This window comes from Chrysemys picta, chromosome 16 (genome assembly GCF_011386835.1).
Source record: "Chrysemys picta bellii isolate R12L10 chromosome 16, ASM1138683v2, whole genome shotgun sequence".
NCBI classification, from domain to species: domain Eukaryota; kingdom Metazoa; phylum Chordata; order Testudines; family Emydidae; genus Chrysemys; species Chrysemys picta.
This window is the reverse complement of record NC_088806.1, coordinates 10,216,896-10,354,196: the sequence shown is the minus strand read 5'-3', so window position 1 is coordinate 10,354,196 and position 137,301 is coordinate 10,216,896. Positions and strand designations below refer to the sequence as shown.

Here is a 137,301-nt window from a genome sequence, read left to right as displayed (position 1 = left end):
TCCCACACTGTGAACTGGGTTACCCCCTCCCCCCGGGGGTGTCTATCCGGGCTCGCTCCTCCATCCCCCCAGTTCTGATCCCGGCTCCCCCATGGGCCCCAATACGACCCGTCCCTCCCCCTGCTGGTCTCAATCCAGCTTCCCCCCCACCAGTTCTGATCCAATCCACCCCCCCCCCACATGTTCCCATCAGGGCGCCCCTCCCCCAACAGTCCATCTCCCCGGTACCGGGCGTGCAGGATGCTGGGGTTCATGGTGACGACGCTCGATTTGGTGCCCACGTCGTCAGCATTGTCCATGGGGGGCAGGTTGAACCTGGAGGGGGAGGTGGTGTGAGCTGGGGGCAGCCGGGGGAGCCCAGTGCCCCCCACCCCATGGGGGTCCCAGGTCTTTACCGCCCTCCATGGGCGTCGGGTATCATAGGCAGGGGTAGGCGGTGCCTCCGAAACAGCCTCGCCTGGCCCCGCCCACATTCTGCCCCAGGCCACGCCCCCTTCCTGCGTTCCCAGAGCTCTGCCTTAGCCAGGGGCCAGGGTGGGGGTGCTCTGGGCTCCTGCGGGGGAGGGGAGCAGAAGGGGAGGGCAGATGGGGGGCGGGGGCTTGGGCACAAGGGGAGGGGCCAGTGGCTACCTTCCCCCAACGGCCGGGTCACCGTCCGCCCACGCCGCCCTCCCCTGATACTGCTCCCCCCACCCTGGCCTTTTAAATGGGTCACGGCCCCCTCGCCTCAACCGGTGACCCCCTGCCCTGCACCGCTACCCCCCCACTTGGCACCCCAATCTCCCTGAACCCCCACTGCACTCCACTCACCCTGAACCCTCCTGCACCCCACTCCTCCTAAGCCCCCCCTGCACCCCACTCACCCTGAACTCCCCCTGCACCCCACTCTCCCTGAGCCCCACACTGCACCTCACTCTCTCTGCCCCCATGCCCTCATTCCCCCACCCTACACCCGCACTGCCCCCGCTTCTCTACCCATTTCCCCCTGCTCCCATCCCCCCCTCCCCAGCCGGCATTACCTGATGACGAACTGGGCGCGGTCGATCTCGGGGCCACAGCCACTGTTATGAAGGATCCCCCCATTCCCCACCACGGCACAGCACTCGTAGGGGGCACCCTGAAATGGGGAGACCTGCGGGGGAGGGGACCTGGGTCAGCACCCACCGACCATGCTGAGATGCAGCCAACTCTGGGGTGGGGCGTGGGGGGCTGTTTATAAAGTACCCCTCACCCGGTGCTGAGATGCAGCTAGCTCTGGGGTGGAGCGCCCGGAGCTAGGGTGACCAGATGTCCCGATTTTATAGGGACAGTCCTGATTTTTGGGTCTTTTTCTTATATAGGCTCCTATTACCCCCCACCCCCGTCCCGATTTTTCACGTTTGCTGTCTGGCCACCCTACCCGGAGCTGAGCCCCCGTCGCCCCCACAGCCCAGCGCCCCCTACCTGCGGCAGCATCTCCAGCAGCTCCTCCTTCACTGGATGCTTCTTGTCCCGCTGTGCGTCATAGACGATCTGGGAGCCCAGCTGGGTGTTGTTCTGGGTCAGCACCAGGTCGGCTGAAGCGTTACAGCAGCCTCCCAGCTGTTCCCTGTGTGGGGGAGAGGGGTGAGGGGCAGCTGGGGGGGTACTTGGAGGCAGCAGGGGGCAGAAGGCAAGGGGGGATGGGGGGAGGGCATGGAGGGGTAGAGAAGGAGGTATTTGGGGCAGCATCGGGGGAGGGAGGGGGCAGAGGGGTAGGGGGGAGAGGAAGCAGGGGGGCAGGGCATTGGGGGTGGAGGGTACCTGTACTGGCCCAGGGCGCTGGCATTATGCGCCCAGGGGCAGCTCTGCACCAGCTTCAGCTGCCTCAAGATCCAGCCCTGGTCCAGCCTGGGACGGAGACACAGAGAGTCACTGATCTGCCCCCCTTCCTCCTTCACTGCGCCCCCCAAGGGGCCCTCTGGCCCCCCACTACCGACCACCCCCCGCTGCCGGCTCCGGCCCACGCTGACAATTAATGAAATCAGCTGGGCTGTGCGGGATCATCGCAACACACAGGACTGGTCAATGGCCGGTCACACCTGGGAAACGCTACGTGGCAGGAGGCTCGTCCTGTGGGCTTGGAAGCTGACCAAAACCACTGGAAATTTCCCATCTTCTCGACTCTTTGAACTCAGAGGGGGCAGAGACTCTGAATGGCAGCCAGAGATCCCCAGGAGCTGCCTCCCAGGCCCACCCTGAAAGACACTTTGAACCGACAGATCACTGCAACTCGGTCACTCTTCGGATTTAGCTGGCGTGTAGATGTTTGCTGGCTTTCACCTGCAACTAACTCTCTGAGTCCTTTGTCCTTATGCCAGTCTTGTACCCCTTATATTCACCCCCTTTCTCAGGACTATGATAAGTTTTGTTCAATGAATGCCTTGTGAGGTATCCTTTGAAAACTCATAATTTGCTGATCATTATTGTCCTGGTAAAATATAGGTGGCGACATTGCATGTAAAGTTACAGGATTCCTCTATATGGCATTACTAAGACATACTCCAGCCACCAACCAGTTCCCTAGAGATGAAAGTCTAGCCAACGCTTCAGCCAGGTGTCAAATGGACCATCCCCGTTGAAAGAGGGTCTGCATGAAAAATCAACATCTTGACTAAGGAACAGCTGGGAATTCCCGTCCACACAGACTTGATGTCTCCTGAACATGAGTGCCAAAGAAAAGCAGGGACTGTGAGATGTCCCCGTTTCTTTCTCCTTTCCGGCATCCACAACACCTGAAGAACCGAGGAAGCAGCGTTGGGACTGCGGGAGACGTCCCGACGGAAAGAGATTCAGAGAGACCTTGGCTTCGAATTCACTCCGCTTGTTACGTTAGTTGTGGGTGACTTTCATTTTCTTGAAACCGATTCTGACTTTTATGGCTCAATATTTATAGTCACTTAAAATCAGTCTGCTGCAGTTAATAAATGTATTTGATCAAAGCCGGTGTGTTTGGATTGAGCTGTGTGGGGAGCTCTGTTTGAGATAAGCAGATCGGCGCACCTCGTTTTCTGTTAATAAACAGGCCGCGTATGAGCTCGTGTTCCCCAGGAGAGGGCCGGGCAGGACAAGGCACGTTTCCGGGGCACATCTGGGACGGGGAGTTTGCTGGTTACTCTGCAGGGCGATTCAGGAGCGGCTGGTCTCCCAGCAAAGCAGTGTGAACAGCACCCCGCATCGGAGACCTGAGGGGACACGGCTGGTCAGCGCTCCAGATCGTCCCCTGGCTAGTGAACGAAGCTTTACACCGTTTACTCCGGGATCGGCTACGGGGTTGTGTTCGGTGTCGGCTCTGGGGGTCCAGCCGCTCTGGGGGCCGTGCCCGGGCTCTGGGGGCTGGACGCGGGGTGATTTTTGGTGTAAGGGCCCAGTGATCACTAGGTCCGGTGTGTCCGGCTGGGGATGGTCTCGGGGGGCTCCGTGGTGAGACCGGGACAGGGACCGGCTGGGTGAAATCTACCCACAGGCCCCAGTGCCGGTGTGGGGGGGTTGGAGGGGCTGCCCTGAGGCTGCGAGACGTGCCTGGCCTAGGGTGACCAGACGTCCTGGTATTATCGGGACAGTCCTGATTTTAGGGGACTTGTCCCGCGTCCTGACCCTACATTGGTTGGGACGTCTGGTCACCCTATATGAGGGGGACCGCGGCAAGCCGGCACCGCCGGCGCCACTCACCTTTCCTCCCTGGGGCAGTGCGCAGCTGAGCTCCCGGCGCGATGGCGCCAGCCCACGGGGCCCCCCGCCTGGCCGGCAGGAGCCCACAGAGCGCAGCCCTGCCCCGGGCACGCAGAGAGACAGCGAGGAGGTCTCGCTCCCCTGCGTGCTGCAGTGGGGCGGGGCTTGTAGACTCCGGCAGCGGGTGCCGGGCAGAGAGCCCCCCCGCCCCCCTCCCCTCGACCTGACCCTAGGAAGGGGCCAGAGGGACTGGGAGGGACCTGCCTGCTGGATGCTTCCTGGGAGCCGCTCCAGGTAAGCACTGCTGGGCTCACCTGGCCCCCTGGCAGGTCCCTCTGGGGGGGGGGAGGGCTCTCCTCAGACCCACTGCCCTCAGCCCCCACCCTGATCCTGTTCCCTCAGCCTCCCCTGCAGTGTCTCCCCCGTGACCCCACCCTCAATCCACTGCCCTCAGTCCCTACCCCTGTTCCCTCAGCCTCCCCCGCAGTCTCCCCTGTGCCCCCCACCCTCAATCCACTGCCCTCAGCCCCCCAACCCTGTTCCCTCAGCCTCCCCCACAGTCCCTCCCCTTCCCCGATCATCTCACCCTGCATGGATGTGGAAATCTGTCCCAGATTCCAGGCTGTCATTAGCCCCTTTCCAAAGGGAAGTTTGCAGCCTTTGCTCAGACCCAAACATTTTCACTTAAAAAAATAAATAAATAAATACCCAAACCCATCCTGACACCCATCTGCTCTGTCCAGATTTGCTGTTATCCCTGTTGAGGCCAAAGTGATTTGAAAAATTAAAAATCCTTGACACCATTGTGTTGCTTCCCCCTGTGTTGCTCGTTAATCTGATGGACCTGCCGACAATGAATAAAGATGAATACCCTGGGAGCGATGTGTCAGGCAGACAGTTTGTAAAGTAGGAATGTGAATGCTGAAGCCCTCACAAAATGCAGAGGCTTTTCTTAACCTGAGAACTGAAAAAGAGCCAGATCCCCTGCATGGGTTTGAAAGTGACAAGCGCCTAGCGACTGCCCAGAGCAGCACCAGGTTTGAAGTGATGAGGAGGGTCTGTGTCATGAAGTCTGCATTTCCACTGAGGACTCTTCCATCGCCAGTGTAGCGCTGGCACAGGTCTGCCACCCGGCACAGCAATGCTGAGAGGGGCCAGTGTAGACCCAACCCACTGCCCTCAGCCCCCACCCTGACCCTGTTCCCTCAGCCTCCCTCTCAGTCCCCCCTGGACCTCCCACCCCGAACCCACTGCCCTCAGTCCCTGCCCCCGTTCCAACAGCCTCCCCCAGACCCCCTGCTCCCCCCAACCCACTGCCCTCAGCCTTGCCTTACCCCAAATCTCTTCTTCAGCCTCCCCCGTCATCCCACCCCCATCGCTCCCTCTGCTGTCCCACCCCCTCAACTTCCCCCCATTCCAGTCCTGCTCCCCTCTGTCTCATCCCCTCCAGACCCTGTCCCTTTCCCCAACCCCCCAACCCTCCACAGCCCAGTCCCATTGTCTCCCCCACCCCACTCTACACAGCTCTCTCTACCCTGTCCCATTCATGCTCCCCTCAGCCCCACCCTACACCCCCCATCCCAGTCCTGTCCCTCTCAGTACCTCCACCCTGCTTCCCCTGATCCATCCCCACACACCTACAGACTCCCTCGACCTCCCTCCCCCCAATCCCACTGCCTGGACCCACCCTCGTCCAACTCAGGACATGCAGGAAAAAGAAACAATGGGCTTAAATTGTATCAAGGGAGATTTAGTTTAGACATTAGGAAAAACTTCCTAACTGTAAAGGTAGTTAAGCACTGGACAAATTACCTAGAGAGGTTATGGAATAGCAGTCATTGGAGTTTTTTAAGAGGTTAGACAAACACCTGTCAAGGATGGTCTAGTGTTGTTATTACTCAGTCCTGCCTCAGTGCAGGGGTTTGATTAGATGACCTGTTGATGTCCCTTCCAGTCCTACATTTCTGTGATTCACACTGAATTGCCTTGTGCCACTGTCTAGTAGTAGTGGCACACAGTTCTCTGACATGCAGGTTTATAAAATTGTAGTTAATATACAGTTTGGAGCATAGCAGTTTTAAAGCTCTGCATGTTCAGACCAACTGAGCTGAAAATTGTGATCTATAATATTCAAAACTATTAAGATGGGGGCTGAAATAAAATCAGCATGAATTGCTCAACAATATCAATGGAATCAGCATTGCGCTGCTATATATTGTAAAACATTACAGTGAAATCTTGCAAGTATTACATAGCACGCCGCCTTGCCCCAGTGGTAACTAAGCATAACATCTTCCTGTTCCAACATTCTTAACTTGTATCCCATAGCTCCTAGAAGTTGGTTTTTTTCAAACACTGAATACTGCTAAGTTATGAGTTTAACAGGGTTTTTTTCTTTTAAACCACAGCACTGAATGTTATTCTAAAATTGTTTTCCAAATATTCTTAAACTCCCAGTTTATCCCCTGCTGATGTTCATTGTGAAAAGTATTGCAGGTCTAATAATAATATTTGGCACTTTTGTAATTCACTGTCCAACATGTGTTTTGTGCCCTCCTCTGGTGGATTTTTAGAGGATAACTGTATAGCTACCAGCTAAGGGAGTTATATCTTGAACTCAAGTAGTAGAAGCTCATGCTTTTAAGTCTGGATGGCTCGGGTTCAATCTTTGGTGACTAGCTATGATGGAGGTTGCTACACTTATAATCCCTTTAATCAGAGGTTCTGAATATGCTTTGTTGTAAGCAGAGCTAGCCTATAGTTAAGCAACCAAAAATTTAGAATGGGAAGTGTTGAAAGGTTGGGAAGCCTTATAATTTTGCCAGTCTGGAACGAACATCCCATCTGAGGGATGGGGGCGGAGAGAGAGGAGAGTGAGACAGGACCAGGAAACTGGGACAAGGAATCCAGACCGGTAGTGGGGGGCAGCTGAAATCAAATGAGGAGCTGGGGCGGGTTAGACAGCAATAGTATAGACATAGACTGGAGGGGACGGGGAAGAAGGGTCTTTGACTACTAGAGACCACTCCATTCGGGAGCCTGGAATAGACCCAGGATTCCTGAGTTTCACAGTTCCTCTTCTGTCAGCAGATATCTGTGAAACCCAGTGGCAAAAAAAATGTCTCACCCCCCTATAGAGCTGATCTATCACATATAGGATGACAACCTACTGCCTCTGCCATCACTTACTCCAGTAACTCAAGTGGCAGAAGTCTGTGCAGTGGATCTAAAGGTTCATCGGCAGGGTTGGAGCCATGCGAGTTTCACGATGATTCCACATGCCAGAATTTCTGGGGCAGTTCAGTTTTGATTTTTACAAAAAAACCTGGGGAAATGTCTACAGAAATCGGGTGACCAGATGCCTAAATAGGGGAATCTCAACAGGAGTAGAGAGGTTATTTTATCTCTGTATTTGGCACTGGGGCAACCACTGATGGAATACTGGGTCCAGTTCTGGTGTGCACAATTTAAGAAGGATATTGATAAATTGGAGAGTGTTCAGAGAAGAGTCACAAGACTGATTTAAAGGATTATAAAACATGCCTTATAGTGATCGACTCAAGGACCTCAATCTATTTAGTTTAACAAAAAGAAGGTTAAGAAGTGACTTGGTTATAGACTGTAAGTATCTACATGGGGAACAAATAGTTATAATAATGGGCACTTCAGTCTAGCAGAGAAAGGTAGAGCATGAGCCAACGGTTGGAAGTTGCAGCTAGACAAATTCAGACTGGATAGAAGGCATACCTTTTCAATGGTGAGAGTAATTAACGATTAACAATATACTAAGGGTCGTGGTGTTTTTCTAAAAGCTTTTTCTAAAAGCTATCCTCTAGGAATTATTTTGGAAAGTTCTATGTCTGTGCTATACAGGCGGTGAGACCAGGTGATCACCGGATCCCTTCTGGCTTTATAATCTCAGAACTAGGCAGGCACAACAATTCACATGCAAAATTCTCATTGAATTCAATAGGTGTCCTTGCCCTGTGGCTTGTGGTGCGGGCTGCAGCAGGGGCCATACAACCCCTCTCGCAGCTTCCTAGGGCCCCCTCTCATGGCTCTGTGCACCTGTGTCTGTCATTGTCGTCCTCTCCCCTCCCCGCTCGCCCAATGTGTCCTGATATTTCACTCTTGCGATCTGGTCACCCTAGCCCGGCCCCACTCACCTGGCGGGGAGGGTCCCTGCGCTCCAGTTCTGCAGCAGCCCCTGACACTGCTCCGCCCCCATCACTGGGTCCTCGGGGCTGGAAAGGCGAAGGAGGGTTACACACGGCCAGGAGAGCTGGCCTCCGCAGCCCAGTCCCATTGTCTCCCCCGCCCCACTCTACACAGCTCTCTCTACCTTGTCCCATTCATGCTCCCCTCAGCCCCACCCTACACCCCCATCTCAGTCCTGTCCCTCTCAGTACCTCCACCCTGCTTCCCCCAGTCCATCCCCACACACCCACCGATTCCCTCGACCTCCCTCCCCCCAATCCCACTGCCTGGACCCACCCCCGTCCCACTCAGGACATGCAGGAAAAAGAAGCAATGGGCTTAAATTGTAGCAAGGGAGATTTAGTTTAGACATCAGGAAAAACTTCCTAACTGTAAAGGTAGTTAAGCACTGGACAAATTACCTAGAGAGGTTATGGAATAGCAGTCATTGGAGTTTTTTAAGAGGTTAGACAAACACCTGTCAAGGATGGTCTAGTGTTGTTATTACTCAGTCCTGCCTCAGTGCAGGGGTTTGACTAGATGACCTGTTGATGTCCCTTCCAGTCCTACATTTCTGTGATTCACACTGAATTCCCTTGTGCCACTGTCTAGTAGTAGTGGCACACAGTTCTCTGACATGCAGGTTTATAAAATTGTAGTTAATATACAGTTTAAAGCATAGCAGTTTTAAAGCTCTGCATGTTCAGACCAACTGAGCTGAAAATTGTGATCTACAGTATTCAAAACTATTAAGATGTGGCTGAAATAAAATCAGCATGAATTGCTCAACAATATCAATGGAAGCAGCATTGCACTGCTATATATTGTAAAACATTACAGTGAAATCTTGCAAGTATTACATAGCACGCCGCCTTGCCCCAGTGGTAACTAAGCATAACATCTTCCTGTTCCAACATTCTTAACTTGTATCCCATAGCTCCTAGAAGTTGGTTTTTTTTCAAACACTGAATACTGCTAAGTTATGAGTTTAACAGGGTTTTTTTCTTTTAAACCACAGCACTGAATGTTATTCTAAAATTGTTTTCCAAATATTCTTAAACTCCCAGTTTATCCCCTGCTGATGTTCATTGTGAAAAGTATTGCAGGTCTAATAATAATATTTGGCACTTTTGTAATTCACTGTCCAACATGTGTTTTGTGCCCTCCTCTGGTGGATTTTTAGAGGATAACTGTATAGCTACCAGCTAAGGGAGTTATATCTTGAACTCAAGTAGTAGAAGCTCATGCTTTTAAGTCTGGATGGCTCGGGTTCAATCTTTGGTGACTAGCTATGATGGAGGTTGCTACACTTATAATCCCTTTAATCAGAGGTTCTGAATATGCTTTGTTGGAGGCAGAGCTAGCCTATAGTTAAGCAACCAAAAATTTAGAATGGGAAGTGTTGAAAGGTTGGGAAGCCTTATAATTTTGCCAGTCTGGAACGAACATCCCATCTGAGGGATGGGGGCGGAGAGAGAGGAGAGTGAGACAGGACCAGGAAACTGGGACAAGGAATCCAGACCGGTAGTGGGGGGCAGCTGAAATCAAATGAGGAGCTGGGGCGGGTTAGACAGCAATAGTATAGACATAGACTGGAGGGGACGGGGAAGAAGGGTCTTTGACTACTAGAGACCACTCCATTCGGGAGCCTGGAATAGACCCAGGATTCCTGAGTTTCACAGTTCCTCTTCTGTCAGCAGATATCTGTGAAACCCAGTGGCAAAAAAAGTGTCTCACCCCCCTATAGAGCTGATCTATCACATATAGGATGACAACCTACTGCCTCTGCCATCACTTACTCCAGTAACTCAAGTGGCAGAAGTCTGCAGTGGATCTAAAGGTTCATCAGCAGGGTTGGAGCCATGCGAGTTTCACGATGATTCCACATGCCAGAATTTCTGGGGCAGTTCAGTTTTGATTTTTACAAAAAAACCTGGGGAAATGTCTACAGAAATCGGGTGACCAGATGCCTAAATAGGGGAATCTCAACAGGAGTAGAGAGGTTATTTTATCTCTGTATTTGGCACTGGGGCAACCACTGATGGAATACTGGGTCCAGTTCTGGTGTGCACAATTTAAGAAGGATATTGATAAATTGGAGAGTGTTCAGAGAAGAGTCACAAGACTGATTTAAAGGATTATAAAACATGCCTTATAGTGATCGACTCAAGGACCTCAATCTATTTAGTTTAACAAAAAGAAGGTTAAGAAGTGACTTGGTTATAGACTGTAAGTATCTACATGGGGAACAAATAGTTATAATAATGGGCACTTCAGTCTAGCAGAGAAAGGTAGAGCATGAGCCAACGGTTGGAAGTTGCAGCTAGACAAATTCAGACTGGATAGAAGGCATACCTTTTCAATGGTGAGAGTAATTAACGATTAACAATATACTAAGGGTCGTGGTGTTTTTCTAAAAGCTTTTTCTAAAAGCTATCCTCTAGGAATTATTTTGGAAAGTTCTATGTCTGTGCTATACAGGCGGTGAGACCAGGTGATCACCGGATCCCTTCTGGCTTTATAATCTCAGAACTAGGCAGGCACAACAATTCACATGCAAAATTCTCATTGAATTCAATAGGTGTCCTTGCCCTGTGGCTTGTGGTGCGGGCTGCAGCAGGGGCCATACAACCCCTCTCGCAGCTTCCTAGGGTCCCCTCTCATGGCTCTGTGCACCTGTGTCTGTCATTGTCGTCCTCTCCCCTCCCCGCTCGCCCAATGTGTCCTGATATTTCACTCTTGCGATCTGGTCACCCTAGCCCGGCCCCACTCACCTGGCGGGGAGGGTCCCTGCGCTCCAGTTCTGCAGCAGCCCCTGACACTGCTCCGCCCCCATCACTGGGTCCTCGGGGCTGGAAAGGCGAAGGAGGGTTACACACGGCCAGGAGAGCCGCCCCCCATGGGGCCCCCCAGCACACCCCACCCCCATCACCTCCCCCCACAGGGCCCCCCCCAGCACCCTCTGCCCCCACCGCCTGCTCCCCATCTCACAGAGCCCCCGCTCCTCCCCTCCCCCTCCTCTCCCTGCACCTCCTTCCCTGACCCCTCACTGCTTCACTGACCCCTTTCTCTTCCCCTCCCCACACCCCACCAAGCCCCCATACCCTTCTCTCCCTCACATCCCTCCTCCCACCCCTCACATCCCTCCTCCCACTGCCTCCTTCCCCTCCCCCACATCTCTTCCCCTCCCCCCACATCCCTCCCATTGCCTCCTTCCTCTCCCCCCTCCCCACACCACCCCTTCCCCTCCCCCATGTCCCTCCCCTGCCTCCTTCCCCTCCCCCCACATCCCCCCTGCCCCTCAACAGCCCATCACCTGCCCACCTTCTGCGCCACTGAATCCCACTCCCTGCCATGCGCCCATAACTCAGTGGCTCCCTCAGAGGCCAGTGCCCTCAAAGCCCCTCCCCACTGCCCACCCCACGCACATGGGGCTCCTGTTTTGGTCCATGGTCCGGCAGGGATGTTTGGGGTCCTGCCTCGCTCCTTTGCTGGCTGCCAACACTATCTTGAGCTGGGACACCCGGCTAGGGGGCAGAGAGAGGGGGGTTAATGCCGCTGGTCCCGCTTCCCCGGGACTCGGGTGCCTCACTGCCCCCTGCCCCACAGAGCCCGTGCCCCCCGCACAGGTTAGCTCCGGCATGACCCCCCCCAGCAGCCCCCTGGGGCGCCCAGCCCTGGCACTGGATTCGCGGCAATGTGACGAACCCCCACGGTCAAGGTTGGGTCTAATCAAGAAACCCTGCGTCGGGCCAGGCAGCAGGATCCCCGCGAAACACCCGAGCGAGGAGTGAGAAGTTTCTGTCATGGGTCCATGCCTCAGTTTCCCCTGTCTTTCGATGGGCTGCCTGGGGGGGGCTAGGGGGAAGGTTTACGTTTCCCACTGTGAGCTGGTGGGTCTGTGGGGAGCTGCAGGGTGGTCTGAAGGCCTGAAGAGGGGTTTTGGGCTGGGATTGTTTGATGATCCCCCAGGTGGGTTTCGGGGGGTGGCAGGTGGCAGCGAGGGGTGTGGGGTTGGCGGGGGGTTATTTCCATACTGAAGCAGGTTATCTCGGGCGGTTGGGGGGGGCCCGTTCCAGGATGGGATCGATTTCTCCGGGGCAGTGTCTTCAAGTGGCGAAGGCGGCGTTAAGGGGTACGTCCCGCAGAGCCTGTTCTGGGGGCTCGGAGCGCCTGGCTGTCGAGCACAGATTTCCTAGGGATGGGGTGCCAGGGACCCCCGGTGACCAGCACCCCACACAGACTAGCTCACAGCTCTGACTTTCACGGGGTCTCCCCCGGCCTGTCTGGAGAAGCCTGGATCGGGGCTCGCCACTTCGGGGTGGCCTTTGCTGACAGGGCTTGTGAGCGTAACTCACCAGACGCCCCCCCCACACACACAGGCGAGTCCTGGCTCCCAGCCCCCCGCTGTAACCACCAGCCCCCACTCCCCTCCCAGAGCTGGGGAGAGAACCCAGGAGTCCTGGCTCCCAGCCCCCCACTCACTCACCTCTGAAGCCTCCACAGCACAGAGATGCTGAAGCTGATGCTCACACTCAGGACCAGCGTCCGGCTCCGTCTCCGCAGCATCCTTGGGGGGCCCATCCTGGCGCTCGCTGTGCGGGGAGCAGGGCAGGTGAGACACATTCACACACCATGGGGGAATCCACCAGGCACGGCCTCCCTGGGGTCCCCCTCCTCCGCCCTGGCCTCCTGGATATCACAGGCTGGGAGCCGGGACTCCTGGGTTTTCTCCCCGGCTCTGGGAGGGGAGTGGGGCTAGTGGTTAGAGCAGGGGAGTAGCTGGGAGCCAGGACTCCTGGGTTCTCTCCCTGGCTCTGGGAGGGGAGTGGGGGCTGGTGGGTTAGAGCAGGGGGGGCTGGAAGCCAGGACTCCTGGGTTCTCTCCCCGGCTCTGGGAGGGGAGTGGGGGCTGATGGTAAGAACAAGGGGAGCTGGGAGCCAGGACTCCTGGGTTCTCTCCCTGGCTCTGGGAGGGGAGTGGGGGCTGGTGGGTTAGAGCAGGGGGGGCTGGGAGCCAGGACTCCTGGCCTTCAGAGCTGGAGATGAGGGGTCGATTTGGCTCCGCGATGGGAGTTCACCTCATTGGACAGGTGGAAATCTAGCGTTTCGCGGCGGGAGCCAATGCAGGGCCGGGGGGAAGGGGGCGGAGGTGGGGGGGCTACCCTGGGATAGGATTCCCTTGACTGGGGAGGTCGGTACAAGGGCTGGGGAAACTGCAGCATCTCCGGCGCGTTGGGACCCGGGAGGTGTCCCACATGCAGGTCCTTAGACCCAGGGCTCCCGTCCCCTCTCCCTCTTCCGGCCGCCAAGCCCCCCTGCCCGTGCCTCGCCACGACCTGTCTCCCTGGCCCCCATGGCCTAGCCTCTGCCCCCCGCTAAGATTTCCCTACCCACGTGGGACTGCGGGGCCCGATCCGGTGAGAAAAATGACCTCCCAGCTCCTCCCGGGGAGCCCCCTCCCGTGTTTGTACAGTGGAACAGGATGTCCCAGCCCAGAAAGCTGCAGCGAACAAAACAGCTGAGGAAAGGGCTGGGCTGCAGAAGAGCGGAAAAGGTCCCCCCGGTGGTTTCAGAGCTGCAAAGGGCAGCGGGGAGATGTGTGTGAGTCACCCTTTAAGGGGCCGGACTCCGGACCCCATCGGCTGCGTCCCATCCGGAGCAGCTCTCCGCGGGGGCTGCTCCGGCACTGGAGGGAGGGAGCCGGGGGGCAAGGCGCCCCCCCAAATGCCAGCAGTTGTGGGCTCCCGCCCAGTTTAACAGGTCACTTGGACTCGGCTACCCACCCGTCACTAGGATCAGGGGGGATTTTGTGTTTTTCCCGGGTCACAAAGTAAAACATTAGAGAGACAAGACTTGAGCAGGGGGATCCCACCTGAACACTACACCCCACTCCCCTCCCAGAGCTGGGGAGAAAACCCAGGAGTCCTGGCTCCCAGCCCCCTCCCCGCTCTAATGCCCTTGGGCTATTTTGACCAGAAATTAATACATTTATATCTGTATGTCATGAGTTTCCACCCACACACCCACACCCAAACCCACATCCAAGCACACCCCCACCCCCACCGCCACCGCCACAGCCACACCCACACCCACACACTCACTTTTGGCAGAACTGTGTCTTTTTTTAGTTTAGTTTCTGGCCAATAGTGTTTTGGGGCTTTCTTGTTCTTTTTGCCGCAAAGTTTCCAGTCTTGAGCATTCATTTTCTCCCCTCTCCCCCCTGGGCTGGAGCAAGTGGGGGGCCAGCACTGTGGCCTGACGCCCCCCACTTCTGCCTGCGGGCACCCCCCCCCCCCCATTTGGCCCCATCCCTGTCCCTGGTCCACCCACAGCCCCACCCCTTCCCCCGTGGCCCTGCCCCTCTAAACTCCTCTAACCTTGGGGCGACGTTTTTTTCGTGGGTCCCCGAATTGGCTGCGATCAGCTTCCAGACCCGGCTCTGTCGTGGGGCGTATTCACACAGGAGCTAGCCCGGGCGTTGGAAGAACCGGGCAGCGGGGGGGGATCTCAGCCCGCTCGCTGAAGGGACGTCCTTTTGCACAGCCAGAGCATTCGAGAAGACACCGTTGGTTCAGCACGACCCTCAGGCTGGACAGGATACATAGAATATCAGGGTTGGAAGGGACCTCAGGAGGTCATCAAGTCCAACCCCCTGCTCAAAGCAGGACCAATCCCCAGACAGATTTTTGCCCCAGATCCCTAAATGGCCCCCTCAAGGATTGAACTCACAATCCTGGGTTTAGCAGGCCAATGCTCAAACTACTGAGCTATCCCTCCCCGTCCTCTCTTATCGAAGGGCAGCCGGTGAAGCCTGAGTCATGCGTCAAGTGTGAGCCGCCAAAAGACGTTATGAAAACAGCCGAGGGGCTGATAAGAAAGCACACGAGGAAACTGGGAAACCAAATTCGATATTGAAAGAAATGTGACCTCTTAGCCCTGCCCCCATCCACTCCCCCCTACTTCCCGCCCCCGACTGCCCCCCTCAGAACTCCCAACACCCCCTGCTCCTTGTCCCCTGACTGCCCCCTCCTGAGACCCCCGCCCCACTGTAACTGCCTTCCTAGGACCCTACCCCCTACCTGTCCCCTGATTGCCCCGACCCTCAACCACACCCCTGCCCCCAGACAGACCCCCAGGACTCCCATTGGAACCCCGGCCAATGGGAGCTGGGGGGGGGGTGCTAGAGCTCCCTGACCCCGCCTCCCCAGCAGGGATGGGGAGGGAGCTGCTCCAGCTCCTCTGGCTTAGCCCACCACCTCCCAGGCAGAGGAGCGACCAGGCAGAGGAGAGGGGGACCTTCAGCCAAGTCCATCTTGGGAGTCCTGGGCCAGACGCCCTGGACTTCCCCTCTCCTGAGTCTCAGGTGAGACAGGTGCAAATCGCTGGGCAGCCTCACCTGCCCTGCGGGCCTCAGCAAAATCACACCCCAAGTTCCCACCCTCAAAGTATTGGTGCAGCACACTGGGAAACTGAGGCACACACAATAAGACTCACATGCAACATAAGATGAACAAACCCTCCACTTTGTCACAGCAGGTCACTGGGTGGGGGCTCGAGCTGGTTCTGTGTCGTATTCTTGAAAATGAACCCCTAGATATTGACCGCAGCCCTGGTTGCTGCTGGCTCCACCTGGGGAAGTAACCTGTGACGAAGTGGGGGGTTTTCTTGTTTTCTGTGGAGTTTCACTGGTTTGCATGCGGAGGGGGTGGGACTCAGTGTCCCTGGGTGTTACTGGTTTAACGAGGGGAGGGGAGAAGGAGTTTGTTTTTGCAGAGGACAGGAGAGAGGACTTGGGGCCCCAGCCAATGGCCTGGAGGATGGATACCCCAGCGACTGGTGACTTGGCAACCTGGTGACCCGGAAGCCCATCTTAGGAGATGCAGCCGGTTCTGGCCAGTGGAGGACAATGGGCTGCAGAGTGAGGACCCAGTGACCTAACCAGCTGGTTCCAGCCAAAGGACAGAAGAGGGGAGAGGAGGCCCCAGTTTACGACCGTGTTTACCTGGAGAGAAGACAATGGACAGAGGCGGGGATCTCAGATGCCCAGCTGGGAAGCAGGGGGGCTCTGGGCTGGAGAGGAGGAGCAGGCAGAGCCCACCTGGATGCAGAGGGACTGGGATGTGCTGGGCTGAGGGAGGCCGGGCCTGAGGCCCTGAGAGTTTCCTGGGCTGTGATCAACTCTCAATAAACCCTCCTGTGTTATGCTGTCTGAGAGTCGCTCCGGTCTAGAGAACAGGGTGGCATCAACCCCTTCGGGGGTGGAGGCCCGGGGGATCCAGAGCGAGTGGACTCCCTGAGGGGGCCCACAGTGAGAAACAGGTGTGCTAAGGCTCAGAGAGGTGCGGCTCCAGAAGGTGGAGGGGCCTGACCCCGGGAGAGAGTGGACCCCCGAGAAGAGCTGTCGCACTAACCCACGGGCACCCCCCACGGACTGCATGGGGCCAAGAGTGGGCACGGTCTGTGAGTCCGTGACGTAACCCAGGGACGCTAGCAGCTTTTCTGGGAACTGGCAGCATGAGGCTGCGACTGGGAGGGTCCCTGGGTTGAGGCCCGGAGTAGATGGCCCCCTCCCACCACCCCTTTTTTCCCCTCACTGGATGTCCACCAGAAGCCCCAGTGAAGCCACGAGGGCCTGGCAGGCCCAGAGCCGGGAAGGCCGCTTGGATAACAAATTTCCCCACCCACTATAAACAGGGGGGGGGGGGAAACTCTGAGAGACAAGACGCGATCCTGACCCACCTCTAGCAGGAAGCACGGGACCCACCGAGGTGGAGAAGAAGCCCAGCCACAAGGGTTACAAGAGGACCTTCCCTCTTCTCCCATGGCTGCTTACTTTGCGTAAGAGCCCTTGGTGAGGGACCTTGTCAAAGGCTTTCTGAAAATCTAAATACACGATATCCACTGGATCCCCCTTGTCCACGTACTTCTTGACCCCCTCAAAGAATTCTAGTAGATTGGTGAGGCGTGATTTCCCTTTACAAAACCATGTTGACTCTTCCCCAACAAATCGTATTCATTTCGACATCTGAAAATTCTGTTCTTTACTAGAGTTTCAACCAGTTTGCCTGGTACTGAAGTTAGGTTTACCAGCCTGTAATTGCTGGGATCACCTCTGGAGCCCTTTTTAAAAATTGGCATCACATTAGTTATCCTCCAGGTACAGAAGCTGATTTAAATGATAGGTTACGGACCGCAGTTAGTAGTTCTGCAATTTCACATTTGAGTTCCTTCAGGACTCTTGGGTGATACCATCTGGTCCTGGTGACTTATTGCTGTTTAATTGATCAATTTGGTCCAAAACCTCCTCTAATGACACCTCAATCTGGGACAGTTCCTCAGATCTGTCACCTAACAAGAAAGGCTCAGGTGTGGGAATCTCCCTCACATGCTCCGCCGTGAAGACCGACACAAATAATTCATTTAGTTTCTCCTTGTCATGGAGTGAGGGGGAGTCAGGGCCCTGCACCCCCGGCTTCCTGCGATTCACTGTGACTTTCAGCCGGCCAGGAAAACAGAAGGTTTATTAGACGAGAGGAACACAGTCCAAGACAGGTCTTGCAGGTACAGAGAACAGGACCCCTCAGTCAGGTCCATCTTGGGGGGCCAGAGGAGGCCAGGAGGTCTGTCTGGCCTCCCCTCCATATTCCCAGCCAGCTCCAAACTGAAACTCTCAAGCTCCTCCTCTCCCTTTGTCTCTTTCCCGGGCCAGGAAGTCACCTGATCTCTTTGTTCTCCAACACCTTCCGTTGGCACCTTGCAGAAGAGGAGGGGCCCAGGCCATCAGTTGCCAGGAGACAGGATGTTGGCCATTCTGTGCAGACACCATCACACTGGCCCTCTAGGGCTCTGCAACAATCATACACCCTTATCCCACCACCTAGAGACTTAAGAACTGCATAGGGGAAACTGAGGCACCCACACAGTATTCAAAGAAAACCTTAAGAACATTTCCACTTCGTCACACTTCTCAATGGCCTTATCGTCCTTGAGTGCTCCTTTAGCACCTTGTGAGACCATATATGTGAGACCATGTTGAGTACTGGAATAAGAAATAGGTATTTGAATATAGGTATATGCTATGCAGCAAGCCCCGTATTGAATTTGGCCACAAGCAAGAAATATGTTTTAGAAGCAGAGGCCGACAAGGCCGTCCTAATTGCAAATGTTTCTCTGTCTCGATGTAAAAATCACAGGGCCAAACTGCTAGTTGTACCAGTCCATCTTTAGACCGAGAATCTGTTCTGAACTTCAGAACAACACCCTGAAATGCCCACCCATTGCGCTCCTTATCTCCTTTGTTCTCTTTGCCTGTGTAGCAAGTGGGCAGAGCAGATCTGGTAAAGCCTGTCATGCCCCGAGAGTTGTAAAAAGAAATATGTTAAAGAATGAATAGGTGGTAACATAGAAGTGAAAGATCTGTGTTAGGATAAAGGATGCAGGAGAATGGGCGATAAGAGAGTGAAATGTCTGACACGAGCAACCCCTAGGCTGGGAACTGTGACAACTTTGCAGAACTTGTGCGAATGAGCATGCGAATGGATAAGGAATTTTTAGTCTCACAACCTCGACCATCCAGTGGCCCCACTGGTAGTATGGGCAGAGGCCTCCTGCTGCTGATGGACTTAAAACCTTTTTTGCTGTCAGTTTTTGTGTCTTCCGATTCTTTTCCGGCCTGCCTGCTTATGCTTTAACCTGGGTAAATTAACCTTTGTACTGGCCTCTTAACCCCACCATGCCTATTGAGGGTGGACATTGTGGGGCCAGAGGGGACTTCTGCTTCGGCTAGGGATGGTCGGGTTTCCCTTGGGGTCCTTCAGACTTAGCCGTCCAGCCCAGCGTCCTGTCTGCTGACAGCGGCCAGTGCCAGGCGTCCCGGAGGGAATGGACAGAACAGGGAATCATCAAGTGATCCATCCCCTGTCACCCATTCCCAGCTTCTGGCAAACAGAGGCTAGGGACACCATCCCTGCCCATCCTGGCTAAGAGCCATCCTCCATCCACTTCTCTAGTTCTTTTTTGAACCCTATTAATGTCGGCCTTCACAACATCCTCTGGCAAGGGGTTCCACAGGTTGACTGTGCGTTGTGTGAAGAACTACTTCCTTTTATTTGTTTTAAACCTGCTGCCTATTCATTTCATTGGGTGACCCCTAGTTCTTGTGTTATGAGAAGGAGTAAATAACACTTCCTTATTTACTTTCTCCACACCAGTCATGATTCTATAGCCCTCTCTCATATCCCCCCCTTAGCTGTCTCTTTTCCAAACTGAAAAGTCGCAGACTTATTAATCTCTTCTCAGACGGAAGCCGTACCATATCCCTCATCATTTCTGTTGCACTTTTCTGAACCTTTTCCAATTCCAATAGATCTTTTTTGAGATGGGGCGACCACATCTGCACACAATATTCAAGGTGTGGGCATCCCATGGATTTATATAGAGGCAACATGATATTGTCTGTCCTATTATCTATCCCTTTCTTAGTGCTTCTAAACAGGCTGTTTGCTTCTTTAGCTGCCCCTGCGCGTGGAGGGGGTGTTTTCCCCTCGGCCGTGCCCTCCCGTTCAGCTGCACGCTCTGGTGCTGGGGCCCTTTGCGCATGCTGCCCACATCAGCTGTTTCTAATTCAACCAGCCAGCGTTTAATGGGTTCCAGAGTGGCAGATCCTCGCCCCGGCACCTCTGGGCTTGCTGCGTCAGTCACCAATGTCAAAAAATCGCTTGGTTGGAGATCTCTGAGGGCCACTGTTAAGAACCGCTGGTTTAAGCAGCCAGTCAGTGGGCAGAACCAGAGACATATTCCAAACTAAATCGTTTTTATAGACACCTAAAGGAAAAGGAAACCGGTTTAGCAAATACAACCGCGTGTTCATTTTTGGTGTAGCAAGCGTCCGTTTGAAAAACCTTTGCAGTCCAGCTATTAGTTGGTTGGGATATTCTTGCTCAGACGACCTTCACAGCAAGCTAAACTAAAGCCAGCAGATGCCAACAGAAATAAATTCAAAATAAATGAAGTCTGTCAAACAAAACCCCGCCGGACAAAGCCTTAACCGACTGTAAAAATAGATACAGTTAGTCAGACATTAATTTGACGCTAACACAGCACAGACACAGGCATAGGTGTGCGCAGCACATTTCATTAGGGTGTGCACCCAGGGAGCCCCACCCTAGCCCCGCCCCCACCCTGCCCTAGCCCCGCCCCCATCCACTCCCTCCTACTTCCCGCCCCCGACTGCCCCCCTCAGAACCCCCAACTCCCCCGCTCCTTGTCCCCTGACTACCACCTCCTGAGATCCCCCCCACTGTAACTGCCTTCCTAGGACCCTACCCCCTACCTGTCCCCTGACTGCCCCGACCCTTAACCACACCCCTGCCCCCAGACAGACCCGCAGGACTCCCATGCCTATCCAACCGCTCCCCGTCCCCTGACTGCCCCCGAGACCCTCTGGCCCATATCCAACCCGCCCGGCCCAGCCCCCTTACCACGCCGCAGCTCAGAACAGAGTCCCCACCAAATCCCACCCCCTGGACCTCCCCTTGACCAATGGCGTGATGGCACTTACAGGGCGGGCGCAGAGAGCACCACCAAGCTGGAGCGCAGTGGTGGAAGAGGGCTATGACTGATGTAAGTCAACAAAGGTCATGCGTAGCGCTGGGGAGGCGGTGATTGGCTGGGGGGGGTAAGAGGGTTCTGTGTGGGGCAGTCGGGGTGCAGGCAGCTCAGTGGGGGATCTGGATGTACAGGGAGATTCCAGGTGCAGGGGTAATGGGAGTCTGCAGGGGGGACCAAGTGAAAGTGGTTGGAACTCAGCGGGGGGGGGGGGGTGTCTGGGTGCAGGGGAGGTGGGGTTCATTTGGGTGGGGGTATGGGTGTAGGTGGTTGGGGCTCAGTGGGGAGGGTGTCTGGGGGGGCTCATCAGGGTGGTACAGATGCAGGGGAGGTGGAGCTTGTCAGAGTGAGGGTTTGAGGGGCCTGCTTAACAGGGGAGCCCCAGCTGCTGCCAAGGGGATCTGCACGCTGGGCCCCCACTTCCCCTATCCCCTTCTCTTCCCCATCTCATGCCCCTTCCCCACCACTCCATCTCCTCCGCATCCCACCCCCTTCTTCCCCCCCTGCCTCTTTCCCCCTGCCCCCGCTTCCCCTATCCCCTTCTCTTCCCCATCCCATGCCCCTTCCCCACCACTCCATCTCCTCCGCATCCCACCCCCTTCCTTCCCAAACTGCCTCTTTCCCCCTGCCCCCGCTTCCCCTATCCTCTTCTCTTCCCCATCCCATGCCCCTTCCCCACCACTCCATCTCCTCCGCATCCCACCCCCTTCCTTCCCAAACTGCCTCTTTCCCCCTGCCCCCGCTTCCCCTATCCTCTTCTCTTCCCCATCTCATGCCCCTTCCCCACTGCTCCATCTCCTCCCCATCCCACTCTCTTCTTCCCCCCTGCCTCTTTCCCCCTGCCCCCGCTTCCCCTATCCTCTTCTCTTCCCCATCTCATGCCCCTTCCCCACTGCTCCATCTCCTCCCCATCCCACTCCCTTCTCCCCCCCTGCCTCTTTTCCCCTGCCCTGCCCCGCCCCACAACTCACTGTTGTACAAGATGAAGGATGGCTCCCAGCACACAGAAGGGAGCTCAACCAGCCCTAGGACCCAGAAGGTGGTGTCCAGGTGCAAAGTCCAGGGAGCTGAGCAGCACCTTCTCTTTTCAGCGGGGCTGCAGCAACTCTGTGTTCACAGAAGGGGGGGGCAGTGGCGTGACCTTGCACCCCATGTGGCCCCCCACCCCTCACCTCTATTTGGGAGGTAATGCCCCCAAACTAGGCCATGAACATTCCCAATCACACACCCCTGGTTCTCCTTCTCTTTCTGCAGGGAAGCAAAGAACGCTGCAGGAGGGGGCCCTGGGCTGTTTTCATTCCCCCTGGGGCCCAGGAGTACCCCACACAGACCCCCACTGCCCAGCGCCATCCCCAGAGACCCAGCGCCCCCACCTGCCTGCCCCCCCAGCCACATTCACCCGCCTGCTGGGTGGGGGCTATTTGCCTTGCCTGGCTGAGCCAGCGTCACAGCTGGGGTTGGTGGGGGAATCAGAGTGGGTGGGGGCCTGCCACCCTCATAACCCCTTGCCTGGGGCCCAGACAAGCCCTCCCCCCTATGCTGGCCGAGAACGACCCGGCCCCTGCACTGGTCCCAGGCCGGAGTCTGACATTTCTCCGGCGGCGTCCGGGACAGGCCAGGAACCCTGGTTCTGGGGGGATGTTCCAGACCCACCCCGAGCGCGTGAGATCCTGTACGGGGAGCCCCTTAGCCCGGGACTAGCCGCACCCGGAGGCTGACTGGCCACACGGCTCCCCGCTGCCCTAGTCCCTCCGCCTAGGGGCTGGACATGGCGGCGACTTGTGGGAGCAGTGCGAAGCCAGGGCAGGCAGGGAGCCTGCCTTAGCCCCGCTGCACTGCTGACCCGGAGCCGCCTGAGGTAAGTGCCGCCCGGCCAGAGCCTGCGCCCCAAACCCCCTGCCCCAGGTCGGCACCTCCCCCCGCATCCTAACTCCCTCCCAGATCCTGAACCCCCACCTGCACCCCAACCCCCTGCCCCAGGTCGGCACCTCCCCCTGCCTCCTAACTCCCTCCCAGATCCTGAACCCCCACCTGCACCCCAACCCCCTGCCCCAGGTCAGCACCTCGCCCTGCATCTTAACTCCCAGATCCCGCACCCCCACCTGCACCCCAACTCCCTTCCCCAGCCCTGAGCCTTTCCCACACCCAAACTCTCTCCTGGAGTCTGCACCCCGTACCCCCTCCCATGCTCCAACCCCTCCCCCAGCCTTGAGCCCGCTCCCACACTCCAAACCCCTCATCCCCGCCCCCCCCAGGCCCGCACCCCCAACCAGAGCCCTCACCCCCTCCTGCACTCCAACCACCTGCCCCAGGTTGTCTCCTCCCCCTGCATCCTAACTCCCTCCCAGATCCTGCACCCCAACCCCCTGCCCCAGTCCCGAGCCCCTCTAACCCCAAACTTCCTCCCAGAGCACACACCCCGAATCCCCTGCCCCAGCCCTGAGCCCCCTCCCATACCCCAACCCCTTCCCCAGCCCAGAGCTCCCAGACCCACCCCAAGGCCCTCACCCCCACCTGCACCCCAACCCCTGCCCCAGCCCTGAGCCCCTCCCACACCCCAACCCACTGCCCCAGCCTGGGGGTGCGGGTGGAGGAGGGGTGCGGGGTGCGGCGGGGTTTGGGGCGCAGGGTGTGGCAGGGGGCTCAGGGCAGGGAGTTGGGGTGCGGGGTGCAGGAGGGGTGCGGGGTGCGGCGGGGGTTGGGGCGCAGGGTGCGGTCAGGGACTCAGGGCAGGGGGTTGGTGTGCAGGAGGTGTGCAGCAGGGGGCTCAGGGCAGGGAATTGGGGTGTGGGGTGCAGGAGGGGTGTGGGGTGCGGCAGGGTCGGGGTGCAGGGTGCAGCAGGGGGCTCAGGGCAGGGAATTGGGGTGTGGGGTGCAGGAGGGGTGCGGGGTGCGGCAGGGTCAGGGTGCAGGGTGCAGCAGGGGGCTCAGGCCAGGGAATTGAGATGCGGGGTGCCAGAGGAGTGCAGGATGCGGCGGGGGTTGGGGCGCAGGGTGCGGTCAGGGACTCAGGGCAGGGGGTTGGTGTGCAGGAGGTGTGCAGCAGGGGGCTCAGGGCAGGGAATTGGGGTGTGGGGTGCAGGAGGGGTGTGGGGTGCGGCAGGGTCGGGGTGCAGGGTGCAGCAGGGGGCTCAGGGCAGGGAATTGAGGTGCGGGGTGCCAGAGGAGTGCAGGATGCGGCGGGGGTTGGGGCGCAGGGTGCGGCAGGGGGCTCAGGGCAGGGAGTTGGGGTGCAGAAGAGGTGAGAGGTGCAGCAGGGGGGTGGGGTGCAGGGTGTGGCAGGGGGCTCCGGACAGGGGGTTGGGGTGCGGGGTGCGGGCTCCGGCCTGGCACCGCTTACCTAGAGCGACTCCAGGGTGGCAGCACCTCACTGAAGAGAGAGGCTCAGGACTAGGGCAGAAGGGCAGGGGAAGGGCAGCCTGCCCTGGCCCTAGTGAAGAGGGACACTAGGACCTGCCGGCAGCCTGCAGAGCGGAGGGGCCACGGTGTGCTGCAGGCTCCAGGCTCCGGGGCAGGGAGGAGGCAGCAAGTGGGGGCAGGGAGACACTCGGGGGGGGGGGGGGGGGTTGGCAGGAGCCCAAACATTGGGGAGCACCACACGGGGAGCTTAACAGGCACAGAAAATAAGCAGTTGAGGTGTGAACACCAAGGGAGGAGAAACTGCTTTTGCAGTTGGCCAGTCACTCACAGTCTGTGTTTGTATGTTACGTCTTTGGTCAACCACAGACTTGTCAGCTGACTACTTCCCTTTCTTCAACTCTTACTTAAGTGAGCTCAAGTAAATGTATTACTCTAAATCTACCTAAAAAACGTGAACACGACACACCCATATACACCTCTACCCCGGGATAACGCTGTCCTTGGGAGCCAAAACATCTCACCTCGTTATAGGTGAAACCGCGTTATATGGAACTTGCTTTGATCCGCCGGAGTGCACAGCCCCGCCCCCCCAGAGCGCTGCTTTACCGTGTTATATCCGAATTCGTGTTCTATCGGGTCGTGTTATATCGGGGTAGAGGTGTATATATAGATATAGGGACGTCCCTCCTTAAATAATTAACCCCTTAATCGGTTCAACAATTACTTAAACAAGTCCCAAGAAAAAACAGAGGGGAGGGGGGTTCTGCTCCCTCTCACTTCCCTCGCTGGATTAACTCATGGAGAGGTAAATGACCTAGTCCGGACGGACTGAGCAGCTGGTCAGAGAGGGATCTAGGTGCAGCAGTGGAGAGTTGAGGGGACTGACGTGAAGGTAGCTAGAACCAGGTAGCTGGAACCGTACTGAGCTCTGAGATAGTCAATACTCAATGAGGAGTGCAATCAGGTGGATGTCCCGCATCACCTCACTTGCTGTGACCCAGCAGGGAGTGGGGAGGATGGGCCGGGGAAGGTTGCAGGGGAGTTTGGCTGGGTCTGTCTGCACTGGGGATGGGAGACTGGCCTTGAGGGAAGATACCTGAGCACGTAACCTGCACCCAGGAGGGGGTTGGGGCCAGGTGACACCTTCTGTCTGGGAAGCTGGACAAAGGCTGGAGGAGGAGCCGGGGGCGGTGGCTGGAGGAGACGCCTGGAGGGGGTTTGGAGTTTAGAGCTGGCTGGGGAAATGGAGGGAGTCCCGGGGCTGGGGTCTAAGCTCCCTGCCCCCCAGAGGGACCTGACTGAGGGGTCCTAGTTGTACCTACAAGCTCTGTTTCAGACTCTGTTCCTGTCATCCAATAAACCTTCTGTGTCGCTGGCTGAGAGTCCCGGGGAATCGCAGGAAGTGGGGGGTGCAGGGCCCTGACTCCCCCACACTCCGTGACACTTGCATCCTGCCCCCGACATACCCGATGATTAAAAACTCAAGTCCAGGGCACCTTTCTTTGATGTCTGTCTGTGTCCCAGCTCTCCCTTCCTAAGAAAAGCGGACAGAATCGACTAAAGGCGAAGAACCAGGAAAGAGGAACAGCAGCTGAAGAGGGAAAAGAGGCAGTCCCCTGCTGAGTTCCGGGGAGCGTGTCTGACAGGCACCAACTTCCGACTGAGAGTTTTAATTTAGTTTCTAATTTAGAATTTTCAAAAGCAAGTTACTGGGCAGGGAGGTGACCCCTGTGCGCCCCACGGAGTCCCATCTAAAAGTAACCAATAATTCGGGAACCCTGATGTGCACAGGTGCAAGACTCACACCATGGGAACCCCTTGATATATATTTACAAACTGATGATTTATTGAAAATTTAGCAAAGTTATACACACACTTAAATCTATGGAGCTACACCTATCTCATGGAACTGGAAGGGACCCTGAAAGGTCATCAAGTCCAGCCCCCTGCCTTCACTAGCAGGACCAAGTACTGATTTTGCCCCAGATCCCTAAGTGGCCCCCCTCAGAGACTGAGCTCACAACTCTGGGTTTAGCAGGCCAATGCACAAACCACTGAGCTATCCCTCCCTCCTAAACTCAACAAGGCAGATAGAGATAATACAGAAAGTACATTCGGCGACCATACTTACACACAGTGGGCCAGCTTCCCTGTATTAGATTCATTGCTTTATTATATTTAGTAGCAATGCAAGGAACCGACAGGCTTTTATCCTGTAAGATTTGGCTTTAGTAATAGTGTGAGGCTTGATGCTTATAACCTTTGGTATAGATAAAATTAAGTAACTCTTAAGTTATAGGGAACTGAAAGGTTGGAGAGATGTAGACCTTGGAAGGGGCCGGAATGATTTGCTACCGGGGAAGATGACGGTGATGAGAAAGCTTATGGTTAAGTCTGTAAGATAATGGTTAAGGAAGATAAGGGTGTAAGTATGGACATCCAAATGTACTTTCTGTATTATCTCTATTTCCTGCCGGGGGAGGGAGAGTCCCTAGTTTCTGGTAGCCCATCTGGGCGTGGCAGCACCACAGCAAACGCACGACTCAGTCTCTCCCCTCTGGCAGGTCCTTGTCTTTGGACATGGAAGGGTCCTTAGCTCCTGTTCAGGGCAGGGTTCTTCCCCACTCTCTACACCTGTGGGGTTCCCCACTGCTCAGCTCACCTCTCCCATATCTCGCGGTTCATTTTCCACAATATGACGCAAAACCATCTCGAGCTCCCACCCAGTGACCTGGGACAATTCCACACCACCCGCTGGGTGCCTCTGAGAGGCCGTACGTCCCCTCTCGCAAGCACCGAGTCTGAGTGTAGCAAAAAACGTTTAATACAGGGAGGGAATTAATTTGGGGAGCATTCATTTGGGGGAAACGCTGCAAACAGGACTCATCAACACAAACCATGAGCAGAAGACCCACTCCAAAGTAAGCTGGGCAGTGTCCTTTCCCCTCAGGTTTTTAAGTGTGGCCCTCACCGCTAGCTGGCTTGCCCGCCGATTGTTGCTCCAGACGCCCTGTCAGGGAAGACAGTGTCACGGATAATGAAGAGCACTTAACGAGGTGCCCCTTGTCATATTCATCATAGGGGTATGGTTATGACAGAATTCTGATGCGTTTTGTACCATACGTGTCATGGGAGGCGCCTACAGAAAAGTCACGATTCGCTGAAGACGATTATCCTGTTGGTGCGCCTGAATCAGGTTTGTATCTGGAGTTATGAATATTGACGACGTGTCTGTATTTCGAATGCAGTTACACCTGGATGACACCCACTCGGCAAGATGCTGCCAGTTTAGACAGCTGGTTGTGATGGGCCATGAGGGGAAACAAGAGGCCTTCTCCCCCACCTAGCAAGCCTTCCTGGGAACACTTCAGCCAGCCTACGGCTAACGGCTGCTATGACTCACAAGGGCATGTGACCAGATCACATGACACTGGACTCCATTTTGGTAGCTGTACTTTTCCACCAACTGGGCTGGGCACTTAGCTTAGGACAAAGGTGTTCCCGCCGTACGGAAAGGCTCTGAAAGATGGGGATCGACGTCACCTCTGGGCCTCACTCCCCCCACACGAGAACACCTGGAAACTCCTGAGCAACAGAGACTGAACCAGGGGAAGTGCCGGTCCCAGGCGAAAGGGATTTCTAGCCTGTGTATGGACTGCTTGTATCGGGGTGAGATATCGCTGATTCCAACCCTATCTAGTTCGTTAGGCTTTGTTTGCAAGTTTTGTTTCATTTCCTAGGGGACCTGCTTCGATCTCTTTGCTATCACGGACACTCACTTCAAATCGCACTCTTGTTGACCTGAGTTTGATAGGTTCACTGCTATGACTCGCCACTGATCGCATCCGACCAGAAGATTTATACGTTCTCATTCAATTTAGACGACAGGGTCTGAGAACTCAGAGGGTTCTATAGCGGGAGAGGACTCGTGGGGTGCTTGGCAAAAACGCTTACCCTGAGGACAATACCAAAGTGATAAAAACTTTATTGAGATTAACAGAAGAAGAATAAATGCTATGAAATTTATAAATGCTGTAGAATAGAGGAGAACAAAGACAAGAAAGAGTTCTTGGAAAAAACACTCCAAGAAACCAAAGCTTCTGGTGCTAGAAGAGCCTCCTGACTCTTCCTTACCAGGTATTTTATAGGATCCTGACGCTATGTAACTCAGGCTCAACCTACTATACCCAAATCTTATTTCCGTATCCTAAGAACTGTACGGGGACCCTTCTCCTCTAGGTTAGTGGATTATCACACTTACTTTCTATGGATATTAATAAGGATGATCTCTCTCCAAAACTGCCAACCTAGGCTCTCTTTGCGACTCCCAGGTTTGTGGTGGACCCTGCGGTTACCAACCGGTTGCAGATGCCGGATAAAGTTGTTCAGTGTTGTGTGTGGGTCCTCCCTTTGGTCCCCCAAAGTCCAGGGACCATTCTTACCTGTGCCAAAGGTTGCCAGCTTTTCTGCTGACCTACTCTTAACTGATTATACTTTTAGCTACAGAGCTGATCTTACCGGATCTTACAGGCCGGTAGGCTTCTTGCATTTCAGCAAAACTTATTCTATGTGTAACTATTAGGAAACATATCTTATGCCTCAATGCATCCTAAAGTCCAAGGAATTAATACTGATAAAATATAAGAATGAAATGGATGAATTCAGAAAAAGAAACACATTCTTTGATATGGCTGGCTGGATTAGTAGGCTATAATGGCTAACAAAATAATTCTATGAGTTACGCTCTCTGTAGTTTAATAAACTTGTTTTATGTTTTATCCCAACCCGTGCGTTTCTGAGTGGGGAAATCACAGCTCAGCCAGTCAAGGCTGGCGCAGACCATCCCCGCATCGATGGATTAACGAGCTTGCCCCGGACAGACTCCTGGGCAGTGCAAGACGGTAGAATTCAGGGTCTGTACTCCCGTGGGGGGCAAGGCTGGGGAGCTGGGGAATTGGCTGGTGTTTATATAGTTGATGTACGAGTGGCTTCGGTAAAGCACTCAGGTAGCTGAGTTGGGTGTGCGGCGCCACCTGCTGTCGCGTTGGGTGATAACGGGGGCTGGCTGAGTTACCAGCAAAGCAGTGGGAGTGTTAGGGGGCGCAGACTGCACCCCGGGGGTGACGACCCCTCACACCCCAATGAAGAGCAATCACCAAAGAGCCTTTATTAGTGACAAACAGCTGGTGAATGACTCATTACAAGTAACTGTCGGCCAGGACTCACTAGCCACCAACAGATGGCAATGAAGGATGATTGACTAACGAACTGGGATAATTAAATCACAATTAAGAGGTGCTGACTTATTAATTACAGTTAGTAAACTGCAATAATTAAAGAGCTATGAATAGGCCAGCCGACAACTCATAATGAAGGAACTGTGATAATTAAATAGTAATTAAAGGAGGCCAACGAACACCTTGCCATTAATGAACTTTGGTAATCAAATAGCACTGAAAAGAAGCCAATTAATGAATGGCAATTAACGAATGCCAAATGAATTGATGCCACTGGCTATTTTCCTCCTTTGGTACCTGGGGAGGGAGTCAGGTGGAATTGAGGCGCCGGGGAGCTCATTTCAGAGCCCCCCCCTCCGAGCCTTGTTGTGCGCGGCCGCCGGCCGGGCCCTCCTGGCAGCGCCCCAGATGCAGCCGCAGCGCGCCCTGCAGGTGCATGCCCAGGTAGCGGGTGAACTCATCGGACATGGCGTGAATGCCCGGCTTGGGGGGCTGGTTGTCATAGTAGTGCTCGGGCAGGAGCCGCCCCTCGGGGTCAGTGGAGAAGGGCCAGAAGCCGTAGAGGGTGAGGTGCTGGCACAGCTCCAGGGCGGCATTCAACAGCATGAAGCCTGAGGAAAGGCGTTTGGCACACAGGCCACGGCAACGCCAGTGCCTGTCCAGCCCTGCCAGGTACTCGGGGTTCATGAAGAAGGTGCGGACTGGAGAGCTGAAGTTCTTCAGGATGTAGAGTGCTTGGAACGAGATATTACTGTTGCCGGCGAAGCTGAAGGCTGGGATGAGGAGCAGCGGGGCCCCGTAGGCACCCACCACCTCTGTAAAGTTCTGGTGCTGGTTTCTCAGACCCCCGAACCTGCGGGCAGGGAGAGACGCCCCCGTCAGCCACTGTCCTGGCACAGCCCATCCCCCAGTGCCAGTCCCGGTCCCTCCCATGGCCGTCCCATCGCTCAGTCTCCTCTGCCCCGATCCCCCGGTGACTCTATGGCCGACCAGAGAGCTGGGGGCTGGGCCTTCTCTGACCCCGATCCCCTGGTGACCCTATGGCCAACTGGAGAGCTGGGGGGGATGGGTCTGGGTCTTCTCTGACCCCCAATCCTCCCTGCTGACCCTATGGCTGACTGGAGAGCCCCTGTACCCCCTCCCACACTCTGAACTGGGTTACCCCCTCCCCGTGGGGGTGTCTATCTGGGCTCGCTCCTCCATCCCCCCAGTTCTGATCCTGGCTCCCCCCATGGGTCCCATCCCTCCTCCTGCTGGTCTCAATCCAGTTCTGATCCAATCCACCAACCCCCCCCCAACATGTTCCCATCAGGGCGCCCCTCCCCCCACAGTTTGTCCCCCCGGTACCGGTCGCGCAGGACGCTGGGGTTCATGGTGACGATGTTCGATTTGTTGCCCACGTCGTCAATAAAGTTCATGGGGGGGGAGCCCCATGGGGGGTTGATCCTAGGGGGGAGGCGGCGGTGAGCTGGGGAGTAGCCAGGGAAGCCCGGTATCCCCCCATGGGGGTCCCAGGTCTTTACCGCCCTCCAGGGGCAGCTGGTATCATAGGCAGGGGCAGGCGGTGCCTCTGAAACAGCCTCGCCTGGCCCCGCCCACACTCTGCCCCCGGGCCACGCCCCCTTCCTGCGTTCCCAGAGCTCTGCCTGGGCCGGGGGCCAAGGTGGGGGTGGACTGGGCTTCTGTGGGGGAGGGGGGCAGATGGGGAGGGGCGGGGCACTGGGCTCAAGGGGAGGGGCCGGGGGCTACCCTCCCCCAACAGCCGGTTCACCGGCCGCCCACACCACCCTCCCCTGGTACTGCTCCTCCCATCATGGCCTTTTAAATGGGTCACGCACCCCTCGTCTCAACAGGTGACCCCCTGCCCTGCACCGTGACCCTCCCACCTGGCACCCCAATCTCCCTGAACCCCCCTGCATCCCACTCCCCCTGAAGCCCCCCTGCACCCCACTCCATCTGAACCCCTTGCACCCCACTGTCCCTGAACCCCCCTACTGCATCCCACTGTCCCTGAGCTCCACTGCACCCCACTCTCCGAGCCCCCACTGCACCCCACTCTCCCTGCCCCCCATACCCTCATTCCCCCACCCTACGCCCACACTAACCCCGCTTCTCTACCCCCTGATCTCCGCACTGTGCCCCCTTCCCCCTGCTCCCATCCCCCACACCCGGCCGGCGTTACCTGATGACGAACTGGGCGCGGTCGATCTCGGGGCCACAGCTGCTGTTTTGAAGGATCCCCCCTCCTCCCACCACGGCGCAGGTGTTGTATGGGGCATCCTGAAATGGGGAGACCTGCGGGGGAGGGGACATGGATCAGCACCCACTGACCATGCACAGGACACGCCCCCCCAGGGCCTCCCTCCCAGCGCTGAGATGCAGCCACTTCTGGGGTGGGATTCAAGGGTTGTTTATACAGGGACTCATCGCCCGGTGCTGAGATGCAGCCAGCTCTGGGGCGGAGTGCCCAGTGGTGAGCCCCCACCCCCACAGCCCAGCGCCCCCTACCTGCGGCAGCATCTCCCACAGCTTCTCATCCACCAGATACTTCTTGTCCGGCTCTCCGTCGTAGACGATCTGGGAGCCGTTCTGGGTGTTGTTCTGGGTCAGCACCAGGTCAGCTGAAGCGTTACAGCAGGCTCCCAGCTGTTCCCTGTGCGGGGGAGAGGGGTGAGGGGCAGATGGGGGGGGGGTAGTCGGAGGCGGCAGGGGGCAGAGGCCAAGGGGGCTGGGGGGAGGGAGTGGAGGGGTAGAGAAGGAGGTATTTGGGGCAGCATGGGGGAGGGAGGGGGCAGAGGGGTGAGGGGAGAGGAAGCAGGGGGACTGGGCACTGGGGGTGGAGGGTACCTGTACTGGCCCAGGGCGCTGGCGTTATACGTCCAGGGGTAGCCCTGTAGCTTCAACTGCCTCAAGATCCAGTCCTGGTCCGGCCTGGGATGGAGACACAGAGAGTCACTGATCTGCCCCCCCTTCCTCCTGCACTGCGCCCTCCAAGGGGCCCTCTGGCCCCCCACTATCGACCGCCCCCCGCTGCCAGCTCTGACCCTGGCTGCCGGTGTTAGCTAAGACCTGACACACTCGTCGCCGGAGGCCAGCCCAGCTCCCCAGCATGTTGGGTCGGCTCAGAACAGCTGTGAGTCTGACACGGACATGTTTCGCCTTTCGCCTCCATAAGCGGCTGGGAGCTGCTGGGGCAGGAATCACACAGCGTCTGTCCCAGGCTAGACGGAAAGACAGGAGTTTTGCTTTATAACAGTGCGAACGTTTGCTGTGAACTTGTGAACCGGGGAAGAGGAATCGGTCCCCGGCCCACGCTCACAACTAACGAAATCAGCTGGGCCATGTGGGATCATCGCAACACACAGGACTGGTCAATGGCCGTCGCACCTGGGAAACACTACGTGGCAGGGACCTCGTCCTGTGGGCTTGGAAGCTGAACAAAACCACCGGAAATTTCCCATCTTCTCAGCTCTTTGAACTCAGAGGGGGCAGAGACTCTGAACGGCTGCCAGAGACCACCCTGGGGCTGCCCTGAAAGACACTTTGAACTGACAGATCAGTACAGCTCACTCACTCTTCGGATTTAGCTGGTATGTAGATGTTTGCTGGCTTTCACCTGCAACTAACTCTCTGATTTCTTTGTCCTGGTGCCAGTCTTGTACCCCTATAGTCACCCTCTTTTTAAGGACTATGATAAGTTGTGTACAAATAATGCCTTGTGAGGTATCCTTTGAAAACCATAATTTGCTGATCATTATTGTCCTGGTAAAATATAGGTGGCGACATTGCATGTAAAGTTACAGGATTCCTCAGTAGGGCATTACTAAGATATACTCCAGCCACCAACCAGTTCCCTAGAGACGAATGACTAGCCAACACTTCAGCCAGGTGTCAAATGGACCATCCCCACTGTCTGGGTGAAAGAGGGTCTGGGTGAAAAATATACATCTTGACAAAGGAACAGCTGGGAGTTGCCGTCCACACAGACTTGCTGTTTCCTGAACATGAGTCCCAAAGAAGAGCAGGGACTGTGAGAAAGAACAGATGTCCCTGTGACGTTGCAGTCTATATGATTTTATGAAAATATGCTAATAAGTGAATATAATGTAACTGGACTATGCTTCATGCAAAAGGTCTCTTGTAAGGTATCATTACAAAGCTTATAATCTTGAGGACTCCCATTAACCAGGACAATCAACTGCAGATGGCTGTGTTTACCTGTGAGTCTTCCTGTATATGGGTGTGCTGGCAAGTGGGCAATGAAGTCTTGCAGTGACATGTGATCATGTCACCTGAACTGGAATCCATCTTTAACCTGGTGCTTTTCCAGTGAGAAGGGGGTGGTGGGAACCCAGAGGGACAAAGGGTTCCCGCCTTATGCAAAAGATATATAAAGGGGTGGCACAGAACAAAGTGGAGAGAGGAGAAGAACCATCATGAGAAATCCCGAAGCTACCACCTGAGCTGGGACAAGAGCCGTACCAGGGGAAAGAATTGTGCCCAGGCCTGGAAGGTGTCCAGTCTGAGAAAAAAACTTACTGAAGCATCTCTGAGGGCGAGATTATCTGTATTGTGACGGATCCAGACCAGTGGGGTACAGGAGTCTGGTAGAGGGCAAATATACTGGTCACTGGATGAGTAGTTTTCTGTTCCCTGAGTGACCAGAGCAGGGGCTACACTAGAGTAATCAGGAACCTGCTAGAACCAGTTAAGGCAGGCAGGCTAATTAGGACACCTGGAGCCAATTAAGAAGAAGCTGCTAGAATCAATTAAGGCAGGCTAATCAGGGCACCTGGGCTTTAAAAAGGAGCTCACTTCAGTTTGTAGTGTGAGGAGCTGGGAGCAAGAGATGCAAGGAGCTAAGAGTGAGCTGCTGGAGGGCTGAGGAGCACAAGCGTTATCAGACACCAGGAGGAAGGTCCTGTGGTGAGAATAAGGAAGGTGTTTGGAGGAGGCCATGGGGAAGTAGCCCAGGGAGTTGTAGCTGTTGTGCAGCTGTTACAGGAGGCACTATAGACAGCTGCAGTCCACAGGGTCCTGGACTGGAACCCGGAGTAGAGGGTGGGCCTGGGTTCCGCCCAAACCTCCCAATTCACCTGGACTGTGGGTTCTTCCAGAGGGGAAGGTCTCTGGGCTGTTGCCCAACCCACATGGTGAATCTCTGAGGCAAGAAAATCCGCCAATAAGCGCAGGACCCACCAAAATAGAGGAAGAACTTTGTCAGAGTATTCAGTTTGATTAGACACAGATTTGTGTGTTTTATTTTATTTTGCTTGGTGACTTACTTTGTTCTATCTGTTACTACTTGGAACCACTTAAATCCTATTCTCTGTATTTAATAAAATCACTTTTTACTTATTAATTAACTCATGGTATGTATTAATACCTGGGTGGACAAACAGCTGTGCATATCTCTCTATCAGTGGTATAGAGGGAGGACCATTTGAGTTTACCCTGCATAAGCTTTATACAGGGTAAAATGGATTTCTTTGGGTTTAGACCCCATTGGGAGTTGGGCATCTGAGTGCTAAAGACAAGCACGCTTCTGTGAGCTGTTTTCAGATAAACCTGCAGCTTTGGGACAAGTGATTCAGACCCTGGGTCTGTGTTGGAGCAGACAGGCATGTCTGGCTCAGCAAGACAGGGTGTGGGAGTCCTGAGCTGGCAGGGAAAACAGAAGCACGGGTAGTTTTTGCACATCGGGTGACAGCTCCCAAGGGGGTTTCTGTGATCCAACCCATCAGTCCCAATTTCTCTCTCCCTTTCCGGCATCCACAACACCTGAAGAACAAAGGAAGCAGCATTGGGACTGCCGGAGACATCCCAATGGAAAGAGATTCAGAGAGACCTTGTCTTTGAATTCAGTCCACTTGTTACGTTAGGTGTTAGTTGTGGGTGACTTTCATTTTCTTGAAACCAGTTTGGACTTTTATGCCTCATTATAGTCACTTAAAATCAATCTCCTGCAGTTAATAAATCTAACCCCAGATGAATTCTACCTCCAGTGCCAGTGTGGGGGGGCTGGAGGGGTTGCCCCGAGTCTGTGAGACGCGCCCGGCCCCACTCACCTGGGGGGGAGGGTCCCTGTGCTACAGTTCTGCACCAACTCCGGGCACCGCTCTGCCCCCATCACCAGGGCCTTGGGGCTGGAAAGGAGAAGGAGGATTACACATGACCAGGGGAGCCTCCCCCCACAGGGCCCCCCCAGCACTTCCCCTGCCCCATTGCCCCCTCCCCCAATTCACAGAGCCCCCGCTCCTCCCCTCCCCTTCCTCTCCCTGCACCTCCTTCCCTGCCCCACACTGCTTCACTGACTCCTTTATCTTCCCCTCCCCCATATCCTTGCCACTACCTCCTTCCCTGCCCCACATCCCTCCAACTGTGTCTTTCCCCTGCCCCACAGAGCTGGCGGGTCCTGCACAGGTTAGCTCCAGGCATGAGCCCCCCTCCCTCCCCAGCAGTCCCCTGGGGCGCCCAGCCCCGGCACCGGATTTACGGCACCGTGACAAACCCCACGGTCGAGGCCGGGATCTAATAAAGAAACCCTGCGTCAGGTTGGGCAGCAGAATCCCCGCAAAATGCCCGAGCGAGGAAGTGAGATGTTTCTGTCATGGGTCCATGCCTCAGTTTCCCCTGTCTTTTGCCGGGCTGCCTGGGGGAGAGGGAAGGTTTACATTTACTGCTGTGGGCTGGTGGGTCTGTGGGGAACTTGGAGGGTGGTTTGAAGGCCGGAAGAGGGGGTTTTGGGCTGGGATTGTTTGATGATCCCCCGGGTGAATTTCAGGGGATGGCAGGTGGCAGCGAGGGGTGTGGGGTTGGCGGGGGGTTATTTCCGTACTGAAGCAGGTTATCTCGGGCAGTTGGAGGGGCCTGTTCCAGGAGGGGATCGATTTCTCCGGGGCAGTGTCTTCGAGCGGCAAAGGCAACGTTCAGGGGTACGTCCCGCGGAGCCTGTTCTGGGGGCTCGGAGCGCCTGGCTGTCAAGCACAGATTTCTGGGGGATGGGGCATCAGGGAAGTGCCAGGGACCCCCGGGGACTAGCACCTCAAACAGACCAGTTCACAGCTTTGATTTTCACGGGGTCTCCCCCGGCCTGTCTGGAGAAGCCTGGATTGGGGCTCGCCACCTCGGGATGATCTTTGTTGACAGGGCTTCTGAGCGTAACTCACCTGACGCAGCCAGTCGCACGCCCCGCGAGACACAGGCTGGGGGGAGAAACTTTTCATGACATCCTTTGCTGAACACCAGACCACAGTAGGGGTAGAAACCAGGAGTCCTGGGTCTCCACAACCCCCCTTGCTCTAACCACTAGCCCTCACTACCCTCCCAGAGCCTGGGAGAGAACCCAGGAGTCCTGGCTCCCGGCCCCCCACTCACTCACCTCTGAAGGCTCCACAGCTCAGAGATGCTGAAGCTGATGCTCATACCCAGGACCAGCGCCCAGCTCTGTCTCTGCAGCATCCTCGGGGGGGCCCATCCTGCCGCTCGCTGTGGGGGGAGCAGGGCAGGTGAGACACATTCACACACGATGGGGGAATCCACCGGGCACGGCCTCCCTGGGGGGGCCCCCTCCGCCCTGGCCGCCTGGATATCATAGGCTGGGAGCCAGGACTCCTGGGTTCTCTCCCCAGCTCTGGGAGGGGAGTGGGGGCTAGTGGTTAGAGCGGGGGGGGCTGGGAGCCAGGACTCCTGGCTGTCAGTGCTGGACACATTCAGACCAGAGATGAGGGTAGACTTTGCCCGGTGATGGGAGATCACTTCGCCAGCAAGTTCGAAATCCAGCGTTTCGCGGCTGGAGCCAAAGCAGGGCTGGGGGGTCATAGACTCATAGAATATCAGGGTTGGAAGGGACCTCAGGTGGTATCCAGTCCAACCCCCCTGCTCAAAGCAGGACCAACCCCCAACTAAATCATCCCAGCCAGGGCTTTGTCAAGCCTGACCTTAAAAACCGGAACCCATTCCAGTGCTTCACCACCCTCCCAATGAAATAGTGTTTCCTAATTTCCAACCTAGACCTCCCCCATTGCAACTTGAGACCATTGCTCTTCGTTCTGTCATCTGCCACCACTGAGAACAGCCAAGCTCCATCCTCTTTGGAACCCCCCTTCAGGTAGTTGAAGGCTGCTATCAAATCCTCCCTCACTCTTCTCTTCTGCAGATTAAATAAGCCCAGTTCCCTCAGCCTCTCCTTGTAAGTCATGTGCCCCAGGCCCCTAATCATTTTCGTTGCCCTCTGCTGGACTCTCTAATTTGCCCACATCCTTTCTGTAGTGGGGGGGCCCAAAACTGGATGCAATACTCCAGGTGTGGCCTCACCAGTGCCAAATAGAGGAGAATGATCACGTCCCTCGATCTGCTGGCAATGCTCCCACTAATGCAGCCCAATATGCCGTTTGCCTTCTTGGCAACAAAGACACACTGCTGACTCATATCCAGCTTCTCGTCCACTGTGACCCCTAAGTCCTTTTCTGCAGAACTGCTGCCTAGCCACTCGGTCCCTAGTCTGTAGCAGTGCATGGGACTCTTCTGTCCTAAGTGCAGGACACTGCACTTGTCCTTGTTGAACCTCATCAGGTTTCTTTTGGTCCAATCCTCTAATTTGTCTAGGTCCCTCTGTATCCTGTCCCTACCCTCCAGCGTATCTATCACTCCTCCCAGTTTAGTGTCATCTGCAAACTTGCTGAGGATCAGTCCACACTATCCTCCAGATCATTAATGAAGATATTGAACAAAACCGGCCCCAGGACCGACCCTTGGGGCACTCCGCTTGATACCGGCTGCCAACTAGACATGGAGCCATTGATCACTACCCGTTGAGCCCAACGACCTAGCCAGCTTTCTATCCACCTTACAGTCCATTCATCCAGCCCAAACTTCTTTAACTTGCTGGCAAGAATACCGGGACAGAGGGGCGGAGGTGGGGGGGTTATCCTGGGATAGAAATCCCTTCCCTGGGGAGGTTGGTCCAAGGGCTGGGGAAATTGAAGAATGTTTTTGGTAGGAGCAAGTGTCTGCCAGCTTAAGATGGCTGGATGGCTCTAAATCAGACCATGGGCAGCTGTTGGAAAGAATCAGAGAGTTGGAAAAGACAGAAGACGTGTTAGAGGAGGACTAAGAATCGGTTCCCATCCCTCTGGGCATGGTGGAGACAGAGAAACCGGCTGGGCCAATCACTAGAAATAGGGCGAGCGAGTTAGCTCAGCACCTTCAGGAGCGGAGCTGGAGATTGTCGGAGGAGCCACAGGGAGAGTCAGGAGAGGACGGGAGCAGCGCAGAAACTACCAGCAGTCTGCAGGTAGGAAGAGAAAGTCCCAGGGTGGCACCCCAGGAGGTGAAGTTGAGTGTCATCATAAAGAAGGCAACTAGTAATGTAAAAAATAAGACGGGCAGAGCAAAGAGGGAGGAGATATCCTCTCCTCAGTTGGTGTCCGCCCCGATAGTGAAGAGGGAGTGCCTCTAGAGACTGTGATTGTTCAGGGACTAGAAGATGCGGTGTCACAAGTGACGCAAGTAGCTAGTGCCTGGGATGTAGTAATCTCTAACTTACAACAGAGAGAGAGACAACAACAGAGGGAGGCAATTCCTGCTCTTCCACCCAATGTTGCATTGGCACCCTATAGATCAGGAGACCCAGCTACTTTGGGTGGACACTTACTGGCATTTGGGTGATCATCAACATCGCCTAGGTCTCTAGAATTTTGTGGACCTGCTACACCCCCTTGGTACATGCTGGTGTCACTGGTAGAACACCCCACTACACCAGATCCTAATGGACCAAGAGATGTCCTGCGTCAGTGTGGAGTTGCCCTGAGTGTAGGATGTAGAGGTTTTATGGAAAGTTACCCTGCTCGTCCAGGATTATTCAGGTATTAACACATACTCTGAGTTAATTAATAAGTAAAAAGTGATTTTATTAAATACCGACAGTAGGATTTAAGTGGATCCAAGTACTATCAGGCAGAACAAAGTGAATTGCCAAGTAAAATAAAACAAAACACACAAGTCTATGTCTAATACAGTAAGAAACTAAATGCAGGTAAATCTCACCCTCAGAGATGTTCCAGTAAGCTTCTTTTACAGACTAGCCTCCTTCTAGTCTGGGTCCAGCAATCACTCACACACCCCGGTAGTCACTGTCCTTTGTTCCAGTTTCTCCCAGGCATCTCTTTGGAGTGCAGAGGCTACCTCTTGAGCCAAGTGAAGACAAAATGGAGGGGTTTCCAGGAGCTTATATAGTCTCTCTCTTGTGGGTGGAAACCTCTCACACACACACCCCCCCCCCCGCCCCGTGTAGAATCACAGCTACAAGTTGGCGCTTTGGAGTCACATGGGCAAGTCACATGTCCATGCATGACTCGTTCTTTACAGGCCGACGCCATTGCTTACATGTTAGTGTGAATGTTCCCAGGAAAGCTCAGATGTGGATTGGCATCTCTCACAGTCCATTGTCACCTTAAGTGGGATGAATATATTCAGTAGATCACAACCTTTGCAGACTTATGTGACATGGCATATCTAGCTGTGACGAAGTGGGAATGTTCTTAAGGTTGTCTCTGAATACTGTGTGGGTGCCTCAGTTTCCCCTATGCAGTTCTTAAGTATCTCGGTGGTGGAATAAGGGGGTGTGATTGTTGCAGAACCCTAGAGGGACAGTGAGATGCTGTCTGCACAGAGAATGGCCGACACCCCATCTCCTGGCCACTGATGGCCTGGGCCCCTCCCCTGCAAAGGTGCCAACTGAAGGTGTTGGAGAACAAAGAGATCAGGTGGCCTCTTGGCCCGTGAAACATTGGGAAGTTCACCAAGGCCCAGTCAATCGTGCAGCTGGAGGACGAGGACCGCTCTAAGGAGCAGATTCCTGACCAAGATGAGGCTACAAGAGGATCTGGAAGCAGCAGGAGCAGTAGCCAGGCATCCCCAAGAGTCGGTCCCCAACCAGACGGCGGTCTTCACGATCGGGTTCCCCATCGGGGGATTGGAGACGGATGGGACTGGAGCTGAGTCTGAGAGAGCGAGAGGACCATGAGAGAGAGCAAGAGCCTGAGGAAAAGCTGCAGGAAAAGCAACAGCAGCATGGACTGGCGATGGTGGAGCAGAGAGGGATCGGGGGCTCCCCAGGGGTGAGTGGGGATAGACCCCAGGCTGCCAGTTCCACAGAGAACCTCGACACTAAATTGCTGCCCCTGGTGAAGGAGGGGGGGGGGGGATGTGGATGCCCACCACACGGCCTTCGAGCAGGCTGGTGATTTGAACCAGGGGGACCCTGCGGAAAAGCCCCGGTATCTAGCCCCCTTGCTGGGTCCCAAGGCCATAGATGCTGTCAGCCAGATGGGTGGGGTGGAGGACAGGCTTCCACTCCTGGCCCCGGCCTATATATCTGCACGGAGTCTCCTGGGCTCAGGCCCCTCGGACCCCCAGTGGGGGCGGAAGATGGGGGTCCTGGAGATGAAGGAGCAGCCTCACTCCTGGCAGGCCGGATAATGCGATGGTTCTGCTTCCCCAATGGTTACGAAGGTTGGGTGGTTGTACTGTACTGCACAGCTGAGCTCACAGCGTAAGGGAAGATCGAATAGCTTGATAGATAAAGGAGAGTCTGGAGAATAGAGGAGAACAAAGACAAGAAAGAGCTCCTGGAAAAAACACTCCAAGAAACCAAAGCTTCCGGTGCTAGAAGAGCCTCCTGACTCTTCCTTACCAGGTATTTTATGGGATCCTGACGCTATGTAACTCAGGCCCAACCTACTATAGCCAAATCTTATTTCCATATCCTAAGAACTGTATGGGGACCCTTCTCCTCTAGGTTAGTGGATTATCACACTTACTTTCTATGGATATTAATAAGGATGATCTCTCTCCAAAACTGCCAACCTAGGCTCTCTTGGTGACCTCCAAGTAGTGATGGACCCTGCGGTTACCAACCGGTTGCAGATGCCGGATAAACCTGTTCAGTGTTGTGTGTGGTTCCTCTCTTTGGTTCCCCAAAGTTCAGGGACCATTGGCAGCTTTTCTGCTGACCTACTCGGAACTGATGATACTTTTAGCGATAGTGCAGGTCTGACCGGATCTTACAGGCTGGTTGGTTTCTTGAATTTCAGCAAAACTTATTCTTAAGAAACAGATGCCTGAACACACCCTAAATTCAAAGGAATGAATACGGATAAAATATAAGAATGAAATGGATGAATTCAGAAAGAAATGTTTTCTTTGATACGGCTGGCTGGATTAGTAGGATATAATAGCTAACAAAATAATCCTACGGGCTACACTCTCTGTAGTTTAATAAACTTGTTTTATGTTTGTCACAGACTCACAGATCGTGCCCACTCTTGGCCCCGTGCGGTCCATGTGGGGGTGCCCCTTTCAGTGCGACAGCCCTTCTCGGGGGGTCCACTCTCTCCCGAGGTCAGGCCCCTCCACCTCCTGGAGCCGCACCTCTTGGAGCCTTAGCACATCCATCTCTTGCCGTGGGCCCCCTCAGGGAGTCCCCTCACTCTGCATCCCCGGGCCTCCACCCCCCGAAGGGGACAATGCCCCCACCCCCGTTCTCTAGACCGGAGTGACTCTCAGCCAGCGTAACACAGGAGGTTTTATTGAGCATTGAACATAGCACAGGAAACTCTCCGGGCCTGGTCTCCCTCAGCCCAGCACATCCCAGTCTCCCCTGCATCCAGGTGGGCTCTGCCTGTCCCCCCCCTCCAGCCCAGAGCCCCCCTGCTTTCCAGCTGGGTATCTGATATCACCGGCCCCAAGCCCTGCCTCTGTCCATTGTCTTCTCTCCAGATAAACAGGGTCGCCTGGGCCTCCTCTCCCCTCTTCTGTCCTCTGGCTGGAACCAGCTGGTCAGGTCACCGGGGTCCTCTCCCCACAGCCCATTGTCCTCCCACTGGCCAGAACCGGCTGCGACTCCTGAGCTGGGCCTCTCGGTCACCAGGTCACCAGTCGCTGGGGTCTCCATCCTCTAGCCCATTGGCCGGGGTCCCAAGTTCTCTCTCCTGTCCTCTGCAACAACAAACTCCCTCTCCCCTCCCCTCATTAAACCAGTAACACCCAGGGACACTGAGTCCCACCCCCTCTGCATGCAAACCATTGGAAAACAAGGAAAAACCAAGAAAATCCCCCACTCTGTCTCATCTCTCCCCCCTTCGAGGTTGAACGGAGCAGGGTCACTTAGCCAGTGACCTGGGGAAGTTCAGGGCCCCCGCCCCGTGATAAAGCATCTGCTATAACATTGGCACTCCCCCTCACATAGACCACCTCCATGTCATACCCCTGGAGGAGCAGACTCCATCTCAGCAGCTTGGCATTAGCCCCTTTCATTGATTTAGCCACGTCAGGGCAAATGGTCGGTGCACACGGTGAAGCGCCGCCCAAATAGATACGGCTGCAGTTTTTTAAGCGCCCCCCCCCATGGCCAGGCATTCCTTCTCTATGGCTGTATAGTGCTGCTCCCGGGGCAGCAGCTTCTTGCTCAGGTACACAATAGGGTGTCTCTCCCCCTTAGTATCAGTTTGCATCAGTACCGCCCCCAGCCCTGTGTCCGAGGCGTCAGTGAACACCAGGAAGGGCTTGTTAAAATCTGGGTTTACCAGCACCGGGCCCTGGATAAGTGCCCCCTTCTGGCACTGCTCGGCCCAGACCACCTTGTCCGGCTTTCCCTTCCTGCACAGCTCCGTGAGGGGAGCTGCCAGCGAGCTAAAGTGGGGCACAAACCTCCGGTAGTACCCCACCATCCCAATGAAAGCCTGGATCTGCTTCTTAGTCTGGGGAACGGGCCAATCCTGGATTGCCTCCACTTTGGTTGGCTCCAGCTTCAGGTGGGCACCCCCCACCTTGTGGCCCAGATATGAAACCTCTGCCATCCTCACCTTGCACTTTTCAGCTTTTATGGTAAGTCCCTCATCCTGGAGGCGACCCAGCACCCTCCTCACCTGGGACACATGTTCCTCCCAGCTCTGGCTAAAGACACAGATATCGTCAATATACGCTAGAGCAAAGCCCTCCATCCCCCTTAGTAACTGATCCACCAGGCGCTGGAAGGTAGCAGGTGCCCCCTTGAGACCGAAAGGCAGGACCAGGAACTTGAAGAGCCCTATTGGGGTGGTGAAGGCAGACTTCGCCCTGGCCTCCAGGTCCAAAGGCACCTGCCAGTAGCCTTTGGTAAGATCCATGGTTGTGAGGTACCAGGCGCCCCCCAACTTGTCTAGGATCTCATCGGTCCTAGGCATGGGGTAGGCATTGGACACAGTGATGGCATTGAGCTTCCGATAGTCCACACAGAACCGGATCGACCTGTCCTTCTCGGGGACCCGCACCACAGGTGAGGCCCAGGGGCTGGCGGATGGCTGGATCACCCCTAAAGCCAGCATGTCCCCAACCTCTCTCTCCAGGTCCTGGGCTGTTTTCCCAGTGACCCTGAATGGGGAACACCTGAGGGGAGGGTTGGTTCCTGTCTCCACCCGGTGGACAGCCAGGTTAGTGAGCCCAGGCCGGCTGGAGAACAGCTGCCGGTATGAATGCAGCACCTCTCTGATCTCTGCCTGCTGGGCAGGGGTTAGCTGGTCTGAGAGGGGGATTGATTCCAGCGAGGGGTTAGCCCCAGCCTCAGGGAGGAGTCCTACCAGGGGGTCCTCTCCTTTCTCCTCCCACTGCCCACACACAGCCAGCACCAACTTCTTCCTGTCCCAGTACGGTTTCATCATGTTGGCATGATACACCCAGTGGCTGTGAGCCCGGTTGGACAGTTCCACTACATAGTTCACCTCGTTTACCTGTCTGATGACTGTGAAGGGGCCGTCCCAGGCGGTTGCAGCTTGTTCTTCCTCACGGGGATGAGGAGCATCACCTGGTCCCCGGTAGCATATGAACGGGCACGGGCTGAGCGGTCGTCCCAGCCTTCTGCTTCCTCTGGGCCCTTGCTAGGTTTCCCCTAGCCAAGCCCATGAGCTCCACGAGCCTTTCCCAGAAAGTCCCAGTACATACTCTACTACTGATTCCCCATCAGGAGAGGCCTTTCCCTCCCACTCTGCCCTCATCAAGTCCAGGGGCCCCCTCACCCCCCTCCCGTACAGCAACTCGAAAGGGGAGAACCCTGTGGATTCCTGGGGTACTTCCCTATATGCAAACAGCAGGTGGGGCAAATACTTGTCCCAGTCCTGCGAATGCTGGTCCATAAAGGTTTTCAGCACCCTCTTTAGGGTCCCATTGAACCTCTCCACCAGCCTGTTGGACTGAGGGTGGTATGCCGAGACCCAGGTGTGTCGGACCCCACACTTCTCCCACAAGCACTGGAGCAGGATTGACATGAAGTTAGACCCCTGGTCTGTAAGGACCTCCTGTGACGAAGTGGGACTGTTCTTGATGTTCTCTCTGGGGCTGTGTGCGTGCCTCAGTTTCCCCTATGCATTTCCTAAGTATCTAGGAAAAGCAACAGCAGCATGGCCTGGAGATGGTGGAGCGGAGAGGCATAGGGGGCTCCCCAGGGGTGAGTGGGGATAGACCCCGGGCTGCCAGTTCCACAGGGAACCTCGACACTAAATTGCTGCCCCTGGTGAAGGAGGGGGGGGATGTGGATGCCCACCGCACGGCCTTCGAGCAGGCTGGTGATTTGAACCAGGGGGACCCTGCGGAAAAGCCCCAGTATCTAGCTCCCTTGCTGGGTCCCAAGGCCATAGACACTGTCAGCCAGATGGGTGGGGTGGAGGACAGGCTTCCACTCCTGGCCCTGGCCTATATGTCTGCGCGGAGTCTCCTGGGCTCAGGCCCCTCGGACCACCAGTGGGGGTGGAAGATGGGGGTCCTGGAGATGAAGGAGCAGCCTCACTCCTGGCAGGCCGGATAATGCGATGGTTCTGCTTCCCCAATGGTTACGAAGGTTGGGTGGTTGTACTGCACTGCACAAGCTGAGCTGACAGCGTAAGGGAAGATCGAATAGCTTGAGAGATAAAGGAGAGTCTGTAGAATAGAGGAGAAAAAAGACAAGAAAGAGCTCCTGGAAAAAACACTCCAAGAAACCAAAGCTTCCGGTGCTAGAAGAGCCTCCTGACTCTTCCTTACCAGGTATTTTATAGGATCCTGATGCTATGTAACTCAGGCCCAACCTACTATACCCAAATCTTATTTCCATATCCTAAGAACTGTATGGGGACCCTTCTCCTCTAAGTTAGTGGATTATCACACTTACTTTCTATGGATATTAATAAGGATGATCTCTCTCCAAAACTGCCAACCTAGGCTCTCTTGGTGACCTCCAAGTAGTGATGGACCCTGCGGTTACCAACCGGTTGCAGATGCCGGATAAACCTGTTCAGTGTTGTGTGTGGTTCCTCTCTTTGGTTCCCCAAAGTTCAGGGACCATTGGCAGCTTTTCTGCTGACCTACTCGGAACTGATGATACTTTTAGCGATAGAGCAGGTCTGACCGGATCTTACAGGCTGGTTGGTTTCTTGAATTTCAGCAAAACTTATTCTTAGGAAACAGATGCCTGAACACACCCTAAATTCAAAGGAATGAATACGGATAAAATATAAGAATGAAATGGATGAATTCAGAAAAAGAAACACATTCTTTGATACGGCTGGCTGGATTAGTAGGATATAATAGCTAACAAAATAATCCTACGGGCTACACTCTCTGTAGTTTAATAAACTTGTTTTATGTTTGTCACAGACTCACAGATCATGCCCACTCTTGGCCCCGTGCGGTCCATGGGGGGTGCCCCTTTCAGTGCGACAGCCCTTCTCGGGGGTCCACTCTCTGTGTGCGTGCCTCAGTTTCCCCTATGCATTTCTTAAGTATCTAGGAAAAGCAACGGCAGCATGGACTGGCGATGGTGGAGCGGAGAGGCATAGGGGGCTCCCCAGTGGTGAGTGGGGATAGACCCCGGGCTGCCAGTTCCACAGGGAACCTCGACACTAAATTGCTGCCCCTGGTTAAGGAGGGGCGGATGTGGATGCCCACCGCACAGCCTTCGAGCAGGCTGGTGATTTGAACCAGGGGGACCCTGCGGAAAAGCCCCGGTATCTAGCCCCCTTGCTGGGTCCCAAGGCCATAGACACTGTCAGCCAGATGGGTGGGGTGGAGGACAGGCTCCCACTCCTGGCCCTGGCCTATATGTCTGCGCGGAGTCTCCTGGGCTCAGGCCCCTCGGACCCCCAGTGGGGGCTGAAGATGGGGGTCCTGGAGATGAAGGAGCAGCCTCACTCCTGGCAGGCCGGATAATGCGATGGTTCTGCTTCCCCAATGGTTACGAAGGTTGGGTGGTTGTACTGTACTGCACAGCTGAGCTCACAGCGTAAGGGAAGATCGAATAGCTTGATAGATAAAGGAGAGTCTGGAGAATAGAGGAGAACAAAGACAAGAAAGAGCTCCTGGAAAAAACACTCCAAGAAACCAAAGCTTCCGGTGCTAGAAGAGCCTCCTGCCTCTTCCTTACCAGGTATTTTATAGGATCCTGACGCTATGTAACTCAGGCCCAACCTACTATACCCAAATCTTATTTCCATATCCTAAGAACTGTACGGGGACCTGTGACGTTAGGAGTGTAATATAATATCTCATTGAAAGGTGACAGGGCCAGAAAGAGTTACGGTAATTAACTCACAGACTGACCTGACCCGTGGCCGAACTTCAGAGCCTGGTTAGGAAGATCTGCAAATGAAGAGAGCTGTGAAATGCAGCCGGCATTGTTAGAGATAGAAAGGCAGGTGTTTGCTCAGGGCTTGTGATGTCAGCAAACAAGTCTTGTCTATTGCAATAGCTTTGATTCAAAGATCAAAAAAGGAATATTCACATTTAGGAAGACACTGGAGGGAAATAGTATTATTGTCTCGATGTCTCTTTGAAGGTTGTGGTAACCAGTAGCTGAACTGTTTAATGGATAAATGACCCTGTGCTAATTGCCAGGATATGTAGGAGGAAAGTTGAGCCTCTTGTTTTCTTCTGTCTGCTTCAGCTCAGATCTGCTTTGGGTTTCAAGAGGGGGAAACCTTAAGCCATAAGGACTGAGATCCCCAGTCACCGACTGGAATCACCCTGGATATGGACATTGGACTATAACCTCTGGACTATTTCTAAAAGGACTTTTGGCAACTACAAGCTCATCTCTGCTGTGTATCTGAACCTCAAGAATTGAAGTCAAGTCTGTCTGTATATTGATCTTTTAACCAACACTCGCTCTCTTTTCTTTTTAAATAAATTTTAGTTTAGTTAATAAGAATTGGCTAAGATCTAAGTTATAATTGGACCTGGGTATGTGGCTGATCCTTTGGGATTGGAAGAACCTTTTCTTTTATATGTGTCATGGACTTACAGATTGTGCCCACTCTTGGCCCCGTGTGGTCTATGTGTGTGTGTGGGGGGTGCCCCTTTCAGTGTGACAGCCCTTCTCGGGGGTCCACTCTCTCTCGGGGTCAGGCCCCTCCACCTCCTGGAGCCGCACCTCTCTGAGCCTTAGCATGTCCGTCTCTGCCGTGGGTCCCCCTCAGGGAGTCCCCTCGCTCTGCCCCCCGGGCCTCCACCCCCGAAGGGGACGATGCCCCCACCCCCATTCTCTAGACCAGAGTGACTCTCAGCCAGCGTAAAACAGAAGGGTTTATTGAGAGTTGAACACAGCACAGGAAACTCTCAGGGCCTCAGGCTTGGCCTCCCTCAGCCCAGCACATCCCAGTCTCTCTGCATCCAGGTGGGCTCTGCCTGCTCCCCCTCTCCAGCCCCAAGCCTCCCTGCTTCCCAGCTGGGCCTCTGAGATCACTGGCCCCAGGCCCCGCCTCTGTCCATTGTCTTCTCTCCAGGTAAACAGGGTTGTAAACTGGGGCCTCCTCTCCTCTCTTCTGTCCTCTGGCTGGAACCGGCTGGTTAGATCACTGGGTCCTCACTCTTAGGGTTACCATTCGTCCGGATTTACCCGGACATGTCCTCCTTTTTGTGCTAAAAATAGCGTCCGGGGGGAATTTGTAAAGCACTCACAATGTCCGGGATTTCCCCCTCCCCCGGCACAGCAGAGAGAGCGGCTGGGAGGGCTGCAGGAAAGTCCCGGGCTGGACTCCGGAGCAGCTGGAGAGGAGCTCCGCCCTGCATTCTGAGCAAGTGTCTCAGCACAAAGTGCAGCCCTCCCCTTTTGCAACTGGGAGCGGTTTCTGCCATGCAGCGTAGCAAAACGGGAGCGAGAGCACTTTGTGCTGATACAAGGGCAGCTCTCCCCTGCAGTCCGGTCCGGACCAGGGACCGGGTTTTGTTGTGCAGGGCCAGGGACCGGGTTTTGTTGTGCTGGGGAGCTCAGCCACGTGTCCGGCTCGCACAGAGCCCAACACCCTGTTCTGAGCAGCAGGGTAAGGGGGGCAGGAGAAGGGGCAGGGAGGTTCTGGAGGGGGCAGTCAAGAAACGGGGGGGGGCTTTTTGGGGGGAATGGAGAAAGTTTTGGGCAGTCAGGGTACAGGTAGGGGGTAGGGTCCTGGTGGGCAGTTGGGGGGGGGTCTTAGGAGGGGGCAGTTAGGGGACAAGGAACAGGGAGTCTTAGGTAGGGGGTGGGGTTCTGGAGGGCAGTTAGGAGCAGGGGTCCCAGGAGGGGGCAGTCAGGGGACAAGGAGCGGGGGGGGGGGTAGGGGGCTGGGAGTTCTGGGGGGGAGCTGTCAGGGGGCAGGAGTGGGGAGAGGGATCGGAGCAGTCAGGGGACAGGGAGCAGAGGGGTTTAGATGGGTTGGGAGTTCTGGGGGGGGCTGTCAGGGGGCAGGAGTGCGGAGAGGAATCGGAGCAGTCAGGGGACAGGGAGCAGAGGGGTTTAGATGGGTTGGGAGTTCTGGGGGGGGCTGTCAGGGGGCAGGAGTGCGGAGAGGGATCGGAGCAGTCAGGGGACAGGGAGCAGAGGGGTTTAGATGGGTTGGGAGTTCTGGGGGGGGGCTGTCAGGGGGTGGGGAGTGGTTGGATGGGGCGTGGGAGTCCCAGGGGTCTGTCTGGGGGTGGGGGTGTGGATAAAGGTTGGGGCAGTCAGGGGACAAGAGGCAGGGAGGCTTAGATAGTCCTGGGGGGCAGTTAGGGGCAGGGGTCCCAGGAGGGGGTAGTCAGGGGACAAGGAACGGGGGGAGGGTTGGGAGGTCAGGGGGGGGGCGGGAAGTGGGAGGGGCAGGGGCGGGGCTAGGGCGGGGCTCCTCCCGTCCTCTTTTTTGCTCGCTGAAATATGGTAACCCTACTCACTCTGCAGCCCATTGTCCTCCACTGGCCAGAACCGGCTGCAACTCCTGAGCTGGGCCTCCGAGTCCGGGTCTCAGGTCACTGGTCGCCGGGGTATCCATCCTCCAGGCCATTGGCTGGGGTCCCAAGTTCCCTCTCCGGTCCTCTGTAACAACAAACTCCCTCTCCCCTCCCCTTGTTAAACCAGTAACACCCAGGGAAACGGAGTCCCACCCCCTCCGCATGCAAACCAGTGAAACCCCACCGAAAACAAGAAAAACACAAGAAAATCCCCCACTTTGTCACAATATGAGATAAAACTTTCAGTAATCATCATCATATCTGACAGGTGTGTCTGGACGGAGGCCTGAGGCTGGGTACTTTAAGGGAACTGCGTTGTTTGGACTTCTGAGTAACCAGTGATGTACTACAGAAGCTGTTTTGTGCGGGTTTGGTAAACCTAAGTATTGGAATAGCCACCAGCGTTTGGGGTTTGTCTGACCAGTTTTGTTTGCTGTTCACCCTGATTGAGTGACCTCAGGAGGCTCCCATGGGCAGCACCGTCACAGGACCCTTCTCCTCTAGGTTAGTGGATTATCACACTTACTTTCTATGGATATTAATAAGGATGATCTCACTCCAAAACTGCCAACCTAGGCTCTCTTAGCGACTTCCAAGTAGTGGTGGACCCTGCGGTTGCCAACCGGTTGCAGATGACGGATAAACCTGTTCAGTGTTGTGTGTGGTTCCTCTCTTTGGTTCCCCAAAGTTCAGGGACCATTCGCAGCTTTTCTGCTGACCTACTCGGAACTGATGATACTTTTAGTGATAGAGCGGGTCTGACTGTTTTTCCTCCTGCTGACGTTGGTTCTCCTTCTCTTCCTGCTCATGCTGACGTTGTTTCTCCTCATGCTGACGTTGGTTCTCCTTCTCTTCCCGCTCCTGCTTCAGTTCTTTTGCTGCCTTAACTCGAGCTCTTTCAGTCTCAGCTCACTGTCATAGTCCAGTCGCATCCGCTCCCGGGACGGGGAGCTCCGCCGGGATGATCCCCTGCTGGCCGCCGGGGTCAGGGTGCCCTCGGTATTCGCTGGGCTTCCCCAACTCCTCCCCTAGGTATAAGTAGGCAGGGTCTCGGGATGTCCTTGGCAGCAGTCTGACCCCTCCCAGCCATGTCAGGCCCCGGGGCCCACGCTGCATCCGCCGGGCGGCTTCCCTCAGGGACAGGGCTCGGTTCATCCAAGCGATCCCTCTCCTCCAGTTGGGCAATTAGCTGTTCTTTGCTGGACCTCCCAGTGCGCAGCCCCCTCTGCCTGCACAGCTCCACCAGGTCGCTCTTAAGGCGTTTAGCATCCATCCTCCTGCTGGCCACTCGCCGGCCTGTGCTCTCCGCTTTCCACCGTTCCAGGGGGACCCCTAGGGTGCCAGCCCTTCTTCAGGTCACCACCTCTCTGCCAGGGTCGAGCTGCAGACTCCTCTGCCCCAGGACCGCTCGCTGCGATCCCTGGGGGACCCTGTTACTGCAACAGTCCTTCTCTCTGGTCACACACTCCCAGGGGTTAATCGCCCCCTGAAGCGTCTCTCTCTGACTCTTCAGCCCACCTGGTCCCCGTCGATCCCTCTTCGTTTTACTGCTCCCCAGTCACTTACTGCAGGAAGCGCCATCCACGGGGTGCAGTAGATCCCACCACTACCACCAGTTGTCACGGAGTGTGGGGGGATACAAGGCCCTGCACCCCTGGCTACTTGCGATTCACCATGACTCTCAGCCAGCCAGTAAAGCAGAAGGTTTATTTAGACGACAGGAACACAGTCCAAGACAGGTCTTGCAGGCACAGACAACAGGATCCCCCCCAGTTAGGTCCATCTTGGGGTCCCAGAGCCCCACAGCCCCCTTGGGAGGTCAGAGCCCCATCTGCCTCCCAACCATTCCACCAGCCAGCTCCTGAAACTCTCCCTTCAGTGACCCCTCCCACAGCCTTTGTTCAGTTTCCCGGGCAAAGGTGTCACCTGGCCTCTAACCCCTTCCTGGGTTCTCCTGTTACATGCTCCCATGTCTTCCCTCAAGGCCAGTTTCCCATCCCCCAATGCAGACCATCGTAGCCAACCTCCCCTGCTTTCCCAGCCAACACTCCCCACTCAGCATTCAAAGACCACATTAAGAACAGTCCCAGTTTGTCACAGCACCTCCCCCCGCCTGTCGTGTCCCGGGCTGGCAGAGTGCACCCCTCGGCCCACCCTGCGGAGTTCCCCCAAACGGTGCCAACCGGGAACGGAGCCCAGGGCCGGCCTGGCAGCTCCAGCCCCCCCTCAAACCCTCCCTGTGCCCTGAGCTACCCCCTCCCTGCCCTCACATGGCCCCTAGCTTCCCCCTCCGTGCACCCCGAGCAACCCCTGCCCTCACACAGCCCCCAGCTACCCCCTCCCTGCACCCTGAGCTACCCCCCTCCCTGCACCCTGAGCTATCCCCTGCCCTCACACAGCCCCTAGCGACCCCCTCCCTGCGCCCTGAGCTACCCCCTGCCCTCACACAGCCCCTAGCGACCCCCTCCCTGCGCCCTGAGCTACCCCCTGCCCTCACACAGCCCCTAGCGACCCCCTCCCTGCGCCCTGAGCTACCCCTTGCCCTCACACAGCCCCTAGCGACCCCCTCCCTGCGCCCTGAGCTACCCCCTGCCCTCACACAGCCCCTAGCGACCCCCTCCCTGCGCCCTGAGCTACCCCCTGCCCTCACACAGCCCCTAGCGACCCCCTCCCTGCGCCCTGAGCTACCCCCTGCCCTCACACAGCCCCTAGCGACCCCCTCCCTGCGCCCTGAGCTATCCCCTGCCCTCACACAGCCCCTACCTACCCCCTCCCTGCGCCCTGAGCTACCCCCTGCCCTCACACAGCCCCTAGTGACCCCCTCCCTGCGCCCTGAGCTACCCCCTGCCCTCACACAGCCCCTAGCTACCCCCTCCCTGCACCCTGAGCTACCCCCTGCCCTCACACAGCCCCTAGTGACCCCCTCCCTGCACCCTGAGCTACCCCCTGCCCTCACACAGCCCCTAGTGACCCCCTCCCTGCACCCTGAGCTACCCCCTGCCCTCACACAGCCCCTAGTGACCCCCTCCCTGCATCTGAACTTCCCCCTGCCGTCACACAGCCCCTAGCGACCCCCTCCCTGCATCTGAACTTTCCCCTGCCCTCACACAGCCCCTAGCGACCCCCTCCCTGCATCTGAACTTCCCCCTGCCCTCACACAGCCCCTAGCGACCCCCTCCCTGCATCTGAACTTCCCCCTGCCCTCACACAGCCCCCAGCTACCCTCCTCCCTGCACCCTGAGCTACCCCCTCCCTGTCCTCACACAGCCCCTAGCGACCCCCTCCCTGCACCCTGAGCTACCCCCTGCCCTCACACAGCCCCTCGCTACCCCCTCCCTGCGCCCTGGTGGAGACCTTGCAGGAGTTGGTTGCACTGGGGCTCGTAGGTTGGAAACCCAGGCGTGAGAAAGGACAAGGGTTGGGAACGCTCAACGCCCAATTTCTAGGGTCAAACCATGACGGGAGACGCCCTGCTCCTGCAGCAAAGCAACAAAGCAAATCCCAGCTCCCGACAGACGTCTGAAAACCTGGCTCCCAAAAGGCCCCCGAAGCCAGCAGGCCGACGGGCAGACCCCACCTTTCCTCGCTGTATTGGTGTTTGGACTCTCTGGTTGGATTCTGGGATGAAACGGGGGGTGCGGTGGGGGGTTTCTTCGTGTTTTGCTGGGAGAGCGGGGCCTGCCTCAGTTTCCCCTGCGTGCCGTGGGTGGGTGTGTGTAACCAGGGGACGGCAGAGGGAGTTGTTGTTGCAGGGGACCAGGTGCAACCTGGCAGCCGGGACCCCGGACCACGGCCTGGAGATGGGGGAGCCCAGCTACCGGGTGCTCAGGAGGTCACCCCAGCTTGGCCGGTGAGAGGATACGGGCGGAGGGGAGGGGACCCCGACCTGTTTACCGGGGACGGAGGACACGGGACGGGGGAGCAGCTGTTAGGGGAAATGATATGGGGGCTTGGCTGGACGGACGGGGGCTCTGGAGTGGGGGACAGAGTGGACAGAGCCCCCCTGGATGCAGCCCTAGATATACGGTGAGGCCTGGGGGGCCCAGAGAGCCTCCTGTGCTGGGTTCAGAGGCTGGGGATGCTCTGGGGCTGGCGGCCCCACGGTGCTCAGCTCCCCCCAGTGCCGACTCCTCCAGCGCCATCAGCTGTTCCATGGCGGGCAGGAGGCGCTGGGGGGGGAGGGGCGGGAAGAGGCGGGGCTTGCAGCGGGGGTGGGACCTGGGGCAGGATGGGGGTCGAGGACCTCCCGGGATGTGGGGAGCAGGTGGGAGCCCGGGTGGGGCTTGGCACATCCTGTCCCGGCCCCGCCCAGCCCGGGAGACGCCCCCCGGGATGTTCCCACCCAGGCTGCAGGGGGAGCCAGAGGGAGGCAGCACAGGAAGGAGCCAACCCTGCCCATGTGCTGCGCCCCAGGGTGAGCCTGGACGCCTGGGTCCTCCCCCTGGCTTGGCAGGGGGTGGAGGGAGTGGGGGCTGGGAGCCAGGACTCCTGGGTTCTCTCCCTGCCTCTGGGAGGGGAGTGGGGGCTGGTGGTTTGAGCGGGGGGGAGGGAGGGGCTGGGAGCCAGGTCTCCTGGGTTCTCTCCCTGGCTCTGGGAGGGGAGTGGGGGCTGCTGGTTAGAGCACGGGGGGCTGGGAGCCAGGACTCCTGGGTTCTCTCCCCAGCTCTGGGAGTGGAGTGGGGGCTGGTGGTTAGAGCAGGGGGCTGGGCACCAGGACTCCTGGGTTCTCTCCTCAGCTCTGGGAGGGGAGTGGAGGCTGGTGGTTAGAGCAGGGGGGCTGGGAGCCAGGACTCCTGGGTTCTCTCCCCCACAGCAGCTCCATTGTGCGGGGTGGGGCCTTGGCTCTCCTACCCGGACTCCGGTTGGGCCACTCCTGAGCGGCTCCAGGAGCCCAGAGGTCACAGGGCCCGGAGTAGGGAGGGGGCCCAGCCCGCCCCGTGGGGGCAGGAGCCCCCACACAACCCCTTGACACATCCTGGCGCCCCGGGTGGTGGGTCCCTGGGTGGAGAAACACTGTCCTGGGGTCCTGGGCAGGAGCTGACCTCAGTCCTCCCTCCTTCCCCACTGATTCCCGGGAGTGGAGTGGGGGGTCTGAGTCAGTATCTTGCCATCCCATGGGCCCCCCCAACCCTTTCTCTGGTGGGGGGAGGTGTCCCCTGGCCATATGCTCCACTCCCAGCTAACATGGTTACCTCTATCCGGCTCCCAGCCCTCCCACCCTGCTCTAACCACCAGCCCCCACTCCCCTCCCGGAGCCAGGGAGAAAACCCAGGAGTCCTGGCTCCCAGCCTATGATATCCAGGAGGCCAGGGCGGAGGAGGGGCACCCCAGGGAGGCCGTGCCCGGTGGATTCCCCCATGGTGTGTGAATGTGTCTCATCTGCCCTGCTCCCCCCACAGTGAGCGCCATGGTGGGCCCCCCGAGGATGCTGCGGAGACAGAGCTGGGCGCTGGTGCTGGCCGTGGGCATCACCCTCAGCTTCAGCCTCTCTGTGCTGTGGAGGCTTCAGAGGTGAGTGAGTGGGGGGCCGGGAGCCAGGAGCCCTGGGTTCTCTCCCCGGCTCTGGGAGGGGAGTGGGGGCTGGTGGGTTAGAGCGGGGGGAGGGGTGGGGGCTGGGAGCCAGGACTCCTGGGTTCTCTCCCTGGCTCTGGGAGGAGAGTGGGGGCTGGTGGGTTAGAGCAGGGGGGCTGGGAGCCAGGACTCCTGGGTTCTCTCTCTCTTGGCTGATGTTAATGTCTCTGTGCCCCCCGAGCCGTGTCCCCCCGCCAGTGGAAACAGCCTCATTTGCTGGTCCTACAGCAGCGTCCGAGCCAGGGATCGGCTGGCCCACAGCCTGCACCCCGAAGCCCAGGTGTGTGTGTGGGGGGAGATGGGGCGTGGGTGCTGGGGGGTGTGGGACTCAGTGGGGCAGAGAGTGGAGAAACGCTGGCATGGGCTTTGGGGGGATGGATGTGGCAGCTGTGGGGGATGGATGGGTGTTTTTATGGATCGGGGAGTTCTGGGGGGTTGGATGGAAGCCCCCCCAGGGAGTGTCTCCTTTCCGTAGTTAACCCCACCGCTTCCTTTCCAGCCCTGAGGCCACGGGGATGGACGCAGAGCAGTGCCGGGAGCTGGGGCAGGAACTGAGCCAGCGCGTCCTCCCCGTGAGGCAAGTGTGGCTGGGGGCAGGCCTGTGGCTGGGGTAGGGTGCTGGGGGGGGAGGTCATGGACCCACAGGATTGGGGCTATGCCCCCCCCTTTGGAATGGGCTCTTGGAGCGCCCCACTGAGCTGGGGCTTGGCTTCCCTTGTGAACGGCGCCCTGCCCCCGCTGGGCGGCCATGCCAAACACAGGGGAAACTGAGGCACCCGCGGCGGGGGGAGACACGACTTACACCGATTACCGGCAGGTCAGTGACTCTCTGTCTCTCTGCCCCAGGCTGCACGAGGCCTGGATCTGGAGGCGGCTGAAGCTGATGCAGAGCTGCCCCTGGGCATATAACGCCCGCGCCCTGGGCCGGTACAGGTACCCCCCACCCCCACTGTACAGTCCCCAACGTCCCGCTGTGCCCCAAACCCCTTCGCCCCCCCCCATGTCACCCCCTCTCTCCCCCGCAGGGAGCAGCTGGGGCACTGCTGTAACGCGTCTGCCGACCTGGTGCTGACCCGGGACAACACCCCGCTGGGCTCCCGGATCGTCTGCGACGGACAGCCGGCCAAGAAGCTGCTGGTGCAAGAGGCGCTGCTGGAGATCCTGCCGCAGGTAGGGGGCGCTGGGCTGGGGGGGGTCGCAGGGGTTTAGTGCAGGGCGCACCACCCCAGAAGTGGCCGCATCTCTGCACCGGGTGAGGGGTCCCTGTATAACCAGCCCCCCGTGCGCCTCCCCAGAGGTGGCTGCATCTCAGCACTGGGCAATGGATCCCTGTATAACCAGCCCCCCACACTCCACCCCAGAAGGGGCTGCATCTCAGCACTGGGTGATGGGTCCCTGTATAACAAGCCCCCTGTGCCCCACCCCAGAGGTGGCTGCATCTCAGTGCTGGGAGGTGGGCCCTGTGCATGGTCACAGAGTCATAGACTTTAAGGTCAGAAGGGACCATTAAGATCATCTAGTCTGACCTCCTGCCCATCGCAGGCCACAGAATCTCACCCACACACTCCTGTAACAAACCCCTAACCTATGTCTGAGCCATTGAAGTCCTCAAATCGTGGTTTAAAGACCTCAAGGTGCAGAGAATCCTCCAGCAAGTGACCCCGCCCCACGCTGCAGAGGAAGGTGAAACCCCCCCAGGGCCTCTGCCAATCTGCCCTGGAGGAAAATTCCTTCCCGGCCCCAAATCGGGCGATCAGTTAAACCCTGAGCATGTGAGCAAGACTCACCAGCCAGACACCCAGGAAAGAATTCTCTGTAGTAACTCAGATCCCACCACATCTAACATCCCCTCACAGGCCATTGGGCATATTTACCGCTAATAGTCAAACACCAATTAATTGCCAATATCAGGCTATCCCATCATACCATCCCCTCCATAAACTTATCAAGCTTAGTCTTGAAGCCAGATATGTCTTTTGCCCCACTGCTCCCCTTGGGAGGCTGTTCCAGAACTTCACTCCTCTGATGGTTAGAAACCTTCGTCTAATTTAGAGTCTAAACTTCCCGACGGCCAGTTTATATCCATTTGTTCTTGTGTCCACATTGGTACTAAGCTTAAATAATTCCTCTCCCTCCCTGGTATTTATCCTTCTGATATATTTATAAAGAGCGATCATATCTCCCATCAGCCTTCTTTTGGTTAGGCTAAACAAGCCAAGCTTTTTGAGTCTCCTTTCATGAGACAGGTTTTCCATTCCTCTGATCATCCCAGTAGCCCTTCTCTCTACCTGTTCCAGTTTGAATTCATCCTTCTTAAACATGGGAGACCAGAACTGCACACAGTATTTCAGATGAGGTCTCACCAGTGCCTTGTATAACACTACTAACACCTCCTTATCTCTACTGGAAATACCTCACCTGATGCATCCCAAGCCTGCATTAGCTTTTTTCACAGCCATATCACATTGGCGGCTCGTAGTCATCCTGTGATCAACCAATACTCCAAGGTCCTTCTCCTCCTCTGTTACTTCCAACTGACGCCTCCCCAGCTTATAACAATAGTTCTTGTTATTACTCCCTAAATGCACTTTTCACTATTAAATTTCCTCCTATTACTATTATTCCAGTTTACAAGGTCACCTAGTTCTTCCTGTAGGATTTCCCGGTCCCTCTCTGTATTGGCAATACCTCCCAGCTTCGTATCATCCACGCCCCACCCCAGAGATGGCTGCATCTCAGCACCGGGTGAGGGGTACTTTATAAACAGCCCCCCAGGCCCCACCCCAGAGGTGGCTGCATCTCAGTGCTGGGAGGGGGGCCCTGTGTGGGAGAGGCCCTGTGCATGGTCGATGGGTGCTGACGCAGGCCCCCGCCCCCGCAGGGCTCCCCGTTTCAGGGCGCCCCCTACGACAGCTGCGCCGTGGTGGGGAATGGGGGGATCCTCCATAACAGTGGCTGTGGCCCCGAGATTGACCGCGCCCAGTTCGTCATCAGGTAACGCCGGCCGGGTGGGGAGAGGGGGGCAGAGTGGGGGAGGGGGGCGGTTATACCGGCTGGAATGGGCTCTGTAGGGTGGGGGGTGTGGAGGGAGGGGGATCAGAGGGTGGGGGGAGTGCAAGGGGGTGTCTCTGAGCTGGGCACTGTGAGAAAGGAACTGTGGAGCTATGGGGACCCCCAGGAAGTGGGGAGAACCCCAGGTCCCCCAGACGCCCCTAGGCTCCCCCTGCTCCCCCCTCCAGGTTCAATCTGCCCCCCATGGGCTTTGCCGAGGATGTGGGCACCAAATCAAGCGTTATCACCGTGAACCCCAGCATCCTGGTTTTACGGTATGGCCGTGGGGTAGGGGAGCCCAGATTGGAGTGGGGGGAGGGATCGGGACCTGTGGGGTGGGGAAGGGAGGAGTCTGGATTGAGACCCCTGGGGGAGGGAGGATGGCACTGGATGCCAGCCCCGCCCCAGCTCTCCGGTCGGCCAGAGGGTCCCCGTGGGATCGGGGTCAGAGAAGTCCCAGCCCGAGACCCAAGCTCTCCGGTTGGCCATAGGGTCACCGAGGGATCGGGGGGCAAAGAAGTTCCAGCTCCAGCCCCCCAGCTCTCCGGTCGGCCATAGAGTCCCCATGGGATCAGGGGCAGAGAAGACTGAGCGATGGGACGACTGTGGGAGGGAACGGGACTAGCGCTGGGGGACGGGCCATGCCAGGACAGCAGCTGATGGGGGGTCTTTCCCGGCCCGCAGGTTTGGGGCACTGAGCCGCTGGCGCCGGCCCTTCGCGGAGGCGATGGGCACCTACGGGGCCCCACTGCTCCTCATCCCGGCTTTCAGCTTCATCAGCTTCGCTGCGGTCTCATCCCAGGCACTCTACACCCTGGAGGACTTTGGCTCCCCGGCCCGCGCCGTCTTCATGAACCCCGAGTACCTGGCGGGGCTGGACGGGCACTGGCATCGCCGTGGCCTGCGCGCCAAACGCCTCTCCTCGGGCTTCATGCTGGTGAACGCCGCCCTGGAGCTGTGCCAGCACCTCACCCTCTACGGCTTCTGGCCCTTCCCCACCGACCCCGAGGGGCGGCCCCTGCCCTACCACTACTACGACAAACAGACCCCCAAGCCGGGCGTTCACGCCATGCCCGACGAGTTCACCCGCTACCTGGGCATGCACCTGCAGGGCGCGCTGCGGCTGCATCTGGGGCGCTGCCAGGAGGGCCTGGCCGGCGGCCACGCACAACAAGGCTCGGACGGGGGGGTCTGAAATGAGCCCCCCGGCCCCTCAATTCCACCCGACTCCCTCCCCAGGTACCAAAGGAGGAAAATAGCCAGTGGCATCAATTCATTCGGCATTCGTTAATTGGCTTCTCTTCAGTGCTATTTGATTACCAAAGTTCATTAAGGTCAAGGTGTTCGTTGGCCTCCTTTAATTACTATTTAATTATCACAGTTCCTTCACTATGAGTTGTCGGCTGGCCTGTTCATAGCTCTTTAATTATTGCAGTTTGTTCATTGTAATTAATAAGTCAGCACCTCTTAATTGTGATTTAATTATCCCAGTTCATTAGTCAACCACCCTTCACTGCCATCTGTTGCTGGCTAGTGAGTCCTGGCCGACGGTTACTTGTAATGAGTCATTCACCAGCTGTTTGTCACTAATAAAGGCTCTTCATTGATTGCTCTTGATTAGGGGTGTGAGGGGTCGTCACCCCCGGGGTGCAGTCTGCGCCCCCAACACTCCCACTGCTTTGCTGGTAACTCAGCCAGCCCCTGTCATCACCCAACGCGACAGCAGGTGGCGCCGCACACCCAACTCAGCTACCTGAGTGCTTTACCGAAGCCACTCGTACATCAACTATATAAACACCAGCCAATTCCCCAGCTCCCCAGCCTTGCCCCCCCACGGGTGTACAGACCCTGAATTCTACCGTCTTGCACTGCCCAGGAGTCTGTCCGGGGCAAGCTCATTAATCCATCGATGCGGGGAAGGTCTGCGCCAGCCTTGGCTGGCTGAGCTGCGATTTTCCCACTCAGAAACGCACGGGTCGGGATAAAACATAAAAGAAGTTTATTAAAGTAGAGAGCGAGCGATTTGTAGTGAGTGTCAATGAGAGCAAACAGACTGAAGCGGGTCACCTAGGACGTTAAACATAACTTGCAAACAAAGCTTAACGAACTAGATAGGGTTGGAATCAGCGATATCTCACCCCAATACAAGCAGTCCATACACAGGCTGGAAATCCCTTTTGCCTGGGACCGGCACTTCCCCCGGTTCAGTCTCTGTTGCTCAAGTGTTTCCAAGTGTTCTCGTGTGTGGGGAGTGAGACCCAGAGGTGACGTCAATCCCCATCTTTCAGAGCCTTTCTGTACGACGGGAACGCCTTTGTCCTAAGCTAAGTGCCCAGCCCAGTTGGTGGAAAAATACAAGTACCAAAATTGAGTCCAGTGTCATGTGAGCTGGTCACATGCCCTTGTGAGTCATAGCAGCCGTTAGCCGTAGGCTGGCTGAAGTGTTCCCAGCAAGGCTTGCCAGGTGGGGGAGAAGGCCTCTTGTTTCCCCTCATGGCCCAGCACAACCAGCTGTCTAGATTGGCAGCATCTTGCCGAGTGGGTGTCACCCAGGTGAAACCGCATTCGAAATACAGACATATCGTTGATATTCATAACTCCAGATACAAACCTGATCCAGGCGCACCAACAGGATAATCGTCTTCAGCGAATCGTGACTTTTCCGTAGACGCCTCCCATGACAGGTATGGTACAAAACGCATCAGAATTATGCCATAACCCTGACATCACTGTTCCAATATGATGGATATGACAAGGGCCACCTCGTTAAGTGCTCCTCGTCATCCGTGACACCGTCTTCCCTGCTCAGGCATTAATTACGAGTCGCCCTTTGTCCTGTGCTGCTCCCCGTGCCGCGGTGACCCGTTAATTCATTCCCCGGCCTTGATTGCTTGTTGATTTAATTATGTGCCAGCACCAGCTACGATGGGATCTGATAGTGGCTGCTCACCAGACAGGTTTGGTCCCTGGCACCCTGTTGCCACCACACCAGCCCTAGGCCCAAGGAGGTGTCTTTTCTTTGTGCCATGAAATTCCATTTGGCTTTGGCTGAGGGTAAATGTAATGACCAGGGTCCTATGAAGCCCTGACAGTCCCTTCCAGTCGTTATGGATCTATGATACCAGCCTTCTACCGCTGCTGGCTAGCGCAGATTTTCCTGTATCCCCGTGGCAGGGGCCGGCCCTGGAAAGGGGCACGGTGCCCCTCCCGCTGAGCGTGCACTGGGAGGGAGAGCTGTCCCAGTTGCACTTTTTCCCATTAAAGAAAGAAAACACTAGGAAATGCTGTACAACAAACTTCACTACGGCTGCCAAGAGTCGGCATCTGCCAGCAGGCTCCGACCGCTGGTGTGGCTGCCTTGTACCACTGGCTTGGATGCCTTTTTTCCGCCCACGGGTGAATGTGGGGGTTGTTGTCACATTTGGGAGCCCAATGGGTGTGTCTCGGTTTTGTACGGGGCATGAAGGGGTTAATTCCTCCTCTGGGACAGGGGGGCAGTGAAGGGCAGTGATTAGAGCCACCATGAGCCGTTTTGATTGGCCTGGACGCACCATCGTGAGCTGTCCGCAGACGGATGGGACCTTAATTCAGCCCACGTGACTTTGAAAAAAAACTGGGAAACTCCATGCAAAAAACTCCATTACGGGCAGCAAAGGTTCCAGCCACCCGCGTGACCTGAATCGGGTAACCTTGTGCACCCGCGTTACTCCAAGGGGGCGGAGTGGAGGGTGACCCCAGCTGCGAAATGGGGTATTTCCTGCCTCGCCAGCCCTCAGCTGTGTCAGCTCAGGAATGGGGGTGGGGGTTGCTCTGTGCCAGGCGCTGTGCCAAGCCACCAGCGGAGTTTGCTCCCTCTGTTCTGCCCATCGGGATGAGCCTCTGCCAGCCCCTGCTCCCAGCGCGGGTCGGGGCGCGGCCATAGAGCCAACGGTGAACTAGGGTGTGGCTCACAGGGCGCTCCCATGGGCGTGGACAGCTGGGGTTGGTCAGGGTGCAGGGGACAAGCGTGTGTGATCTTCTGCCTCCGCGACATTGCGCTGTGGGGTTGGGTGAGATTCTGAAGGTGGGAATTTTGATGCCCGGTGTGTGCCTCAGTTTCCCTCTCAGTATGATGAGCAGGGGCAGGCGTCTGTGCTAGCATGCGGGGCCGTTAATCATCTCACTCAGCAGTACACAGCGGCCGTCACCCTCCCGCTGGGGGGGCGCAGGCGGCCCCAAGCGCCAGGTTCAGTGCGTACACCCCCACCAACAGACGCGGCTCTGGAAGCTGATCACAGCCAATTTGGGGGCCCACGGAAAAACCTCCCTCCTGCTGTGGCCCCAGGGTTAGAGGAGCTGGCCCACAGCGGAGGGGGGCTGGAAGGGAGCAAGCAGGGTCGAGGCTACGGGGGAAGGATGCAGTGGGGCGGGGCCACAGGGGAAGGGGCGGAATGGGGCGGGGCCGTGGGTGGAACAGGTGCAGAGCTGCAGGGGCACAAGCAGAATGGGGCAGGGCCACAGGGGAAGGGGCAGAATGGGGCGGGGCCACAGGGGAAGGGGCGGAATGGGGCGGGGCCATGAGTGGAACAGGGGCTGCAGAGCAGGGGCGAAATGGGGGTGAGACCACAGCTGGAAGGGGGGGGATTGGGCCATGGTGCTGGAGCCCCCCACTTGTTCCAGCCCAGGATCCCAGTAAACTTTAATCCGCCTCTGATTGCAGTACGGCCAACCCCGAATGTTCAAAAATCACGAGTCAGGCCCACCAAAAAGCATGAGCTCGGCTTTAAATTCATGCGATTCCGTAAACGGAAAAGATTTGGGGGATCTTTTCATTTGCCTTCTGCTCGTTGAGCTGTGAGGGCGTCCGGGGGGTCCCATTTTGAAGCTTTCTCCACAATAGCAAGGGCTAGAAATGTACTGTGTCTTTAAGAGCGCAGGCTGAAATCATCACGTCTTCAGCTGACTCCAGGAGCTGGGGTGTGATGGAAAACAATCCTCCTGAGACTCATGGCAAACTCACGAGGGGGTCTGTGTGCTCCAGGCTCTGGCGGGGCAGGGTCTCGGGCAGAGACGGACAGGCTGGGGATAGCCTCCTCCAACAGTGCGTTCACCCACTGCCCACGCTCTTGGGCAAAAGCTTTGCGTCCAGTTGCGCCAATCTGTTCCTAGCTACAGGCAGGCCACGCCACGTGGGAACATGCTTCAGAATCCGTCTACATTCAACCTCACCGAAACGACAGCACTCCTCCAAGAGTGACTTCCCTTCTGTGCTCCGGACAATCACTCCGGACATCTTCGATGTCAAATCCTGACGCTGCAGAAAAACCTGCGACGCACGTGTGACGTTGCAGTCTATATGATTTTATAAAAATATGCTAATGGGTGAATATGATGTAACTGGGATATGCTTCATGCAAAAGGTCTCTTGTAAGGTATCATTACAAAGCTTATAATCTACTGAGTGTGGTCATCCTATTTGTATAAATGTACCACTCTTGTATCTGAAACTAGAAGTATGAAATATAACTCTGAGGACCTATTGTAATTATGCAAAGTGTGGGCCATTAATGGTGGTTTGGAATCTTGATGACTCCCATTAACCAGGACAATTGACTGTGGATGGCTCTGTTTGCAGGCAGGCCTCCCTGTGAGTCAGGCCGGGAGGAATGAAGGCTTGGGGGTCTTGCAGTGACATGTGATCATGTCACCTGAACTGGAATCCATCTTTAACCTGGTGCTTTTCCATTGAGAAGGAGGGGATGGGAACCCAGAGGGACAAAGGGTTCCCGCCTTATGCAAAAGATATATAAAGGGGTGGAACAGAACAAGGAGGGGCCATCATGAGAAATCCCCTAGCTACCACCTGAGCTGGAACAAGGGCTGTACCAGGGGAAAGGATTGGGCCCAGACTAGGAAGGTGTCCAGTCTGTGAAAGAGACTTATTGAAACATCTCTGAGGGTGAGATCTTATCTGTATTCAGTTTCTTATTGTATTAGACACAGACTTGCGTGTTTTATTTTATTTCACTTGGTAATTCACTTTATTCTGTCTATTACTACCTGGAACCGCTTAAATCCTACATTCTGTATTTAATAAAATCACTTTTTACTTACTAATTAACTCAGCATATGTACTAATACCTGGGGGGGCAAACAGCTGTGCATCTCTCTCTATCACTGTTATAGAGGGTGAGCAATTTATGAGTTTACCCTGTATACACTTTATACAGGGTTAAATGGATTTTTTGGGGTTTAGAACACATTGGGAATTGGGCATCTGAGTGTTAAAGACAGGAACACTTCTGTGAGCTGTTTTCAGGTAAACCTGCAGCTTTGGGGCAAGTAATTCAGACCCCGGGTCTGTGTTGGAGCAGACGGGCATGTCTGGCTCAGCAAGACAGGGTGCTGGGGTCCCGAGCTGGCAGGAAAAGCAGGGGCAGAAGTAGTCTTGGCACATCAGGTGGCAGTTCCCAAGGGGTGGATGTGTATTCACCAGGGAATTGGTGAAGGTCTCTCAAGGCTACCCAGGGAAGGGAATTAGCCTTGGGATGGTGGCAGCGGACCAGAGCTAAGCTGGTAGTTAAGCTTAGAAGTTTTCATGCAGGCCCCTACATTTGTACCCTAAAGTTCAAAGTGGGGATACAGCCTTGACATGGTGGCAGAGGTGGGATTCATTTTAAACCCAAAAGCCAGTAAGATTTTTTTTTTCCTTCTCGCTGCTTGGAAAGCAGAGCTGAAGGTAGATGCATATCTTATCTCTCCTTGCCTGAAGGCAGAGGTGTTAAGTTTTTTTAACAAGATCCTTTGTTAAGAGAAGGGTTCAATTAGCAAATGACTGGTAAAAGGAATTTACAAGCTGAATTGTTTTTTTTTTCTTTTTACATCCTCGGGAGTAGCTATTAAAGTCTCTGTTAACTCAGCAGCAGCCAGAGCTGAGTACATTCCAGTTTCAGTCAACCGCAGAGAGGGTGACCCAGCACAAGGAAACAGGAAAATGACTACAAAAGAAGTAGCTAACAAAATAAAACTGGCCAAACTAGAAGCAGAAGAAAATGAAAGAAAACTAACACGCCTTGCCTGGCTATTTACTTACAAGTTTGAAATAGGAGAGACTTGTTTAGAAAGATGTGGAGAACCTGGATTGATGTCTGGTCCCTCTCAGTCCCAAGAGCGAACCAAGTCCCAAACAAAGAGCACAAACAAAAGCCTTCCCCCCACCAAGATTTGAAAGTATCTTGTCCCCTTATTGGTCCTTTGGGTCAGATGCCAGCCAGGTTACCTGAGCTTCTTAACCCTTTACAGGGAAAAGGATTTTGGAGTCTCTGGCCAGGAGGGATTTTATAGTACTGTACACAGGAGAGCTGTTACCCTTCCCTTTATAGTTATGACACAGGGTTAAATGGATTTATTGGGGTTTAGATCACATTGGGAATTGGGCATCTGAGTGTTAAAGACAGGAACACTTCTGTGAGCTGTTTTCAGGTAAACCTGCAGCTTTGGGGTGAGTAATTCAGACCCTGGGTCTGTGTTGGAGCAGACGGGCATGTCTGGCTCAGCAAGACAGGGTGCTGGGGTCCTGAGCTGGCAGGAAAAGCAGGGGCAGAAGTAGTCTTGGCACATCAGGTGGGAGTTCCCAAGGGGGTTTCTGTGATCCAACCCGTCACAGCGCCTGTGGCACGTAATACACCTGCGCCCATTCTTCCTTTGAACCAGTGTCTGAACTGAAGTCTTCTTACACCGGCATTGTCTACAGAAATCCCAATCCCGTTAGCCCCTGGCCTCTCCCGTGGCATTGTTCTCCCATCACGTTTGGAAAAGACTTGTTCTGATGCGGCCAAGCGAGGCATGAGGCGAGTACCAGCGCGGTCACAAGATCTTTTTGGGCAGCAAAAATCAGTGGATTTGGTTTTTGTTTTTTTCTAAGCCTGCCTCACCAGAGCCACCAACAGGAAAAGAAAAGGCTCCACTCTTCCTTGGCGTCCCCAGCCGCGCTTGGAAAGAAGGAGCAGGCGGTGCCGTTGAGCAGACAGGCTGACTCGGTTCTTGCAGCTGGATAATGTTGGGCCATCTGGCTGTCGAGGGAGGTATCTTTAAATAGGGGCCTCGGGCGGTCTGCAGGATGGAGCTGTTGCAAACATAGGTGTAACTTTCGCGTCACCTGGGGGGGGGCAAAAAACCCCCATTTTGTAAATAAACAAGGTGTAATATAGCAATACAAAACCGGAATCGTTTTTCAAAGGTAAATATCGAAAGGAACATAATATCAGAATGGCCAGAGTTGGGCAGACCAAGGGTCCATCTCACCCAGTGTCCTGTCTTCTGACAGTGGCCAATGCCAGGTGCCCCAAAGGGAATGAACAGAACAGGGAATCATCAAGTGATCCATCCCCTGTTCCCCATTCCCAGCTTCTGGCAAACAGAGGCTAGGGACACCATCCCTGCCCATCCTGGCTAATAGCCATTGATGGACCTACCCTCCATGAACTTATCTCGTTCTTTTTTGAACCCTGTTATAGTCTTGGCCTTCACAACATCCCCTGGCAAGGAGTTCCACAGGTTGACTGTGGATTGTGTGAAGAAATACTTCCTTTGGTTTGTTTTAAACCTGCTGCCTGTTATTTCATTGGGTGACCCCTTGTTCTTGTGTTATGAGACGGAGTAAATAACACTTCCTTATCTAGTATCAGGGGGTAGCCGTGTTAGTCTGTATCTACAAAAACAACAAGGAGTCTGGTGGCACCTTAAAGACTAACAGATTTATTTGGGCATAAGCTTTCGTGGGTAAAAACCTCACTTCTTCAGATGCAGAGAGTGAAAGTTATAGATGCAGGCATTATATACTGACACATGGAGAGCAGGGAGTTACTTCACAAGTAGAGAACCAGTGTTGACAGGGCCAATTCAATCAGGGTGGATGTAGTTCACTCCCAATAAATTAATAACAAGCGTCATCATAATTATGAAACATATTCAACTTACTTTAGCCTGGAGGGCATTTTCCACAGGTCCCAAAGGAATCCGTGGCTGGGAAGACACTGCTCTGTGAGTTGTGGGGTGTTGTTCGCTCTCCAGATGGTGAGTTGTATCTTTTGCTCCTTGATGGCTCCTGGCAGCATGAGTGTAAGGCTTGGTCTACACTACCCCCCCTAATTCGAACTAAGGTACGCAACTTCAGCTACGTGAATAACGTAGCTGAAGTTCGAAGTACCTTAGTTCGAATTAGTTCAAACTTACCTTGGTCCACACTCGGCAGGCAGGCTCCCCCGTCGACTCCGCGGTACTCCTCTCGGCGAGCTGGAGTACCGCAGTCGATGGCGAGCACTTCCGGGTTCGACTTATCGCGTCCAGACTAGACGCGATAAGTCGAACCCAGAAGTTCGATTTCCAGCTGTCGGACTTGCGGGTAAGTGTAGCCAAGGCCTAAGTTTCAAAACCAGAACTCTTGCTGGCTACTGGGACAGCGAAGGGCCGTGGATTTCTCCAGCGAGGTTTCAGTCTGGAACTCTCTTTTGCAGAACCCACAAACGTTTGCTCAAATCCTGCTTGGTTTTTGGGAAGGCTCCTATTTGTTTGACCATTGAGTCTTGACAGACACACCCCCTTAGCCTCCTCTTGCGTACGTACACAAGCGAGGAAGGCAGCTTTCCAAGCTCTCTGCCCCGTGCCCGAGGCCCCGTCGGTATTGTCTCTTGCAGCACTGGAGGAAAACTATTGTAAATCTTGAAAGGCGGGAGGGGAGCTCACGACCATGTATGAGCATGGGAGAGACAGATTGGCGGCCGGAGCCCAGGGCACCCAGACCTGTGACCCCCCCCCCAGGTTACCGCCTTCCTCACCAGGGGCTAGATCGCCTGCGGCTAAGCCAGGCCTGCTCTCTTAGCAAACACCTCGAGACTCTGCCAGTCCAGACCTTGCGGGGAACTGACGCTGGCAGGCCAGCTGCCAGCTCCGGCGTTAGCTAAGACCTGACACACTCATCGCCGGAGGCGGGCCCAGCTCCCCGGCGCGCTGGTTTGGGTCAGAACAGGTGTGAGTCTGACACGAACGCATTTCGCCTCCGTGAGCGGCTGGGAGCTGCTGGAGCAGGAATCGTACTCGCAGCGTCTGTCCCAGGCTAGAAGGAAAAATTTAAATTTTGCTTTATAACGGTGCAAATGTTTGCTGTGAACTTGCAAACCGGGGAAGGGGAATCATCCCCCGGCCCACGCTCACGACTAACGAAATCAGCTGGGCCGTGCGGGATCATCGCAACACACAGGACTGGTCAATGGCCCGGTTGCACCTGGGAAACGCTACGGGGCAGGGAGCAACTCCTGCGGGCTTGGAAGCTGACCAAAACCACTGGAAATTTCCCATCTTCTCGGCTCTTTGAACTCAGAGGGGGCAGAGACTCTGAACGGCCGCCAGAGATCCCCAGGAGCCGCCTCCCGGGCCCGCCCTGAAAGACACTTTGAACTGACAGATCACTATGATTCAGTCACTCTTCCAATTTAGTTGGCATGTAGATGTTTGCTGACTTTCACCTGCAACTAACTCTCTGAGTCCTTTGTCCTTATGCCAGTCTTGTACCCCTTATATTCAGCCCCTTTCTCAGGACTATGATAAGTTTTATACAAAGAATGCCTTGTGAGGTATCCTTTGGAAACTCATATTTTGCTGAGCATTATTGTCCTGGTAAAATATAGGTGGCAACCTTGCACGTAAAGTTACAGGATTCCTCTGTAGGGCATTGCTGCGACATATCCCAAGTCTGAGAGGCAGCCACCAACCAGTTCCCTAGAGTACATGAACCTTTACCTAGTTTATTCCAGGATCGGCTACAGGCATTGTCTTTGGTGTGAGGTCTAGGGGACTAGTTGATCTGGGGGCAGTGGCTGGTCTCTTGGGACTGGACGTACCCTGACTGTGGTTTGATTTTTGGTGTAAGGGACCATTGATCGCTAAGACTGGTGTGTTCCCGTCTTTCAGGCCAACGTTATTGTACAGAACCACTTGATCAGGGCCGGATTATGACTTTCTGAGGCCGTAACCTCTGTCAAGCGTAAGAGGCCCCATCCCGTAAAAACTATGAATTTATTATTTTCACAGAAAGGACGTTGGCTATAAACACAAACACTTTGTATTTGCATACATACAAAGGCGAAGTTGAAAAAATAGAATAACCCCATAGACCATGTCTTGCAATACGCCTGTTTGCATTATATTTGCATATTTTCAACGATGTGTACCTAATCAGTAGATAAGAAAACTTTATCATCTGCAGCAACAGAAATGCAATTACAGTTACACAAGCCAGCTGACTTAATGGAAGCGGTACAAGGAGTGGGAAGGTCTGGTTGCACATCACATTAATTTGAACACTGACATTTAAAACATTTTCTCTCATGATTTTTGGAGAGTAAAGTCATTGACGATGTCCTCAAACTCACTTCTCTCAAACCTCTGTTTCTCCTTTCGTCGGCACTCTCCGGTCTTTACAGGAAAGGTTCCCGAAAGGGACGGGGAGAAGCCAAGACACTTTTCCACTCGACTCAAGTCCACAAGACGATCCCCTGCAAACTCAGTCACGTGCGTCATGGAGCGGAAAGCGAGGGGCGCACGAAACTCCACAGTCGTGCGGACGAACATGAAAAAAAATGGCCAAACATTGTAACTGGAGACATCCTAGCCAAAAAAGCGGGGGGTGGGGGGGAAATCGGCTTAAAATGTGCAAGGAAAAGTGAATCGCTTCCTGGCCCAAAGTTGGCAAACTTCAGCCTAGAAGGGCAAAATGGCTCCTGAAAGGTTCTAGTCAAAACCAAAATGGCTCCACCCAAAAAAAGGGCAAAAAGTGAGCGAGGGGGAAGAAAGGGAAGAAATTTCTGGCTGAAATATGGGGGGGGAAAGGGGAGAAAATGAATGCTCAAGACTGCAACATTCCAGGCAAAAAGAACAAGGAAGCTTCAAAATGCTTCCAGCCCCACGGAGCTGGTGTTTCAGTGGCTAGTTGCCAAACCTAGTTCCCCTGGGCAAAGAGTTTGCAGCGGCTGGATCGTGCCCGGAGACACTGGGGAAGGAAACCCCCTTAACTCAGCCCATTCTCTGCTGCGGCTGGCGAGGTGTCAGCGGGACCGGGGGGTGGGAAGAGAGGTGGGAAGCACCCTGCCCAGATACCGGCTCAGCACACGCAGGTCTGTTTGCTTTGACTCTGGACAAACAAAAGTGAAGGTGTTCGACTCGCCTGGGAGACATTCAGCCTGTGGCTTCCCGCAGCCTGCAAAGCTGGAGGTGAGCTTGGCTATGAAAGCCCAGTGCTCAGAGGGAAGGGGGGTCTAGGGGGTTAGATTGGGGGGCAGGGAGCCAGGACTCCTGGGTTCTCTCCCTATCTCTGGAAGGGGAGTGGGGGATGGTGGTTAGAGCAGGGGGGGCTGGGAGCCAGGACTCCTGGGTTCTCTCCCGGCTCAGGGAGGGGAGTGGTGTCTAGGGGTCCTGGCTCCCAGCCCCCCTGCTCTAACCACCAGTACCCACTCCCCTCTCAAAGCCGGGAAGAGAACCCAGGGCTCCTGGTTCCCAGCCCCCCCTGCTCTAACCACTAGCCCCCACTCCCCTCCCAGAGCCAGGGAGAGAATCCAGGAGTCCTGGCTCCCAGCCTGTGATATCCAGGAGGCCAGGGTGGATTAGGGGCACCCCAGGGGAGCCGTGCCCAATGCATTCCCCCATCGTGTGTGAACGTGGTTCACCTGCCCTGCTCTCCCCACAGCGAGCGCCATGGTGGGCCCCCCAAGGATGCTGCGGAGACAGAGCTGGGCGCTGGTGCTGGGCGTGGGCATCGCCCTCAGCTTCAGCCTCTCTGTGCTGTGGAGGCTTCAGAGGTGAGTGAGTGGGGGGCTGGGAGCCAGGACTCCTGGGTTCTCTCCCCGGCTCTGAGAGGGGAGTGGGAACTGGTGGTTAGAGCAGGGGGGGCTGGGAGCCAGGATGCCTGGGTTCTCTCCCCGGCTCGGGCAGGGGAGTGGCGGTTGGTGGGTTAGAGCAGGGGGAGCGGGGAGCCAGGACTCCTGGGTTCTCTCCCCGGCTCTGGGAGGGCAGTGGGGGCTGGTGGTTAGAGTGGGGGTGTGCGGCTGGGAGCCAGGACTCGTTTGTATGTGGGGGGGTATCTGGCTCTGAAGCCCTGTTGGCAAAGGCTGGTCACCCCGAGGTAGTGAGCCCCGAGCCAGGCTTCTCCAGACAGGCCTGCAAAAGTCAGAGCTGTGAGCTGGTCTGTGTGGGGTGCTGGTCACCGGGGGTCCCTGGTGCCCCGTCCCCCAGAAATCTGTGCTCGACAGCCAGGCGCTCCAAGCCCCCAGAATAGGCTCCGCGGGACGTACCCCTTAATGCCGCCTTCGCCACTCGAAGACACTGCCCCGGAGAAAATCGATCCCATCCTGGAACGCCCCCCCCCGAGATAACCTGCTTCAGTATGGAAATAACCCCCCGCCAACCCCACACCCCTCGCTGCCACCTGCCATCCCCTGAAACCCACCCGGGGGATCATCAAAGAATCGCAGCCTGAACCCCCTCTTCCAGCCTTCAGACCACCCTGCAGCTCCCCACAGACCCACCAGCTCACAGTGGTAAATGTAAACCTGCCCTCCCTCCCGCAGCGACATTAACCCCCCTCTCTCTGCCCCCCAGCCAGACGTCCCAGCCCAAGACAGCATTGGCGGCCGGCAAAGGAGTGAGGCTGGACCCCAAACATCCCTGCTGGACCATGGACCAAAACAGGAGCCCCATGTGCGTGCGGGGAGGGGCTTTGGGGGCACTGACCTCTGAGGGACCCACTGAGTTATGGGGGCATGGCAGGGAGTAGGATTCAGTGGGGCAGAGGGTGGGTGGGTGAGTGAAGAGGGATGGATGGTTGGTGACGGGCTATAGATGGGGCTGGGGGCGATGTGGGGGGAGGGGAAGGAGGTGGTGGGAGGAGGGATGTGGGGGAGAGAAGGGTATGGGGGCTGGGTGGGTTGTGGGGAGGGGAAGAGAAAGGGGTCAGTGAAGCAGTGTGGGGGTGGGGAAGGAGGTGCAGGGAGAGGAGGGGGAGAGGAGGAGCGGGGGCTCTGTGAGATGGGGAGGAAGGCGATGGGGGCGGGGAGATGCTGTAGGAGTCTGGGGGGGGGGGAAGGAGAAGGAGGTGGTGCAGGGGAAGGGATGTGGGGGTGGGAAGGAGGTGGAGGGAGGGATGTGGGGGAGGGAAGAGAAAGGGGTCAGTGAAGCAGTGAGGGGACAGGGAAGGAGGTGCAGGGAGAGGAGGGGGAGGGGAAGAGCGGGGGCTCTGTGAGATGGGGAAGGAGATGGTGGGGGGAGGGGAAGTGCTGGGGGGCCCCGTGGGGGGCGGCTCTCCTGGCCATCTGTAACCCTCTTTCGCCTTTCCAGCCCCGAGGCCCCGGTGATGGGGGCAGAGCAGTGCCGGGGGCTGGTGCAGAACTGGAGCGCAGGGACCCTCCCCGCCAGGTGAGTGGGACCGGGCGCATCTCGGGGCAGCCCCTCCAACCCCCCCGCATCGGCGCTGGGGCCTGGGGGTAGATTTCACCCAGCCGGTCCCTGTACCGGTCTCAACGCGGAGCCTCCCCTCCACCCCAAAACCCTCCCCAGCCGGACACACCGGACCTAGCGATCACCGGGTCCTTACACCGAAAAATCACCCTGCGTCCAGCCCACAGAGCCCGGGCACGGCCCCCAGATCGGCTGGACCCCCAGAGCCAACACCGAACACAAGCCCCGTAGCCGATCCCGGAGTAAACGGTGTAAAGCTTCGTTCACTAGCCAGGGGACGATCTGGAGCGCTGACCAGCCGTGTCCCCTCAGGTCTCCGACCCGGGGTGCTGTTCACACTGCTTTGCTGGGAGACCAGCCGCTCCTGAATCACCCTGCAGAGCAACCAGCAAACTCCCCGTCCCAGACATCCCCCGGAAACGTGCCTTGTCCTGCCCGGCCCTCTCCTGGGGAACATGAGCTCATACGCAGCCTGTTGTTTATTAACAGAAAACGAGGTGCGCCGATCTGCTTATCTCAAACAGAGCTCCCCACACAGATCAATCCAAACACACCGGCTTTGATCACACCCATTTACTAACTGCAGCAGACTAATTTTCAGTGACTATAAATAATAAGTCATAACAGTCAGAACTGGTTTCAAGAAAATGAAAGTCACCCACAACTAACGTAACAACCGGAGTGAATTCGAAGCCAAGGTCTCTCTGAATCTCTTTCCGTTGGGACGTCTTCCGCAGTCCCAACGCTGCTTCCTTGGTTCTTCAGGTGTTGTGGATGCCGGAAAGGAGAGAGAAATGGGGACATCTGTTCTTTCTCACAGTCTCTGCTCTTCTTTGGGACTCGTGTTCAGGAGACAACAAGTCTGTGTGGATGGGAACTCCCAGCTGTTCCTTTGTCAAGATGTCGATTTTTCACCCAGATCCTCTTTCACCCAGACAGTGGGGATGGTCCATTTGAAACCTGGCTGAAGCATTGGCTAGTCTTTCATTTCTAGGGAACTGGTTGGTGGCTGCCTCTCAGACTTGGAATAGGTCTTAGTAATGCCATACAGAGGAATCCTGTAACTTTACATGCAATGTTGCCACCTATATTTTACCAGGACAATAATGATCAGCAAATTATGAGTTTTCAAAGAATACCTCACAAGGTGTTCTTTGTACAAAACTTATTGTAGTCCTGCAAAAGGGGGTGAATATAGGGGTACAAAACTGGAACAAGGACGAAGAAATCAGAGAGTTATATGCAGGTGAAATCCAGCAAACATCTACACGCCAGCTAAATCCGAAGAGTGACCGAGTTGCAGTGATCTGTCGGTTCAAAGTGTCTTTCAGGGCGGGCCCGGGAGGCGGCTCCTGGGGATCTCTGGTAGCCGTTCAGAGTCTCTGCCCCCTCTGAAATCAAAGAGCCGAGAAGATTTCTGGTGGTTTTGTTCAGCTTCCAAGCCCAGTGGACGAGCTCCCTGCCACGTAGCATTTCCCAGGTGCGACCGGCCATTGACCAGTCCAGTGTGTTGCGATGATCCCGCACCAACGCGCCGGGGAGCTGGGCTGGCCTCCGGCGACGAGTGTGTCAGGCCTTAGCTAAGGCCGGCAGCCTGGGCCGGAGCTGGCAGCGGGGTCGGTTGGTAGTGGGGGGCCAGAGGGCTCCTTGGGGGGTGCAGTCAAAGAGGAAGGGGGGCAGATCAGTGACTCTGTGTCTCCATCCCAGGCTGGACCAGGGCTGGATCTTGAGGCAGCTGAAGCTGGTGCAGAGCTGCCCCTGGGCGCATAACGCCAGCGCCCTGGGCCAGTACAGGTACCCTCCATCCCCAGTGCCCTGCCCCCCTGCTTCCTCTCCCCCCACCCCTCTGCCCCCTCCCTCCCCCGATGCTGCCCCAAATACCTCCTTCTCTATCCCTCCATGCCCTCCCCCCAGCCCCCCTTGCCTTCTGCCCCCTGCTGCCTCCGACTACCCCCCCCAGCTGCCCCTCACCCCTCTCCCCCACACAGAGAACAGCTGGGGGGCTGCTGTAACGCTTCAGCCAAGCTGGTGCTGACCCGGGACAACACCCCACTGGGCTCCCAGATCGTCTACGACGCACAGCGGGACAAGAAGCATCCAGTGAAGGAGGAGCTGCTGGAGATGCTGCCGCAGGTAGGGGGCGCTGGGCTGGGAAGGGGTGGGGGGTGGGGTCAGCGCCGGGCGCTCCACCCCAGAGCTGGCTGCATCTCAGCACCAGGTGAGGGGTACTTTATAAACAGCCCCCCCACCCCAGAACGGGCTGCATCTCAGCGTCGGGAGCTGGGCCCTCTGCATGGTCGGTGGGTGCTGACCCAGGCCCCCTCTCCTGCAGGGCTCCCCATTTCAGGGCGCTCCCTACGAGTGCTGTGCCGTGGTGGGAAACGGGGGGATCCTTCGTAACAGCAGCTGTGGCTCTGAGATCGACCGCGCCCAGTTCGTCATCAGGTAACGCCGGCTGGGGGGGCGGGGTATGGGAGCAGAGGGAAGGAGGGTTCGGGGTGAGTGAGATGCGGGGGGGGGGGTCAGGGAGAGTGGGGTGAAATGGGAGGGCTCGGAGAGTGGGGTGCCAGGTGGGGGGTGTGACAGTGTACCCCATAAGGCTTTATGGGGAGGGGGTGCTTATAAATGTATGTATGACATAACTGGAATATGTTTTATGCTGCCTGTGCCATGTAACATATCTCCGTAAGGGTTGTGATCTACTATATCGATTCATCCTATTTGTACGTATATATCATTTTCTACTCGAGCTCAAGAATATGGGCTGTATGCTTGCCTGATTTCTAAGTAAGCTTTGTGAGGCATTTGGTCAGCTTCTTTAGGAAGGAATTTGCCAGGTTAAGTACCTGATCAGGAGACACTTAGGGAACAATGCATCTTGGAATGCTCCAATCCACATGAGAAGTCTTCCTGGAGACATGCAAGATGCCATGTGGACAATGCAAAGACTGAGTCATGCAGGGGCATGTGACTTGCCCAGGTGACTCCAAAACTCCATCTTGGAGCTGGGCTTTGCAGAGGAGGGAGGTCTCCACCCACAAGAGAGAGTCTACTTAAACCTGTGGGAGACCCCTCCATTTGGTCTTCAGCTGGCTAAAGAAGGAGCCTCTCCACCCCCCGCAGGATACTTGAAGGAGACTGAAACAAAGGACAGTAACTGCAGGGGGTGTGAGTGATAGCTGGACCCAGGCTAAAAGGAGATTAGCCTGTAAAAGGGAGCACTCTGGAACTGGTGAGGAAATTATCTGTATTCAGTTTGATTAGGCATAGATCTGCGCATTTTATTTTATTTTGCTTGGTGACTTACTTTGTTCTGTCTGTTACTACTTTGAACCACTTAAATCCTACTGTCTGTATTTAATAAAATCACTTTTTATTTAGTAATTTACTCAGAGTATGTATTAATACCTGGGGGAGCAAACAACTGTGCATATCTCTCTATCAGTGTTATAGAGGGCGAACAATTTATGAGTTTGCCTTGCATAAGCTTTATGCAGGGCAAAACGGATTTATTTGGGGTTTAGACCCCATTGGGAGTTGAGCATCTGAGTGCTAAAGACAAGCGCACTTCTGCGAGCTGTTTTCAGGTAAACTTGCAGCTTTGGGACAGGAGATTCAGACCCTGGGTCTGTGTCTGGAGCCAAACAGGAGTGTCTGGCTCAGCAAGACAGGGTGCTGGAGTCCTGAGCTGGCAGGGAAAACAGAAGCAGGGGTAGTCTTTGCACATCGGGTGGCAGCTCCCAAGGGGGTTTCTGTGATCCAACCCGTCACAGTGGCGTAGTCGAGCAGGGTCTGTGCACAGTTGATTGCTTTGAGATACTGGTAGTGATTTTAAGTGAGTTTTAAGTGTGGTGGCTGGAGAACAGACAAAGTGGTTACTGGTTTGTTATTTTCTGTTTGCTTATTTCGGGCAAGGGAAGTAGGGACAGAAAAGGAAGCTCTCTGTTAACTAAGAATCCCCTGAGCTGAGTGCATCTCAGTTTCAGTGAACTGCAGAGGGGTTGTGGCCCAGCACAAGAAAGCAGGACAATGAGTACTAGTGATCTCAGTTCCTGTGAACTGCAGAGTGGTTGTAGCCCAGCACGAGAAAGCAGGACAATGAGTACCAGTGACGCTGCTATTAAACTAAAGCTGGCCAGGTTGGAAGCAAAAGAGAGAGAAAGTGAACATAAGAGACGGCTGGAACTAAGACAATTAGAAATTAGTGCCATGGAGGCAGAGGCAGCGAGAGAGGCAGCGAGGGAGGCAGCGAGGGCGCGAGCGGCGGCGGAGGCAGAGGCAGCTGCCCACGAGAGGGCTATGGAGGCCCAGAGGGAGGCCCGGAAGCATGAACTGGCTGTTATGGAGTCAAAGAGACGAAACCCTCCCCCTGCTAGCTCCACTTCCCCAAAAATCCACAAATGGGAGCGGCTATGTCCACAGTATGATGAGTCCAGCGATATCGCCGAATATTTCATCACCTTTGAGAGACTGTGCACCCTCCATGCCATCCCTGAAGATCAGAAGATGACCACATTGATAGCAAAACTGACTGGCAGGGCTCTGGACATATTCAATAAGATGCCTATTGATGATGCTTCAAACTATGGTAAATTTAAGGATCTGGTTTTGAAACAGTTTCAGGTTACACCTGAAACCTACAGGGTTAAATTCAGGAGCCTTAAGAGGGGATCTGGATTAAGTAATGTGGCTTATGCCAATGAAATGAGAGATTTGGTAGATAAATGGGTGCGGGGGAGAGGCATTACCAGTTTTGAAGGGATGTGTGATCTAGTTACTCAGGAACATTTCCTGAATATGTGCAGTGATGAGGTAAAACAGTATTTGTGGGACAAAAAGGTAAATGCAGTGGGTGAATTAGCTGAGTATGCTGACTCTTATGAACAAGCCCAAGCTGCAATCAAACACAAACCACTGGCAGAAGGGTATAAGGTTGGGGGAAAGCAGAATCACCGTTTTACCCCTGGGTCTGGGAAAAAAGAGGCTGGGCGGTCACCTCCCCATTCCCCTGGTACTCGACCCAAATTTCCTGTGCAAGCAGAGGAGCCCAAGAGGTGCTATCATTGTAAGTCCACTGAGCACCTGAGGAATAAGTGTCCCTTACTGAGTGAAGCTGCGGCTTCTCAGAGCCAGGCTGTGGCCTCTTTCCACACAGGATTTGTAAAGCTTGCTTCCACACAACCCAGCAATGAGCATATGCATGCTGTTAAATTGAATGGTCAAATGCTTCTTGGATTAAGGGACACGGGTGCTGAGATTTCTGTGGTCAGGAGGGACCTAATCCAGGAGAAGGATCTGTTGCCAGGTAAAATGGCAGAATTAGAGCTGGTAGGGGGTTACAAAGTCCTTGCACCTTTAGCTAAAGTACACATGCAAACTCGGGACTTGCAGGCTGAGCTGACTGTTGCAACGGTGGCAAACAATTTTGCACCGTTTCTACTGGGGAATGATTTCTTTAGTGTGGCAGAATCTGTCCCAGGGTTGGTTAGCAGTGAGAAGGAATCTTGTGCCAAAAGCCCCAGAGGGGGGGGCGAAGTCACACAGACTGCTGGGGGAATAGGAGGGTGTCTCTTAGATTCCTCTGCAGCAGTAAAGGATGCAGCTTCGGGGGCAGGGCTGGTTGTAGCCGGTTCCTGTAGCTCTGGGGCTCAAGGGAAGTTCCAGAGGGAGGATCTGGGTTCCTGTAGCTCTGGGGCTCAAGGGAAGTTCCAGAGGGAGGATCTGGATGAAGCCAGCTCCTGTCCCCTAATCATCTCCCCGGGGGAGGGGGATGTACCACCTTGTAGCAAGGAGGCCACCACAGCTGCTGACTGCCAGGAGGTTGCAGGTCAGCAGGGGGCTGGGCCTGCCCTGGGGTGCACAGAGGTGTGTGTCCCAAAGGTGGAAGTTGGGGTCCTGGGGACCACTGTGGTGGGAACAGGCCCCAAGGACTCTATAGCTGAGTGCCAGCCCAACCCGAGTGGAAGGGGAGGGATTTTGCGGGCCAGTGAGAGGTCTGTTGTAGCTGGTAGCTGTGAGTCCACAGCTGGGGCAGGATCACCTTCCCTTTCAGGGGACACAAGAGTGTCGGACCCAGTGGGGAGCCCAAAGAGGGAAGCCCAAATGGAGGGTCAGGGGGGGCCAGAGAGTCCACCCACCTTTTGTGGGGAGGGGCTTTCCCAGGAGGAGGGTGAAAAGTCTGCATTCGAAATGCCAGCCCCCTCTCCTGTGGATCAGGTTTTAAGGGAAACCTGGGGGTCAGGTCTCCAGGATGAGGGGGTCTATCCAGCTGACCCATTGGAAACAGAAAGTGGGGTGCCCAAAGGGGTCCAGAACACCCCAGGGAAAGCTGCTGTTCTTGCTACACTTGCAAGAGATACAACTCTCTCTCCAAGACGGGGGGGGGGGGAAATCTCTTCATGGGAGGAACTTCACAAGGGAGTGGGGCCCAGCCCAGAGAAACTCCAGAGGGAGGGGCCGAGGACAAGTATGGTTGTAGTACACCCTTTCCTGGCCAAAGACCCAAGCACATGCCCGAACTAGAAGTCTTCCCCAAAGAGGCAGAGGAATCTGCATCAGAGGGTCTACCAGAGGGCACAGAGAACTGGGAAAATGCAATGGGTGCTAAACAAGTCAAATTGAGTGAACGAAGCCTGTCCACTGTAGATTTGCTGTTAACCTTGTGTCTTTTGCTAATTCACCTATGGGATAAAACAAAAGAATTCACACTAGTGGTAAACCCTTTAAAGATGTGGAACATATTTGATTTGTGGAATAAGCTGTTATACATGCTGGGGATGGTGACAGGACAGCCCCACCAGCGTGTTACTTTACAGCCCATACCTGTAAAAAGCAGCAAAAGCATAACAGGCCTATGCTGCTGTGTAGAAGGGGAAACTGAGGCACACCGCCTCATGGCATTGGTGGCTAAATGCCAAGATACCTCCACGTTAATGAGTATTGCTGCCTGCATTCTCTTAGCAATACTACATCCCGACCTGTTTGCAAGCACCTGGGGACCAGGGACCCCAAAACGGGCTAGAACCCCCAGGAGTGACACCATATGGTTTCAAGGTACTGAAAGGAAGTGTGACCAGAAACAAACAGAAATTTTACAGGTACTGCCTCCGCCATGGACAGTGTCCAAGTCTCTGGCAGTAAGTTCAGGGGGAGGGTGTGACAGTGTACCCCATAAGGCTTTATGGGGAGGGGGTGCTTATAAATGTATGTATGACATAACTGGAATATGTTTTATGCTGCCTGTGCCATGTAACATATCTCCGTAAGGGTTGTGATCTACTATATCGATTCATCCTATTTGTACGTATATATCATTTTCTACTCGAGCTCAAGAATATGGGCTGTATGCTTGCCTGATTTCTAAGTAAGCTTTGTGAGGCATTTGGTCAGCTTCTTTAGGAAGGAATTTGCCAGGTTAAGTACCTGATCAGGAGACACTTAGGGAACAATGCATCTTGGAATGCTCCAATCCACATGAGAAGTCTTCCTGGAGACATGCAAGATGCCATGTGGACAATGCAAAGACTGAGTCATGCAGGGGCATGTGACTTGCCCAGGTGACTCCAAAACTCCATCTTGGAGCTGGGCTTTGCAGAGGAGGGAGGTCTCCACCCACAAGAGAGAGTCTACTTAAACCTGTGGGAGACCCCTCCATTTGGTCTTCAGCTGGCTAAAGAAGGAGCCTCTCCACCCCCCCCAGGATACTTGAAGGAGACTGAAACAAAGGACAGTAACTGCAGGGGGTGTGAGTGATAGCTGGACCCAGGCTAAAAGGAGATTAGCCTGTAAAAGGGAGCACTCTGGAACTGGTGAGGAAATTATCTGTATTCAGTTTGATTAGGCATAGATCTGCGCATTTTATTTTATTTTGCTTGGTGGCTTACTTTGTTCTGTCTGTTACTACTTTGAACCACTTAAATCCTACTGTCTGTATTTAATAAAATCACTTTCTATTTAGTAATTTACTCAGAGTATGTATTAATACCTGGGGGAGCAAACAACTGTGCATATCTCTCTATCAGTGTTATAGAGGGCGAACAATTTATGAGTTTGCCCTGCATAAGCTTTATGCAGGGCAAAACGGATTTATCTGGGTTTAGACCCCATTGGGAGTTGAGCATCTGAGTGCTAAAGACAAGCGCACTTCTGCGAGCTGTTTTCAGGTAAACTTGCAGCTTTGGGACAGGAGATTCAGACCCTGGGTCTGTGTCTGGAGCCAAACAGGAGTGTCTGGCTCAGCAAGACAGGGTGCTGGAGTCCTGAGCTGGCAGGGAAAACAGAAGCAGGGGTAGTCTTTGCACATCGGGTGGCAGCTCCCAAGGGGGTTTCTGTGATCCAACCCGTCACAGGGGGGTCTTAGTGCAGGACAGGGGGTCACCACTTGAGGCAAGGGTTGCGAGACCCATTTAAAAGGCCAGGGTGGGGGGAGCAGTACCAGGGGAGGGCGGCGTGGGCGGTCAGTGACCCGGCCATTGGGGGAAGGTAGCTCCTGGCCTCTCCCCTTGTTCCCAAGGCCCCGCCCCTCATCTGCCCTCCCCTTCTGCCCCCTCCCCCACAGGACCCCAGAGCACCCCCACCCTGGCCCCCAGCTCCAGCCCCGGCAGAGCTCTGGGAATGCAGGACGGGGCGTGGCCTGGGGCAGAGCATGGGCGGGGCTAGGCTGTTTCGGAGGCACCACCTACCCCTGCCTATGATACCCGCCGCCCATGGAGGGCGGTAAAGACCTGGGGCACCCCCATGGGGTGGGGGGCACCGGCCTCCCCCAGCTGCCCCCAGCTCATGCCGCCTCCACCCCCTCAGGTTCAACCTGCCCCCCATGGACAATGCTGACGACGTGGGCACCAAATCGAGCGTCGTCACGATGAACCCCAGCATCCTGCACGCCCGGTACCGGGGCGATGGACCGTGGGGGGAGGGGCGCCCTGATGGGAACATGTGGGGGGTGGATTGGATAAGAACTGGCGAGGGGGATTGAGACCAGCAAGGGGAGGGATGGGTCGTAGTGGGACCCATGGGCAGAGCCGGGATCAGAACTGGGGAGGATGGAGGGGCGAGCCCGGATAGACACCCCCGGCCATAGGGTCACCGGTCGGCCATAGAGTCACCGTGGGAATTGGGGCAGAGGAGACTGAGCGATGGGACGGCCGTGGGAGGGAACGGGACTGGCGCTGGGGGACGGGCTGTGCCAGGACAGCGGCTGACAGGGGCGTCTTTCCCTGGCCGCAGGTTCAGGGGTCTGAGCCGCTGGCGCCGGCCCTTCGCAGAGGCGGTGGGCATCTACGGGGCCCCGCTGCTCCTCATCCCAGCCTTCAGCTTCGCCGCCTACACCGCGGTCTCATCCCAGGTACTCTACACCCTGGAGGACTTTGGCTCCCCGGCCCGCCCCGTCTTCATGAACCCCGAGTACCTGGCGGGGCTGGACGGGCACTGGCGTTCCCGTGGCCTGCGCGTCAACCGCCTCTCCTCGGGCTTCATGCTGGTGAGCGCTGCCCTGGAGCTATGCCAGCACCTCACCCTTTACGGCTTCTGGCCCTTCCCCATGGACCCCGAGGGGCGGCCCCTGTCCCACCACTACTACGACAACCAGACTCCCAATCTGGGCTTTCACGCCATGCCCAACGAGTTCACCCGCTACCTGGGCATGCACCTGCAGGGCGCGCTGCGGCTGCATCTGGGGCGCTGCCAGTGAGGGCCTGGCCGGCAGCCACATACAACGAGCCGCAGCAGTGGCGTGGCTGGATGTCGGGGAGCCAGGGGCGGTCTCCTAGCCCCGCGCTGGGTCCAGCTCTTCCCAGCATGGGGCTGTAACGATGCTGGTTCTGGTGGGACCCAACTGAGAGTGGCAATTTAGGACACATCGCTCAGAGCAGGGCAGTTACAGCCCAAGGCTGGGGGTTTTCCACCTCTAAGGCAAACCAAACCAGCCAGATGGAGAAGACTTCGGTTTTACCCCACTGGCTAACCACAAGTCATGTAAGCAATTCCCTTAGACACTCCAGTTTCCCAGTATCACCACCAGTGCCACTCGTTATGGGGATGAATAGTTATGAAAACCAATACCCCAGTAAAAGAAAAGAGGTTCTCTCGATCCCAAAGGACCAAGCCCCAGACCCAGGTCAAATGCTGCTAACTTAGATCTTACCCAAAATACACGCTTCTAGTCAATTCTTATTAACTAAACTAAACATTATTAAAAACAAAAAGGCAGAGTTGGTTGAAAGATCAATATACAGACAGACTTGAAGTCAACTCTTGAGGTCCAGATACACAGGAAAGAGTTTGTAGTTGCCAAAAGTCCTTTTAGAAATAGTCCAGAGGTTATAGTCTGTGACAAAGTTCCTCCTCTACCTTGGTGGGTCCTGCGCTTATTGGCGGGTTTTGCTTGCCTCAGCTAAGCTCATCAGGCCAGCGTGGGGAAAAGGGAGGAGAACAATCCCCCACAGTCTCTGCTGATCCACCATGTGGGTCGGGGAACACCCCAGAGACCTTCCCCTCTGGTGGGACCCACAGGCCAGGTCAACTCCTCCAGTGTCTGAGCAGGAGTTGGGGGAATAGGGGGGAACCCAGGCCCACCCTCTACTCCGGGTTCCAGCCTAGGGCCCTGTGGATCACAACTGTCTATAGTGTTTCCTGTAACAGCTGCGTGACAGCTACAACTCCCTGGGCTACTTCCCCATGGCCTCCTCCAAACACCTTCCTTATTCTCACCACAGGACCTTCCTCCTGATGTCTGATAACGCTTGTACTCCTCAGTCCTCCAGCAGTACGCCTTCTCACGCTCAGCTCCTTGCACACCTCTTGCTCCCAGCTCCTCTCACGCACCTCACTAACTGAAGTGAGGTACTTTTTAAACTCAGGTGCCCCGATTAGCTGGCCTGTCCTAATTGATTCCAGTAGCTTCTTCTTAATTGGCTCCAGGTGTCCTAATTAGCCTGCCTGCCTTAATTGGTTCCAGCAAGTTCCTGCCAATTCCGATTTTGCTAGGTGGGGCGGGGGGCAACTTTAACCGTGATTCCAGGGGCTACTTAGGCACCTGAAAACTGTAGTTTTTTGGCAGGTAACTTAGCAATGAGCCGGCAGGAGAACCTTGTCTAACGCCTATATAAAATAAAGAAAATTCAATAAATATTAGACCCACTCAGCTCTATTACGAACATGTTCTGCCACCGTGTGGCAAGTCACTGAAGGGACACTGGTTAGGTTTAAAATGTTAATGTCTTTTCTTACTTTGTTACTAACTCTGCGGAGAGAGAGACCCCATCAGGACTCCTGGGTTCTCTCTCAGCTCTGGCAGGGGAGTGGGGTCTAGTAGATTACAGCGGGGGGCAGATACATCTGGGTTCTATATAAGAACATAAGAGCGGCCAGACTGGGTCAGACCAAAGGTCCATCTAGCCCAGTACCCTGCCTTCTGACAGTGGCCAGTGCCAGGTGCCCCAGAGGGAATGAACAGAACAGGTAATCATCAAGTGATCCATCCCCTGTCACCCATTCCCAGCTTCTGGCAAACAGAGGCTAGGGACACCATCCCTGCCCATCCTGGCTAATAGCCATTGATGGACCTGTCTTCCATGAACTTATCTAGCTCTTTTTTTTTAACCCTGTTATGGTCTTGGCCTTCACAACATCCCCTGGCAAGGAGTTCCACAGGTTGACAGTGCATTGTGTGAAGAAATACTTCCTTTGGTTTGTTTTAAACCTGCTGCCTATTCATTTCATTGGGTGACCCCTAGTTCTTGTGTAATGAGAAGGAGTAAATAACACTTCCTTATCTACTTTCTCCACCCCCGTCATGATTTTATAGACCTCTATCCTACCCCCCCAGAGTCATCTCTTTTACCAGCTGAAAACTCCCAGTCTTATTAATCTCTCCTCATACAGCAGCTGTTCCATATCCCTAATAATTTCTGTTGCCCTTTGTACCTTTTCCAATTCCAATAGATCTTTTCTGAGATGGGGCGACCACATCTGCTCACAGTATTCAAGGTGTGGGCGTACCACAGATTTATATAGAGACAACATGATATTTTCTGTCTTATGATCTATCCCTTTCTTAATGATTCTTCCCAGCATTCTGTTAGGTTTTTTGACTGCCGCTGCACGTTGAGTGCAGAGCCGGCTCTAGGCACCAGCAAAGCAAGCAGTTGCTTGGGGCGGCAAATTTGCAGGGGCGCAAGAATCCAGCAGGGGAGCTGAGAACCAACAGGGGACCCTGGGAGCTGTAGTTCCTTGGTTAGCTCCCAGCCTATAGAGCCAGCCCTGGAGCAGGGATGAACTACATTTCCCAGCATTCCCTTGGCTGCAATTAACAGGAAAGGGAGGGGGAAGGACTGTGGAACTGAAACTTCATGCTGCAGCTTGCTGTGAATGGTAGGGACCCTGCCGGCTGTAGGTTTTTTGCTCCCCCTGCACCCCCATGTTGCCCCAGCCCTGGACTGTCCCCCGCCCACACCCCCTGCTGCCCCAGCTCTGGTCCCCACCTGCACCCCCCTGCTGCCCCAGCCCTGGGCTCTCCCCCAAAGAAAGAATTGGGTGGACTAAATGGACATTGCACCTATCTGAAGCTTAGCAAGGGAGGTACGTAGATCCCATCTCCTACCACCCCAGCCCTGGGCTCTTCTCCACCCCTCACCCGCATCTCCTGCCATCCCAGCCCTGGGCTCTTCTCCCCCGCACACACCTGCACCCCCTGCTGCCCTAGCTCTGGCCCCCACCTGCACCTCCTGCTGCCCCAGCCCTGGGCTCTCCCCCCACCTGCATCTCCTGCCGCCCCAGCCCTGGGCTCTCCCCCAAAGAAATAATTGGGTGGACTAAATGGACATTGCACCTCTCTATCTGAAGCCTAGCAAGGCAGGTACGTGGATCCCACTAGAATTTAAAATGAAAAGTAAGGGGGGGAGGCTCTACTAGACTGGGCAGCTTTAGATACAGTACCAGGCACGTAGGAGGATTTCCACTTCTGAGCCATGGAAGCAGAAATTGACTTTTCCTTTCCAGATTTAGCTAATATTCAGAAAGGGAATCCAGCACCTGCCTTCCAGGTTTGAACACCTCAAAATTCAGGAATGCTCAAGCTCAATTTGGGCAACTGTTACTTCATTTCTCCCAAACCAAATATACTGATCCACTGTAACTTGCTGTAGAAAAAGTAGAATAAATTGAGCAAGAAATGCTTCCCAGTGGTTATTAGGACTGGAATTGCTATTTTCAACAGCCATTGCTTTTTTTCTTTAGTTTTGGTTTTATTTGTTTAAAAGGAAGACAGTGATATTGCATTGGCAAATTCCCCATAGAAACAAAGAATGGGACAAAAGAATAATAAAGGCACCTCAACTTTTCCTCATTTATGTAGGACAGTCTTATAATATGCATCCAGATATCCTCCAATCACACAATCTGAAAATTGTTCCACTTTATTGCAGTTCTGTAACCATATGGGAACCAATCCTGTCTGTGTTCTGTGCACATCCAAAATTCCTGCTGAATGACCCGCCCTGGGAGCGAGTTACCAGTGACCCAGGGCTGGGGCAGCAGGAGGGTGCAGTTGGGGGAGAGAGAGAGAGGAGAGACAGAGCTCAGGGTTGGCAGTGGGATAGCTCAGTGGTTTGAGCATTGGCCTGCTAAACCCAGGGTTGTGAGTTCAATCCTTGAGGGGGCCACTTAGGGATCTGGGGCAAAATCAGTACTTGGTCCTGCTAGTGAAGGCAGGGGGCTGGGCTTGATGACCTTTCAAGGTCCCTTCCAGTTCTAGGAGATGGAATATATTTATTTATTTAAAAATGTTTTTGCTTGGGGCAGCAAAAAACCTAGAGCCAGCCCTGGTTGAGTGGATGTTTTCAGAGAACTATCCACAGTGACTCCAAGATCTTTCTTGAGTGGTAACAGCTAATTTAGATCCCATCATTTTATACGTATAGTTGGGATTCTGTTTTCCAATTTTCCAATTGCTTTGCGTTTATCAACATTGAATTTCATCTGTCATTTTGTTGCCCAGTCACCCAGTTTTGAGAGATCCCTTTGTAGCTCTTCACAGTCTGCCTGGGACTTAACTACCTTGAGTAGTTTTGTATCATCTGCAAATGTTGCCACCTCACTGTTTACCCCCTTTTCCACAAAAAGAAGAACAGGAGTACTTGTGGCACCTTAGAGACTAACAAATTTATTAGAGCATAAGCTTTCGTGGACTACAGCCCACTTTCATTTACAAATATGTTGAACACAACTGGTCCCAGTACAGACCCCCGGGGGACACCACTATTTACCTGTCTCTAGTCTGAAAACTGACCGTTTATTTCTACCCTGTTTCCTATCTTTTAACTGGAGTGCCTGGCAGAGCCTTCAGGATCATCTAACGATCCTTAATTTAATTTAATGACAAGCCTTGTGATCTTAATCACCCTGCCTCTGGTTATAAACAAACTTCCTGCCCCTTGGGGGCAACACAGAACTTATCACATTCCACACTCAAGCCCATCTGGGGCTGTGAGCAGATGTCAGGTATGAAATCGGGGGGGCAGGGGAGGAAGGGGTGTGTGTGTGTGTGTCCCTGCTGGAGGGGATGGGCCCTGCTCCGTGTGTGTCTATGAGGTTTGTTTCCCTGCATGTGAACAGAGCCAATGAATGATTTTTGGCCAATGTGTCAATTCCCATAAAAAAGCCATTGGGGGGGCCCCTAACCCCCTCTGTGGCTGTGAGCGGAACCCAAGGGCTCGTCTCTGGCCAGAGCAAACGACCCGGCGAAGCGCCGGCGGCCGAAGCGGCTCCGTTGTGCTGGGCCGTTTGCAGAGCCCTGGGCGAGAGTTGGCACCGCAGGGCGGGAGTTCGACAGGTCCCCGGATTTCCCTTGTCAAACAACCCCCCAAAGGGTCCCAGACCCCAGAACAGTCACTGAAAACTTTGGGGGAGGGGGGAACCAAACCTTCCCGGGGCCTTTGTTCTACCCAGAGACATGACAAGAGGGAGATTTTTCCGGGGGGCCTATATTGGCCAGGACCCTGGGCGCAGCCACCGGGGGCCTGTTGGGTAATTGGACACTGCAAGTGGGAGCAGACGTGCGGGCTGCCCCGGATCCAGCCCTTGGCCCCTTCCAGCCCTTCGCCTCCAGGCGGGGCCACACGGAAGCCACAACCCCTCCGGCCAGAGATCCCGCTGCGATCAGGCAACCGCCCGCTGCACCAGTGCCCGGCTCCTAGCCTGACCCCCGCTAGCCCTCCCAGAGCCTCACACAGCCCTGGACCAACAGGGATGCAGAATGTCTCCCCGGCGTGCAGCACTCACTCGAACGCTGGAGGAAAGAAGCTTGAGGATCAGGGTCTAACAGCCTCACCTGCCATTATGGAAGGTACGTTCTTGGGACCAGTATTAGACTGAACTGCTCTAAGAGTGCCAGGGAGAGAACCCAGAAGTCCTGGCTCCCATCCCCCTCTGCTGTAACCACCAGCCCCCACTCCCGTCCCAGAGAGAACCCAGGCGTCCTGGCCGGGCTGTCCCTTACCCAGCCAGGCGTCTCTAGCTGATGTGATGGGGCAGTGTTGCCCGGCGTGGGCACTCCGTGGATCAGGGCACTGCCCGGAGCTGCCCCTTTTTATCCGACTGCCCCAGCTGGAGCAGCTGTGTTTGCCCTGGCTCGGATTGCCCCGGACAATGGGGACGAGACACCAAGCGAACGGCCTCTCCTCCCTGGGCACCAGGTGACATGCGGCGGCTGCGGGCTCCGCCCCACCCGGATCCAGGGGCTCAGGGATCAGGACTGACTCCGGATTGACGCCGGGGAGAACCTAGCTCAGATTCCAGCCCTGGAGCAGCTCCAGGTGACCCGAGACCCGAATCCACCCCCATCCCTCCCGGGTTCGGGCGTTCATGGTTAGACCTGGTTGAACGCTGCGGCTCTAGCGCGTGCGTGCACGTGCGTGTGCTTGTGTAACATGTGTGTCTCTGTGTGGGTGTCCATGCGAGAGGGAGTGTGTGTGAAAAGACACGTGTGGGGAGGGTGACCAGACAGCAAGTGTGAAAAATCGGGACGGGGGGTGGGAGGTAATAGGAGCCTATATAAGAAAAAGCCCCCAGAGCTTTGGGGCCATGGGGGGGTGCACAGAGCTCCTGGCAAGGGCAGGGGTGCCAGGATGGGGGGAACAGGGGGCCATGCCCCTCCCACTTTTTCCAGCCGTAAGGGCGAATGACGGGGGTGGGGAGGAGGTGGAGAGGAGCAAGTAGGGGCGGGATCTTGGGGGGAAGAGGTGGGGCAGGGGCATGGCCTCAGGGGGGCAGCATGGGAGGGCAGTGCCCCAGTTCGGGTACCGGTGGCCCCCCACTTTTAGGGTGCTCCCATCACTCCTGGCAGGGAGGGTGGGGGAAGAAATGGAGGGACCCCCCGCCCCCCAGCACAGAGAACTGCTCCGGACATGGGGAGCAGGTTCTTTCAAAGCTGGTTTGGTGTCAAGGGGTGCGAAGGAGGCCGCGGGTGTGGAGATTTTTTTTTCTAGTTGCTGTCTGGGGTCACCCTCCCCACACGTGTGTCCTTTCACACACACTCCCTCTCGCATGGACACCCGCACAGAGACACGTGTTACACAAGCACACGCACGTGCAAGCCGATGCACGGCTAGAGGCGTAGCGTTCAACTGGGTCTAACCGTGAACGCCCAAACCCGGGAGGGGTGGGGGTGGATTCGGGTCTCGGATCACCCAGAGCTGCTCCAGGGCTGGAATCTGAGCTGGGTTCCCCCCGGCGTCAATCCGGAGTCAGTCCCAATCCCTGAGCCCCTGGATCCGGGCGGGGCGGAGCCCGCAGCCGCCGCATGTCACCTGGTGCCCGGGGAGCGTCTCGTCCCCATTGTCCGGGCAATCCGAGCCAGGGCAAACACAGCTGCTCCAGCTGGGGCAGTCGGATAAAAGGGGGCAGCTCCGGGCAGCGCCCTGATCCACTGAGCGCCCACGCTGCCCCATCGCATCAGCTAGAGACGCCTGGCTGGGTAAGGGACAGCCCGGCCAGGATGCCTGGGTTCTCTCCCCGGCTCTGGGAGGGGAGTGGGGGCTGGTGGGTTAGAGGGGGGCTGGGAGCCAGGACTCCTGGGTTCTCTTCCCGGTTCTGGGAGGGGAGTGGAGGCCGGTGGGTTAGAGCAGGGGGGCTGGGCACCAGGACACCTGGGTTCCCTCTCCGGCTCTGGGAGGGGAGTGGCAGAGGGGGGGTGGGTTAGAGCAGGGGGGACTGGGAGCCAGGACTCCTGGGTTCTTTCCCCAGCTCTGGGAGGGGAGTGGGGTCTAGTGGTCACAGCACTGGTTGTTAAGGGCACAGCAGCAGGGGATTGGCCTCCTTTCCCTCCCCTCCAGGGCCGGTTCCCCCCTGTGACCCCTTCCTTTCAGACATGGCGACACTGCACTGGCTGCCCGGATGCCTGGGTCTCTTCGTTGTCACTCTCCTGGTCGGATCCCCTATTCCAGTGGGTAAGTGCGGAAGGGTGGGGCCGGCTGTGGAGAGATGGGTGAAGGGCTCTTGGGCCCCTTTTCTGAAATCTTTGCCCCCCTGGGGCGGGGTGTTAAAGGGTGCAGATCTGGGGGCTGCAAATACTCCAGACTCCTGGGTTCTCTACCTGGCGCTCGGAGGGGAGTGGGGGCTAGTGGTTAGAGTAGGGGGGGCTGGGAGCCAGGACTCCTGAGTTCTCTCCTCGGCTCTCGGAGGGGAGTGGGGGCTAGTGGTTAGAGCAGGGGGGGCTGGGAGCCAGGAGTCCTGGGTTCTCTCCCCGGCTCTCGGAGGGGAGTGAGGGCTAGTGGTTAGAGCAGGGAGCTCTGGATAAGTGGATTGTAACCAAGGGGACAGAGTGGCAAGACCGGGCCTGGCTGGTCTTCTCCCAAAGGGCAGGAACAGGATGGATCTTAAACCAGGGTTCTGCCATGTTGCCCCGCGGCCATGAGCCTGGGGAACTCCCTGCCACTGGACCAGCAGCCCAGACAGGCGCAGGTTCACCCTCTGGAGGTGAGTGCAAGTATCTGGACGGGAGATTAACACAGGGGGGTGAAGGACTCTTGCTATGAGGAGTTGCGAAGGGAGTGAGTGGCAGCTCAGTCGAACCCCCATCTCGGCCCCCCAAGGTGACTCTTGACAAAATCACTTGGAAACTGGGGGCGTTTATCCCAGAAAATTTCAACCACATTGAGAAAATCCCCCCAAACTATTGAATTTTGGGTCAAAAACATCAAATTCAGGGGCTTCAAATTTCCTTAAATTGTCATATTTTCAGCCAAAACCTATTAAATGGGAGAGGTGGGGGGGAATTCCCTCAAACTGTCATACTGTAAACTCCCAAAAATTCAGCTGTGGTTTTTGACCCCAAACTTGACAGATGTTTTCTGAGAGCCTCACACTTCACTTCCCTCCCCGTAGCCTCCTCTGACGTCCGCTCCTGCCCGTGCACCCAGGGGTGCTGCCCGGCCGGCTGGTACCAGTACCGGGATTCCTGCTACTACCCGGTGACGGCCACCAAAGGCTGGTGGAAAGCTGAGGTATGGCCCCCCTGGGTCCGAGGGCTTGGCCTGGCCTCGGGAGCTGGGGTAGGAACCCCCCCTTGGGGGGAGGGCGTGTCACCCCCAGTGCTGTGGCTGAGGGGAGAAGAGGGGGTGTGGGAACACTGGGGGTACCTGGGGGAGCAGCGGTGACTGGGCTGGAGGGTGGAGGCTTGTGCGGGAGGCGGGGGTGGCTGGCAGGACTGGGGCTCTGTGACCCCAGCTTTGGAAGAGTCTCTGGGAGGCCCCCCCCGGGGGTCTCCCTCTTCCCCCAGGGCGAGCCCTGTGGCTTCTCCGCCTCCTTAGGGTGGACCCCTGGGCCTGCAGCCCCCCTGCTTCACCCCAGGAGCTCAGTGAGCGAGTCCCACTCGGGCAGACCCCCGAGGGAGACGCGTCCGACTGTAGGGAGCAACACCCCCCCCCCACCCTGCAGGGAGGCAGGGACACTCCGCTGGCGCAGCCACACTCGGGCGTGTTAGTCGGCTGCAGAAAGTCCTCGGCTGGCCCAGAGAACAGAAAGTCACAGCCTGGCCCGTGCGGGTCAGCCCCAAGCCCCTCTGACCTCTCTGGTCCAGTTCTGGGGTGTGGCCAGCGCTCTGAGCAGCCAACCCTTAACCACCTCCCCAGTCTTTCGGCCTCCAGCTGGGCGAACATGGCTGGGCTTCCACCGTCGTTGGTTGCTAGGTATCGAAGTCCTAGTGATTGGGCTTCTCAAAGGCTCCCTTGATATGGGACCCAAGCCCCACACAGCTAGGAACCATTCGCACCTGACTTTTAGCCTGCCCAGAGAGTAAACAAGACCTTTTCCCCCCACGAGGGGGGCAATGCAGCATATGGGGAAACTGAGGCACACATTGGCTTCCTAAAATTATGACAGCAAATTCCCATTTCATCACAGCTGGCATGTGGGTGGGGGAGCAGCAGTGGTGGTTGGTGAGGCAGGGGAGCTCTCTGGAGTGGGGGAGTGGAGGAATGGGGGGGCCTGAGATGTGGGGAGGAGGGGGGGCAGGGACTTGTTGGGATAGTGAGGGGTCAGGCTGTGCTCCCCCTACCCCCATGGTGTGTGTCACCCCCCCCCACCCCAGACGGACTGCAAGGCTCTGGTGGAGGGCGCCCATCTGGCATCCGTGCACAGCGCCGAGGAGAACAACTTCATCTATCACCTCATGGGCACCCCCAAAGACTACGAGAAAAAGGAAGCCTATTGGCTCGGGGGCCGCCGCGACTCCCAGGTGAGGGGCTTTGCTGCTGGGCCTCGGGGCTACTCAGCTCCCTGGGTCACGTGGCCCCATCTCTAGCGCTCGGCTCTGGGATTCGGCTCTGTCCGCTCTCCACTGCGTCAAATGCCTTTTTCAAGCGGGTGAAGGGTTCCAAGCTCACCACGTCCTATACACGTGGGGAACTTCTGCTTTGCCCCCTCCCCGCTAGTCACTTGGCACGTTCAGGAATGGCATTAGCCCGAGTTCCTTATCCACTCTGCCCCCTAGATCCTTTCCCGAGCCCCTGTTCTCCAGGAAACCGGCCCCAGTCTGTGGGTCTGCCCGGCCTTCTTCATTCCAACCGGGGTAGCTACGTGTCGGGCTAGGGGTGGGGCTGCTGGTCTTGAGATCAACACATCTGGGACTCATATTTCAATTTTTCCCATCCCCAAAGTATTTTTCCCTCTCAAAATGAAATTTCCACCAGGGAAACTCATGACAGTGTTCCCTAAAACAAAGGAGTGCCCTGAATTTGGGGGCTCCTCCAAGTGGTGTTTTCTGGTGGAAAACTTGGGGTGTAAATTCCCATCCGCCTCCTTGCTGGATTGAGGAGACCGTGGTCTATAGGTACCTCCATGGGCGGCAGGTATAATAGGCCAGGGAAGGCGGTGGGCAGGGGGGTCTGGCAGGGGTGTGAGGTGGCTTGGCCGGGCGCTGGTCGGGGGGCGGCTTGGCCCGGCGCTCAGGGTGGGCGATGGGTCGGGGGCTCAGCCCGGTGTGGCTGGGGTAGGCCGGGGCACCTCCAGTTGCAGATGGGGGTCCTCAGGGCTTCTCCTGTTATGGGGGAGGGATTCGGGGCTCCGGCATGTGGTGGGTGGGGCCTCGAGCAGAAAGGGCAGGGCCGGCGGGCTAGCCTCCCCAAAACGGGGGCTCTTCCCCACAGAAGAAGGGGGGCTGAGAACAAGGCTCGGAGGGCAGGAGCTTCCTGAAGAAAAGGGTGGATGTGCTGTGCCTCAGTTGGTCGTCTATCCTAGCTCAGCCATCAGCTCTGGGCTGGCCCAGGTTAGGGACCCGGTCCAGATTGGCGCTCTCAATGCCTCGGTGCCTCCTAGGGCCAGCTGGAGGGCGAGGGCTCCTGGCATTGGACTGACGGCTCCGCATGGCACTATCACAACTTCGGGAACGGCAAGCCGGACAGGATCACGGCGGAGACGTTCGTGGCCTCCTGGAAGTTGGATCAAGGTAACGGAGGAAGGGCGGGGACAGGCCACACCCCTCCATTGGTCCGTACAGCTGTTCAGGGACCAGGCCATCTCCTGGGGCTGACAGTGAGGGCATATGGGCAGAGGGGTGGCAGGGGGCTGGATCCCTAAAGCTAGTATAGAACCCAGGAGTCCTGGCTTCCAGCCCTCCCTGCTCTAACCCACCAGCCCCCACTCCCCTCCCAGAGCCAGGGAGAGAACCCAGGAGTCCTGGCTCCCAGCCCCCCTGCTCCGACCTACCAGCCCCCACTCCCCTCCCAGAGCCGGGGAGAGAACCCAGGTGTCCTGGCTCCCCCCCCCCCCCAACCACCAGACCCTGCTCCCCTCCTAGAGTCAGGGAGAGAACCCAGGATTCCTGACTCACAATGCCCCCTGACCCACCAGACGCCACTCCCCTTCCGGAGCCGGGGAGACAACCCAGGAGTCCTGCTCCCAGCTCCCCTTGCTCTAACCACCAGCTCCCGCTCCCCTCCCAGAGCCGGGGAATGGGGGCTAGGAGTCCGGGCTCCCAGCCGCACTTGCTCTAACCCACCAGCCCCCACTCCCCTCCCAGAGCCGGGGAGAGAACCCAGGAGTCCTGGCTCCCAGCCCCCCCGATCTAACCCACCAACCCCCACTCCCCTCCCTGACCTGGGGAGAGAACCCAGGAGTCCGGGCTCACCGACTCTCTTGTTTCCCTACAGATGCTATCACTTGGGATAACTATGAAGCTTCTTTGGAGTTCATGTCCGTCTGCAAGCGCTCGCTGGACTGATGGGCTTGAAGGGCAGCCCGGAGGTGCCTGCCTGGCTTGGCTGTGCCCTGGCCACTGGGGTGATGTGCGGCAGCTGTGTGCCCCCTGGATTCCCCCTCCAACAGGGGTCAGTGCGCCCCCTGCTCGTGCCCTGCAGACCTGGACACAGCTCCGCTGCATGCTAAGCCTGAAGTAAACCAATCTCCCCAGCACTGGCAGTGGCGGTCCCGGCTCTCCGTCCTATCCATCTCGTCACCCTGCGTGGGAGGGGAGTGGGGGCTGGTGGTTACAGCAGGGGGGCTGGGAGCCAGGACTCCTGGGTTCTCTCCCCAACTCTGGGAGGGGAGTGGGGGTTGGTGGTTAGAGCAGGGGGTGTTGGGAGCCAGGACTCCTGTGTTCTCTCCCCGGCTCTGGTAGGGGAGCGGGGGCTGGTGGGTTAGAGCAGGAGGGTCTGGGAGCCTGGACTCCTGGGTTCTCTCTCTGGCTCTGGGAGAGGAGTGGGGGCTGGTGGCTAGAGTGGGGGTCTGGACAGAAGACACAAAATGGGACCAGGCTGCCACCTGGACTTGTGCGTATGAGGTTGGGTGGAGGGAGCTCCTATGGGTCTTGTGAATTCTGGTGGTGGTGGGCGGAGGTTGTGTGTGTGGGGGGAAGGCTGTGGGGGCATAGGAGGGCTGTTATTACCCTTTGGTCCCAGGGAAGGATGGGGGTGGGGTCAGGGAGCCCCAGGATTGCTTCTACACTCCAGCTTTGGAGCAGTGTTGTGGAGGGACTCCGAGGGGGCTCTCTCTTCCAGAAGAGGCAGCCAGGTGGTCTCATCGCCCCCTCAGACTGGCAGGGGGTCGTGTCCTGCCCACTTCGCTGTGGCCCAGGTGCCACCGTGCCCAGCACACACCTAAATACTTGTCCCTCCACTGGGTAGCAATGCAAGGTACGGGGAGGGAAACCAAGGCACACACCGCCATCATACCAATTTGAGAGAAAACTCCCACGTCGTGAGCAGGGCCCTCGTTGTGGGAGAGGAAGATGGGCGCTCTGGGGTTGGAGCCAGCCAGGCCTTGCACCGCACGGAGCAGGCTGGCACCGGGGTGTGGCCGTCATCAGAAGGCAGGCTGGCAAAACTGGCAGGAGGCAAACTGAGGAAGAGGAAGCAATGGAGGAAGCTGAGGCCGTGCCACAAGGAGCAGCAGACCCAGGGCAGGAGGGAGCTGCCCCCGGAGCCCCCCCAGGGACTAGTGGGAGGAGAGGAGCCAGGCCTGGAGCGGGCCCCGATGGCACCGGGCCTCCAGAGGGAGGTGCCGGGAATGGAAGGGGCCTGTGACGCCTGCCTGGGTCTGCAGAGAGCCTGAGCCGATTGCTCTGAGGGGGCAGGCGCAGCGTCGGGCACACGCGGGCCCCCCTGTGGAGGGGCCTGGCACAACGGGCCCCCACTCAGCCGGGCCTTTGGGTGGGCGGCTCATGTGCTGGGATGTGCCCCCAGGAGAGCTCCCAGAGGCTGCGTGGGGCGAGGGCAGCCCCCCCCCCACGGCCTGCCAAGCCAGTGTGTGCACAGCCTGCGCCCCACGGCCAGACCCACAGCTGGCAGAGACCCCCCCCAAAAGGGGGAGGATGTCCCTGTGTTGCCATGGGAACGAGATGCCGGGCAGACACCCCAAATGAGGGGGTCCAGTGTTGCCATGGGAACGGGAAGCTGGGCACCCCCCAAGTGAAGGGCGCCTGGTCCCTGTGTTGCCATCGGAACGGGATGCCGGGCGCGCCCCCAAACGGGGGGGGTGTCCCTGTCGGAGCGTCGCGTCCCCATGGTAACTAGGGGGGCGTGCCCAGCATCTCCCCACTCCAACGTCACTAGGCGGACTCAGGGCTCGAGCTCAAATTTCCCGTTCGCCAACGCATGCGCAAACTGCCGCCCGTTCCCGCTGCGCAGGCGCAGCGCTCCTCTCTCCCCCCGCCCGCATCTCTCAGCGCCGCGCGGACGCCATGGTAACAGGGACAGCCCCCTCCGTGGCGCGCGTCCTCCCGGGCCGGGACGGTGGCCGCCTTGGCCCAAACCACCCCTTCCCTTTCGCGATCCGCAGCAGGGGCAGGAGCCGGCCGGAGCCAAGCGACGCATGCGCCTCAGCGGCGAGGGGCGGGGGAGAAGGCGGAGAACAGCGGCCGCGTTTCCGGTTCCGGGGCGAGCCGCAGGTTTAGTTCCGGGGCGGCGACTTCCGGGGGTGGGGACGCGATGGAGTCGGTGCTGAGCGAAGTGGTGGCGGTGGAGGATCTGCTGGTGAGAGGCCCCGCCCCCATCGCCCACCCCCGGCATCCCCCTTCCGGGCCCCGCCCCTCCGGGCCCCCCCATCGCCCCCCTCACCCGGGCCCTGCCCCCCCATCGCCCCCTGGTATCCTCCTCCCCGGGTCCCGCCCCCCTGTTCCTCCCATCGCCCCCTCCCCGGGCCCCGCCACCATCGCCCCTCACCCCTGCCCCGCCCCCTGCTACCCCCTCCCTGGGCCCAGGCTTCCCATCTCCCCCTGCCATCCTCCTCCCCACCCCCCTAGGCTCCCCATTGCCCTCCAGGCATCGCCCCCCCAGTCCCTCCCATTGCCCCTCTCCCTGAGCCCCGCCCTCTGGGGTCCCCTCCTTGTGCCCTGCCCCCCCACCATCCCCCTGACTGGGGCCCTGCCCCCAGACCCCCCGACTTCCCCATTGGTCCCCTGACATCCCTGCAACTGGGGCCCTGCCCCCCATTGCCCCCTCCCTGGACCCTGCCCCCTGGCATCCCCCTCACCTGCCCCCCCCCCCACCATACCCCTAATTGGGGTCCTGCCCCCAGACCCCCCCATTGTCCCCCCACCATCCCCCTAACCAGGGCCCTGCCACCTGGGTCCCCTAGCCTGGGTCCTTCTGCCCTGAATCCCCAGCATAGGCCCCGCCCCATACACCCTCCCCCCTCCCCGGTTTGGGCCCCGCCCCCCAGGAGTCCCTCTGCTCTCCTGTCTCTCCTTAACCTGCCCCTGCTCCTCCTGGGGCCTAGTCCCTGCCCCCACTGGGATCTCCCACCCAGGGGCCTCCTGCCCTGAGCCCCCTACACAGGCCCTGAGCCCCCCTCCCCAGGCTGTGCCCTTGGGTACCCCCCCCGGGACTCCTCTCCCTGAGCCCCCCCCCGGTCTTCTAGGGCAGCGGTTCTCAAACTGTGGGTTGGGACCCCAAAGTGGGTCGCAACCCCCTTAGAATGGGGTCACTAGGGCTGGCTTGGACTTGCTGGGGCCCAGGGCCGAAGCCCGAGGGCTTCAGGAGTCAGTTTGCAGGCCCCCTGCCTGGAGCGGTGGGGTTTGGGCTTTGCAGTGGGACTCAGGCTTCGGCCCCGCCCTCCTGGGGTCGGGAAGTAACTTTTGTTGTCGGAAGGGGATCGCTGTGCAAGGAAGTTTGAGAACCGCTGCTCTAAGGCCCTGAACCTTCAACACAGTCCCACTCCCAGTATACCCTATCCAGGGGCCCCTGTCCCTGGGATCCTCCACCCAGAACCCTCAATCCAGGCCCCGGATCCCCCACCCAAAGGTCCCTCCTCTTCAGCCCCCCAGGAGGATCTTTACCCAGGGCTTCCCCTTTCTCCCCCCCCCCCCCCCCGGCCCTTCCTGTCCAGCCCAACCCCTGGATTCCCCTACCCAGGGTCCCCTCTGCCGGAGCCTCCCCCCTCCTCCTGAACCTTCAATTCACGCTCCCCTCCCCCTGAGCCTACCCCATGGTCCTGCTCACTGAATACCCCCATAGCCCCTCCCCTACAGCTCTCCCTGCCTTCTCCCTCCCAGAGCCTGCCCCCTCCCTTTTGAGGCGTCTGCTCCCCCAGGTCCCACTGACAGTTGGATCTGCCCCCCATATCCCTGCCCTGAATCTCTCGCCGCTGACTTCCCCTGCCCCGCCCAGGGGCTTTCCTTGGGGCCTCTCCTCCCTGAGACCATCCCCAGCTGCCCTTGAATAACCGGTCCCATTCGCCTTCTGGCCCCAGTGAACCCCCCACCCCCCTCAATTCTCTCTGCATTGATGGAGCAGGTGCCTATGTGTTTGGATGTCACTGGTTTTCTCTCGTGCGTGATGCTTCGGGCTCCTGGGCTGGAGGGGGTGCTATGTTCTTTCTTAGATCCTGTGACACCCCCCTCCCTCCCCGGCCCCCCTGCAAGCCAGGTACCTCCAAGAGTGTGTGTGTGTGGGGGGGGGAAGGGTTGGCAGGGGATCATGCCCCCATGTTGGGATGCAGTAAACTATGCAACGGTTCTGCCCTCGTACTTGTGTGGAGAGGCCGTGGGGAGCGCGTGGCAGCAGGAAGGGCTGTGCCGTGGTGGGGATCAGGAAACCCCAGTCCTGTGCAGAGCTCTGGGGCTTTGCGTTCTCTTCCCGAGCCATCGGCGCGAGCGATATGGAAGGGGCCCCAGGGCTTGGCTGCCATGGGGTGAAATGGACAGCCTTAACATCACCCCCCCCCCCCCCCCAAAAAAAAATTGGGCATCAGTGTTTTCAATTAGGCTGATTTAACAATTGGAACAAACGTTTGTATTCAGCCCCAGACTGGCTGCCTTTCTGGAAGAGATCTAGTGATTGAACATCTGAATGGCTACACTGGATCAGACCAAAGGTCCATCTTGCCCAGTGTCCTGTCTTCCGACAGTGGCCAATGCCAGGTGCCCCAGAGGCAATGAACAGAACAGGGAATCATCAAGTGATCCATCCCCTGCCGCCCATTCCCAGCATCTGGCAGTCAGAGGCTTGGGGACACTCATAGCATGGGGTTGCCTCTCTAACCATCTTGGCTAGTAGCCATTGATGGACCTGTCCTCTAGGAACTTATCTAGTTCTTTTTGCGAACCCAGTTATAATTTTGGCCTTAGACAAGCAAGACTCAGTTTCTCTCCCTCTCTAGGGACCATGCCAGCAAAGTTGCTGCCCTGTTGAAAATGAGGATTGTTGGGGTTTTCTATTAGATCTGGAGTTATTCCTGGTTGGTCTAGATGACACAGGCTCTTTCCATCTAGTTTAGGGGTTTGTTCTGCTGACTGTAGCTAGCGTCTGGGCATTGGCCAAGACCCTAGAGGACTTTGGTAGGGTGTCTGGTGCTTTCTTCCTTTTTGAGATCAAAACTCTGGTTAGAGGAGGCTCTTTGGTTGTGGGATTTTTAAATACTATTGGCGGGGGGGGGGGTAGTTCATCTGTTTCAGGGATGGTTGTTAATTTCGGGGGAGGGTTTATTTGTTTTGCTTGACGGGGAGTTAATTGAGTAGAAAGAAATGCCAAGCCAAGCGTCATTCTTTCAGCTGAGAGTCATTTTCCAAGAGGTAGGTCTTGCTGTTTTTCCTAAAGGCTATCAGACTCTGAACTCTCCTGATTTCTGCAGGAAGATTGTTCTGTAGCCAGATCCCCTCTCTAGAGAAGGCTTCATCCCCAACTCTCGTGTGGTTCCCTCCAGGGCTTTGGGATCATGTCAAAGGCCTTAGGCTGACGTTGGTAGCTGACTGGGACCCAGTGGGAAGAATTGAGCGTAGATCCGAAGGGACCATAGGTCATCTAGTCTAGTGTTCCTCAACGACCTGTCTGTGGACCCACACTGGTCCCCGAGATTTCCCTGATACAGTTTGGGAAGGCAACAAGCTATCAAAAAGGTTGAGAGACTCTGCTCTAGTCTGATGTCCTGTCTATCACAGGCTGGCAATTTTCACCCACTTGCCCCTGGGTTGAGCCTGAGAACTTGTGCATGACTAAAGCATATTCCAGAAAGTCTGGTTTGGAAGATGTCAAGTGATGGTGAATCGACTGCTTTCTTGTGGGAGTTTGTTCTGGTTGCGTAAGGTTGCCAGCTCTGAGTCTTGCACGTGGCCTGCTCATGAACTGTTTAAACGAGAGTGGACACTTCCGAAAAACATCCCACTTGAATTTCAAAATCGCCAGCGATGGAGAATCCACCGCAGCTGTTGGGAAGTGGTTCCGATTGTTCGTTGAAAAAAATGTGTGCTTTATTTCTAGTCTGAATTCATCATAAGAACGGCCACACTGGGTCAGACCAAGGGTCCATCCAGCCCAGTATCCTGTCTTCCGACAGTTTCCAATGCCAGGTGCCCCAGAGGGAATGAACAGAACAGGTAATCATCAAGTGATCATCCCCTGTCGCCCATTCCCAACTGTCGGATCTTGTTAGACCTTTGTCTGCTGGGCTGAAGAGCTCATTATTGGACTTGTTCCCATGTAAGTACCTACAGATGGGAAGCGAGCAGACTGGAAAGAGGGTGTGAATTTTTACCAGCGAAGGGAAATTCATCATTGGGAAAAGTTCCCAAGGGCCATGGTGGATTCTTAAATCAAGGTGACATCCCGTCTCTAGTTCAACTTGGAATTAATTCAGGGCATCCAATGACCTGTTATGCAGGTGCCTTCTGCCCTTAGACTCTCTGAAGAAGAGTCATCTGTTATCAAATTTCTGTTCCCACGTACGTAGTTATAGATCAAGTCACCCGTTCTCTTTGAGCTGCTGGAGGCATGCTTCTTCTAACCCTTTAGTCGTTCTCATGGCTGGTCTTTGAACCCCCTCCAATTTATCCCTGTCCTTCTGGAATGGAGGACCCTGGAACTGGATTCAGGATTCCAGAAATGGTTGCACCAGTGCCAAATATGAGGGAATCATAGACTGGTAGGACTGGAAGGGACCTCGAGAGGTCATCTAGTCCTGTCCCCTGCACTCGTGGCAGGACTAAGTATTATCTAGACCATCACTGACAGGTGTTTGTCCAGCCTGCTCTTAAAAATCCCCAATGATGGAGATTCCACAACCTCCCTGGGCAATTTATTCCAGTGCTTAACCTGACAGTTAGGGAATTTTTCCTAATATCCAACCTAAACCTCCCTTGCTGCAACTTAAGCCCATTGCTTCTTGTCCTGTCCTCCGAGGTTAAGAACAACAATTTTTCTCCCTCCTCCTTGTAACCTTTTATGTACTTGAAAACTGTTTTGTCCCCTCTCAGGCTTCTCTTCTCCAGACTAAACAAACGCAGTTTTTTCAACCTTCCCTCACAGGTCATGTTTTCTAGACCTTTCATCATTTTTGTTACTCTTCTCTGGACTTTCTCCAAGTTGCCCCCATCTTTCCTGAAATGTGGTGCCCAGAACTGGACGCAGTTCTCCAGTTGAGGCCTAATCCGTGCAGAATATCGCTTCCCTTGCGGCTGCGACGGTGCAGCGTGCTTGACACCGCCGAGCGAAATGGGTGGCGACCAGTTGGCGTCGGCAACGCGTTGCGAGAATCACGGCTGTTTCTCGCAGCCGTGTGGTGGGGCGGGAGAGCAGGTTCAGAGGTCTCGGGCCCTTCTGGATTAGCGGTGTAAGCCCGGTGCACCGGTCATCAGACATCTCACCACCTCTCTCGAGAGGTCTAACGACCTGTCTCGTGGGCTGACGGGAGGAGGAAGCGTACGCCGAGCTTCCGGCACCGACGCCTTCAAGGAGCCGTTCCCTGAGCATCAGGATGCCCCAGTTCTCCGTGCAGCCAGGGAAGGCGCCTTGAGGGGCTGCGTGCCTCACCGACTTGACTGTATTGATCCTCCTTGTGAGGCAGGGCAGTGCTGTAAAGATGGGGAAACTGAGGCACGGTGGTTCACTGTGCAGTTATCTGTGTGCATTGGGATTAGCTGTGGAGCACTGGCAGAGCTTTTGGGACCTGTGATCCCAGAGCCAGCACAGCATTGCCCGAAACCTTATTTTAAACCCCGTTAGCGGACTTAACCGTTCTTCCCTTTGCCCGTTGAATCGTGCAGCCCGGGGGCTGGCGCGCGCCTGCCCAGGCGAGTGAAGCCGCCGTCCGTGCCGAGGGACTCTGGGGTAAACAATCGAAAGAAGCAAAGGGCTCATTGTTCAGGGGCTGGTAGCGGGTTACGGGCTCTGAGCCAATGGCTTTGTCTAGTCTAGAAAGTGTGTGTGTGTGGGGGGAATTCTGCTGGCAAAGCCGATGCGCCGACTGTTGCAGTGGCACAAACGGGGGTGTGATACGGAGGGTTGCAGTGCTCATAAGACACCCAACTTTACTCCTCCGTGAGCTCCGGCCTCTATCCCTCCGTAAGCTCAGGGTATAACCCCCGTTCCCTGTGGACTCGGGTCTGCGGGGTCTTTTACCAGTGCAAGAACCTTACACGGGAATATCCTTAACCTCTGTTTATTAACAGTCCCCGAAACCGAATACACCCACTAAGCATACACTGCTGAGCTTTTTCTGCTGGCCGGTCAGGGTCAGGTCATCCGGGGACTCCAGCTTCTGCGTGGCGTGATTGGCAGGGTGCTGAGGTCTGACAGCTCGGATCTTGGGGCTGTGTCCTGGAGTTGGTTCCCAAGAGCTGCCTTTTGGACCCCAGTTTATATAGTGAAATTTGAGTCTTGCTTAGCTGTGTCTTAACCCAGGGTTTCTCAAACTGGGGTCCGCGAGGGTACTCCGGGGGTCCGCGGGTCATGTCCGGGGCTGCTGGCCCCGCTGATTAACTCCTCCCCGTCCCTCCCAGTGTCTCCTGCACACCGCGGAACAGCTGTTCGCTTGGGGCAGGGGGCCGGGAAAGGTCAGGGGTGGGGTGGGGCATTAGGGAAGGGGGTGGAGTGAGGGCAGGGCCAGGGGCTGAGCAAGGGGTTTGGGGGTCCAACAAAAATTTTAAGTCAAAATGGGGGTCCTCAGCTTGGTTAAGGCACAGGTTCTCAAATTTTAGCAATCATTTGACTAAAATATTACTAAACAATTCTCTAACCAAACTTAACCTATTGTCAAACAATGCTTTTAACCAATCACAGCCCACCACCTTAACTGATTTACACTTAGCAAAATTAGTTATGTAACGGACAGAAACAATCAAAGAACCAGACAGATCAACAGTAGAGACGTGGGGACCATAAAGGGCAAAACAATAAAGACGTCTAGATTTCACAATCCCAACGTGTTAAGTGACTGCTTCCAGACAGAATGCTATGAAACGAAGTTTTCTTTAAACCTCTTAAGATCCGTTTCTTTCTTCGGTGGTGGTGGGTACTACACCTCTACCCCGATATAACGCTGTCCTCGGGAGCCAAAAAATCTTACCGCGTTATCGGTGAAACCGCATTATATCGAACTTGCTTTGATCCGCCAGAGTGCACAGCCCCGCCCCCCTGGAGCACTGCTTTACCGCGTTATATCCAAATTCGTGTTCTATCGGGTCGCGTTGTATCGGGGTAGAGGTGTACTAGGCCAGCAGCAGCATTCCTACCAGCCTGATATTTCATTGTTTTAATGTAGTTGAGATGGAATGGGAGGACGTGAGTTTTTGCTTTTTCCTCTCATGGCCATATGGTTGGCAGAAAAAGGCCTCACACCTTACACTGGAACAAGTCTGAGCTCCTAAAGCACTAGGACGGTCTTACCAGGGACTGTCCCCTTGGGCACCCAGGCAAGCCGGACTCTGTGGTAGATGGTCATTTTCCACCCAAAAGCACAAGGATGTTCAGGTTACAAAGGACCAGTCACTTACCCCAGGTCAATTACATTTAGGTCTCAAACCCAAGACAATGCTTGTAGCCAATCCTAGAACAAACAAACTAAAAGTATTTTTTAACTGGGACAAAGAAACGAGTTATTTACAAGGTTAAAGCAGGTCATACATACACACACACACACACACACACACACACACACACACACAAATGAGGTACAATCTTAAGTTCAAAACGTTCTAGAAGTTTCTATAATAAGCAAGTTATTAGGTCCTTCAGGGCCAACCCTAGGAATCGCTGCCCTTCAGCGTCCTGACAGCATAAAGCAGCGTTTCTCAAACTGGGGGTCCTGAGGCTATTGGAGGGGGGGGGGGTCATGCAATCACCAAAAATATTGCTGGGGGGAGGGGGCACAGCAGTTTGAGACAGGGGGGAGGGGGGGGGGAAATCAATTATTTTTAAAAAAATTATTTTTTTTATTTAAATCAGATTTTTTGATAAAATGCTTTTTGGGGGAGAAAAAACCTATCTAAAGATAGATACATTATAGCTCAAAGATATCTCCTTATGGAATAAGGATGATAAATTCTAATTCTATAGTACGAGACAATATATTCATGTAATGTTTAAGAAAAGTTTTGTAGATGAGTTCCAATAGTTCATGGATTAGGGACCCAATCTTATGGGGTTCCAGGGGCTTCTGTATAGATTATTGAGGTTAATCTTTCTATCTACCCACTGGGGCTCAGTCTAGAAGATACCATCAGAGATGATTAGTTTTGCAATTCTCAAACTGTGGATTCATGTCTCCAGAGATAACATGCTTGTTAACAGCAAAAATGTTTTAAAATAAATAACTAATGTATAGAGGTGAGAAATAACAGACTTCAATCCTATTGTCCCTCTGCAAATTTGTGTACACAGTCAATCCCTTACCTCTCTCTAAAAGTGCAAAGTTTCAAAAATAGAAGATTGTTGGGGGCGGAATAGATCTGGACAAGGAGAAGAAGTCTGAGAAGTCTGGAGAGAAATGTGAGAAGGGAGGGACAGGCAGCACAAAAGTGAAACTATCTGAGCAGCATATTCCAGAAGTCTCGAGGTCTTTCTGACTGTAGCCTTCATTGATTTGAGATCTACCATACCGTTCTCTCACTAGAAGGGAAAACCTATGATGGCAGGAGGCCGTAAGAGAGACCCATTTTGGGTGGTCTCTAGCTCTGAGTTGTGACGAATAGGTATTAAGGTTATAACAACCAACACGAATGCACTTTTTATGTAGAAAACCATGATTAAATTGAGTCTTCCTGACTAGTGATTTAAATCATGATTTAAATCAATGTGATTTAAATCAAATCCGCCCTGTTTGAGGTATAAAGGTACTAATTTCTCTTTAACAGGCATTTTTTTTTCCCTTACCTGAGCATTCACGCTGTGATGGGACTCGGGGTTGTGCATGTCTCGTCTTCACGGGTGTGGGGGAAGCCACCAGCCGAGTCTCCCGTCCGCCATGCCTTGTCTGATGCCTGCAGCCCCTCTTTGGTTGGGGAGAAGATCGCACCTCTTGTGGTAAACTAGCATTTCACACCCGGTAATGCATCTCCCCCGACTGTGTGGTTTTACGGTCTTAGCCAACATTTTTATAGTCACAGGGCAAACATTTAAATGCTGCCTTATGCCACGGGGAACAGATCTGGTAAGCAGGATCAATCCTCGCAGCATCCTACAAGCCGTCTGCAAAGTCTAAAGACGTTCTTATCCCTCTAATACCTGTTTTGAGAACACTAACCCACAGTGGAGCCAGACTGGTTTCCAGCTCTGCATTTGTCAGATTCAGCGAGGTCTAGGGGCCTTGGCATGAGCTGGTGCCTGGTCTGCCAGCGTCACGGTGACTCTCGGCTGGGAAAAATCCACCCCCTTGGGAGTAGCCGGGCCCACCTAACCCTCAGTGTAGACAGCGCTAGGCTGATGGAAGCATTCTTCCGTCGGCCTGGCTACGGTCTCTCGGGAAGGCGGATTACCTTAGTTTTAAGTGCAGGCGTATCCTTGTTTGCAGCACTCCGTCGGCTGAGGTGGGCGGCGAATGCCCAGACTGCATTTTTTGAGCTTTCCACAGTGCCTTTGTCCTGTTTCCAGAAGGGCCAACCCTGCCTTCTTGTTATGGGACAGGCCAAGGCTGATTGTCTATCTCTTCATGACTCTAAATGCCTGGGTCGGGTCCTGGTTCTCCTAGCGTCAGGATCATTAGTTTGGCAGGAAAAGACACAGGAAGGAACCAAGAATATCGGCCATTCTTACAGGGTCTTGGGAAGCGGGGACTCTGCAAAGGGCGTGGGGATCGTGGTGGATCATCAGTTGGAGATGAGCTCCCCGTGCGACGCCCTGGCCCAAAGGGTGAATGTGATCCCAGGTTGCGTAAACGGGGGAATCTCACGTCGGAGCAGGGAGGTGGGTTGGCCATGGTGCCACCGCCGTGGGATTCCTGTGTCCGGTTCTGGGGCCCGCAGTTCCAGAAGGAGGTTGATCGGTTGGGGAGGGGCTGGAGGGATCGGAGAACCAGCCTGAGAGCGGGAGACTCCAGGCGATCAACCCAAGGAGCTGAGGGGTGACTTGATTCCAGTTTAGGTGAGCTTGATAGCAGGCTCTTCGATCTAGCAGGCAAAGGGCCACTGAGAGCCAGTGAAACTCCAGAAAGAGCAACCCAAGGGCCACGGAGGATTCCCCGTGTTTAAGGCACGGCTGGATGGCTTCCTGAAAGAGCGGATCTGGTTCATTTGGGACACAGGAGGGTAGCCAGGGCTGTGATCAGTGGGCGCTGCTCCTCTGAATCCATGCAGTGCCGTCTCTTTGCCGAATTTCTGTTCTCCGTGCGGGTACCTGCCCCTGCGAACGGCCAGCAGGGGGCCCCAGAGGCCCTTGCCAGGAGCGTGGCCAGGAAAGGACAGACCGTGCCAGGGAATTCCAGTCCCTGCTCATGCCGTGAAAGCCTCCGGTTCCATCGTCACGCGAGCGTTTGAAAGCTGCTTCTCCTCTGCAGCCTTCCTTGATCCCCGCTCGTCCCTCGTTTCTTCTTGGGCCAGCGTGGTCCTTTAGCTTCAGTGGCTTTTCCCTCCCCCTCCCTGGAGTCCCCCCTCCCCGATGTATGTAGACCACATCTGGCCCGCAGGCCCATTCTGCCCAGCCTTTGCGCTCCCGGCTGAGGAGGCTCGCCCCCGGCCCCTCCCCTGCTGCCCCCCCATGCTCTGAGCGGGGTAAGGAGGCAGGGAGTGGGGGGGGGGGTGGATAAAGAGCAGGGGGTCCTGGGGGTCAGTCAGGGAGCAGGGGGCGGTCGGATGGGGTGGAGATTCTGGGGGCAGTCTGGTGACAGGGAACAGAGGGGGTTGGATAGGGGGTGGGAGTCCCGGGGGGCCTGTCGGGGGTGAGGATATGGATGGGGGGCAAGGGGGATTGGATGGGGGTGAGGTCCCAGGAGAGGGCAGTTGGGGGACAAAGAGTGGGGGGGGTTGGATAGGGGGTGGGAGTTTTGGGAGCCCTGTCAAGGGGTGGGGGTGTGGATAGGGGTCACGGGACAGCGGGTGGGGTTAGATGGGGTGGACGTTCTGTGGGGGGGGGGCGGTCAGGGGATGGGGAACGGGGGGGGGGGGTTGGATAGGCGTGGGAGTCCCGGGGGGAGGGCCTGTCAGGGGGCGGGTATGTGGATAGGGGACAGGGAGCGGGTGGGGTCCCAGGAGGGGGCAGTCAGGGGACAAGGAGCAGAGGGGGTTGGCTGGATCGGAGGTTCTGAGTGGGGCAGTCAGGGAGCGGGAAGGGGTGGATGGGGATGGGGACCAGGCTGTTTGGGGGAGGGGGGGGGCACAGCTTTCCCTACCTGGCCCTCCATACCGTTTCGCAACCCCGATGTTGCCCTGGGACCAAAAAGTTTGCCCACCCCTGATGTAGATGGAGAAACCAGCCTTCCTCTCAAGCTGCATTTTGCACAATGGCACACAGCTCCCCTCCACCCCGCTCTGGGCTCACCTCCAGTCCCCAGCCTGTTATGGTTGAACTGGGCGTTACAACCTGGGAACGAGGCTGTAACGAACCCTACATGTCCTCTGAGCTCACCCACACGGCCCCTTGCTGTTGGGACTGGGGCTTGGAGACTGGCGAGGGGACCGTTACGTCGTCTGGTTGGACCTTCCCGGGCCCACTTCCCCCGGATGGAACCCGGGAACCGGCTTCTCTCCCAGAAAGCTGAGAGACGGCGAATCTGCCACGGTGCTTGCTTAGTCACCGACTTTGTGGGACCGGTTGGTTTAAAATAATCCCCCGGGGCTTCGCAAAGGTCAGGATTCTTCTCTCCGTTTTCCAGCCGGGGGGGAACTGAAGCGCAGAAGGGGGGAAGCGGTCCCCCAACAGAGCTGGGAATAGATCCCAGGTGTCCGGCCGTCCCGGGGCTCCACGCCGCCCGCCTGGGAGAATGGCAGGTGGCCAGCGGGGAGAGCCGCCAGCGGGCGGCCTGGCAGAGCTCGCAGCGTTAGCCTTGGTTGGAATTTCCCAGCTCCTGCGCAGTTGTGTTGCAACCCTGGGGGTGTTGAAACAAAGTCATCCGGGTTTAATTTCCTCCATGGTGCGGGGGGCGGGGGAAGCCTACAATGAAAAGAGCATTTCTCAGTCGTTGTCTGACTTCCTTGACTGGCTGGGCCCTGCCTCTCCACTCTGTTTATCAAACACAGCTTTAGGGCCGGGTGAGGGGATGTGGGGGTCAGGCCTGGCTCGCCTGACGTGCGCACGTGGCGCGTTCAAATCTGCCAGATCTCACTTGACAATAGCACGATGTGTGATCATAAAGACGGCTTTCCAGATACGGACCTGGCGCCGCCTCTGCCAGTCACTCTGAGGGTGGGGAACGGGGAAGCCCAAGGGGGGGAAATCCCCTATTAATCTCCATTGGGCGGAAGACTGTAGGGTTAATTGTTTATCTGCCAATCTCTTTAGCGGCTGGTATGGGAAGAGGGCGTCGTGGGGGGCAGAGAAGTGAAGGCAGGGGGAGATTTTATAGATGTCATAGAGGTACTGCAAGGGCCTGTTAGAGCATCTAGACCAGGGATAGGTAACCTATGGCACGCATGCTGAAGGCGGCAGCGAACTGATTTTCAGTGGCACTCACACTGCCTGGGTCCTGGCCACCAGTCCGGGGGGCTCCGCATTTTAATTTAATTTTAAATGAAGCTTCTTAAACATTTTAAATACCTTGTTTACTTACATACAACAATAGTTTAGTTATATATTAGACTTCTAAAAAGAGACCTTCTAAAAACGTTAAAATGTATGATTGGCACGCAAAACCTTAAATCAGAGTGAATAAATGAAGACTCGGCACACTGAAAGGTTGCCAATCCCTGATCTAGACTGACCTTCTGGGTAGCCCAGGCCAGACCAAACATTTCAGTCCTCAAGAGACTCAATTGTTCCATGCGCGGGAGAGTCCGGGACAGGGAATTGGCGAGGCAAGACAAGATCCCGCAGGCGGCCCGCTCTGCTCGCCAGGAAGGCAAAGAAACCCAACCCCAACGTCTCTGCCGATCTGGGGGAAATTCCCTCCTGAGCCCCGATCTGGTGATCGGCTGGGCCCCGAACTTGTGAGCAAGAACCAGGCCGCTAGAAAGAGGCTTTGCTGTCCCATCTTGTGCAGTGTCCCATCTCCAGTCGTGGATGATTCAGAGGAAGGCAACCCCAACCCCTACAGAATCCAGCTGGCCGGTTGTGCATGGGAGGGGGAAGTCCTTCCTGACCCCTGCGGGTGAGCCCCTGAAGCGTGAGTTTGGATTAATACGGAGCTGCAAGGACAGTGCTGGCAATCCTTCTCCCCCATGGACCGTGAAGGAAGGGGAGTCCCAAGGCCTGAAGTGACTGTCTAGCCCGCACGGAAGTGGATTTGCAGACGGGCAGGTTATAGCCCTTGAGTTCTGGAGAGACCCCGGTCTTGGGGCCCGTGTCCCTGAAGCGTTAGCCCAGGGGATCGGCGCCACGGGGCGAGCGGCCGCACTCGACTTACCAGGCCCACTCTGGGGCTGTGCCACCCCATGTCTGTTGCTAGGACTTCGAGGGGCATATCCTGTGGTTCTTTTTACCAAGGTGAGCTGAGACATTCCCTGATCTCTTCCCTGGGAATTGTGGGAAGGTGTCGGAGGACTGTCGGCTAACGCTGCAGTGAAGTGTCCTGTTGGCCATGGCGGGGGCTGGCTATGGATTGAGGGGGCTACAGAGCTCAAGGATCTCCGAGCTCCCTGAATTCATAGATCCCAAGGCCCAAATGCCCCCCAGATAACCACCCATCTAACGCCGGCTATACCGCTGCCCTGAATTCCTGCTCGAACTAGAGCGGATCCGAGGAAAAAGCAGCCCATCCGGACGGAAAACCTGGCTGGCGATGGGGAAATTCCACCACAGTGGTTAATTCCCCTCACTGGGAAAAATTCGCACCCTATTTCCAGTCTGAATTTGTCCAGTTTTGATCATTCTCACGGCTCTTCTCTGACCCCTGTCCTAGCCCATCCCTGACAGGTGTTTGTCTAAACCTCCAATGACAGGGGATTCCCTGGTTAGTTTCTTAAAATTTGGCCACATCTTTGTAGTAGCCTTTTTTTTCCCATGCCGCTGAGCTCCCAGCCTGCCAGGTCCTCCCAGTCTCACCTCCTGCGTCGTCCTGCTTTTTCTTTCCGATTGGGGAAAATAGCAAAAAATCAGTCTCGGGAAGATTGAGAAGCAGGCTGGTGATTCAATGGTAAAGCCCGTTGCTGTGGGCCAAAGGAGAGCGTATGGGTCTGTCATTCTTTTTCAGTGGCTCCGATATCGCTGAATACTCTCGTGCCTGATGGGTAGACGAGATTAAATAAAGGAATAATGTCAAGATCAAATATTTGTTCCCAGAATTTGACCTTTTGCTTCGCTTATCCATCCACACCCAGATTTGCGTGGTTGAGCCGGTGGCATTTTCTTTGAGTCTCTCTGTCATATTGAGCTCCGTCGACCTTATTCAATACATTTGGCACCGTGTTCTTCCCCCAACAATGCCGAAGGAGGAACTGCTCGGAACGGGACGTGCCGCCTGTTAATTTTCGATGACAGGCTGTCTCAATGGCTTCTGTTCGTATGTAAATACGGACCTTGGTTCGCTTTAGCCCGAATATCTGGCCGGTCAGCAAATCAAACGCATGTTCCTCCGTTTAGGACGGACCTGTTGAACGACTCAACTGGTTTGCAAACATTTTAGGCATCATTCCAGCACAGGTTCATAATGCTTAATACCATCATGCAAGGGTGTTAACGGTCAGCAAATGATTAGTGTGGGGAGGGTTTCAAAGGCTCCTTCACCAGGCGTGTTTTGAGTGATGATTATAGAATCGTAGAACTGGAATGGACCTCGAGAGGTCATCTAGTCCTGTCTCCTGCACTCAAGGCGGGACTAAGTACGATCTACACCATCCCTTGACAGGTGTTTGTCCAGCCTGCTCTTAAAAATCCCCAATGATGGAGATTCCACAACCTCCCTAGGCAATTTATTCCAGTGCTTAACCACCCTGACAGTTAGGGAGTTTTTCCTAATATCCAACCTAAACCTCCCTTGCTGCAATTTAAGCCCATTGCTTCTTGTCCTATCCTCAGAGGTTAAGAAGAACAATTTTTCCCCCCTCCTCCTTGTAACAACCTTTTATGTACTTGAAAACTGTTTTGTCCCCTCTCAATCTTCTCTTCTCCAGACTAAACAATCCACAATTTTTCAATCTTTCTTTCATAGATCATTTTTTCTAGACCTTGAATCAGTTTTGTTGCTCTTCTTTGGACCTTCTCCAAGTTGTCCACATTTCCTGAAATGGGGGCCCAGACTGGACACACTGCTCCAGTTGAGGCCTAATCAGTGTGAAGTAGAGCGGAAGAATTAGTACTTGTCTTGCTTACAACACTCCTGCTAATACATCCCAGAATGTTTCCCTTTTTTTTGCCACAGCGTTACACTGTTGATTCATATTGAGTTTGTGATCCACTGTGACCCCCAGATCCCTTTCTGCAGGACTCCTTCCTAGGCAGTCATTTCCCACTTTGTGTGTGTGCAACTGATGGTTGCTTCCTCAGTGGAGCATGTTGCATTTGTCCTTCTTGAATTTCATCCTGTTTACTTCAGAACATTTCTCCACTTTGTTCAGATCATTTTAAATTTTAATCCTCTCCTCCAAAGCACTTGCAACCCCTCCCAGCTTGGTAGCATGCAGGGTGTGAATACCGGGCATTTAGCCTGCAGCTGGGCCCGCGAGACACACAGGCCAGCGGGAGGGAAGTGGGGTGGTGGACGCTGGTACCCTGGGCCGAGCTGGGGTGGGATTGGGATTGGGGGTGGGGGTGGCCTAGCCGCCCGAGCTGCTCCAAAGCCAGAAGCTTGAGGCTCCGCCGCGCCCGGTGCAGTAGCTGAATGTGTGGTTTGGCTCGGGTGAAATGTGATATCAGAGACCCAGAATTGGAGGGAGCTTGTTCCTCTTGGAGCCCAGCCCAGGCCAGGAGGGAGACGGGCTCCGGGGCAGAAATGCTCCCGACTTGGGATCTGTGGTGCTCCTTTCCCAGCCTGGAACCACCAGGGTTCGGCCCCCAGCTCGGGGAGGGGAGTGGGGGCGGGTGGGTTAGATCGGGGGGGCTGGGAGCCAGGACTCCTGGGTTCTCTCCCCAGCTCTGGGAGGGGAGTGAGGGCGGGTGGGTTAGAGCAGGGGGTGCTGTAAGCCAGGACTCCTGGATTCTCTCCCTGGCTCTGGGAGGGGAGTGGGGTCTAGCAGTTAGAGCAGGGTGGGCTGGGAGCCAGGACTCCTGGGTTCTATTCCACTGGCAGGGTGCTGAGTCTGGGGCATACCACAGCCAGCCACAAACTGACCCTGTCCCCTGGCTCTGGTAACTGGAGAGCTCCAGGCTGCCAGGCTGCTCTGAATGGTTAATCTCAGGGCTGGGGGGGGCCTTGGGCCAGCAGGGGGGAAGGACACCTGGCCCCATGGGACAGAACCAGCTCCATCCTGCTGCCGGAACGGCCCTGCTGGGAAAGTGCCGAGACCCAGGGCAAGGGGCACTTTGTGCCGGGTGCAGTTAAAGGAGGCGCCAGTGGTCAAGGCAGAGCAGACTAGGGGCTTGAGCAGGGGCCCTGGGGAGCCAGGACTCCTGGGTTCTCTCCCCAGCTAGACTCCACTCCCCTCCCAGAGCCGGGGAGAGAACCCAGAAGTCCTGGCTCCCAGCACCCCCCCCTGCTCTAACCACTATCCCCCACTCCTCTCCCAGAGCTGGGGAGAGAACCCAGGAGTCCTGAAACTGAGTGGGGGAAGTGTGTGTGTCTGTCTGTCTGTCTGTCTCTCTCTCTCTCTCTCTCCCCTCCCCTCCCCTCCCCTATGTGCATCTGGGGGTGGGTATGGAGGCTGAGGGGTGACAGGCCATGCCCTGCCATCTTACCCCCACCTTCTCCCTGGCCCTGTGTGTCCCCCCCAAGACGGGTCCCGGCGGGCGGGGGTTCCTGGCGCTGCCCACGGTCTCACCCCGCCGTTATCCCGCAGCGGTTCGAGAAGAAGTACAAGGCAGAGCTGAGCGGGGGCACGGTCTCCAAGGGGACGCAGTTCGAATACGCCTGGTGCCTGGTGCGCAGCAAATACACCGACGACATCAAAAAGGGCATCGTGCTGCTGGAGGGTGAGTGACGCCCTGCTCCTGGCTGGGGTCCCCCCCGGCTCCATCCGGCTCTGCCCGGCCAGTCCCACTGAGCCAGATACCCAGCAAAGGCATGCCCGCGCCTCTGGGAACTGTGCCGCCAGGCAGGATGGTCCTGGGGTTAGCGCGGTGTAGACTGGCCAGGGCACCGCCCTGGAGGCCCCCCATTGGGTCTGTCTGCCTGGTTCTGCCCTGAATCGGGGGGAGGGGGAGCTGGAGCCGGAGCCCCCAGTCACCCCGTCTCCACTCTACCCTCTAGAGCTGGTGCCCAAAGGCTGCAAGGAAGAACAACGCGACTACGTCTTCTACCTGGCCGTGGCCAATTACCGGTTGAAGGTGTGTGTGTGTGTGGGGGGGGGGGCATGGCTGCTCCTCAGGTCCCAAGGTCCTGGGGTGGCTTGGGGAACTGTGCCTAGGGGCTGGGGGCTGGATGGGACAGGCTCGAGGGGCGCAGGGAGTAGGTTATATGGACTCGGGGACCCTCAAAGATCAGGGACAAGCTGGGGGGGCCGAGGGCCAGCTAGCCCCGGCCCGTGCCCCGTTTTCCCGGAGGGATGCAGGGAGCTGACTGGGGGAGCTGACCCACAGCAGAAAGGAAGCGGGTTAACTTTCCTGGCCCAGGTACCGGTGGGGGAATGTCCCCGCCTGATTGCAGGGTGGCTCAGCGGGGCTCCATAAACCTGTGGCTGGGTGGGGCCCTGTGCTGGCGGGGTTTTATGGACTCTGCCGCTGCAGTTCATAAACCCCGAGGTGCTGATAGGCGAGGGAAGGGCTGGGCCCGGGGGGAGAGGGTCGAGGACAGATGGGGTGGGGTGTGTATAGGGCGGTGGGCTCGGAGCAGGGAGCGGACGATGCTCGAAGCTGATCAGTGGGAGGAGGGTAACGGGGTGGGAGGAGACAGGGAGGGGGTTGTGCCATGGGAGGGATTGAGGGGCTGTTGGGTGGGGGGGCCAGGGAGGGTACCGTGGGTGCTGACCACCCCCTGTCCCCCAGGAGTACGAGCAGGCCCTGAAGTACATCCGGGGGCTGCTGAAGACTGAGCCCAAGAACACGCAGGCGCTGGAGCTGAAAAAGCTCATCGACAAGGCCATGCAGAAAGGTCAGCCCCCCACGGCCCCGCAATCCCGTCCTTGCCTCGCCCCAGGGAGGGTGGGATCAGCCAGCCCCTCTTCCCGCCCTGACCCCGAAATCCAGGCTGTGGGTCTCCCTCTCGGGCCTGCCCACGCTTCTTCCAGCCGGGCCCCAGTGCGTCCCTGCATCCCAGCATGCATTGCCCCACTGGCCTGAGGCATGATGGGCGAGCCGGCTGGATTTTCCCAGCATGCCCAGGGGTGAGGATGGACCTGCCAGATGGGGGAGGGCGGGAGGGGTGGGCAGGGCCTTGTGTGCGAAGGCCCTGCCCCCGCAGCTAAGCCCTGTGTTTTCTCCGCAGACGGCCTGGTCGGCATGGCGATCGTCGGTGGCATGGCCCTGGGCGTGGCCGGCCTGGCCGGTCTCATTGGATTGGCCATCTCCAAGTCAAAATCGTAACCGTCCGGTGCATCCCGCCCTTGCCCCTGTTCTCCCCTCCCGCCAGGCCCGGGAGCCCACGCGCTAACTCCACTCAGAGTCACTAATCGTCCCCCTCCCTGCCCTGGGACCCCTCCATGCTCTCGGGTGGCTAATCAGTGCAATAGGGGTTCAGACACATGGGAAGAGGGGTTTGGGAGGTCAATCGGCCGGCTCCCCCTTTCCCAGGCAGCAGCGGGAGATGGCTGGGGAGCCTGGAGCGGAGACGTCTCCAGTCGCGTGTGGGAGCGAGCGGTGGTTCTCCTGCAGGGGGCCAGGGCAGGGTCTGAAGTCCGGCCTCCGGTCTCCTCCGTTTCGGGCCCCGCTGTGCCAGGATTCCCGCGCCCCTGCGGGCTGGGCGGGAACAGAGGGGCCGGTCCCGGCTGCAGGCTTTGCCGGCTGGACCCCAGGGCAGATCTTCCTTTCCTGTCCCTGCTCTAACCGCTGCCTTTGCACTGTAAATAAAGGTTGGTTTTGATTTGACCCGTAGGGGGATCTTGGCTTTGACTCCTCCCAGCTGTCTCAGCGCGAGCGGGTGTGGGGGGCACGCGGGTGCGGGGGAATTGCTGGCTGGGAGAGAGGGCACCATCTCCCCACAGGTAGGGGATGGGAGCTAGAGTCGATGGAGTCATCAGAGCCCCACGGCTGCCCCTCTCAGGCTACAGGCAGGATGCCACGGGCGATGGGCCCTTTCCGCCCATCCCCTCCAGCCAGCCCTTCTCGCCTGCCAAAGCTCATTTCCCAGCTAATAAATGTCTCGGGGCGATAAGCGGCTCTCCTTGAACCCCGGACTCTGGCCGGGAGCAGTAAAAGCACGGGCACGGCCCACGGCAATACAGCCGATTGCAGCATAAACAGCTGGGCCTCTTCACACGGCAGCCGGGGCTCTCACGCAGGCCCTGCTGGCCGGGCGATTCCATTTTTGTTCTTGCCGCTACTCCAGCTGCTGATGCTGGGGAGGGGGGAGCAGGCAGCCACCCTGTGTGGCAGATTGTTTGGGGCCAGCCTTTGCTAGTCAGCAGGATGTTCCGGAAAGCGGGTGGGGGCCTTTAACTGTGCTCTTCTCCCCCCCCTCCCCCCCCCACGGCTCCAGTGGCCGACTGCCTCCTCAGCTGTGAAGTCAGCGGGATTGAGTTCTGATTTCTCCTCCTTGAGATAACAACCTTCTACTGCCGCCAGCTCCTGGAGCTGGTCCCTGGAGCGCAGGGGAGAGCAGGCTGGGGTGAGGTCTAGAGTTCAAACCCTGCTGCTGATGTGTCATGCAGAGGAGGTCAGTTTCAGCCCTTGGAATTTATTCCCCCCTTGTAAGAAATTCCAGGCAAAAAACTCCGTTAAAGAAGATGGGAAAGTTGCAAAGCCAGGCGGCTGCGAGCCAGAAAAAGCTCTTTTTACAGTCTCCTCGCCCCCAATGCATCCGGGCCCCCCGGGAAGGTTGTATCTTTAAGAACCACCAATGGTGGTCGAGCCTGGGAAGCGGCGACTCTGAAATGGATCGTGGGGTCATGGTGGATAAGCAGCTGGCCAGGAGCTCCCAGAGCGACGCTAAATCGATCCTTGGCTGCGTAGATGGGGGGATCTCTGGTAGGAGGAGTGAGGTGACTCTGCCTCTGGATTTAGCCCTGGGACACCCACTGCATCCGGTTGCGGCTGCCCGAGTTGCAGACGGCCGTTGATCAGTTGCAGAGGGGTCGGAGAAATGCTACTAGAAACGGTGTCTGAGAGGGGGATCCAGTCACCCCTTTGCCTCCTCTTTAAGCTCAACAGAGCAAGCGCTTTCAGTCTCTCCGTTCCTCCGCGGGGACCAGAGATTTGATAACCGAGGGCTCTTCTAACCGGCAGACCAAACTTCCTGGCTGGAAGTTGAAGCTAGATAAATTCAGACGGGGAAAATAGTTGCGGATTTTTGCAAAGCACGTTGAGCTCTCTGGCTGGATAAGACCCATGGGCTATCAGAGTCAAATTGTTGCCACCTTTAGCCATCGTTTGGGGCCCGGGTGGGATCCTGTCTCCTGGTTTGGAAATAGCGGGCTAGCCTGGTTGGGAGAGTGGGCTAGAAACGTTTCCCTGCTCTGGGGGAAGGGGGGCTCTGAGCTCCGTGTGGAGACTTACTTTCCCAGGGGATGGGGGACAGGCTCGAGACTCTGGATTGTAAGAGGGGAGCTGCCGGTCTGTGCCCAGCGATTTAACTGGAAGACAGGAGGTGGGTGGCTGGGGTGGAAGAGGCGAGCAGGCCAGGCCAAAGCATGAGCTAAAATGCTCGGGAATATCCCATCTTTCAAATGTCTCCAAGAGCTCCCGGGGCTGGCTGCTTCTCTCTAGGTTGCCCCGTCGCTCGGGGTCTTCAGAGCCGGGGGGGCAGACATGCCAAGCCGGGGGGTATAGGGTGAATTACGCCATGTGGCGTGCAGGAGTCCAGCTAGATGGTCTCCTGACCTAACATACGTCTGGATCTGTATAACACACAAGGGTCTGTGCCGGCGTGAATCTCCCTGACGCATCTCTCCATGCGCCAGCAGAGTCTGGCCCTTTGCTGGATCGAAGCCCTGTAGATCCTGTCCTCTAGTGGTGGCTTTGGCTTGTGGTCAGACATGGGAGCAGGAAACTCATGAATCTCCAGCCGCCATCCTAATTTCAGCCTCTTGGCCCATCCTCTCCCCTCTGGGCGTTGGCCGCCGGCCGTAATTCATGTGTTGTTGTGCCCCGGCACGGCCGGCTCGACCTCCACTTGCCTCTGCTGGCCTGCTCTGAACTTGTGCTTCTTGGGTGGTGTCCTTTGGATGACCTGTAAGAGCTACTCGACGTGGGTATTTTTCCCCAAACTAAAACAAAAATGCCCAACTTTGGGGGGCTCCCAGAAAGTGGGTGCAAAGTGGCTGTTTCACGTGCTCTGTGGAAATTGGATGGAAACTCCTAAAAACTGGATTTGGGTGGAGGGGGCTTAAAAATTCTGATTTTTTTTTTTCTTTCATCAAAACCCCAATTTTTCATTTGGGGCTGGGGCGTATGAGTCCTGCCACTTCTGAAATGTTGGAGCTGAGGGGCCCAGAGCTGATGGCTGGATCCTATCTGGCCAGTTCTGGCTTCTCCTGGCTCCGAGAGTCGGGCTCGCCGGCCTCTCTAGCGACCCTGTTGAGTTGCAGACCCAACCCCTTCCTTGTCTCCGCTCCAAGAGCAAATGGAGTTGAGATGCGCAGGCTGGTAACGGCCGCCCTCCCCCCCATCGGTGTTTGCGAATCTGTCTAATGCCGGTTTTTGACACGGTGTGATCACCGAAAGGGAGGCTTGTACTTGTCTCTGAAAAGTCTCATTATTTTTCCAGCCCCCCGCACCCACATGTCATAAACTTGGACGTATTTTTACACCGCGCAGTAAGAATGAATGGGTCGGGTTTTTTTTTTTTTTTTTAAATCAGCTTGATTTGCAGCAATACGTAAAACTGACACGGCTGCTTTCCCCGAAGTATTTGGGGGCGAAAATCATGCCGATCTTTGGGCCGTTCCTGGGCTTGTAAACAAACCCTGGCGTTTACTAGCTCGCTGCCTCCAGGGGGTGAAATCCTCAGCTGCTCCCTTTCCCCTGGGCTCCGTGTCAGCTGGATCCAATTGATTGGTACCACTTGCCTCTTCCAAGTATTTCCTTATCTGCTTTTTATCTCTAGCTACTTTTTACGAGCTCCCTCCTGTAAACACGCGGGCTTTTAAAGAGACAGCGCCCCCGGCCTCCTCCCCTCACCCTCTCGGGCCTTCGGCACAGCCTGAAATGCCCCATACACGGTGCCTTGGAGGCATCTCAATGCTGCCGCGAAGGAGACATGGGTCTACGCACCTAAATACCTTTGAGGAACGTGGCCAGGAGGTCCTATTGATTCCAGCCTGCAGGCCCCAGTGCTGCCTTGCATTCATTCCTCCTTGAACTGCAGTCAATCTCTTCGAGCAACTATCCAGCCTTGATTTTAAAGTTTCCACTCTTGGAGCATCCTTATGTTCATAGATTTGTAGATCCCCCGGCCGGCAGGGACCGGGGCGATCACCTGGTCTGATCTCCTGTAGAACATCCCCCCCAGCTACTTCCCAGAGCCGATCTTTTAGAAACATGTCCAGTCTTGATTTAAAAATGATCAGCGATGGAGAATCCATCAGTGTCCTTGGTAAATCGTTCCCGTGGTTAATTACCCTCACTGTTAAAAATCCCACGCCTTATTTCCACTCCGAGTTTGTCTCACTTCAACCTCCAGCGGTTGTTAGACTTTTCTTGGCTGGTCCAAAGAGCCCATTATTAAACGGTTGTTCCTGGTGTAGCTTCTTGTAGATGGATCAAGTCCCCCCGTCCCCCGCTTAACCGTCTCCTTGATCGCGTTCCTTGCGTTTCTCATGCCAAGGCAGGTTTCCAGATCCTTCTCACGGCTCTTCTCTGACCCTTCTCCAATTTATCCACTTCCTCCTTGAATTGTGGGCACCAGAACCGGACCCAGGATCCTAGCAGGGCCAAGTCCAGAGGTAAAATCACCTCTCTGCTCCTATTCAAGATCCCCCCCCCCCCCGTTTACGCATCTCTGGATCGCATTAGCCCTTCTGGCCGCAGCATCATCTGGGGACCTCGGTGAGGTGCATGTGCCGTGAAGTGGTGGAGACGCCGGTTTCCTGGGCCTGAACCCGTGGCTGGGAGATCAGGGTGCCCATTTTGCTGGGCTCTGAGCCTGGGGGACCCCCCCCCCTTTCGGGCGGGCACTGCACAGACCCTGGTTTGCTTGTGCCAATGAGTGGTTTCCCAGCGTGAGGCCATGGGCACCCCAAACCTGGTGCCTGGCGGCGTTTGCTCCTGGATGACCATGTAAGCAAAGCATGGGCAAAGGGGGCTCCTCAGTGTGCCTGGTGGCACCCCCCAAATGCCCAAACTATCTGGGGCAGGCAAGAGACAACTGCCCGTGGGCCGTGTCCGGTCATACAGCACCGGTTCCTCTTCACTGCTGCCCCTGCCCCACTGGCGGGCCTGCCCCATATCCGATGATAAACCAGGCTCTCTATTTAATACAACCTGGTGCCAGCCAGGACCCTCGCTGATCCTCGGATCTGGTCTGGATCAGTTTTCCACACGGGGCTTCCTGCTGCCAGCCCAGATCTGGTGGGCGAGCTAGTGGAGGCGCTGATCCGGGATCCGCCAGGGGCCTTGGGAAGCTGTGACCGACGGTTATTCCCAGGGTGTTTGTTACACCCAGTCACACAGTGAGAGATAAGGTTCCCACCCTGTGTCAGGCACTACAGGGCTGCCCCCAAGATGGGGGTCCCCCTTGTGCCAGGCGTGGCCCAGACCTATAACAAGGCACCGCCCCCAACAGCCTGGGGTCTCCAGAGCTGGAGAAGGGTTTTCAATCCCATTTACCAGATGGGGAAACCAAGGCAGGCGGGACTCACGGTCTGACTTGAACCTGGGTCGCCTGTGTCCTCGTAGCAGCAACTTGACTGCAAGCGCCAGCCGTTCTCCCAGGCTGTTCGCGGCCCTGCGAGCGCTCCTCCCCAGCCTGGGCGCCTGTCCTCGGCGCCGAGAGCAGAACCCTTCGCCCCAGGTGTCGGCTCTCGGGGCTGGGGTCCCTGTCTAAGGAACAGCGCAAGGATCAGCTGGATGCAGGACCCCCGTGCCGAAGCGGGGGCAGGGTTGGGGCACGGTGAGGCCAGCCCCTCGCTGCTGGCCCCAGCCGGCATGAGCCCATCAATCTACCACGCAGCAGCTCGCTGGGTGTCCAGTGTGCCAGGATCCGCCATCTCTGCTGGGCTGTGGGGATACGTGCTGGGCAGGAGGCCGCATGGCCCGGCTGGGGATTGGGGCCCTGTGGGGTCAGGTGCGGCGCAGACCCACAACGAGGGAGTTCTTGCTCCAGAGCCCTTACAGCCTAAATAGCAGGAGAGGAACTGAGGCACACAGAGGGAAAGTGATGGGCCCAAGGTCACCCTGACGTGGAGAGAGAACCCAGGAGTCCTGGCTCCCAGCCCCCCCGCTCTAACCCACCAGCCCCCCACTCCCCTCCCAGAGCCGGGGAGAGAACCCAGGACTCCTGTCTCCCAGCCCCCTGCTCTAATCCACCAGCCCCCTGCTCTAATCCACCAGCCCCCGCTCCCCTTCCAGAGCCGGGGAGAGAACCCAGGTGTCCTGGCTCCCAGCCCCCTGCTCTAACCCCCAGCACCCACTCCCCTCCCAGAGCCGGGGAGAGAACCTAGGACTCCTGGCTCCCAGCCCCCTGCTCTAACCACCAGCCCCCACTCCCCTCCCAGAGCTGGGGAGAGAACCCAGGACTCCTGGCTCCCAGCCCCCCTGCTCTAACCACCAGCCCCCCACTCCTCTCCCAGAGCCAGGGAGAGAACCTAGGAGTTCTGGCTCCCAGCCCCCTGCTCTAACCCACCAGCCCCCGCTCCCCTCCCAGCAGGGCCGGCTTTAGGCCAATTCAACCAATTCCTCTGAATCGGGCCCCGCCCCTAAGAGGGCCCCGCGCCCAAGCCCCGGTACAGCGTACCGGCAAGAGCCAGTGTGCTGTACCCGGGTGGCCCGGCTTCCCCAGGGAGCCCCAGGCCCTTTAAATTGCCACCAGAGCCCCACTGCTGGAGCTCTGAGGTAGGGCTGCGGGCCTCTGGGGGCTATTTAAAAAGTCCGGGGCTCCCATTGCTTCTACCGCCCCGGCCCTTTAAATAGCCATTGGAGCCCCGCCGCTTCCCCAGGGCTCCCGCAGCTATTGAAAGGGCTGGGACGGTGGAAGCAGGGGATCCCCGGGCCCTTTAAATAGCCCCCGAACTCCGGGCTGCTCCTACCCCGGTGGGGAAGGGAGGAGGAGGAGGGGGCACTTACCATACAGGGTGGGCTGTACCCACACCCTCTGCCCGCACCAGCCCCGCACCCCCTGCCCTGCCCGCAGCCAGCCTCTGTCTCCAGCCAGCCCTGCACCCCCTGCCTGCAGCCAGCTCCTGCCACACCCCCTGCCCTGCACCCCCGTCTTGCCTGCAGCAGCCCTGCACCCCCTGCCCTGCCCGCACCAGCCCTGCACCCCCGTCTTGCCTGCAGCAGCCCCGCACGCCCTGCCCGCAGCCAGCCTCTGTCTCCAGCCAGCCCTGCACCCCCTGCCCTGCCCGCAGCCAGCCTCTGTCTCCAGCCAGCCCTGCACCCCCTGACTGCAGCCAGCTCCTGCCACACCTCCTGCCCTGCACCCCCGTCTTGCCTGCAGCAGCCCCGCACCCCCTACCCTGCTGCTGCCTGCAGCCAGCCCCTCACCCCCTGCCCACAGCCAGCCCCTGCCACACCCCCGGCCCTGTCTCCAGCCAACCCCTGCCGCACCCCCCTGCGGCCCTGCCCAAAGCCAGCCAGCCCCACAGACACCCCTTCCCGCACCAGCTCTGCACCCCCTGCCCTGCCTGTAGCCAACCCCGCACCCCCTGCCCTGTCTCCAGCCAACCCCTGCCACACCCCCCTGCCTGAAGCCAGCCAGTCCCGCACTCCTCTGTCTCCAGCCCTGCCAACCCCTGCGGCCCGGCCTGAAGCCAGCCAGCCCACCCCACACCCCCCTGTCTCTAGCCAGACTCGCACCCCTTGCCCTGCCTGCAGCCAGACCCTACCTCCAGTCAGCCCTGCCCTGCCTCCAGCCAGCCCCATGTCCAGTGGTGCCCTGCAGTTCCCAGGGCATAACCCTGCACACCTACTTCAATGAGGGGGGCAGGGAGCAGCTGGGACCCACACATGCGCACACCATAGGGTGACCAGACAGCAAGTGTGAAAAATCGGGACAAGGGGTGGGGGTAATAGGATCCTATATAAGAAAAAGACCCCAAAATCGGGACTGTCCCTATAAAATCGGGACATCTGGTCACCCTAGCATGCCCCCAGGGATTGTGAAACGGAGCTCATTTCTAGTTCAGGCCCATCTTTTTAAAAAAGAACTTTAGGTAGGGTTAACATACATCCGTATTTTCCCGGACATGTCAGACTTTTTGGTTCTTAAATTGCCATCCGGGAGGAAATACAGACGTATGGTAACCCTATTGGTATAAAAAATACATACTGTGGCACGATCCCTTAAATCAGAAGTTTTTATAGGGAACCGGTTGCTAAGTAATGAAAGGCTTTTTTTACATTTTTTTTTTTTTTTTTTAGTCATCCCTGCCGGGGCCCCGCCGAAAATGTTCGAATTGGGCCCCGCATTTCCTAAAGCCGGCCCTGCCTCCCAGAGCCGGGGAGAGAACCTAGGAGTCCTGGCTTCCAGCCGCCACTCCCCTCCCAGAGCCAGGGGGAGAACCCAGGAGTCCTGGCTCCCAGCCCCCCCGCTCTAACCCACCCGCACCCACTCCCCTCCCAGAGCCGGGGAGAGAACCCAGGAGTCCTGGCTCCCAGCCCCCCCGCTCTAACCACCAGCCCCCACTCCCCTCCCAGAGCCGGGGAGAGAACCCAGGTGTCCTGGCTCCCAGCCCCCTGCTCTAACCCACCAGCCCCCGCTCCCCTCCCAGAGCCGGGGAGAGAACCCAGGAGTCCTGGCTCCCAGCCCCCTGCTCTAACCCACCCGCCCCCGCTCCCGCTCCCGCTCCCGCTCCCCTCCCAGAGCCAGGGGGAGAACCCAGGAGTCCTGGCTCCCAATCAGTGCATCCTCTTGACCCACAGGTGTGAGTGGGGAAGTGACTGGTGGTAGGTAATTCTGCTGCCCGTGCAGCCGGCACAAGCAGGGCATGGGTGGGTGCGGCCTGGCGCAGCCCAGCCCCCGGGGGGGGGAGGCACATCCCCTGCCAGCCCTGGCTGATGGGGAAGGCGCGGGAGCTGGGACCAGCGGGGTGGTGTAGGCGCGGTGCCAGCTGCGGAGAGCTCTCCTGCCGCACCTGCATGGGGCTGGGGGGGCGTCCTGGGCCCAGATCAATGGTGTGGGGGGACGCTCACATCCCAGCTGGCCACCGGGCCTCGCTCCTGGAGGCCCCCACCTGCCAGACCACTAGCCTCTTAGGGGGCAGGGGGTACATGCCTCGCTTCTGTGTGAGACGAATAGGGGCAGGGGGCTGGGAGCCAGGACTCCTGGGTTCTCTCCCCCGGCTCTGGGAGGAGAGCGGGCGCTGGTGGGTTAGAGCAGGGGCGGGGCTGGGAGCCAGGACTCCTGGGTTCTCTCCCCAGCTCGGGGAGGGGAATGGGGGCTGGGAGCCAGGACTCCTGGGTTCTCTCCCCGGCTCTCAGAGGGGAGCAGGGGCTGGTGGGTTAGAGCAGGGGCTGGGCTGGGCGCCAGGACTCCTGGGTTCTCTCCCCGGCTCTGGGAGGAGAGTGGGGGCTGGTGGGTTAGAGCAGGGGCGGGGCTGGGAGCCAAGACTCCTGGGTTCTCTCCCCAGCTCGGGGAGGGGAATGGGGGCTGGGAGCCAGGACTCCTGGGTTCTCTCACTTGCTCTCTGTAGGGAGTCTAGGGCCTGTATTTCCTCCTCTCTCCTTTGTCTGCTTAGCCTGGGCACTCTGGGGCAGGGACTGTCTCCCACTCTGTCTCTGCAGCCTCCTCCTGCCCCATGGGGGCCCCGATCCCATTCAAGGGAGGGTCCGGAATGGTGCCTGGCCCAATGGGCCCCAGTGTGGGGGTGCTCCCTGAACCCCAATAACAAGTAGTGAATGTGGGGTGTCAGTTACCGGCTGCCCCTTGCTCTGCCCTGGCTGGGGGTTACTGGACCATTCACATCCCTTTGCCTCCAGCAGAGGTGCCCAAGTTGCCCCTTCCTTTCTGGGCTGAGCTCCGGGGGGCACTCCCCAGCCGTACGGGGCTCGTGACACACAGCTTCGTGTGGGCAGTGCTGTGGGGGGGGAGGGGAGGGCACGGTCCTGCCAGCCCAGAGCTGGGTTCTGTTGCCGGGCCCGGCGCCAGGCTGCACAGAGCCTCCCTTGTGCACTGGTGGGTCCCTCCCTCACGGGACGCCCATCACCTGCCTGACAGTTCTGGGCGAGCCGGCTCAGCACGGGACAATGGGCTGTTTGTCGCCGAGCCCCGTGTGTGTGATTCCCACGCTTCCGCCATGGGAAGGCCCCAGGGTTGCCAGACCCAGATCTCCCAGCCCTCAGGAGCTAAAAAGCCAAGCCTGCACCCCAACTTAACCCACCAGCCCCCTCTCCCCTCCTAGAGCTGGGGAGAGAACCCAGGAGTCCTGGTTTCCAGCCTCCCCTGCTCTAACCCACCAGTCCCTGCTCCCCTCCCAAAGCCGGGGAGAGAACCCAAGAGTCCTGGCTCCAAGCACTCCCTGCTCTAACCCACCAGTCCCTGCTCCCCTCCCAGAGCCGGGGAGAGAACCCAGGAGTCCTGGCACCCAGCCCCCCGCTCTAACCCACCAGCCCCCACTCCCCTCCCAGAGCCAGGGAGAGAACCCAGGAGTCCTGGCTCCCAGCCCCCCCTGCTCTACCCACCACCACCCCTGACCTAACCCACCAGACCCCACACTCTTTCCCACCATTGTGATTAAGGTCCAGGTGTCAAATCCAGCAGTCCCAGTGCCTCCCGGCATGTTCCTGGAACCCCACATCAGTGTGTGTGGGGGTCCCATTCCTGATAGCTCTGTCGCACATGGGCTCGGGGTGGGGCACAGACAGCTGGGGGATCAGGCCTTTAGTGTCTGTCCAGCTTGAGTTCCCCCGCTTGGCAGCTTTTCTCTGGGGCTTAGAGGAGAAAGCCACAGGTGGGGGTGGGCGTGTGCTGCTGTGCTGGGAATGGGGCTTTGAAGGGGTCAATTTTCCACAGGGACCCAGATCAATGATGCAGCTGCCAGATTCATTGTTATGCTGGAGGCTGTCAAGGCCCAGTGAAAGCTATTTGCTAAGGGCGATCCTCCTGGGCTTCAGTGCCAAAAGCAATTAAGCCCCTTGGTGCAGCGATAGCTGGAAAGGACAGAAAGCCACCGCCCAAGATCCTGAGCAGCACAAACCATATAACTGGCTCAGATGGTTCATTTCTTTCCTTCCGGAAATACTGTTTGGTGGGCATAGAAACTTTCCGCAGCACCATGGCAGGTCTGGGCAAATTTTGTTTTGGAAAAAAAAAATCCAGAAAAATTCCATTGTTTCCACCCATTTTTTTATAGGGCAGGATGGGACCACCAGAGGTCATCTTGTCCAGCCCCCTGCGCTGAGACACGACCAAGTTAAATGTCGACCGTCCTTGACAGGGGTTTGGCCAACCAAGCCTTAAAACCCCCAGTGATGGGGACCCCACAACCTCCCCTGGACGCCTGGGCCGGAGCTTAGTTCCCCTTGGAGTTAGAAAGGCTTTTGCAATATCTAACCCAAATCTCTCTTGCTGCTGATGCTCATGACGTCGTCTTTAGACCAGCCCTTAACAGTGGCGATGTCTTAGACTTTTTTTCCTTCCTAAATGAACGACTTTCCCCTCGTCTTTACTGAGCGGCAGCTTGTTCCTTTCAGGCCAATTCTCCCGTTTTGTCGCGGGCGGTTCAAATTCTACCCCTGGCCTGCAAAGCGCGGCTGACCCCCTCCCAGCTTGGGTGCTGGCTGCAAAATTTTAAATGCGTGCTTAGCTTGCTCCATTTGCTAAGGGATTAAGGAAAATATTGAAAGGGATCCGTTCCGGGAGTGACCCCTGCGGGACCCCCCACTAGTGTGATGGTGAACCCATTGGGCTCAACGGGCAGTGACCAATGGCTCCATGTCTAGTTAGCAGCAGGTATCAAGTGGAGTGCCCCAGGGGTCAGTCCTGGGGCCGGTTTTGTTCAATATCTTCATTAATGATCTGGAGGATGGCGTGGACTGCACTCTCAGCAAGTTTGCAGATGACACTAAACTGGGAGGAGTGGTAGATACGCTGGAGGATAGGGATAGGATACAGAGGGACCTAGACAAATTAGAGGATTGGGCCAAAAGAAATCTGAGGTTCAACAAGGACAAGCGCAGAGTCCTGCACTTAGGACGGAAGAATCCCAGTCACTGTTACAGACTAGGGACCGAATGGCCAGACTAGGCCAGGCAGCAGTTCTGTAGAAAAGGACCTAGGGGTAACAGTGGATGAGAAGCTGGATATGAGTCAGCAGTGTGCTCTTGTTGCCAAGAAGGCTAATGGCATTTTAGGGGCATTGCCCGCAGATTGAGGGACGTGATCATTCCCCTCTATTCAGCATTGGTGAGGCCTCATCTGGAGTCCTGTGTCCAGTTTTGGGCCCCACACTACAAGAAGGATGTGGAAAAATTGGAAAGAGTCCAGCGGAGGGCAACAAAAATGATTAGGGGGCTGGAGCACATGACTTACGAGGAGAGGCTGAGGGGACTGGGATTGTTTAGTCTCCAGAAGAGAAGAATGAGGGGGGATTTGATAGCTGCTTTCAACTACCTGAAAGGGGGAGTCCAAAGAGGATGGAGCTTGGCTGTTCTCAGTGGTGGCAGATGACAGAACAAGGAGCAATGGTCTCAAGTTGCAGTGGGGGAGGTTTAGGTTGGATATTAGGAAACACTATTTCACTAGGAGGGTGATGAAGCACTGGAATGGGTTACCTAGGGAGGTGGTGGAATCTCCATTCTTAGAGGTTTTTAAGGCCCGGCTTGAGAAAGCCCTGGCTGGGATGATTTAGTTGGGGATTGGTCCTGCTTTGAGTAGGGGGTTGGACTAGATACCTCCTGAGGTCCCTTCCAACCCTGATCTTCTATGATTCTATTCTTTGAATACAGTCGTTCAACCAGTTGTGCATCCTTTATCTGGACCACATGCCCCTAGTTTGCATAAGGGAATTGTGTCAAAAACCTAATGAAAATCAAGCTATATCATGTCTACTGCGAGTCCCTCCACGAGGCCAGTAAGAATTAGATTGGTTTGGTGTGTGTCACGGAGTCCCCGGGCGATGCTCTGGAACTGCTCCCCACAAAGCCAGTCAGGACTTTGGGGAGCCTCCTCTCACTTGGAGCAGACTGTCTTCAGGGCAAGAAGCTCACACAGCTTCACCTCCTGGGTCTCTCCTGGGAGCATTCAGCATATGCCCCTCCGTGCGCTTCCCACAGCGAGTCCGCCCCGGCGGGGTCCTGGGGAAGCCAAAGCGTTCTGCACCCCCCACTTCGCAGTCAGACGTGACTCTCAGCCAGCCAGTAAAACAGAGGTTTATTAGATGACAGGAACACGGTCTAAAACAGAGCTTGTAGGTCCAGTGAATGGGATCCCTCCGCTGGGTCCATTCTGGGGCCCAGCGAGGCAGATCCCCGTCTGCCCTCCCTTCCAGTCCCCAGCTAACTCCAAACTCCAACCCCCGCATCCAGCCCCTCCTTCTCTGGGCTTTGTCTCTTTCCCAGGCCAAGAGGTCACCTGATTCCTTTGTCTCCAACACCTTCAGTTGGCACCTTTGCAGAGGAGGGGCCTAGGCCATCAGTTGCTAGGAGACAGAGTGTCTGTCGGTATGTACCCTGGCCCTTTGCTCTGCAGCAACCATACACCCTTATCCCACCACCTAGATACTTAAGAACTGCATAGGGGAAACTGAGGAAAACATTAAGAACAGTCCCACTTCGTCGCATCTCTCCCCTCTTCAAGACCGAACTGAGCGGGGTCACGGCAGCCAGTGACCTGGGGAAGTTCGAACCCACCAATGTTCCCATGGATGCCCCAGCATCTCTCCCATTCCTTGGTGGGAGTTACACCAGGCCCTTCCAGTTTCGTGCCCTCCCTTAGTTCGAGTGCACTTGATGGCACTCGCAGGCCGCATGTGGGAAGGTTTATGTGGCCCGTGCCCTTTTCCCACCCCAATACCCCTGGGGTTCAAACTGGGACTGGGTCTTCTCCCAGCACTTTGGTCTGGAGGGCTGCGATTCGGGCACTCTTGGTTAAGAGCCCCAATCTTGACCTTGGCCAGCTTTGGGCTTGGGCAGCCGCTCCCAACCTTGTGGCCCAGATACAACATCTCTGTCATCACCACCTTACACTTTCCAGCTTTTACCGTCAGTCCCACCTCCTTGGGGCAGCCCACCCCCCTCTTCAGCTGGGACACATGTCCCTCCCAGGTCTGGCTAAAGACACACATGTCATCGATGTATGCCAGGGCCAAGTCCTCCATCCCCCTCAGCTTGTCTAGAATCTCCCCAGGCCTAGGCATGGGGTAGGCATCGGACACTGTGATGGCTTTAAGCTTCCAATGGTCCCCGCAGAACCAGATCATCCCGTCTTCCTTGGGGACCAGCCCCACAGGTGAGGCCCATGGGCTGGTGAATGGCTGGATCACATCTAAAGCCAGCATGTCCTTGACCTCTCTCTCCAGGTTTTGGGCTGCTTTCCCAGTGACTCTGAACGGGGAACACCTGATGGGGAGATTGGCTCCCACCTCAAGGAAGAGATCCACCCAGGGGTCTTCCCCCTTCTCCTCCCAATCCTCCCCTTCTGGGTCCAGGGGTCCCCTCACTCTCCTCCCATACAGCAGCTCGAAAGGGAAGAACCCTGTGGATTCCTGGGGCACCACCAGCTGCCTCCCGATTCCCTACAGTTCTACTTCCCCTTGGGGAGCCCATTCCTGGTACAGGAATCCCTTCTCCCACAGGACTCTGTCCCTGCAGCCTTCCCCAAGGAGGTTTGCAGCGCTGTGGCCAGCAAGTTCCCTCAGCTTCTCCAAGGAGGGATCCTTCTGCAGCTCGGTCTGGAAATCAGCAGCTGGGGAAGGGAGTGGGACCTGTTCCCTCTCGCTGGCTGGGCCTGGGGTCACAGCCCCTCTGAGCCCTGTCCCTGGTAGCTCCCTCCCTGCTGTGTAATCACTTCCCAGCAGTACGTCTGGGCCAGGCAAACCTGGTTGGCAGCCGACCTGCCCTGCCTGTGTGTCCCCCCACTCAGCTGGGGTCTCAGCTCCCACCGTGCCCAGCACTGTCCTTGTTGTCACAGTGGGGGCAGGCAGCGAGCTCTCTGCTCTGGTCACAGCATCAGAGCCAGCATGAGCCCCCTCTCCGGGGAGCATCTCTCCCTCCCACTCAGCCCCAGGGGTCTGGTTACAGGTAGGCAGGTATTCTGAGCCCAGCAGCCCCTCCCTCCTGCCAGCCAGGTCATTTGCATTTTCACTGACCATTTCCCTCTTAGCCAATTGATTAGCGGGATTCAAATTCAAGTCCTCGGCCGTTACAGGGGCAGGGCCTGGATCTTGTCCCAAAGAGAGACAGTCACCCCCCAACAGGACCTCACAGCCGATATCCTGGAGAACCCCAACTACCAGCCAGCCCGACCCCTCCTGGTTCTGCACAGGGATCCGGGCCATAGACAGGGGACCTTCACCCAGATCACACAGCCCCTCAGCATCTGCGGCTGCACCACCTGGGGCCCGACAACAGTTCTCTCTGTCCCAGGGTCTCGCCACCCCAGGCATGTCTCCCCATTGACCCCCACCTTCCGCTCCCACAGGAGATCCGAGGGGCCTGAGCCAGGAGACTCCATGCAGACATATAGGCCGGGGTCAGGAGTGGTAGCATGTCCACCACCCCACCCATCTGGCTGACAGCATCTATGGCCTTGGGACCCAGCAAGGGGGCTAGATACCGGGGCTTTTCCGCAGGGTCCCCCTGGTTCAAATCGCCAGCCTGCTCGAAGGCCGTGTGGTGGGCATCCACATCTCCTCCCTCCTTAACCAGGGGCAGCAATTTAGTGTCGAGGCTCCCTGCAGAACTGGCAGCCCGGGGTCTATCCCCACTCACCCCTGGGGAGTCCCCTACGCCTCTCCGCGCCACCATCGCCAGTCCATGCTGCCACTGCTTCTCCTGCAGCTTTTCCTTGGGCTCTTGCTCTCTCTCATGATCCTCTCGCTCTCAGCTCCAGTCCCATCCGTCTCCGACCCTCCAATGGGGAACCCGATCGTGAAGACCCCCATCTGGTTGGGGACCAGACTCTTGGGGATGCCTAGCTACTGCTCCAGCTGCTCCCAGATCCTCTTGTAGCCCCGTCTGGGTCAGGAATCTGCTCCTTAGAGCGGTCCTCATCCTCCAGCTGCACGATTAACTGGGCCCTGGTGAACTTCCCAATGCGTAACCCTCTCTTTTTGCACAGGATTACAATGTCCTTCTTGAGGAGATGGTGATAGGCCATCACTTCACTGTTCCCAAGTTGCTTTGGATTCAGAGGCCCGTGTGCTCTCAGCTCCCCCACGGTTTCCAGGAAGAACCCCTAGTGTGCCAGCCCTTCTCGTGGTCACCACCTCTTTGCCAGGGTCGAGCTTCAGACTCCTCCGCCCCTGGGACCGTTCACTGCAATCCCCAGGGGAACCCTGTTACTGCAAACGTCCTTCTCTCTCCCAGGATAGAGCGGCAAGCTCCTCTGCCCCTGAGACTGCTCGCTGCAGTCCTCAGGGGGACCCCATTACTCCAACAGTCCTTCTCGCTGGTCACACACTCCTAGGGGTTAATCGCCCCCTGAAACCGTCCCTCTCTGAGCCTTCAGCACACCTGGTCCTCATTATCCCCCCTTTGTTTTACTGCTCCCCAGTCACTTACTCCAAGAAGCGCCATTCACGGGGTGCCGTACATCCCACCCCTGCCACCAGTTGTCACGGAGTCCCCAGGCGATGCTCTGGAACTGCTTCCCACAAAACCAGTCAGGACTTTGGGGAGCCTCCTCTCCCATGGAGCAGACTGTCTTCAGGGCAAGAAGCTCACATGGCTTCACCTCCTGGGTCTCTCCTGGGAGCATTCAGCATATGCCCCTCCGTGCGCTTCCCACAGCGAGTCCGCCCAGGCGGGGTCCTGGGGAAGCCAAAGCGTTCTGCACCCCCCACTTCGCAGTCAGACGTGACTCTCAGCCAGCCAGTAAAACAGAGGTTTATTAGATGACAGGAACACGGTCTAAAACAGAGCTTGTAGGTCCAGTGAATGGGATCCCTCCGCTGGGTCCATTCTGGGGCCCAGCGAGGCAGACCCCCGTCTGCCCTCCCTTCCAGTCCCCAGATAACTCCAAACTCCAACCCCCCCCCATCCAGCCCCTCCTTCTCTGGGCTTTGTCTCTTTCCCAGGCCAAGAGGTCACCTGATTCCTTTGTCTCCAACACCTTCAGTTGGCACCTTTGCAGAGGAGGGGCCTAGGCCATCAGTTGCTAGGAGACAGAGTGTCGGCCTGTCGGTATGTACCCTGGCCCTTTGCTCTGCAGCAACCATACACCCTTATCCCACCACTTAGATACTTAAGAACTGCATAGGGGAAACTGAGGAAAACATCAAGAACAGTCCCACTTTGTCACAGTGTGTTCCTGAGAAATCCACGCCGGCTGTTCCTTATAATCCTATTATCCTCCAGGTTCTGATCGTTTAATCATTTGTTCCAGTGGCTTTCCAAGTAACAACGTGAGGCTAACCGGTCGCAAATTCCCGCAGGGTGTCTTTGTTCCCTTTTAAAGCCAAGTACTAAATCAGCACTCCTCTGGGATCTCCTCCAGCTCCCACCAGTCCTGGAGGGTAATCACTAGCAGTTCAGAACAGGGGTCCTGACCCAAAAGGCTATCGCAGGGAGGTTGTGAGATCACAATATTGCTGGGGCTGGTACAACAACCGCTGCTTTCCGGCCGCCCAGCTCTGAAGGCAGCGCTGCCACCAGCAGCAGCAGGGACATAAGGGTGGCAAGGTCATACGTGTGCTTCCAATCATTTGCTCTCCCTTTTTTTGTGTGGGGGACCCTGAGATATTTTCAAAGTGGGGATGGGGGGCCCCAGCACAGAAACCCCTTTTATAGTCTAGAGAACCACCCTTCGAAACCATCTGACTCAAGCCTTTTCCGAGCGGTGTGGAAATCGGCCCCGGAAACGCAAGCCAACCTTGGGCGCTCCGAATTTTTGCAGAACGGGAACAAGCTGCTTAGATCCTGACCAAAGCTGGGGCTCTCCGCTGCGCCGGCCGGGGATGACTGGGTCCCCAAGCTCGGCTGGCCTCAGTTGGGCGCTGTCCCCTGCACAGCCCAGATCTCAGCTACGTTCCCCTTCTAGGGTTATTTTTCTAGGGCCCTGTGCGGTCCCTGGCATGCCCAGTGTGTGCGCAGGGGTCTCCATGCGCCCCTCACAGCTCCCTGGCACATGAGGGCGTTTGTCTCCTGCCCGTGATCTTGGCACTACCCACCGGGCAGGCTGGGCCTGTGGGGCAAGCCAGAGGATGTCTCCACCTCATCTCCTGGAACCGTATTTATTTATAATCTAGACTGGCTGCGGCCCAGGGCGGATGGGCACGAAATGAGAAAAATCAAAAAAGATCCTGGAGCTGGGAATGCAAACAGAGGCAAGGAGGAATGGGTAGCCTGGCCATCAGGATGCCTGGGTTCTCTCCCCAGCTCTGGGAGGGGAGTGGGGGCTGGGAGCCAGGACTCCTGGGTTCTCTCCCTGGCTCTGGGAGGGGAGTGGGGGCTGGTGATTAGAGCACGGGGGGCAGGGAGCCAGGACTCCTGGGTTCTGTGGGAAGTGGAGTCCTGTGGTAAGTTTTGATTACATTACGGGCACAGTGATTGTCTCAGGTTTTCTATAGACCCAGGCAGGCCTCCTGTGGGAAAGCCAACACCTAGAGATTAGGAGAGCAGTGAAGTCTCATTGGATTGAATAAGGACTGGGAATGGCTGAGCCATTACAAACATTGAATCTATCTCCCCTTGTAAGTATTCTCACACTTCTTATCAAACTGTCTGTACTGGGCTAGCTTGATTATCACTTCAAAAGTTTTTTTTTCACTTACTTAATTGGCCTCTCAGAGTTGGTAAGACAACTCCCACCTGTTCATGCTCTCTGCATGTGTATATATATCTCCTCAATATATGTTCCATTCTATGCATCCAAAGAAGTGGGCTGTAGCCCACGAAAGCTTATGCTCTAATAAATTTGTCAGTCTCTAAAGTGCCACAAGTACTCCTGTTCTTTTTGCAGATACAGACTAACACAGCTGCTACTCTGAAACCTGTCCTACAAGGTTCCTTCTCCCCCCTCCCCTAGTTGTGTGCCTCAGTTTCCCCACCTGGCAAATCACTGGCAGGCGCGCTCAGTTCCATTGCCAGGCGATCTCGTCCGCAACACCGGCTGCTTTGATCCCCACAGCAGGGTAAACAGCAGGGCTGAATGCAGGCCCGGCTCGCCTCACTCCGCTCCGCTGACTTGTCAGGGTCATGGGGCGGCCAGTGGGAGGCGGGCCCAGCTTTCAACGGCCTTGTCTCCTCCTGGCTGGCAGCTCCGTCAACAGCAACCCACTTCCCGCTACGGGCGTCGGAGCTACGGGCCGGCTGGGCTGGGCTGGCCTGGGAGGGAAGGAAGTGCATTGATCTGCGTTGCTAGTCAAGGCCAACGAGTAACGTGCTGGGAAGCACCTGTCCCTGAGTCTGCCGAGAGCCTGAGCCCGTCGCCGTGAGACGGGGGAGCGTCTCTGAGCCTGACTGATGCAGCGACACTGCCTGGGTCTGCCGAGAGCCTGAGCCCATTGGGTAGGAGCAAGGGGGCGGATTGCCCTCTGCGTAGGGCACCGTGTTCTGCTGCAGCTTGGGTCCTGGCCCTGGTGTTTGGCAGCATGGACACCGCAGACCCACCTTGTCAGGCTGGCGTGGCGCAGCTGGGGGACCCAGGGGCAGCCACCGCCGACCAGGGATTATGATGCAGTGTGGACACTCATGCCTATAAATGTCCGGCTCCCCTCCTATCAGATGGGCATCCTGCCACTCAGCCCCCCCTCCACACTGAGGGCCAGCCCGGGGGAGGGGGTACAGGCCTTGCTTCTGAGTGAGACAAATATAGTGGTGAGATTCTGGGAGCCAGGACTCCTGGGTTCTCTCCCCAGCTCTGGGTGGGGAGTGGGGGCTGGTGGGTTAGAGCAGGGGGGGCTGGGAGCCAGGATGCCTGGGTTCTCTCCTCGGCTCTGGGAGGGGAGTGGGGGCTGGTGGGTTAGAGCAGGGGGGGCTGGGAGCCAGGACTCCTGGGTTCCATCCCTGGCTGTGGGAGGGGTGTGGGTTAGAGTGGCGGGGGGCTGGAAGGCAGGATGCCTGGGTTGATTGCTTAAAAATAAACATCTATTTTAACGATTTAAATTATTTAAAGAATTAATGAATTTTGCCAAGTCAAGTGATAGATATAATTTAATTAATTTATATACAAAATGCTAAAGTTTGAAACAAAATATTTTTGGACTATTTCATTTTTCTGAAAAATTCTGTGCATTCATCTGGCCATCCTGATCTGAGACAAAAGTGAATTTTGAAATCTTTTTTTTAAATAACCAGCTTTGTGCCCCATCATAGAGCCCCCTGCAATTTTCAATGACCAAAAATGCCACTTTTTCAAAGCGTCGACAGTCAGACTTGTTGGTTTCAGTCACGGAGTGTGTGGGAGTCAGGGCCCTGCACCCCACACCTTCCTGCGCTTCCCCGCAACTCTCAGCCAGCCGGGAAAACAGAAGGTTTATTAGACGACAGGATCACAGTCCAAACCAGAGCTTGTAGGTACAGAAACAGGACCCCTGAGTCAGGTCCATCTTGGGGCCAGGGAGGCCAGAGCACGTCGGGACTCCCCTCCATTTCCCCAGCCAGCTCCAAACTGAAACTCTCCAGCCCCTTCTCTGCCTTTGTCTCTGTCCCGGGCCAGGAGGCCACCTGATCTCTTTGTTCTCCAACACCTTCCGTTGGCACCTTGCAGAAGAGGAGGGGACCAGGCTATCAGTTGCCAGGAGACAGGGTGTCGGCCATTCTCTGTGCAGACACCATCACAGGGGCCCTCTCGGGCTCTGCAACAATCACACCCCCTTATCCCACCACCTAGAGACTTAAGAACTGCATAGGGGAAACTGAGGCACCCACACAGTATTCAGAGACAACATTAAGAACATTCCCACTTCTTCACAGTTTCTCCTGTGTTTTTCACCGAGTTTTTATTGTCGTTTTTTCATCCAAATTTTTTCCTGTCTCTTTTAGCACAGTTCTCAAATGAGACATTGTAAGTTGTGATCGGTTCTTTAAAACTTGGAATCATTACTTCAAATAATAATAATGATGAGCCCGATTAATAAAATAAATAATCACAATAATTAATTGCACCATGGCCCAGATCCCACTAAGTGCCCAAATCCATTTGACACTCTGGGCCCATGTGACTCAGCTCATCAAATAATTCTTTATGAACTTGGTCTTATTTTGAGTCTTTCTTAGTATGCTAGACAGGAGCGGGTCACAAGGACCTTACATCTACGACCCGAGAAAAACGAAAAATGAGAAACGATTTGGAAATACAAATGGCTTGGAACATTTTCCAAACGTTTAAAAAGGAACCAAAAATTGGATTTTTTTTTTTGGCTGTGTTTTCTATCATCCTCTTTTTATAATTAGTTATTGTGTCTGTCGCTTCAGCACTTAGGAGGTCTAATCATGGACCTATTGCAGTAGGTGCTTGTGACGTTATTGATATAATCTGGGACCATATAGAACATTGTTGCAACCAAGGTCCTGTAGTGGCACCAAATCTTGTATAAAGGGGGTCAAATGGGGTATCTAAGACAAGGTTATGGTTTGCTGGTTATGATTGTGCTGTCTGTATGTGTGTATCAATTTTGTAGTTGAAGTTGTGAATATCAGCTCTGTACTGTCTGTATTTCAAACTTATGCTGTGCTTCTGGGTGACACCCCAGACAAGTTGGTGTTACCTCTGCCTAGCCTGCTTGATGGCCCATTAAGGACCATCAGCTACAACTGACCCATTGAGAGTAGGCAGATAAACCTTGTAACTCAGCAAAGTATGCAGGGACTGGCCCATGTGACTCCAGACTCCATTTTGCTGTAATTTTCCACAGTAAGAACAAAGAGGTGTTCTTACACCTGGAAAAGACTATAAAAGGCTGATGCCTCATTTCTATCTTGTCTTCAATCCTGCTTCTTACCTCTGGAGAGACTTTGCTACAAACTGAAGCTCTGAACAAAGGACTGAAGGACCCATCCCAGCTGAGGATGTTCCAGAGACTTGATTTGAACCTGCAGTTTATTCTATCACTGCTACAAGCCTGAACCAAGAACTTTGCCATTACTGTATGTAATTGATTCCATTTAACCAGTTCTAGCTCTCAGCGATATCTTTTTCCTTTTATGAATATACCTTTAGATTTTAGATTCTAAAGGATTGGCAACCGCGTGATTTGTGGGTAAGATCTGATTTGTATATTGACCTGGGTCTGGGGCTCGGTCCTTTGGGATCAGGAGAACCCTTTTCTTTTACTGGGGTGTTGGTTTTCATAACCATTTGTCCCCATAACAAGTGGCACTGGTGGTGATACTGGGAAACTGGAGTGCCTAAGGGAATTGCTTGTGTGACTTGTGGTTAGCCAGTGGGGTGAGACCAAAGTCCTCTTTGTCTGGCTGGTTTGGTTTGCCTTAGAGGTGGAAAAACCCCAGCCTTGGGCTGTAACTGCCCTGTTTGAGCAATTTGTCCTGAATTGGCACTCTCATTTGGGTCCCGCCAGAACCAGCATCGTTACAGTGATATAGAATTTAGTAGGTTTATTATGGGAGCACCGAGGCACC

At 56.3% G+C, this 137,301-nt stretch overlaps 6 protein-coding genes and 2 long non-coding RNA genes across 22 annotated transcripts in view; 6 read left to right on the top strand and 2 right to left on the bottom strand.

The window, feature by feature from the left end:
• LOC101948370 (alpha-2,8-sialyltransferase 8E-like) overlaps window positions 1-14,787 on the bottom strand; it is a 20,063-nt gene extending 5,276 nt beyond the window's left edge. For 2 of the 10 annotated variants that reach the window (XM_065570034.1, XM_065570032.1), the window contains exons 1-9: window positions 14,267-14,775; window positions 12,377-12,482; window positions 11,316-11,414; window positions 10,662-10,739; window positions 7,857-7,934; window positions 1,783-1,869; window positions 1,444-1,588; window positions 1,020-1,132; window positions 229-315 (exon numbers count right to left, since the gene is read on the bottom strand). In XM_065570034.1, coding sequence (XP_065426106.1) covers window positions 229-315; window positions 1,020-1,132; window positions 1,444-1,588; window positions 1,783-1,869; window positions 7,857-7,934; window positions 10,662-10,739; window positions 11,316-11,414; window positions 12,377-12,471 — 782 coding nt within the window. In that variant the 5' untranslated portion in view covers window positions 12,472-12,482; window positions 14,267-14,775. Of the gene's footprint in view, window positions 1-228; window positions 316-1,019; window positions 1,133-1,443; window positions 1,589-1,782; window positions 1,870-7,856; window positions 7,935-10,661; window positions 10,740-11,315; window positions 11,415-12,376; window positions 12,483-14,266 lie in introns of all 10 variants that reach the window. The other 8 variants (XM_065570041.1, XM_065570040.1, XM_065570033.1 and 5 more) reach the window with 7 other exon arrangements.
• A 13,036-nt stretch (window positions 14,788-27,823) lies between these two features.
• On the bottom strand, window positions 27,824-39,282 carry LOC101948654 (alpha-2,8-sialyltransferase 8F-like). The gene is made up of 8 exons (XM_005312124.4): window positions 39,140-39,282; window positions 36,474-36,580; window positions 35,161-35,238; window positions 31,940-32,023; window positions 31,601-31,745; window positions 31,275-31,387; window positions 30,440-30,538; window positions 27,824-29,945 (listed from the first exon to the last, which is right to left on the bottom strand). Exons 2-8 carry the CDS (start codon window positions 36,551-36,553, stop codon window positions 29,429-29,431), a joined length of 1,116 nt encoding a protein of 371 aa, XP_005312181.1. The 5' UTR covers window positions 36,554-36,580; window positions 39,140-39,282; the 3' UTR covers window positions 27,824-29,428.
• A 10,044-nt stretch (window positions 39,283-49,326) lies between these two features.
• Window positions 49,327-59,571, top strand: LOC101948935 (alpha-2,8-sialyltransferase 8E-like). Of its 3 annotated transcripts, XM_024112573.3 has the most exons (9): window positions 53,602-53,750; window positions 54,736-54,847; window positions 55,089-55,187; window positions 55,407-55,484; window positions 55,754-55,840; window positions 55,933-56,077; window positions 57,789-57,901; window positions 58,147-58,233; window positions 58,643-59,571. In XM_024112573.3, the coding sequence occupies exons 1-9, from the start codon at window positions 53,669-53,671 to the stop codon at window positions 59,151-59,153; spliced, it is 1,314 nt and encodes a 437-aa protein (XP_023968341.2). In that variant the 5' UTR covers window positions 53,602-53,668; the 3' UTR covers window positions 59,154-59,571. The 3 variants fall into 3 exon arrangements, with proteins under 3 accessions (XP_065426090.1, XP_023968341.2, XP_065426089.1); XM_065570018.1 differs by lacking the exons at window positions 53,602-53,750; window positions 58,147-58,233 and adding an exon at window positions 49,327-49,840; XM_065570017.1 differs by lacking the exon at window positions 58,147-58,233.
• A 10,917-nt stretch (window positions 59,572-70,488) lies between these two features.
• On the top strand, window positions 70,489-136,897 carry LOC135975993 (uncharacterized). Its single transcript, XR_010593226.1, has 2 exons — window positions 70,489-70,568; window positions 125,152-136,897. It is a non-coding gene; the product is annotated as an uncharacterized LOC135975993 (long non-coding RNA).
• LOC101949193 (alpha-2,8-sialyltransferase 8E-like) lies at window positions 70,682-84,257 on the top strand. Its single transcript, XM_042859008.2, has 8 exons — window positions 70,682-70,788; window positions 71,588-71,686; window positions 72,323-72,400; window positions 74,150-74,236; window positions 74,431-74,575; window positions 74,775-74,887; window positions 81,242-81,328; window positions 81,668-84,257. The coding sequence occupies exons 1-8, from the start codon at window positions 70,685-70,687 to the stop codon at window positions 82,128-82,130; spliced, it is 1,176 nt and encodes a 391-aa protein (XP_042714942.2). The 5' UTR covers window positions 70,682-70,684; the 3' UTR covers window positions 82,131-84,257.
• On the top strand, window positions 75,014-80,402 carry LOC135975994 (uncharacterized). The gene is made up of 2 exons (XR_010593227.1): window positions 75,014-76,663; window positions 76,721-80,402. It is a non-coding gene; the product is annotated as an uncharacterized LOC135975994 (long non-coding RNA).
• Window positions 84,722-94,348, top strand: LOC101949456 (dromaiocalcin-1-like). 3 transcript variants are annotated; one of them, XM_024112570.3, is made up of 7 exons: window positions 84,729-84,811; window positions 87,684-87,782; window positions 89,803-89,883; window positions 90,821-90,939; window positions 92,025-92,171; window positions 93,251-93,380; window positions 94,084-94,348. In XM_024112570.3, the coding sequence occupies exons 1-7, from the start codon at window positions 84,790-84,792 to the stop codon at window positions 94,152-94,154; spliced, it is 669 nt and encodes a 222-aa protein (XP_023968338.1). In that variant the 5' UTR covers window positions 84,729-84,789; the 3' UTR covers window positions 94,155-94,348. The 3 variants fall into 3 exon arrangements, with proteins under 3 accessions (XP_065426219.1, XP_023968338.1, XP_023968337.1); XM_024112569.3 differs by having other exon boundaries at window positions 84,732-84,811; window positions 89,770-89,883; XM_065570147.1 differs by lacking the exon at window positions 92,025-92,171 and having other exon boundaries at window positions 84,722-84,811; window positions 89,770-89,883.
• Window positions 96,105-115,338, top strand: FIS1 (fission, mitochondrial 1). 2 transcript variants are annotated; one of them, XM_005312115.4, is made up of 5 exons: window positions 96,105-96,402; window positions 113,157-113,289; window positions 113,567-113,643; window positions 114,301-114,406; window positions 114,740-115,338. In XM_005312115.4, exons 1-5 carry the CDS (start codon window positions 96,358-96,360, stop codon window positions 114,835-114,837), a joined length of 459 nt encoding a protein of 152 aa, XP_005312172.1. In that variant the 5' UTR covers window positions 96,105-96,357; the 3' UTR covers window positions 114,838-115,338. The 2 variants fall into 2 exon arrangements, with proteins under 2 accessions (XP_005312172.1, XP_005312171.1); XM_005312114.5 differs by lacking the exon at window positions 96,105-96,402 and adding an exon at window positions 104,983-105,162.
• Window positions 136,898-137,301: the final 404 nt, after the last annotated feature.

Coding starts and splice junctions, on each gene's coding strand:
- FIS1 (XM_005312114.5), top strand. CDS start 105,031: ATGGGACTCGGGGTTGTGCATGTCTCGTCTTCACGGGTGTGGGGGAAG. Junction 113,644..114,300: donor TGGCCAATTACCGGTTGAAG/GTGTGTGTGTGT, acceptor CCTGTCCCCCAG/GAGTACGAGCAGGCCCTGAA. Junction 114,407..114,739: donor CGACAAGGCCATGCAGAAAG/GTCAGCCCCCCA, acceptor TTTTCTCCGCAG/ACGGCCTGGTCGGCATGGCG.
- LOC101949193 (XM_042859008.2), top strand. CDS start 70,685: ATGGTGGGCCCCCCAAGGATGCTGCGGAGACAGAGCTGGGCGCTGGTG. Junction 70,789..71,587: donor GTGCTGTGGAGGCTTCAGAG/GTGAGTGAGTGG, acceptor TCTGCCCCCCAG/CCAGACGTCCCAGCCCAAGA. Junction 74,237..74,430: donor AGCGCCCTGGGCCAGTACAG/GTACCCTCCATC, acceptor TCCCCCACACAG/AGAACAGCTGGGGGGCTGCT.
- LOC101948935 (XM_024112573.3), top strand. CDS start 53,669: ATGTTCCCACCCAGGCTGCAGGGGGAGCCAGAGGGAGGCAGCACAGGA. Junction 57,902..58,146: donor CGCGCCCAGTTCGTCATCAG/GTAACGCCGGCC, acceptor TCCCCCCTCCAG/GTTCAATCTGCCCCCCATGG. Junction 58,234..58,642: donor CCCAGCATCCTGGTTTTACG/GTATGGCCGTGG, acceptor CCCGGCCCGCAG/GTTTGGGGCACTGAGCCGCT.
- LOC101949456 (XM_024112569.3), top strand. CDS start 84,790: ATGCTGCAGCTTGCTGTGAATG. Junction 89,884..90,820: donor CGGATCCCCTATTCCAGTGG/GTAAGTGCGGAA, acceptor CCCTCCCCGTAG/CCTCCTCTGACGTCCGCTCC. Junction 92,172..93,250: donor GGGGCCGCCGCGACTCCCAG/GTGAGGGGCTTT, acceptor GGTGCCTCCTAG/GGCCAGCTGGAGGGCGAGGG.
- LOC101948654 (XM_005312124.4), bottom strand. CDS start 36,553: ATGCTGCAGAGACAGAGCTGGGCGCTGGTCCTGGGTATGAGCATCAGC. Junction 31,746..31,939: donor AGCGCCCTGGGCCAGTACAG/GTACCCTCCACC, acceptor TCCCCCGCACAG/GGAACAGCTGGGAGCCTGCT. Junction 31,388..31,600: donor TGTGGGAGATGCTGCCGCAG/GTAGGGGGCGCT, acceptor CCTCCCCCGCAG/GTCTCCCCATTTCAGGATGC.